Source organism: Mya arenaria, chromosome 8 (genome assembly GCF_026914265.1).
Source record: "Mya arenaria isolate MELC-2E11 chromosome 8, ASM2691426v1".
In the NCBI taxonomy this organism is placed as follows: domain Eukaryota; kingdom Metazoa; phylum Mollusca; class Bivalvia; order Myida; family Myidae; genus Mya; species Mya arenaria.
In genome coordinates this window covers 32,361,736-32,471,124 of record NC_069129.1, presented here as the reverse complement: position 1 = coordinate 32,471,124, position 109,389 = coordinate 32,361,736, and the positions used below count along the sequence as shown (strand labels likewise).

General features: G+C 34.2%; 5 protein-coding genes across 11 annotated transcripts; 4 read left to right on the top strand and 1 right to left on the bottom strand.

Moving 5' to 3' along the window:
- The first annotated feature begins 1,930 nt into the window (after positions 1-1,930).
- Positions 1,931-45,904, top strand: LOC128242199 (engulfment and cell motility protein 2-like). Of its 3 annotated transcripts, XM_052959276.1 has the most exons (20): positions 1,931-2,018; positions 4,785-5,018; positions 24,056-24,096; positions 24,354-24,429; positions 28,959-29,009; positions 30,132-30,307; positions 30,610-30,709; positions 31,234-31,322; positions 31,681-31,752; positions 32,212-32,341; positions 34,187-34,309; positions 34,747-34,878; positions 35,205-35,309; positions 35,677-35,785; positions 37,260-37,396; positions 38,104-38,279; positions 38,532-38,650; positions 39,745-39,917; positions 40,755-40,892; positions 42,601-45,904. In XM_052959276.1, the coding sequence occupies exons 2-20, from the start codon at positions 4,887-4,889 to the stop codon at positions 42,754-42,756; spliced, it is 2,235 nt and encodes a 744-aa protein (XP_052815236.1). In that variant the 5' UTR covers positions 1,931-2,018; positions 4,785-4,886; the 3' UTR covers positions 42,757-45,904. The 3 variants fall into 3 exon arrangements, with proteins under 3 accessions (XP_052815236.1, XP_052815235.1, XP_052815237.1); XM_052959275.1 differs by lacking the exons at positions 1,931-2,018; positions 4,785-5,018 and adding an exon at positions 17,963-18,913; XM_052959277.1 differs by lacking the exons at positions 1,931-2,018; positions 4,785-5,018; positions 24,056-24,096; positions 24,354-24,429 and adding an exon at positions 27,630-27,777.
- A 730-nt stretch (positions 45,905-46,634) lies between these two features.
- On the top strand, positions 46,635-70,133 carry LOC128242206 (lysosomal protective protein-like). Of its 3 annotated transcripts, none has more exons than XM_052959288.1 (14): positions 46,635-46,762; positions 53,282-53,402; positions 54,029-54,164; positions 54,667-54,778; positions 58,351-58,401; positions 59,680-59,766; positions 61,547-61,794; positions 62,774-62,873; positions 63,272-63,442; positions 63,984-64,132; positions 65,001-65,076; positions 66,391-66,477; positions 67,204-67,308; positions 67,905-70,133. In XM_052959288.1, the coding sequence occupies exons 2-14, from the start codon at positions 53,294-53,296 to the stop codon at positions 67,986-67,988; spliced, it is 1,515 nt and encodes a 504-aa protein (XP_052815248.1). In that variant the 5' UTR covers positions 46,635-46,762; positions 53,282-53,293; the 3' UTR covers positions 67,989-70,133. The 3 variants fall into 3 exon arrangements, with proteins under 3 accessions (XP_052815248.1, XP_052815249.1, XP_052815247.1); XM_052959289.1 differs by lacking the exon at positions 65,001-65,076 and adding an exon at positions 65,128-65,203 and having other exon boundaries at positions 46,643-46,779; XM_052959287.1 differs by having other exon boundaries at positions 46,643-46,779.
- A 1,076-nt stretch (positions 70,134-71,209) lies between these two features.
- Positions 71,210-89,569, top strand: LOC128242205 (poly [ADP-ribose] polymerase tankyrase-2-like). Of its 3 annotated transcripts, none has more exons than XM_052959286.1 (4): positions 71,210-71,317; positions 86,411-86,839; positions 87,545-87,769; positions 88,232-89,569. In XM_052959286.1, exons 2-4 carry the CDS (start codon positions 86,427-86,429, stop codon positions 89,154-89,156), a joined length of 1,563 nt encoding a protein of 520 aa, XP_052815246.1. In that variant the 5' UTR covers positions 71,210-71,317; positions 86,411-86,426; the 3' UTR covers positions 89,157-89,569. The 3 variants fall into 3 exon arrangements, with proteins under 3 accessions (XP_052815246.1, XP_052815245.1, XP_052815244.1); XM_052959285.1 differs by lacking the exon at positions 71,210-71,317 and adding an exon at positions 81,112-81,396; XM_052959284.1 differs by lacking the exon at positions 71,210-71,317 and adding an exon at positions 82,333-82,734.
- A 1,336-nt stretch (positions 89,570-90,905) lies between these two features.
- Positions 90,906-102,271, bottom strand: LOC128244141 (uncharacterized). Its single transcript, XM_052962156.1, has 6 exons — positions 97,916-102,271; positions 97,106-97,267; positions 96,239-96,364; positions 94,382-94,455; positions 93,884-94,028; positions 90,906-92,288 (listed from the first exon to the last, which is right to left on the bottom strand). The coding sequence occupies exons 1-6, from the start codon at positions 102,267-102,269 to the stop codon at positions 91,471-91,473; spliced, it is 5,679 nt and encodes a 1,892-aa protein (XP_052818116.1). The 5' UTR covers positions 102,270-102,271; the 3' UTR covers positions 90,906-91,470.
- A 2,412-nt stretch (positions 102,272-104,683) lies between these two features.
- Positions 104,684-106,363, top strand: LOC128244140 (piggyBac transposable element-derived protein 4-like). Its single transcript, XM_052962155.1, has one exon. The coding sequence runs from the start codon at positions 104,684-104,686 to the stop codon at positions 106,361-106,363; it is 1,680 nt and encodes a 559-aa protein (XP_052818115.1).
- Positions 106,364-109,389: the final 3,026 nt, after the last annotated feature.

Here is a 109,389-nt window from a genome sequence, read left to right as displayed (position 1 = left end):
GGTTTCCTTCTGGAACTCCCGTTTCTCCCACAACACAAGACCACACTCCCGCGTAATATTGTGTCAACAGGAGTACTTATCACTACCAGTGTAAATTTATTGTTAAATTATCGCTTAACAAAACAAATAGTGACATAATGGCCAGTGTTTTTTTCTAATCGAGGATTTCTAAACGATTCAATTAGAATCTGTCCGGAGATCACATTATTTTCCAATTAAATCTTTTTTTAAGTCGTTTTAGATATTGAATCAAAACTAGCGAGGCAGCCTTACGGCATAATCAGGAAATTTTAGATGCAAATTCAATGAAAATGAATAATATCAGATAGACTTAGGAGAAAAAAAAATGCAGATTTTTTTTTAAATTTGTAACTGATTTAACTGTTATCAAATTTCAAAGTATTATATATCGTAGCTTATTTTATTCATCAACACAACATTCACAACATTCAGGACAACAAAAAGGCAAGGCTCAGTAGTAAAACGTTTTGGTTCTCAAACTCTTTTTTTGCGTTAAATTTGAAATGTATGTATATGAAAACAGTATATAAAACATTAAACGAATGATTTGAGGCAGAATAAATATATTCATGTTAAAGTCTGACTTAGAAATGACTTTATGAAACATTAAATACCACGAAGCTCTCTATATAGGGTATATCAATTCTTAAAAACTTAAAATCTTAATTAAACACCTTAAAATTTTTTAATAATAACAGGCTGATTAATTGTCTTATCAGATCTCCGATCTGAATATCCTGCTTCGCAGTTTTGGAGGTTTTATTATGGAAATGGACTCTAAATAGCTCTGAGCCAATAAACAAATAAACAGGAAGTTGGTCCCTACTGTGACATCAGTGCAATTAGCAGGAGATGCACAGCAGGGGATTGTCATGCCAACATTCCTTAAACTAGGCCTTTAAAACAAAGTACTCAAACAACCGGTCAATGGTTGGGGTAAATTTCCTTCTTTTGGCATCTGAATTAAACTTTAATTCGCACAGAGTGTGCGGAAAGGTCAAACCTTTAGGCGCGGGTAAACCGTGTTAACTTTATATTTATTATATCCGTCATTGTGTGCACATGCTGCTGCATGTTTTACTATACTTTTTAACAATGAGTTTTAAAACTGTCAGAAATGATTAAGCATGTTTTGATAACACCGAAACAGCGCCTTATGAGCCTTCAATTGGCCATTCTCGGCTTTAGCCATCTTTTTATATTCCGGAATATCAAAATAAAAAAAATAGGCTAAATCAGGCCTGTTGAACACGTTTTCTTTCCGAACTTGTAGCTTTGTAATTAAGTATTTTCAATTCACATGAACCACATCGAACATGAAACATTTAAATGTTGACCAAAGTCGCGGCAATAAAGTGATTTTTTCTTGAAATTATGCTATATAAACTTTAAATTAAATGTGTCCCAGTCTAGGACTAGAATTTGTTATTGGTCTCAGACCCAATTTGATTAATTATTAAAGACACATAATTTAGGTAAATGAAAATAATGCAGTTGTGTTGTTGTTGTTGTTGTTGTTTTAATTTTAATGCATTAATATCTCATTTGATTGTAATGATCAAAACAAAACAGAACGTATGATTTGTATACAGATAAAAAAATATTTTAGCCTTTTTTCATTAATTTCTACGTAGGCCACACATTCCCCAATTAAAAACGCAAAAATATCACTGATTTTTTTTAACTGTACATAAATCATATGCTATTTTGATTTAAACATTAAAGTGAAATGAATTAACCAGGACAATGCATTTAAAAAAATACTATGATTACATCAACTTAGTATTCGCCATATATATATATGTATAAAATCATTTCATGTTTGATTGTTTCATATATTTATGGTTGCATGTAGCCTAATGATTAAATTTCACGACGTAATATTTTAGTAGAGTTTGAAACCCGGAAGTAGGAAATGACTGAAGTATATTTTTGTAAATAAACTGAATAGTTTATAAGTCATCTAAGCTATCAATGTCAACATGTTTTATTCAGGTGTGGGTAGTTTATTTGAAGTTGTTTCCTATAAGTTCTATTATGCCTGATATCAAAACTGTTCACTGTTGTCGTGTTGATAAACATTTTATCTAGAAATGATAACAATGGTTTTGATAAAGTTTGACAGATTAAGGTGTCGATATGAATACACAGTTGGGCCCTGTGTCAATAAAGGATTTGAATTGACATCACTGATATCACAACAACACATGATTTTCAGCTTGTCAGTTTATCAAAGAAAAAGGTTGATGTAAAGTCTTTCATAGGGCTCCGCAGTGTGTTTGTCCATGCCATTATCACACCTAAATCTAAAACCATTCTAGATATTCATATGAAACTTGGTGCACATGTTGTCATGGACAATAAATACATTATTTTAGCTATATGGCAATAAATATCATCTCTGGCTTTAAATTTGGTCAAGTTATGAGCTGGTTTAAAGGCCTTAAGACTTAACTTATCTAGATTCTACATCAGATGTCACTCATTTAGTATTTAGTGGGACGTTCGTTTCTTCAGAATAGCTTGATAGGTGGTTCCGTACTATGAGTTGACGCTACTCATAGAATCTATATACACATACACACATACTCACATTAGTCCAAATAATTGTACGTTGACGGATTTTTTTTTAGATTTTTGATACGGCAAATCCTTCACGTACAAATTGTTTAGTATCAAAAGTGGGTAGTTGTTCCGATCAGGATTCCGGGTTAAAGCATATAGCGTCTATAAAATATCATAAAAACAAGAAATATTACCAGATAATGTTAATTTATATTAGTTCCGTACACAAAAAATAAATATCCAACTTATAATTATGAGTTTGACGGCTTTTCTTCATTTCATTCTGTCAAAACATAACGATATATACATGAAGGGCACCTGCAAGGCTTCAGGGCACAGTTTTAAATCGCTCGGAACATTTCGGCCACGATTACATGTTACGATTGTATAACGAGGTATATCTCGAAGCTTTGTCGGAAGAGGCTGAGTTATTACGATTGTATCGAGTTGTTCCCCTTCGCATAATTGTTGTCTGTGTCAGTCAATTTTCGTTTTATTGGAAAGGTAAACAACTTGTTTTAATGCATTAAATGCTTGTTTAGTGCAAAATAACATTTCACTTACATGGTAAAATATGAATATAGCTATTTATGATCAATTTCAACCATAAAATACTTCACTTAAAACAATTTCAATATTTTTAAAACACCCCCGTTTTTTGCACATTCCCGTTTAGACGTTAGGGATTGGAAGAATCCCGTATAACACGTCTATTATTTTAGACTAATACTCACATATACATATAAATGGTTCTATTTCATGTATAACTAGTTGTACAATAAATTATCAGTGTAAGATCAGTTGCTTTTTCAAATCGAATGCTTTATATATGAATTTAGTTAGCGAGATTATCACTAGTACCATTGGTGCACATTATATTATTGAACAATTGAAAGCTTAAATGAGTGAGCCAGGTAGTCCTGAACATTTCACGTCGTAAACCATCGTAAGAAGGACAGACCAGAAATAAGTGGTACTCGTCTTCTATCACATTGTATCCTGTACTCGAGCATAATAGACAGAATCAAATTTCTCGTGCAATATTCAACTATCATAAGCGTATGACCTGAGCATCTTAAGTTTGCAAAACGTTTTTCCAAAGATATGGTAGGTCTATTGACAAATAACGCTCTGGGTCAAGAAGAGTTTTATAGTTTTTATAATGTTCAGCTTTTGGTGATGACTCAATATCTGCATACAAGTTCTGTAGGACACAGTCTTTCAACCTGTTCATGAACATTTTCATATTTTCATGGATATGTTTGGTTGGCCAACATCTTGCGCTATCCATGCATATCCAAAGCCGTGTTCAAATATACTATTTTAATGTGTGTTGCCCAACTATTACGACCAGCAGTATACCCTCTTTTTTGACAAAAAATGTAACTACTGCTTAAATATTGTCAGTGTATACCCCTTCAAATACTTTGAAATAAGACAATTTTTACCATTTGGCTAATAACTCAAACCTTTGAAGATATTAAGCTCAGACTTTATTTACATGCTCATAGTAATACTATTCTCTTTATAACTCTCTATTATTTTTTAAGTAATGGAACTTTACCTGTGCTTAAATAGTGTCACATTTATGGCCCTTAATAAAATAACTTCTTAATTAGTTACGAAATCAAAGGGTTGAATTACTGTTTAACATCATCATTAATACACTCTTTTTTACCTCTTTTATTTTTTATAATGAACTGGACTATTTTTGTCATTTATATAGTCTGTTCTTCCACCTTCACAAAGTCCTATTTGGCATTTGCACATCTTTTTTTATTTATATTCCCGGGGCGGTGGTATCTAAAACTCCATAAGTCTTTTCTTAACTGTCATGTTTTTTCCCCAATTAAATTATATTCTTCATTCACATAGGACAAAATATATATTTTTGAAGGTGGGGGATAGGGAAGCACTTAGGCCTAAAAGTCATTAAAAGGACAGCTGTGCATCCTCTAATAACTTTATCACAAAATGCAACTTGCATTGTGTAAAAGTATCTTTGACAAAAATGAAAAAAGCTATTAATTATTGTGTACTTAAAATTCTCTTAACTGTCTTGTAATAATATTGAAATAGGCATGAAAGATATGATTTATAAGTTCTAATTTCTTCAATAAAAAATCCATAAACTGGATAAATACAGAGTAAACAAAGCAATGCATTTATTAATTCCATTTATCATTTATATCTTACAGGCATAGAAGATAACTGACACATTTAACAAATATAATCATCTGGAGTGAAGCCCATTAGCAAACATAAAAAATACTCGAAGTTATTGAGGCCCCGCCTTCAGGATGGATGGAGCTCCTTCCAGGGCCTCAAGTGGCTCAAATGGGTCTACAGGGTCGAGAGGTCAAGCAGATAACATCAAAAAAGTGGCAGTGACTATGGCCGGTCAGCAGGCTCTGTTTATGGAACTAGATCAGGTAAGTTGCTGGTAACTATTTGCCAGCAGCTTAATCATTGGACGATTGTTCATAACTTTGTTTTTAGCTCTACTGGCCAAAGCCAGAAGAGCTGATGCGATGGTAATGTGTACGTAGTATGTGCATCCGTGCGTCTGTAAACAATTTCTTGTGAACACGATACAGAGCCAGATCCGCCCATGCATGCCTAGATTATGGGCCTTGAAAGTATAAAAAATCAGTGCATCTGTAAACAATTGCTTGTGAACACGATACAGTCTTACAGTTTTGATTGTATCTCAATGAAACTTGTACAGTATCTAGATATCCATTAGAGCTCAGTTCCTTTCCAAAACCAGATCCGCCCATGCATGCCTAGATTATGGGCCTTGAAAGTATAATAAAAGTGTGTGCGTCTGTAAACAATTGCTTGTGAACTTGATACAGTCTTCAGTTTTGATTGTATCTCGATGAAATTGTACAGTACTTAGATATTCATTAGAGCTTGGTTCCATTTTAAAACCAGCCAGATCCGCCCATGCATGCGTAGATTATGGGTCTTGAAAGTATAAAAAAATACTATTTTTAGCTAAGTCTATTTATAGCCAAGTCTACATGAGTGAAGTCATTTTTTAGCCAAGTTTACATGTAAAGTCACGATTGCTTGTAAATGTTTGTTCAAATTATGCCCCTGGGGTCATAACTGGCCACGCCCAGGGTTCACAGGTTTGGTATACTTAAATTGGGAAATGTTAAAAACCTTTTTGTCTGAAACAGCTATGCAGGTCCTTGCTATTTTGAACAAGGCTTTATTTAGTGGTCCACTACCATGGTTGTTCAAATTATGCCCCTTGGGTAAAAACTGGCACTGCCGGGGGTCACAAGTTTCTTAGAGACTTATTTAAGAATTTTAAACATTTGAAGTTATGGCCCTTATGCAAAAGCTGGCCCCACCTTTTTTGACTTACTTTTTAATTTTTAAAGCTACAGCAATGAAATTTTGACCATGTGCACAGTTTTGCAAACGAGCATCAATGTTGTCCTCAGATGTCCTTGACTTTGACCTTTTGACCAACTTTTTTTATTTTTAAAGCTACAGAAATGAAATTTTGACTATGAGTACAGTTTTAAAAGCAAATATTTTTTACCCTCAGATTACCTTTACTTGGCACAACACTTTCTGTCCTCAGATGTTGAACATGCAGCTTTTTTTAGCTAACCCAAACACAAAAAGTGAACTATATATTTGTTGCCTATTACTCACACATACATGCTCTGGATTGAAAATGACCACAAGAGCCATGCCAGTAGAGCATAGGCCCTCTTGGGCCTCTTGTTCATTAACACCGTGATTAAAGACATTTTTGTAATTTTCAAACGTGAATCATTTGATGATATGCTCCCATATTTGAATATAAAGAAGAACACTGAAACCATTGTCTCGGTCTAAGAGACACAGCAGATCACAAGTGTTTCCATTAAACTTCCAGTGCAGTAACAATTTGAAAGTTAACTAAGATGTCGTTAACATATTATTAACATAACAAAAAGTCATGTACAAGCAGCCAATTGTCTGATAAGCCCGGTTTACTATTATACACTACTTCATTGAGTACTATATGGGGCTAGGCAAATCTTGTATTCATGAATAATCACTAAGGCAGTTTTATTGATGCCTCATGGAAATCTCTTCAAAATCTAAGCAAATGAAATGATGTGTGTTATTTTGCTATTATATTTATAACAAAACATCTGTAAGACATCATGGTTAATCTTCATTAAATTTGAATGTATTATTTCATTGGTATAAGAGTTTTCTCCCCTACCTCATTAATATTCATGAAAACAAGATTTTGTCAGTTAATTTTCCCTCAGTAGCATATAATTATGTAGTGTAAGCAGATTAAGGTTAGGCAGTTGCTGACGATGCAGCTGTATATGTGCAAGTATTTGATAGAAATAAAACTCTTCTTTTAAAGGAGGAAATAAAGATATCTATCTATCTAACATATCTCCAGACTAAGTACTTAAGACAATCTGGCAAACTTGATTGAGGTACAATGTATTATGCCAATAAAAACATTCTTACCAATTTTGACTTGAAATGAAATACTCTTCTTGCATAACAGACATTGGTTTCATTGTTTTTACTTGGAAGTGTAATCACTGTCTTTCCCACCTTGGGGACAAGTCTCGTACCATGATGCACAATTTCAGAAAAATGTTTTAATTGATAATTATCATAAGCAATTAAACAATTTATTCATATTTTTTAATAATACAACAAGACTTCTTTAAAACATTAAAATAGTGATGTTTCTTGGTGAACGTTTTTACCTTTTTTGCCTCACTAGGCGACATAAAGGGGTTACTTTTGTCGTCGGCGGTGGTGGTGGCGTCTGTGTCCCGTTTTCACTTGTTCGGGTCATATCTCGTAAACTATTTGTGGTATCAACTTGTCATTTCATATGCAGATATATCTCATTGAGGGTGAGTGCAAGAACTGTTACTCTTGCTTTTTTTGTTTTAGAGTTATTGCTCTTTATTAATTTTCATGCTTAAAGTTTTGTCCGGGGCATATCTTGTAGAATATAAGAGTTATCAACTTGAAACTTCATATGTAGATAGAGCTCATGGAGCGCAAGTGCATTGCACAATAACAGTAACTCTTGCTTTCTTAGTTTAAGAGTAATTGCACTTTGTTAATTTTCATGCTTAAAGTTTTGTCCATGGCATATCTTGAAGAATATAAGAGGTATCAACTTGAAACTTCATGCCTAAATAGATCTCACTGAGGGCAGTGCACAAGAACCATAACTCTTGCTTCCATATTTTAAGAGTTATTGCCCTTAGTTAATTTTCGTTGTTAATTTTTGTCCAGAGCACACTTGAAAGTTAAATGGCAGCATCATTGTCTATAAATGAATAAAATGCCAATCTAACAGCTATAATGTCGACAGTAAATAATTCCTCAGGCGACACATCCCACTCGTGTAGTTCTAGTTTTGAATGTAATATAAGTAACTTTGACGTGTTTGTGGGTGGATTAAAAGAGCCAACTTGTTTGAGATATTGTTTTTTGGCCCATAAAGATTTAGGGCTTTAATTTCACCCTTGAGCAAGGGTTTTGACTCATTAAAATATGGACAAACTGATATTGGTATCTTGTTTTAGGGCTCTAGCTAAAGAGTAATGGAAGGGTGCTGTGCTCTACCCTCACCCTTCTGCCCTCATGGAGACGAGGATGGGCACAGTCCCCTGCCTTCATATAATTAAATACTTAACATAATCAAAGATTCCTTTTGTTTTAATTATCACTTAAAAATTCATACAAATTTGGCAGTTGAAGCCTAATATTATTTCAATTTAGCACAATTCCTAACATTTTCTGTGAAATTCACAATTTTTAGAATCTTCACCACCCTATACATTGTGCCTTTTTCTCCCTTAGCACCCTGTCCCTTTACTGCGTCACGAGATCTCTGTCCTTTTTAAAATCTAGCGTAAAGTGTACTTGTTACAATGAGGGCCGTAACTCCAGAGTGAATATGGTTGTGTGGATGAATTATTATATTGTTAGTGTTACCAAGTTTAAAAAAGATTAGATAAGAATCACCATCATGCCCCAAACCTGTACACAGGAGGAGGTCACTCTATCAAGCAATTTGACAAAATTATGCCCCTTTTTCTACTTAGAATTTATGTTGAAGTTTGCGTACCGCCTCAAATATTTTCAAAGTCCATTGACATATGGCTTTGAAACTTTGCACGCTTGTTCACCATCATGCCCCCAACCTGTACACAGGAGGAGGTCCCTGTATCAAGCATTTTGACAAAATTATACCCCTTTTTCGACTTAGAATTTAAGTTAAAGTTTGCGTACCACCTCAAATATTTTCAAAGTCCATTGACATCTGGCTTTGAAACTTTGCATGCTTGTTCACCATCATGCCCAAACCTGTACACAGGAGGAGGTAAGTCTATCAAGCATTTTGACAAAATTATGCCCCTTTTTCGACTTAGAATTTACGTTTAAGTTTGCGTACCACCTCAAATATTTTCAAAGTCCATTGACATATGGCTTTGAAACTTTGCACGCTTGTTCACCATCATGCCCCCAACCTGTACACAGGAGGAGGTCCCTGTATCAAGCATTTTGACAAAATTATGCCCCTTTTTCGACTTAGAATTTACGTTAAAGTTTGCGTACCACCTCAAATATTTTCAAAGTCCATTGACATCTGGCTTTGAAACTTTGCACGCTTGTTCACCATCATGCCCAAACCTGTTCACAGGAGGAGGTAAGTCTATCAAGCATTTTGACAAAATTATGCACCTTTTTCTACTTAGAATTTAGTTAAAGTTTGCGTACCACCTCAAATATTTTCAAAATTCATAGACATCTGGCTTTGAAACTTTGCACGCTTGTTCACCATCATGCCTCTAACCTGTACACAGGAGGAGGTAAGTCTCATTTTGACAAAATTATGCACCTTTTTCTACTTAGAATTAAGTTAAAGTTTGCGTACCACCTCAAATATTTTCAAAGTCCATTGACATCTGGCTTTGAAACTTTGCACGATTGTTCACCATCATGCTCCCAACCTGTACACAGGAGGAGGTCACTGTATCGAGCATTTTGACAGAATCATGCCCCTTTTTCGACTTAGAATTTACATTAAAGTTTGCGTACCACCTCAAATATTTTCCAATTCAATTGATGTAAATATCTCAGCACATCATGTATTGCATTGAAATCAAATCTTACAGTGATCCATGCATGTTTCACCAAAACTTTTCAATCCATAGGCTGAAAAGCGGCGGGATAGTCGAGCGCGCTGTCTCTGTGACAGCTCTTGTTTCATTTTATTTGGATATTCCTCAAATTAGTATTTGTTTTTAGCCGTATTTTTAACGAAAAAATTAGGGGATCCGATATAGAATGACGGTTGGGTGGGCTGGCGGATGTTGTGAACAATTCTGCATTTAAGCTATTATTCTATGTTATAAATTCAATATTTCTTTTCAAATAATTATGAAACTTGGTCAGAAAACTGCATGTTGTCTTGAACAATTATAATGGGTCAACTCAGGTCAAAAACTAGGTCACCAGGTCAAATCTTAATCCCAGTCATAAATTAACCATTTAAATAAAATTTTCATAAAAGTTGAACACAGTTATTTTGTGTACAATATCTAATTAAGACACATCAAATTATAATAAAATACATTTGTATAAACTTAAAGTCACAAGGTTAAATCTGCATTAATGTTTGATCTATTACCTCATAAATTTTTGTCAGAATATTTTAATCAAAGACATTTTTTTTACATTAAGTTCTATTTCAAACAATACAATAAATGGAAGTAAAAAACTATGATGTGGCTTCTGCATTACCCCTTGTTGATTAAAAAAACACTTCAGAAAAATATTATAGTGAAGGGAAACACCCTCCAAATTTCTATTATGCATTTCGAGGGCTCAACGCAATACTGTCGTAACTCCATTTTTCAAAATTGTTCAGGAGAAGGAAAAAACTTTCTTAATTTATTTGTGTTGGATATATTTAAAGTATTTGAACATAACAATGTTGTACTGTATGATAGTTTTAAACCAAAAAATATATTATCTTCAATTATTGAACACAAAAGATGATTTTGATGAAAATTTGACTTACTACAGTTTTCCACCTCAAAAGTCAGATTCATCAAAGAATATATTTATGCAACAGTGTCGTAACTTGACTTACGACAGTTTTCCACCTGATATTATTTCAATTTGAGAAAATATATTTATGCAACACTGTAGCACTTTATATTTTTGTCATTATCAATTAGAAATATGGTTAATAACTAAACTCTAATGGACAACTTTTATATAATTATGATAATTATTACAACCCATAGTGCATCATGTTTGAAAATGCTCGTTATTTGAGTTGAATAGAAGTCTAACTTTACACTTAAATAATGGGAAAGGGTCAGACTCTTCGCGCCATAAAACAATGAAGCATAAATCAGGAAAAAACACAACATGACTGTATTACTTTTGAACATTTAATCACTCAAGTATTTAATTTTCACAACAAGATTTTGTTCATCCTGTATCTCAAATTTAACAACAATGTTTATTTAAAGCTTTAACAAAGAATAGATACATGATTTAAACATAAACTCAAAAACAGCTCTAATTAACATCATTTTCGCAAAGCTAAGCACACTTTCAATACTGTCCTTCAATTTTGAAATACTTTCATTTTATATGCTTTACTTTAAAACAATCATTCCCATATAACAGACAAAAATTGGCAAATTTCTTGATAATTCCATCTGACTGCCCAATAAAATTTCTTTTAAAAAAAATCAGCAAAAATGTTTTTGAAAATATCATAAAAATGACCTTCAAAGGAATCTAATAATGACAATATTGACCATTGTTTTCAAATATATGGTTTGTTTCCATAAAGGGGAAGTTCTTATTAATATACACAAATTCACTTGTCCTATGAGCTCTGCTCAACTGGTTCAAAAACACTTAAGGTCATTGCCAGAAAATATGTTTTAGTCAAAGCAGCATTACACCAAGTAAAACAAGAAAATCAATTTCGCTATTTTTTTTGGATGACTGAAAACTATTTTCAGACTATACAATGTGTTGAATTCATCAATACAAAACAATCAAGTTTTCTTATTTGTGATGGCTACCCTGAACTTTGACACTGCGGTGTCATGTGGGAGTAGGAGTAAAAAGGGGTGGTGGACATCTGGAATGATCTGCTTTATGAAAGAGCTTAATAAATCTGTTTATTACATTGGTTGGTTTTTAAATTGGGCTTTGACTTTCATTAGCTAATGAAACTTCCCCTTTGTCAACAAGATAAATCAACGGTATATCATCATCTTCATCAAAAAGATCACCATCAACATCAGCCTCATTGCCATCACCCCAATCAGCATCAAATAATTAACATCACCCCCATCAACAGCATTGCCACCAACCACATCAGCATCATAACCATTAACATCTCCCCAATCAACATCATTGCCATCAACCACATCAGCATCATAACCATTAACACCTCCCCCGTCATCATCATTGCCATCAACCATATCAACAGCATTCCCACCAACCACATCAGCATCATAACCATTAACATATTTCCCCATCAACTGCATTGCCATCAACCACATCAGCATCATAACCATTAATATCTTCCCCATCAACAGCATTGCCATCAACCACATCAGCATCATAACCATTAACATCTCCCCCATCAGCATCATTGCCATCAACCACATCAACAGCATTCCCACCAAACACATCAGCATCATAACCATTAACATATTTCCCCATCAACTGCATTGCCATCAACCACATCAGCATCATAACCATTAACATCTCCTCCATCAACTGCATTGCCATCAACCACATCAGCATCATAACCATTAACATCTCCCCCATCAGCATCATTGCCATCAACCCCATAAACAGCATTCCCACCAAACACATCAGCATCATAACCATTAACATATTTCCCCATCAACAGCATTGCCATCAACCACATCAGCATCATAGCCATTTGCATCAATCCCATCAACAGCATTGCCAACAACCACATCAGCATCATAACCATTAACATCTCCCCCATCAACATCATTGCCATCAACCCCATCACAGCATCCCAACTAACATTATTCCCATCAACAACATTACTATCAATACCACTCCCTTCAACATCATAACTCTCAACATTACCATCATATCATTGCCCATCAATGTAAACTGGATCATCATCATCATACAAGCTTTCACAAACATTTACATTATTTTCACAAGCATCTCTTAAAGTATTCAAATCAAATGTTTGAAGTAATTCTGAAATGTTATTTAAGTCTGTCATTGCCTAATTTTGAAACAATGATTTAAAATGTAGCTGTCTGAGTACTCATCATCTAAACAACCACATTCTTCACTGCTGATGTCTGATACATCTGACACTTCCTGAGCCATGACTCCGTTAATGTTAACGAAGTCCAGAACATCAGGAATATCATCTGTTGACCAGTATGGCCTTTTCAAATTGACACCACTATAAGTTTATCACCTCTAAATAAAGTTTCATCCATCGTTTCCTCATTCCAGTTTGTTGGTTGAAATGTATAGGATGTTACTAATGCGCACACCAAATTTGCTACACATTGTCTCCTTCTGCTACAAAACACTTCGCTTCCTTGATGTCTTAGGTAGCTTTTGCTTGGAGCATGATGTGAAATTTAAAGATTGATTACAAAAAAACTGACAAGAACTGCATTTGAATCAGCATTATTTGATTCCCAACCATTTTGACTTATCAACTTCAGGGAGAAAAAATTCTTATCCAAATCACAATATTTTGCCTTTAGTCTTTTTTTTTCTACAAATATTAGATTTCCAATACCACATTAAAAATGCAAGCTATTTTAACTGCTATGGTATAGAAGTATTAGTAAGACTCATTTATTTATCAAAATGCTACCATAAATATCCTATAAGTTTGATAAGTAAGTTATGGAAAAAGTCAGTTTTATTAGGATAAGACTTAATTCACTTAAGATGCTACTGCAATAACTTATATCGCCTCAGAATATCAAATATTAAGGTAATCATTTAACTTTTATAAGCATAAGTTACAATTCATAACTAGGATAAGGAATATTTCATAAGTATTTAAAAAACAGAACAAACAAAAACACCTAAAAACTGTAATCTTCAGATGTGGTGCAAATAAATCTTCAAAATTACTTGGATTTCATCATTTTTAACATGTACATGTATATGTTTACTGTTGTTGTTTTCTCTTCTAAGAAAAGTGAAATCACAGCACTATGGCATCATCATTATGACATCATTTTATTGAAATTCACTCAGTTACTACAGTGTTGCATATTTTCTTTAATCGAACTTTGCATAGTTTTCAGTCAAACACTGTATGTAACTCAAGTTACGACAGTGTTGCATACATGAAAATTGTCAATTTAAGATACGACTTTTGGACAACTTTTCATTTTAAGTGCTTAAAAATCAATATTTTTCAAAAATATTTTTATTACAGATGTAAAACTGTTAAAGCATGTGAAAAATGCAAAAACATCATTTTGTGAAAAATATGGAGTTACGACACTATTGCGTTGAGCCCTCGATATGGCTTTGAAACTTTGCACGCTTGTTCACCATCATGCCCCCAACCTGTACACAGGAGGAGGTCCCTGTATCAAGCATTTTGACAAAATTATGCCCCTTTTTCGACTTAGAATTTACGTTAAAGTTTGCGTACCACCTCAAATATTTTCAAAGTCCATTGACATCTGGCTTTGAAACTTTGCACGCTTGTTCACCATCATGCCCAAACCTGTACACAGGAGGAGGTAAGTCTATCAAGCATTTTGACAAAATTATGCACCTTTTTCTACTTAGAATTTAGTTAAAGTTTGCGTACCACCTCAAATATTTTCAAAATCCATAGACATCTGGCTTTGAAACTTTGCACGCTTGTTCACCATCATGCCTCTAACCGGTACACAGGAGTGGGTAAGTCTCATTTTGACAAAATTATGCACCTTTTTCTTCTTAGAATTAAGTTAAAGTTTGCGTACCACCTCAAATATTTTCAAAGTCCATTGACATCTGGCTTTGAAACTTTGCACGATTGTTCACCATCATGCTCCCAACCTGTACACAGGAGGAGGTCACTGTATCGAGCATTTTGACAGAATCATGCCCCTTTTTCGACTTAGAATTTACATTAAAGTTTGCGTACCACCTCAAATATTTTCCAATTCAATTGATGTAAATATCTCAGCACATCATGTATTGCATTGAAATCAAATCTTACAGTGATCCATGCATGTTTCACCAAAACTTTTCAATCCATAGGCTGAAAAGCGGCGGGATAGTCGAGCGCGCTGTCTCTGTGACAGCTCTTGTTTCATTTTATTTGGATATTCCTCAAATTAGTATTTGTTTTTAGCCGTATTTTTAACGAAAAAATTAGGGGATCCGATATAGAATGACGGTTGGGTGGGCTGGCGGATGTTGTGAACAATTCTGCATTTAAGCTATTATTCTATGTTATAAATTCAATATTTCTTTTCAAATAATTATGAAACTTGGTCAGAAAACTGCATGTTGTCTTGAACAATTATAATGGGTCAACTCAGGTCAAAAACTAGGTCACTAGGTCAAATCTTAATCCCAGTCATAAATTAACTATTTAAATAAAATTTTCATAAAAGTTGAACACAGTTATTTTGTGTACAATATCTAATTAAGACACATCAAATTATAATAAAATACATTTGTATAAACTTAAAGTCACAAGGTTAAATCTGCATTAATGTTTGATCTATTACCTCATAAATTTTTGTCAGAATATTTTAATCAAAGACATTTTTTTACATTAAGTTCTATTTCAAACAATACAATAAATGGAAGAAAAAAACTATGATGTGGTTTCTGCATTACCCCTTTTTGATTAAAAAAAACACTTCAGAAAAATATAACAGTGAACCGAAACACCGTCCAAATTTCTATTATGCATTTGTACTTTGACCATTCGTCACATATTTAAGCTGTGCAAAATACAAGTTTGATGACTTACGTATTCTTTATCATACATTCGGCTGTCATTAGTCATGATTTCTCAGTTGCTTAAGGTTCAAGCTCATCAATTAGATCTGATTGACAACCATGTGAAATTTTCTCTTAAGTGATTTTTTTTAAGCCTTTCCAAAAATTTCAAAGTAAATGATATAATAATTTAGTATTTTGATTGAAATGATGTATAAAATCTGCATTCTCACAGATTGACAATTTTTTTGCCTCAGAATCAGCTCATTTTGGCATCAATGCTCTTTCAATTCAGTCATATAAGATAACTTGCAATAGAACAAGTCTCAATTATTTAGAAAAAGTGCTGTAAAATTCACTTTTCTTACAGCATTTGTAATGTTTTAAGCCAAACATCATTTTTAAACTTAGGTATTAAAAACTGTGTTCTCATCTTTTACCAGCAGTCTAATATCATAGTTTTTCAGACATTAATGAGAAATTTGGCTCATTCCAAGATTATTTATTTTTAAAGTTGTCCAAGAAGTCAATCTGTGAGAGTGCATCATTAACAATGCATTGAGGACTGTTACAAGTACATATACTTAAATGAATTGTTTGAATCTAACGATAACTTGAGGAAGTTATTTGTATGGAAAAGTCTTGGTTTATGACATCCTTATATCTATATTTACCCTATTGACCTTAAAGGCACACAATAAAGGTTGATGCAAAATAAAACAATAAAAATATAATTTTAATGCATTATCATCTTTAACTCATTTCACTTAAATGATAAAAACAAATAGAAGAATATGACTTTTGTACAGATAAAAAAAGATTAGCCGAAATAAATGAGATTTTTTTTATGAATAACTACATGACCACAAATATCCCATTTTAATAAAAAGCGCCAAAACATTGCTAACATTTTTTTATCTGTTCACAAATCATATGGGTTTTTTATCGTTGAAATCAAATGAGTTAAAAACAATAAAGCATTAAAACTAAGAAATAATTTTGGGGATCAACCTTTTTGTGACCCTTTAAGGGCACACCCGTTTTTGGAGATCGATGATTTGTGCACCGACAATCTTATGTAGAAGTGGCAAGTCATTATCTATGAAAGTCTTCCTTATACTCTCAAGTGGGGCTATCATGATTAAAGAGTGCATGCATGTGCTGGCGTATGACTCTTAATGTTTCTGTTTCTGACGTTTTATAACTCAGCAACATTGGGTCTATTGTTCAGAATTGCGTAAAAGTTAACCACTTTGTTAATGGCATTGTTGTTAACTTGTTATTGTGAACTATTTGATCATGAACTCATATATTTTAATAAAGCAAGCCCAGCTGAAACAGTTGTCTAAAATCTTGATAGCAATAGTGCATATCACAGGTGTGTCCATTGAACTTCCAGAGCAGTAAGGATTTGAAAGTTAACAGCAGTGATATTAACAACGTTGTTAACTTGAACCAAGTTTTGATTCATCGGCCCATTGTTTTTATATTCATTTATTCATATACTTACTGGGTACATTTGAAGTATAATATCGTTGCATGTTTATGATTTTGTGTCTTTGGTAATTAAAATACCTCGATAATTCTTCGCTCTTTTTAGCTCAATTTATAATGCACAATTTTGGCAAGGTGGTCTGGTTTGTAGTTTCTTTTCTGTTAACACTTTAATAGCAGCTACATTTTTAACTCAATTTTTATGAAACTTGGTCAGAATGTCTGACTTTTTGGAATCTAGATCAAGTCCATTGATGGGTAATAATTGGTCATTAGGTTAAAAAAACAACTTTAAAACACCTCTTTTTTAAGTTGATACCCTTTTTACACAATCTTCATGAAACTTTATTTGTTTATTGCTCATCTTGGGGCAATAAGTTTGTTGGCAGTTGATATTTGAAAAATATTTTTTTACACAATATAATAGATACCACATCTTTATGAAACTTGGTTAAAATGTTTGGTTTATAACTATCTTGTTCAAGTTATTTAATGGTTTAATTGGTTACATACCTTTTGAAGTTCATAACTTGGTACAAGGATGATTATTGTAAGGCGTTCTTATTGGTTCTTTATAAGGCTGAATAAAAATTTGGTATCCTCTTTTGTAGTTACATTCATTATGTTACGCAAATCAGTTTTTCCCAATTGTGTATTTTTGTTACTTTATACAAAAATGGTTATTCCCCAAAGATGTCAGTAATGTTTAGTTACAGGACAATTTCTTGGGTTTTCTTCAAAAAAACAGTCCCATCAGGAAGTTATAGTGTCATGTTTCTGTATGAGCTTTGACATTCTGCGTTACATGTACATGTAGGTAGTATTCAAATACTTTTGACCCTGTTTGTAAGATATCTCATCTAGTGTACTTTATCTACCATAAACACTTTATCATAAAAAAGTATGGTAGGAAGATGTGTGTAGGCATACAGAATTATGTAATGTCACAAACTTCTGTACTCGGTTAATGGGAGGAGGACAGTTATCTAGAGGTTTATAAATACCAGTATTATGAATTTACATTCAGGGTGAAACACATGGTTGAAAGTGGTTTTAAAAGGAAATTTATTGTTAAAATTTCCTGTTTTGAAAGGGATTGCATATAAGAAGTGTTTTCAATGAGGTTTTTTTTTACGTTGTTTGAACTCTAGTGAATGAAATATTGATTTGGTGGAATAAAAATGCTTCACAGATATTATGCAGTGTGAACGATATCATTGTAATCGGATATATTGTGGAAATCGTATGTGAACCTTGAGAAAGTGCTGAACATGTGAATGCAATTACGAGCATATCATGTAACAAATTTTATTATGTATTACTGAAGGGTGGAGTATTTATTTCCGAATATATCATCAGGACTTTAAAAGTGATATTTTCATAGCACAATCGTACACGTTTGTGCGTTTTACTGCTTTTGATGTTTAAAAAAACAACGAAGAAACTAGTACATAGACCAAAAAGCACTGGAGAAGAGCTTCAACCTGAGAAAGTCACAATGAATCGAGACAGATCGCAAAGTGTTCAGCAGTTGAATTTATCAAGACATGTATCATCCCAGCTATCATATCCGGGAACAAGTAACACCAAAAGTTGTTTAGGGGCAGTGGGAGGAAGCTCTGTTAAAGCCGATACCGAGAATGTGACGGTAAAAATCCAGAAAACTCGATTTCACTCAGAAAGTGAGGTTGAATTACCAAATGTGTCAAAAGCGGGCTCTCGAGCAACGAGGATATTTAAAATGGAACATAACGACCATGTGAAAAAAGTGGCGATATGTTACTTCCAAAATACATTGCTGTATCAACTTGACCAGGTGTGGTGTTGTTTGTATTATCTGTCATTATTATTGGTATATTAGAGTCACCCTGTGGTTGATCTGAAGTTTGTCATTTGGTCAGTGTGTAGCAATTTTCCTTGTCCAGAGCAGAACTTAAAAACTACTGGATGGCATTTTATTAAATTTCATATAATGATAAAACATAGAAAACTTCAAAAGGGAAGTGCAGTGTACAGGAACCATTACTTTATTTAACTTGTTACTGAGTTATTGCCCTTTATTACTTTTTCTTGTCTGGAGCAAAACTACCACATGGAATCTAGTAAAACTTAATACAATGGTAAAGCACAATGAGAGGATGTGCAGAACCATATTGCGCCCACAGAGATAAATTTGTTTAATTTAAGGTACATGAACTACAATCAAATCGACCTTGTCATTAAAACCCAGGGAACACATATGACTTCGCATGAAACAATTATCAGTCATTAGCAAACAAATTTGAGGATAATCAGTTATGATTTTCCAAAATTGATAATCGATTAGAGTAAACTCACTTTCATTGTAAAAAAAATCCATTTTAATTCACAGAATAAAATCTTGTTAATTTTGGATTTTTTACAAAATCATTCATGTAAATGGCCTTTAATGATATATTTGACTACTAATTAGTTTTGATCGACTGAATGTCATTTTCCCAAGATCTGTTTTTTTGTATATCAGTAAGCTACGACTAAGAATGTCATAGCCACAATTTACTTTCGCGTTCACACGACTAAGTATATCATAGCCACAACCCACTTTCTTGTTCATACGACTAATTTTGTCATAGCCACGATTTTCTAAGTGATCTCTAACTCGCGGTCACTATGTTACTAAGTCATGGTCAGGTGGAAACGAGATAGTTGATCGTAATAGGAACAAGAAATTAAGGTGTTGCCATGACATACAAAGTCGAGGGCACAAGAAAGTAAGTTGTTGCCATGACATACAAAGTCAAGGGCACAAGAAAGTAATCTGTTACTATGACATACTATGTTGTGGGAACAAGAAAGTAATTTGTTGCCATGACATACTATGTTGTGGGAACAAAAAAGTAATTTGTTGCCATGACATACAAAGTTGAGGGAACAAGAAAGTAATTTGTGGCCATGACATACTATGTTGTGGGAACAAGAAAGTAAGTTGTGGCCATGACATACTTAGTCGAGGGAACAAGAAAGTAAGTTGTGGCCATGACATACTACTTTGAGGGAACAAGAAAGTAAGTTGTGGCCATGACATACTTAGTCGAGGGAACAAGAAAGTAAGTTGTGGCCATGACATACTACTTTGAGGGAACAAGAAAGTAAGTTGTGGCCATGACATACTACTTTGAGGGAACAAGAAAGTAAGTTGTGGCCATGACATACTACTTTGAGGGAACAAGAAAGTAAGTTGTGGCCATGACATACCAAGTTGTGAGAATGAGTTAGTTAGTTGTAGCCATGACATACTAAGTTGTGAAAATGAGTTAGTTAGTCATGACCATGACATACTATGTTGTGGGAACAAGAAAGTTAGTTGTGGCCATGACATGCTAAGTTGAGGGAACAAGAAAGTAAGTCGTGGCCATGACATACTTAGTCAAGGGAACAAGAAAATAAGTTGTGGCCACAACAAACTAAGTTGTGGGAATGAGTTAGAAAGTTTTAGCCAGGAGATAAAAAATTCACCACTATGCCACTGTAGCTTTCTGATATTCTTCTGCATATCATTTATCATGAAATTGATGACTGATTGAAATAACCATTTCCATTATTTCGGATCATCTACAGGAAGAAAAAAAGTAATAAAATATGCTCAAAATGCACCATTTCGGACTAAAAACGCCTTGCCAACAATTTAAACCTTTTGGTTTTGGTTTTGAGGGAGGGGCAAGAGTCAAATGGATCCATTCCTGGATCTACTCCTGATTATTGTTTTGTGCCGATTTCAATCCCTAGTATGACGTCACGGTTCTCCATCGTGATAAACAGTAACATTAAAAACAGAATGAGCATTTCTTTTAAATGAGCTTTATGTGATTGTACAGCACTTGAATATTCTTAAATATATATTTGCAAACTCATCAATTGGCATGCTTGGCAAGTCAGTATTAAAGCAATTCAGTTTTTTTTAAATTTATGACTTGTTCAACAGAATTGCAAACGTGTTGTTTACTTCTGCTTTTTTGCTAAACATTTCATTTTGAGGATTGCTAGAAGCATACTCAATTGTGTATCTTGGCTTTTGGCCAAGTCGTACCAAATTCAGCAGACAAATAGTATTGTACATCTTTTTTTGTGGGTGAAACTATTGTTGACAAATTTTGACTCATTGCATTAACATGCGAGACTTTGATACATTTTCAAAAGCGTGCTCTAACACTGTGGTTATAGTTCAAGAGCAGTCGTTCAGAATTAGCTCAGTTCACACTATTGTTATATTTTGGCTCCAATTTGAAGACAGCTACAAGTTGAGATGAATCTGTCCGGGTAATACCGAGGCCCTCGTTTTAATAAAGATCATAAGGCTTATAAGACCATTAATTTCCAGGCGTAACTTCATTTTTGGCATAAACTGTGTGTCAGTAAAAATATCTTATGAACGCTTATCGCATAGGTTATGCCGGTATCTTAATTGGTGTACCTAAGAACTCTTAAACAGTTCAAGGATCATGACTTACAATCTTTTTGTAACGGGCCCAGTACTATATAGTGTCCTTTTTGAAAAGCAAAGAGATCTTACCCCTGTGGGGCTTGATCAAACCCACAACTTCTTTGGTAAGTTATGGACACTTTAACCACCACACCACACTCATCCTGGTGGGTATCAAACCCACAACTTCTTTGGTGAGTTATGGACACTTTAACCACCACACCACACTCATCCTGGTGGGTATCAAACCCACAACTTCTTTGGTGAGTTATGGACACTTTAACCACCACACCACACTCATCCTGGTGGGTATCAAACCCACAACATCTTGGATGAGAGGTGGACACCTTTACATCTGCATCACTCTTACCCTGGTTGGTGTCGAACCAAACATCCTCTTGAACTACTAGACCGTTCTCACCCTGAATGGGCTCAAACCTACAACATCTATGGTGAGACTGGTGGACACCTTATCCACTACACCACTCTCACTCTCTTGACTAAAGAATTTTTCTTGCAATTTTATACCCGTCCCACGGTCCCTACAGTTTTATGAATGATATGTACATATAAAGTAGCCTGTAAAAGAACAATCATTTCTATAGCATATTAATATATATAATAGCTAAAAAGCTAAAGAGTTTTGGAAGGGTGCTGAACTCTTCCTTTTCTTGGTAGCACCCCCCCCCCCCCTCCCCCCTGCCATTATGGAAACAAGCATTTTTTCCCCTTCTGCCTTTCAAGAATGGAGTGCTTAAGAAAGTCAAATATTTCTTTGTTTGTTTAAAAACTATGACATGATTTAAATTTGTCTAAAATTAATATATTTGGCTGTTTAAAACTAATACTGTGAATGATGACTGGATGTAAATACAGACCTATATATTAGGGCATTATATAATTGAAACATAGTCATCACAAACTGAAATGCATCTGTCCAGTTCATGTTTACCGTAAGTGTGATTCACATGTATGAGGGCAAATATGGTGCAAATGCATTACATGAACCAAGGATTTAGCTAAAGAGATTTAAAGGTCCTTCTATGGTAGCAACTCTAATTCTGCCCTCATGGTCACCCTTCTGACTTTCATAGAATTAAATTACTGAGATTATCAAATATTTCATTTGTTATATTCAAAAATTACATATTTGACTGTTAAAACCTATCTTTTTGTCTAAATCATTCTTCACAGCCTGATTTATCATGCCATTTTCTCCCCTCTCATCCTGTCCCTCTTCTGCACCCTACCATTTTTAAAACAGGTTTGACTCATGGCCTGGGTGCATGTGGTCACCACACCTCTCCAGGTACTCTGGTTTTCCCCACAACACAAGACCACACTCTCATGTAACATCATGCCAACAAGAGTGATTTATATTATGTTGTAATAATCATTGAAAAATAAATAAGTTTAACTTAAATTTTAATACCAGGTTAATAACCTATGAACTCAACAGTCAGCAACTGCAGTCAGTGCATGTCCAAAAGCAACCAAAATACAGAAACATATTCAATGATGATTCCTGTATAAAATTACTACCATAAATGACTGGGTATAAGACAATAGGTGGTATTAGACGCAGGCAAAAAAATATGTGAAAGATCAGAGAAAAAACTTTTAATCTATGTTTTGGGTTAAAGCACGCATAGAAAAAATGTCAAAAATCATCTGGCAATTTCGGCCACCATCTTTGTTGACAGTGATGAAACAGTTTTTTTCGTAAAAATGGCAACGGTTATCTTTAAAACCATGCAATGATAATACAATTGTACGATGTACGCACTTTCCCCATGGTGGGAAGCAGTAATATAGGCACTAAAAAGTACTGTGTGTGACAGTTTGTTGTTGGATTGCACTAAAAAGTACCTTTTATGACAATTTATAAGATTTCTTTCTGACAGAATATCGTAAACAATAACCTGTCGAGAATGAAAAGTTAAGTTATGCAAAAACCTTATAGTGTAGGGGTTTGTTCTCAAAATGTCAACACCTACAGAAAAGAATAAAGAATGTGGCAAAGTGCGAAAAAAACAAGACCCTTATCGCAACAGTGTGTAGTTTTGATATGTTAAACAGGTTAAAGGCAGTGCGAGTTTTTCATACCTCGCACCTTACAAAAATATTTTGACAGTGCACAACTTTGCTTCTTTATACATTATACATTTTTTTTTACATTACAAATGTCTTACGATATACCGTATCCTGATCTTCCAACTGCTGTTGTAACCGTATATACTCGATCGATATGAAGCGAGTAACCTCCCTTTCTACATAAATCTAAACAAACGCTCGGCCTGAAATCAACCTCAGAAAAAAGTTCTAAAGCTTGTTTTGGGTTATTAGACGCAGGCATTTATTACATCGAAATTTGAGGGGAAAAAGTGTGTCTAATACCCAGTCATTTGCGGTAATGATCATGATGTCATTTTATTACAGCAACACATTGTAATAGATCACATGATTTTTTTTTTCATAATATGTTGTTATCTTTTTCAGAACCGACCATTGGCTGGTATTGTCGAGGACATATGTGACAAGTAAGATGTTGTTTTAAACAATTGATATTTAGAATGTTTAGTCAGGCTGAAAAAAATCTTCTAGTTGGGTTACCCACGAAATACTGGCGCCAACCCTACTGTTTTTATAGTTTGTTGGTTAATTTTTTTATTTATTTTTATTTTTGTAGTATGTGTTGCTCTTTAACAATTGAATTCTATTTGAATACTGCAACAAAATACACTAAAAAAAAATAAAGTAAAAATGAAGGAAAAAATATGTTAAATATTCATTGCAGATGGAATCTCCAAAATACAGTCGACTACGCCCTACAATTCTCAGAAGCTTCAAGACAAACTTACATCACAGAGAGGGTAGGTACATGAATTAAATTAAGTGAAATTTGTTGTATTACCTCATCTTTTTTTTTTTGTCGGAAAGAGTCAGTCTTAAGTTTTGATTGTATCTCGATGAAATTCGTTTACAGTATGTAGATATCCATCAGAGCTCTGTTCCTTCCGAAAACCAGCTAGATCAGCCCATGCATGACTAGATTATGGCCCAAAGAATAAAACAATGCTATTTTTAGCCAGGTCTATAGCCAAGTCTATGATTAAAGGGAGACAACTTGTTTTTTTGGTTGTTGGTTTTATGTTGTACTCTCCCTTACCCTTGTTGAAAGAAATCAAAATTACAGTTTAAATGGGTTGGTTGATTTTTAGCTCTATTGGCCAAAGGCCATTTTTAGCACTATTGTTTGTGCATCCATCTGCACACCATCTGAACACAATTGCTTGTGAAAGTTTGTTCAAATTATGCCCTTGGGCACATTTCTTGCCACGCCCCAGGTTTCACTGGTTTGGTATACTTAAATTGGGAAAAGTTTGAAAATCTTTTTGTCTGAAACCGCTAGGCAGACCCTTGCTGTTTTGAATAAGCCATCATTTAGTGCTCCGCTACCATGATTGTTCAAATTATGCCTCTGGGGTCAAAACTGGCCCTGCCCCGGGGTCACACGTTTCCGAGAGACTTATATCAGAAAAACTTTCAAATTCATCTTGTTTCAAACCACAAAGCTTATACCTTTGATATTTGTTGTTGAGCATCATATGATGACCCTCTACCAAAACAGTTGAAATTATGCCCCTTGGGCCAAAGCTGGCCCCACCCCTTTTGACCTACTTTTTAGCTTTAATGGGCTATACTACTCGCCCCAACGTCGGCGTCGGTGTTCGGTTAAAGTTTTAGGGCAAGTTGGGATTTTCATTTATAAATCCAATACCTTTCATTCAATTGAGTTAATACTTCACACAGTTGTTCAGGGCCATCACATGATGAGGTTAGATAACTCGATATTATTCTTTACACAGATTAGGGCCCCTGATTGACTATGAAACTTAGGTTAAAGTTTTAGGGCAGGTTGGGATATTTATAAATAACTTCTATACCCTTTGTTCAATTGACTTAATACTTCACACAGTTGTTCAGGACCATCACACAATGAGGTTACATATATTTATAAATAACTTCTATACCCTTTGTTCAATTGACTTCATACTTCACACAGTTGTTCAGGACCATCACACAATGAGGTTACATAACTCCATATTATCCTTAATACAAGTTTTGGCCCCTGATTGACTTAGGTTAAAGTTTTAGGGCAGGTTAAAGTTTTAGGGCAAGTTGGGATTTTCACTTAAAACTCCAATACCATTCATTCAATTGACTTAATACTTCACACAGTTGTTCAGAGCCATCACATAATGAGGTTAGATAACTCCATATTATCTTTTATACAAATTATGGCCCCTGATTGACTTTGAAACTTAGGTTAAAGTTTTCGGTTAGGTTGGGATATTTATTAAATACTTCTATACCCTTCATTCAATTGACTTAATACTTCACACAATTGTTCAGGACCATCACCCAATGAGGTTACATAACTCCATATCCTTAATACAAGTTATGCCCCTGATTGACTTAGGTTAAAGTTTTAGGCAAGTAAAAGTTAAGGGCAAGTTGGGATTTTAATAAAAAAAACTTCTATACGTTTCATTTGACAGGCACATTTTTACATTGTTAACCAGTTTTTTACCAAGGGAAAACAAGGAGGGCTATACTATATGGCCCTTGATTTTTTTTATTTTTTTATTTTTTTATTTTATTTCAATTTGTTTTGAAAGGCATATTTGTATATTCTTGACCACATTTTCATAATGGGAAATCAAGTTATTTGAATGACTTGCGTCATTTTTCGGGTGGTGGGAGGGCAGCATCAAAGTCACCTTATGTATTGAATAATTTTAGTTTGGTTTGACATAAATAGACCAAACGTGGTAATATTACATTGTTATTGTATTCACTTCTAAGTCAAAGCGGCGAAGTCGAGCGCGCTGTCTTACGACAGCTCTTGTTTATTTTTAAAGCTACAGCAATGAAATTTGGACCATGTGTACAGTTTTGCAAATAAGCATCAATGGTGTCTCGGATGACCTTGACTGTGACCTATTGACCTACTTTCTTATTTTTGAAGCTACCGAAATGAGCTTTATACCATGTGTACAGTCTTGCAAACGAGCATTAATGTTGTCCTCGGATGACCTTGACTGTGACCTTTTGACCTACTTTCTTATTTTTGAAGCTACAGAAATGAAATTTGGACCATGTGTACTGTTTTGTAAACAAATATTTATTTTGTACTTTGATGACCTTGTTTATGACCTCTTGACCTATTTCTTATTTTTGAAGTTACAGCAATAAAATTAGGACCATGTGTACAGTTTTGCAAACAAATCAATGTCGTCCTCAAATGACCTTAAATGTGACCTCTTGACCTACTTTCCTTGTTTTGAAGCTACAGCAGTGAAATTTTGACCATGAATACAGTTTTTTTCCCAGATGACCTTGACTTGGCATATATTTAAATAGTTAATGCAACTAATCTGCTTACAGCATTTTCAGCTTACCCAAACACGAAACATGAACTATATGTTTTTTGCCTATTACCCATACATACATGCTCTAGATTGAAAATGACCACAAAAGCCATGCCAGTAGAGCATAGGCCCTCATGGGGTTCTTGTTTGAGTACTTAAATCAAATTTCAACACAAATACAATCAAAATCTTCCTGGTAAGGATTAAAAGATTTTGGCAAACATTATAATTGCCGCATGAAAGGAAAGAGAAGTCTGCAGTCCTAGACAAGATGTTAGGCCAAAGAAATAAAAATCAAGGTCAGGATATGTTGGTACTATAATATGTTCCTGCAGATATGTAAAGAATTTTGCTTACTTACAGAAATTATGACTTCACAATTGCAAATTGCATTAAATCTGACTCAGGTCAAAGTTAAAGTTGCTCAAAACTTATTATAAGTCTTTTTGACAGGCTCAGAACCTTTACCCAACATGGTTAAAAACACCACATTGCATTGGAGTTCAAAATGTGGCCCCTGGTTTCATTTTGTTTACACCTGATTTTAAACAGTGGTGATAGGGAGGTCTCTTAAAAAACATGTCAATAAGGAAGTTTGAAGTTTGTTTCCTTCTTAAGTGCTTTTTTCTCTTTCAAAAGTTATGTGCCATAGAAACTGCGTATTATAGTAAAAATATGAAAGTCATAATAGGTGGTTGATATTAGAGGCTTATTTTGGATAAATTCGTAATGAAGAAGGCAAAAAAGGTTTATACCAAAAGAAAAACCTCATTCAGAGGGGATCAGGTATGTGGAGTAAATTTTTGCAACAAAGTCACTGTTTATTGCACTTACGCAAAGGTTTCGAAATGATGTTTTTTTTATTTTTAAAAATTAACTTCCTGTTTTGAGCTCTATTAATGGTGATTTTTATGATATTATAAAAGGCTTATTTAAAGAGCATTTAAGACTGATTGAAGTACAATAATTTAAGCTAAAATGCACAAAATGTACATGTTTAAAGTTGCACTCTCACAGATTTACCGTTTTTTATTTTTTGTCGTGGAATGAGCAAACTTTTGCATAAATATCTGCAAACCAGTGATAAAAGATTGCTGACAAAAGATCAGATAGCAGATTTTCATATTTCCGTTTGAAAATTAATGTTTTAAGGCTAAAACCGTTACTAACAGTTTAAGAAAAATGCATAAAACATCATTTTTTGAACTTCAATATAAAAATCTGCAATCTAATTTTTGTCAGCAGTCTTATATGGCTGGTGTACATGCATTTTCGCATAAAATTGTTCCAAGACAAAAAATAAAAAAAATATCAAAACATTTAATCTGTGAGAGTGCAGCTTTAAAGGTATAAAAAAAATTGTTTACAAACATTCATTACTTTTACTTGAGCTTGTTTTTGTTCTTTTCATTTTAATTAAAACAAAATTTGTATTACCAAATGTTTTATATTGAAGATTTCCAGCAGCCAATGGGAACCTTAAATTTCATTAATTCAGGAAATTTGTTTATCTCATCTTACATCTTATGGAGTCTGATGTTATCATAATGAAAATGAATATAACAGTTGAAATTGATAACCATGTTGATATCACTTTGCAATAGGCCAGAATTATAAATTATATGTTTGGGACAAATGTTTGGATGGATTTTGGTGATAAATCATTTTCTGTATTATATAAAAAAATATATATTCAGTGACCGATTAAAAAAACAGATGCAAAACATTTTCATAACAATTATTGATACTGCTATTTTTTTTAAATATTTTCTAGGGTCGTTAGTTTTAAGATTCATGTAACACAAAATATTTAAGGCCACATAGTTTTATATATATAAATATATATATGTATATATATCGTCATATTTCAGGAAGCAGAGTGTGGTTGTTACAAAGACTTTTAACTTGTTTAAAGAGATGCAATTGTTAATTGTTGCATTATGAGCAGTGTATTTTATGTTTTACAGAACCGAGCGGATATACAGAATGGAAATGTGCTACAGCTGACGGAATCACCTGTGAGTAGTCAATAGATTATGGTTGTCGTAGTAACAATATAGGGTTTTCGGATAAAGGGACAATTTCATGGTTTGTAATAAATAATGTACTCTTTTTATATGTATTTTTTTTACGAAATAAATGTTGCAAATCATTAGGAGGGTTAAAACTAAGATACTGAAGGATGAAACCCTTCAACAAATGTTGTTATATAATCAAATAGATTGCTGACAAGATATCAGATTCAAGTTTTTCATATTTATGTTTGATAATTGACTGTTTATTGCTAAACAGTTTTCAAAAGCTTAAAGGAAAAGGAAATTTTCAGCAGTTTTCCAAACAATTGAGTTATATTCTATTTTGTAGTATCTTACATAACTGAACTGAAGGCATTGATGCCAAAATTAGCTGATTTTAAGTCAAATTTATTTTAAATATCAAATCTGTCTACCTGTGAAAGTGCAGCTTCAATTATTTGTAAATGGTGGTACCGGTAAGTCTTCTCTTAGTGATTCTGGTTTTAAACAGTAGTACAATTTTTTTTCAATTGATGTATATTTTTATGCGATTTGAAGACAGGGCATATAAAATGTAATGAATAAGTATTTTATATCAGCCCAAAACAGGAAATTAAGACTTTTTCAGTTCAACTTGCCAATGCCATTATCAGGTAGCACTACTGTGCTATGCTCTGTGACATGGCTAGGAAAACCTTGTCATCATGAACAATTAATGAGGCAGTTTCATTGGGAAAAAAATGCACAGGCACTTGTACTAATGCTTTCTCGTAGAAAAAGTATTCTGGCAAAATCTTGAATTGAACTCAGTCCTTCATATCACTACAAATTTTAAAACAGCTGCTTAGACCACTTGCCTGTGGAGACAACCGACAATTCAGGGTTATTGAAGAGTATTTAATTGTCTCATGTGATATCATTGAAAGAAGAGTTGTCTCCCCTGCCTCCGCAGTATGTAACGTGGAGTGTAATGGAAGAAAGTACCGTGGTTGCCAATGATGCTTTGATGCTAGGGGACATACTGTTTACTAACAGTAACATTTTATATTAATTTTTACTTAAACTTGTTTTAAATTTTGCAATCCTTAGTACAATGTGATGGGCAAATATTGTCTGTTATTTCAGGGTCAGTCGGCTCAAAATATTATGGACCGGCTGAACAAAGGGAGTCGAGAGGAGAAGGTTGACGCGCTAAAAAACCTTTCATTGAAGTGCACAGACCAAACTTTCGCACACGAGTTTATAAATAGGGATGGTCTCAAGCTTGTGATTTCTTATGTCATCTCGGGTAGTAAAAGTTTGTAAGTATGGGCATGGTTTTTATTTCATTTGATACTTATGTAATGTAATCTTATCATGATAATATTATGGGTCTAATGCTAAAAATACTGACCTATTGATGTCAACAAGGAACCTGAGGAACAGAAAAGTGGATTTTCTTTCAATATTTCTATATGTATACCGGTAGCCTGTACGGTGTGGTGTGCGAGTAGAAATCAAATTTGGACATAATTATTTTTTTATTTTTCTATTAACCTTTGAAAAAATGTTAAAATTGAATAAATATATCAATGACTAATTGTATTGAATATTGCCATTTCAGTTCAGGGGACCCCCTGATGTACCTTTTGCGGTCGTTTGTGGCTCTGATGGAACATAACTTGGTTTCATGGGACATTCTAGAGCCTGACTTTACCAAACAGGTAGGGAAATACATGTATATGTGCTCTAACCTTGCTACATGGTTGGCTTCATGTAATGATGTGTTATTCCTGATACTTGCAGGTGGCATAATGTAGTGATACATTATTCCTGATACTTGCAGGTGGCTTAATGTAGTGATACATTATTCCTGATACTTGCAGGTGGCTTAATGTAGTGATACATTATTCCTGATACTTGCAGGTGGCTTAATGTAGTGATACATTATTCCTGATACTTGCAGGTGGATTAATGTAGTGATACATTATTCCTGATACTTGCAGGTGGCTTTATGTAGTGATTCATTATTCCTGATACTTGCAGGTGGCTTTATGCATATTATGTACATAAATGATGGGTTATTCCTGATACTTGCAGGTGACCTTATGTAGTGATACATTATTCCTGATATTTGCAGGTGGCTTTATGCATATTATGTACATAAATGATGTGTTATTCCTGATATTTGCAGGTGGCTCCATGTTTATTATGTACTTCAATGATTTGTTATTCCTGATACTTGCAGGTGACTTCATGTATATCGGGGGCTAGATCGGCAGGAGAGGGTTGTACGCAGCCTGCTTTAGAAATACTAGAAAACGTGATTCTCCATAGGTAGGTAACCACGCAAACCTTTAGGAAATATATCCTGAAATAAACTTGTTGCGATAAATAAATATAAGGCGAGAAAGATATGGAGAAGGCTACACACAACCCTCTTTCAAAAGTATTGAAAAAAGTGGCTCTCCTTGAGGTCATCAGAGTATTCTGTAAATCAGACAAAGATATTATCAAATTTGCTATAGGAAAATCATTGGATTAATTTCTTCCATTCATATATGTATTAAGGTTGGAAGTATTTTGTCTTTTATAACTTCGGAGAACTGTACTTTAATCTGTTTTAGAGTTGAGTAAGTTATGAATTAAGCAGTGTGAAGCTATGTTTTTCTATACATTTAGACCTGTTTTTCAGCACGGACAAGGCCAAGATGGAGACTTTAGACCAACATATAACAGCTGATAAAATCATTCCGTACCTCAGAAGGTTAGTTGTTTTGATTGAAATGTTTGATCCACAAAATATATTTTCATCTTTTGAATGCCTTGTGAACTATAATAATAATAATGATGATGTTGTTGGATGATGTTGTTGGATGATAATGATGTTGTTGTTGTTGTTGTTGTTGTTGTTGATATAAAAAATTAATGATGTACTTCTGGTAGGTGGATATGATTAGAAAAAGTTTTGTGAAGCAAAATCTTACAAGATAGTTTTTTACTTACTTTTTTATTTTTGCTCATTTTCAGTTTTATATTAAGGTCAAATTTGGACTTTCGGTCATTAGATTTGCATAGGCTTACCCTCTGGTAAAGCATGCTGGCATAAGTATATAAATTATTGCATCATTAATGGTAAATGTCTGTTAAGTGTTATAAAAAAACTAAATGATTTAACAGAATTCACTGCGCCAAGTTTGATGACTATCTGTTTAATTATTTACAGTCACAGTAAAGATGTACAGCAGTGTGCCTTGGCTGTTATAAACGCCATGTTCATGAAATCATCGCAGGACAAGAAACAGAAGTTGATGGCATGTTTCCACTCCAAGACATTTAGAAATGATATTACAGAGGTATTGCATAACTTAACTTATTTCTGAATGCATGTTTTGTTCCGCTAATAATAATAATAGTGTTAAGTAAAATTCATTTAGCAAATGTTACTCTACTGGTGGCCATCTCAACTAAGATCTAAGTCAATTCTAGTCGTTAATTGAAATGATCTTGGTGTCATAATTATTTTTGTTATTTTGCTGTATATTTGAGTGAATTGAACATTACTCAGTATTAAAAATAAAAACGAAGTTGAGGAAATAAAAAAAATCAATGTAAACTGGTAGTCATTTTTAGCTCTACTGGCCAAAGGCCAGAAGAGCTTATGCGATGGTAATGTGTACGTAGTATGTGCATCCGTGCGTCCGTGCGTCTGTAAACAATTGCTTGTGAACACGATACAGTCTTCAGTTTTGATTATATCTTGATGAAACTTGTACAGTATCTAGATATCCATTAAAGCTTGGTTCCTTTCGAAAACCAGCAAGATCCGCCCATGAATGCCTAGATTATGGGCCATGAAAGTTTTAAAGAAATGCTTTCTATTTTTAGCCAGGTCTGCATGAGCGAATTCTATTTTTAGCCAAGTTTACATGTATATGTTAATTCAAGTCTAGAGTTAAGGGAGACAATTTGCAAGTCTAGGATTTTGAGAGAAAATTTGCTTTTTGCTTCTGCAGTTGATTTTGTGAATTACTCTGCCTTGTTCTTGTTGAAAGCCCAAAGGCCATTTTTTAGCTTTAAGTTCTGTAGTTTGCGCATTCATCTTAACAAAATTGGTTGTGAATGTTTAAGTTATGCACCTGGTGTCATTACTGGCCACACCCAGGGTTCACAGGTTTGGTAAACATAAATCTGGAAAGGTTTGAAAATCTTTTTGTGTGTTCGTTCATCCATCTCAGCACAATTGATTGTGAATGTTTGTTCAAATTGATCAATGTTGTCCTAGGATGCCCTTGACTTTGACCTTTTGACCAACTTTTTTTAACTTTTAAAACTACAGAAAATTTTACTATGAGTACAGTTTTGAAAGCATTTTTTTTGTCAGATGACTTTTACTTGGCACATATTAAAATAGTTCGTGCAACTAATCTGCTTACAATACTTTCTGGGCTCAGATGTTGAACGTGCTACGTTTTCAGGTAACCCAAACACAAAACATAAACTATATGTCTGTTGCCTTTTACCCATACATACATGCTCTGGATTGATATGACCACAAAAGCCATGCCAGTAGAGCATAGGCCCTTTTGGGCCTCTTGTTTACATTTATAGAGATTTAAAATTGTTGAATTAATGATGAATGTCCTTTATTGAAATGGTCTTCAGTTACTGTAGAATGTCTGAATTTCATGGGTTAAAATTTCATGTGCCATTTTTCAAATCACATTCTGTCTAGTTTCTTTTCTGTTTGTGTATGCAAATTGACTGACATAAAAAAAATCTTGTTGACTATAAAAATGTTTTTATTTCTGCTTGAATACGGCCAAAAATAAATAAATGTATGGTTAGGGTTACATTTACATGTAGGGTAGAGCGGTTGTTTTTTTTAAATAATGCTTTATGTAAGAATGTTATTGTCATCGTTGATGAATGGTATTAAAGCAATTTTCAGTATAAAGCTTTAAAGGTTTTGAAACCACATATCAAAATATAAAAACACACATTGTTTTTTTTCACATTCTATTTACAGACGTACAATAAACAATATAAGGTTCGGCGCCTATATTAAAAGGTAGGGTCGGGTAACCCGAACCAAAAGTATTTATTTTAAGGCCCTACCAGTTGTTTAAGCAACTGAGCTGCATAAAAGTTAGCACTAACTATAACATGCAAACTAATGTACATCTGTTGTTATGTTTCAGTACATTTTACCTGGCGAGGTGAGTCAGGACATGGCTCATGAACTGTACAAACATCAGCGTCTCATGTTGAACATGTACGAGGAAAGGTTGAAAACTGCCGTCAACACCTCAAATAGTGCCCAGGTAATTTTAACAATATTTTATGAACGTTTACCTAATACGTTGACGTCACTTCCTTTCTATGGTTGTTTATTTATCTACTGATGAAGGCGAAATGCTGAAACCTTAAGATATAAAAGTTTTAAAAAACGTAACATGTTTATGTTATTTTTCATATACTATTTTTACCTAATACATGAAACAGCACCTTGTCACATTAAACATCTTAGAATAAAGGATGAGACTGCTGAAATCCTCTCAAAAAATGCACTAGTAGGTGTCTTAGGAATAATATAAATGAATTAGTCATATAATTGCATCAAAATATGGTGCAAATACTTTGATTAAGTCCATGATACGAAGAGATTTATGCTTTGAAAAAAAAAAAAATTAGAAGGAATTAGCTGCTTAGTACCTAAATATTTCATGTGTTACTGACTGTGTTACATTTTCTTTGTTAGGTTATTACAGTTAACAAGACAGTTGAAGAGTTGCGGAGAACGGCGTTTGATTTCTCCGACATTGCTGATTCAAACACAGGGCCATCTAGAAAATCTGGTATTGCCAAGGACCTCAAGAAACTAGGCTTCACTGTAAGTAGAAATTTGGTATTGTAGGTTTATATCAGTTTTGGTGTTTATTGTAACCCAAGATGCAAGGTTGAAGGTTAATTATTTAATGTCTGATACATGATAACTATATATTACTATATCAAAGGTTTTGAGATGTTCTTGTTTTCTTGCCAAGTGCAATTTGATTTGTGTTGCTGTCATACCTCTTTGCACATTTGACATTTTCATCTCACATCAGGAACAGTCCAACCTGGTCAAGGACTATGAGATGGTCTAAAATGTATATATATTTTATCTCACCTTAGGACCGGTCAATACTTTAAAATGAAAACTTTATCTTACTTTAGGACCAGTCAGACCCAGTCAAGGACTTTGAGACAGCCCCTCCTGGCCTTCTGGCTTTAGACAACATGATTCACTTTGCTCAGTGTCACAAAGAAACTTACATCAAGGTAAAATGTCATGATAATTATTATTCTATGATCTAAAGTTTGTTAAAATATTGTCATAAGAAAAATGTTTCTTTGCAACAAACTCGTTCTACAGTAAAACTTTCATTGATGATTATAAAACATGAACAGTTACAGGTCAATTGAGTTAATTATTATTTAAAAAGTTAATGGTGTGGAATTAAAAAATAAGCAAAATTTACTAGTAATTGATGTTTGCCAATAATTGAATAATGTTTTTATGAAATTTAATCCATTCAAAATTTGTTGCCCAAACCAACAAATCGTGAAAAAGGAGCTTGTTAGATTCAGGCATTCAACAGTTGGCATTGGAAAAGTAAAGATTTTACAGAAATAATTTTTTGAACAGGTGGTGTTGGAGAACTGTGGTCGAGCCAACGAGCAGGACTGTCCGTTCGTCCAAGCCAGTCTTAAACTGACCAATATACTCTGTGACCTCCTAAAAGTTGGAGAACAGCGTAAGTTTGGATTATTTTCTTTTACCGGTATTTGTATGAGGGTTGATCCAGAATTGCGTGGACCTTTCTAATAATTCAAATATCGTTGCATATACAACAAAGAAACTTTATAAACAAAACATACAACATATTCGGTATAATTTCTGAAATTTTCAGAGCAAAACATCAAAAATTCTCTGAATTACAATCCATTAATGACTAATGGTTGAACCCAACCAGCACAGTCCAATGATGTTGCGCTCATAAAGTGTCACATTTTTTCGAAGTATTTCTCACCAACACTGACACACTTTTTATGGTGCGTAATCCACTGTACATGTATATAAATATTCAAATACAACTCTCTAGCAAACGTTGATGCACATTTAGTGATGGGTTTCTTAGGTAGTAATGATTTGGTTCATAAGTTGTTCACCTTCCCGTTCATATCTTCCCAGAAATGTTTTTGAATCATGCACACGTTTTCTCTCTCGTTTCCATGTTAAAGTCGTTAAAACCCATCTCGCACAAACTTTTTGCATGCCTAAACCGTCCGTTAAAATCCTTTACACACTTCCATACCCCGCCCTGACGACGCTTGCTACATCACAGACTGTCAAACGGCGACCCCCTTCAATGACGTCTTCACCGACGTCACAAATGTCGTGCCCCTCGTCTTCTTCCGTCCTATTCCCTTATTGTCTTCTATGGAATTTTGTCCTTCTCTAAAAAGTTGATGCCAGTTGAATACTAATGAACGGCGCACAGGTTGCTTCATTTTCGCCTCGGCGCTCATTTTCATAGTCTATGTCATTTTCCCCCCAATCCAACGCAAAACTTTATCACCGCTTGCGCTTCGTCAAAATCCGATGACGCAATGTTGTATCCAAGACTGTGCTTGTAATCAATTCAGAAAATAACGACTTTTAAATGGAAATGACGTGAGAAATAGTAACAGTATATTGGTATGACGTCAGTGTAATATGTGACGTAATTTGGCGGAAATTCATAGATAAACATGGAAGAAAGGCATGTTGTGAAAGATACATATTTTTTTGTTAACGTACATTTTAGACGGTGCGCCGACCATTGTTATACAATAATTTCCAAGCATTTGAGCAGGAATATTCATTGTTGAATCCAGTATAAAACCTACAACCAGTCTTTTTGACTAACCTTTACGTTCTTTTAAACTTAATTATTTTACCACAATTTTCAACATTAAGTTGATCACTGTTGGACTTATGTTACGCCAGAGTGTAGTATAAGGTTGTGGGGAAAGCTGGAATACCCTGAAAATCCCAACTTGATGAGGACAAACAAAATTCACATGGCTCTGGCGGAGAATGCAACCGGGAAGGCCTTAGTGAGAAGCAAAAACGGGTGAAGTTACCCCTGCGCTGACTGGTCAACCTACTCAGCTGATAGGCACGATCAACTGTATGCTATACTTATAATATGTAATTGTACTTATTCTTTCGACCTGTTTCTCCAGCATATGAAGATGAGACATGCTACTACCCGATGTTCTTCAGTGTTGATAAGCCCCTGGAGGAGTTCTTCTCAGTGTGTATTCACCTGTGTAACCGTACATGGAAGGAAATGAGGGCTTCCAGGGAGGACTTTGAAAAGGTGCATATAGCTGCTTCTTTTGGGCTTGGCAGATATGAGCCCAGTGTTTTTTTTTTCCACTTTTAAGGGAATGGTGGTGGGGCCCTTTGATAAGGAAAAAATACTAAATACTAAATACTAACATGATATAATGATTAACTTGTTTCCAAACCTTTTATTCCACCTACCTATCGATATATGGCTCTCTATTGCTACATTTGTTAAATTTTTAGAGGTCAGTGCTCTTGGTAAAAAAATAATAATAGGGATTTTTTCCCTGTGTAGGGAAAAGAACATACATTTTCAGGCTGGGAATGGGGCCAAATTTCAGCCCAAAAGGGGCCAGAAAAACTTTGAAGCCAGTCCGTTGCTGTTGTTTTTTTCAGTGAAAAAGTTCTTGTATTATAAACCAATTTTGTAGGGAAGAGTGGGTGTTTCTTTAAAGAAACGAACTTAATCACATTTTTCTGTCTACTTTTTAAAGCCTTCAAATAACGCACTTTTCCCAATCAAAAAGGCCCAGGCCCCATGCCAAAGATGTTACAAAAAACATGTAGGCATTTGCTTGTACATGTGCATATGTTTTTTTTATAAACTCATTTTGATGCAAACAAGAATTGTTTGACTTTTCTATTTAAATGGTTCAGCCATTATCTTTCTCTTAAATAAATATGTTTAGAATTTTAATGTTTGTGAAAATATCATACATTGTGTATTTATTCATCCAGGTGCTAAGTGTAGTCAGGGAACAAATAACTCGAGCTCTGGACAAGAACCAGATGCCGAAGTCATTCGATGCCTTCAAGAGCAAACTTGTGGTTTTGGCGTATCCGGAACTGAAGAAGATCTGGGATGCTGAAAGACAACGAAGAGAAGAGAGTAAAGCGCAGGCAAAACCCATACTGTAAGTGTATGCAGGTTGGACATCTAGAAAATGTATTTCAAGTTCATATATGCCAGGGCCTGGTCTCAATAAGGAATCAAAAACATAAATTAAACATAGAAATAATCTTGATGTAAATATCACAATGCACTAACACATCTTTGCACCCTAATGATGGATGGCTTACCTTAAAAAAATTGTCCTCAAATATCTCTTACATTGAGAGATGATCATGTCTTCTATTCTTTCATATCACTACAATTTTACTTACAGCGAGTTGCGAGAGATGATCAAGCCGGAGATATTAGAGCTTGTCCGTAAACACCGACTAACGTACCTGGAGGGGGGGACTAGGTTCCACAAGTATGACAACAAGGGGTCTCGCGTAAAAAGTAAGTGGTCAGTTGGAGTAAGTTACAGTAAGTGCAGTATATCTCGCGTAAAAAATGAGGTCAGTTTAAATAAGTTAAGTCATGTTTTATATCTGGCCCCAGTATCACAAAAATACCACACGTATGACAACAAGGGGTCATGTGTAAAAAGTAAGTAGTCAGTTGGAATTTCAGTGTTGTGTATCTTCCCCAAATAAAAAAAAAATAAAAAAAATTCTCAATATAAATCTCAAATCATTAAAAATATAATATCCAAGGTAACTGTAAATCGTTTATCTTTTTTAAAAGCCAGTTCTTTCCCCATATTGAGTTAAACTTCCAAAGAAAATCTATTTTACAAAAAACGATGAAATTGAGCACAAATCATTGTTTTGGGTAATAAATGAAATATTTTTTTCTGTCTAGAATGAGTGTCTTTTGAAATATTGACACATGGTTTTTATCAGCACATTCTATGCGAAAAAAAACGCCTTAAAAACAAATAAAAGCAAAAAAAAAAGATCCAAATAATAAAGGCATGCAAATAAATTTAATGAAAAGAGATATTTAAGATGTTGGTTGTTTAAGATAAGATTTTTTTTACTACAATGAAAATGTTCACTAAAAAGCATATTGAGTAAGGCCCGAGGCCTTTTTTTTTTGGTAAAATGTGTTAAGACAAAGATTCAGATTTGACTGTAGTATTTTTTTTGTGATATCGGGGCCTAACACTATTACGCTTAAAGGACATAACATACACATGTAGAATTGCTTCAAATAAGTTCATACATGTATTTAGATAAAATTGCTGTGTATTTTAAAAGTGACAAAAGTTTGATTAAATGTAATTGATTTTTCTGTGGCATTTGCTCATTTCAAATTGTTAATAAATGTCAAGTAATTTTTTATATTTTCAGTTAAAATTTAATAACTTACATAGTTTCAACACTACTTTTGTCAATAAAATATTTTATAAAATCAATTGGATGCCAAATTGAAAGCCTTTCTCAGTTGAATTTAGAGGGCAGATTGTCAAGCCATAGCATAGATATTGTGACAAGAATAGTATTGATTTGAAGTTTAATGAAATTAATTATATACATTGTGTATTTCAGACAAATACCAGTACTGGCGCCTATCAGCAAACCACAAGGCTTTCTTCTATGGTGACTGTGAGGATAAGGACACGCCCGCTCTCGAACAGCTGCCAAACAAACTTGCCGTACATGAAATTATGGAGATGGTCACAGGGAAAAACTGTGCTCACGTGAAACAGGCCAGAAATAAGGTTTGACGTTAAGAGATATATAACACTGTAATTATTCCTCAGGGAATATAATTGATCTAATTCTTTATTTAACACTTTATTGACGTTTCGGCCTTAATGCCATTTTCAAAGAATTGACAAAGTCAAAGATACTCTTTTTATCTTTTGAGACTTAACATGGCAAATGTAAAATAATTTACATCAACCATACTCAAAATGTAAAAAGAGATCTTCGCTAGTATCAGGGTATTTTGAAAAAGGCCTTAAGAGATATGTTTTTCTATTTTACTTTTGTGATGCTGTGGGCTTGTGCCAAGGGGACGTAATGTCCCTGATACTTTTACCCTCTTTTGTAAAGAATTATAGCTGCAGGAGAGCATTAACTCTGGTTTAAACATCGATGATATTGTTTTGATTTTGTTGTTATTTGCCAATGATATGGCCATTAAATCTCCTGAAGAAGTTCATAAACAAACTGTTAATTATATTGCCATGCATGGATAGGTTATTACATCAAAGACAAAAATAATGTTAGTTTCTTGAGAATGGTTGAATATGTTATAAAGAGAGGACTTTGGCATATAATGGCCATTGTATTAAAGAAGTTGATTATTTAAATATTTTTGCGCTGTAATAAACTAAGATTTGGTTGGAAAACTCCTGAAGGCTATAAATACCTTATTATATAAATGTTAACAAATATGGCATAAAGTATTTAGTCAATTGTTTGGTGCCTTTATTGGCTAAATATTGAAATTCATCTTTGTACATTACCAATCCAAATTTTACTCAAGTAGCAGGTTGGTCAGATGGGTTTTATGAACATTTGCTATACTAATCCCCTTGAACTATTTGCAGTTGGATTCAAATATCGCCTTCTCCCTGGTGTTAGAGGGATCTCGCCCAGATGAAGAGAAATGTTTCCACTTCTCCGCAAACAGTGAACAGGAATACATGTTATGGGAGGATGGCATCAACGCTCTTCTCAATAATCCAGTATGAAAACATACCATTTTGTTTTGAATTACAAACCTGATAGTGAGATACAGTATATTTACCTTACTCACAGAGAATCTCTCAATAGATATAGATATGATGAAGTATGTTAAAAGTTTTTTTGCTTGTTTTCTCCTAGTTTGCCAAGATCTAAGTATAATGATTTTTTTCCATGAAATGTACTAGTAAATTAAAACTTTTTAGCCAGATTTTTCATCGAAAAATTATGGGTTATAGAATGGCGTTAACAATTCTGAGTTAAACTTTTCATTTTATGTAATAAAATCAAGAGTTTTTATCCAATGGTTATCAAACTTGGTCAGACTATTTGTCTGCATAATACCTTGCTTATTTTTTATATCGGTCTAGGTCACTTGGTCAAATCTTAGGAAAATCTTTCCACGTCATAAATTCAACAATTTTTGTTAAATCTTTATGAAACTTGGTCAGAATATTTGTCTGCATAATATCTTAAAAGTTCTTCAATATGGGTCACCTTAGATCAAAACTAGGTCACTAGGTCAAATTTTAATTAATATTTTCCCGATGTCATAAAAAAAAATCTTATATTTTCATGAAACTTTTACAAAAAAAATTCTCAAGGATATCTTATTCACATTAAAGTATGATAGAATTTTAGCCAAAATTACAGTTTTTTCCTGCAGGATATTGAATTAAGTTGTTTTCCAATTCTCATGACACACGCACACATGCTTTCACACTGGCACACACACCATTGACCTGTGTCAGATATGCCTCACAAAACCGATGTCATGGAAACCTTCTGGACTGACCACAAAGCTGTCTGGATTGCCTTTTAAGTGTTAACGATTATCATTTAAAGTTAACCATTTCATATAATCATGCCTACACAATTGTACCAAACCTATCATTATCAGTCAACAACTAAATTCAATTGCTATTTTATAAACACACATCCCAATCATCAATTTCATATCTACCCATATTTTCAAAAAAAAATAGATCTTAATTAGCTTTAAAAATATTTGTGTACATGAAATCTTAGATGATAAAGTGTGTGATCTAGGGTCAAAAACTAGATCTCTGGGACAGATCTTATTGAAAAAGCTGATGTATTTATAAAATGTTCATTTTTCCTCACACAAATGAAATAGTTTCTGTGGATCAGGTTATTTGTATGAACGATACCTCCGATAAGTATAAATATGGGTCTTTTTGGTTAAAATACTAGGTCACTCGCTCAAATCCTAGGTTTGCAAAATTGCATCGTCAAATAAAAAATCCGGCTTCAATGCGGCGTTGACGCATTGGCGTCTTGTCTTGTCTGTAAATTAGATTGACATTAATGTATATAGACATTAGAATGGAAAATGTCATATACTGCATTACTGTTTCCATTGGAGCAGAATAATATTTAACATTGTGAAAGTAACACTATTTTGTATAGGATTCCAGTGGTTAATGGAGATATATCAGTGAAATAAAAATGATATTTCACTGTTTCAACAGTGTTTTGAAATTTTAGCCCGTTCTCATGTACCAATTCAAACATCGGTGCACACAAGGCTGGGACACAAATTCAGATTTCACACCATGAACACCAAAAATGAATATTTCACTTGTCAAAGTAACTAGTGAAATATATCATTTGGTGCTCACTTTGTGAAATATATTGCGATCTTACACTGAAACAACCAATTATCTTCTCTATATATTGTATCTCCAGATGACCAGCAGACAGACAAAAGAAGACATGGACATTTTGTTGAACATGGAAATCAAACTGCGTCTGCTTGAAACAGAGGGCATTACCATTCCTAAAGAACCGCCACCTATACCTCCACTTCCCGAAAACTACAACTTTGCATATACTCAGGCTTAGAGGACATCCAGTTACTGTTGTATAAGTCATCTTGGCTCAAAATTCACCTACATACGTATAGAGGGACATATTATTTATATGGCATATGTCATCACTGCTGCCAGATATTGTGAATACTCATGCATAAGGGGGACCAGCCTTTGGCACAAGCAAAACATGTAATCTTCAATTCCTAATTAATGCGTATTCATCGCATCTTTGTATACTTAAGTAAAAGTCATTTTGAAAGAACTTTTGTTTTTTACATAATCTTCACTCGGGCTTAAAATACAACTTATTTTCTTATTTTTAATGATTTTTTTTTATCACTTAGTGTGATATCATTATATGAATTTTAACTTTTAGTTAAATTCTGACTATTGTTTGATTAGCATTTCTGAATAAAGATTCAATTTGAGCAATGAAAAAAGCTTTATTTTGGAAACACGAAAGAAAGAAATGTAACAGGGTAATGAATATATAGGGGCACTAATTATGTCTTGCTCTAGAGCTAGCTTTTAAAGGGACGCGGTTGAGTGTCCACCTGCAGAGCGCAGGGTTGTGGGGTCAATCTCCACCAAATGCACGAAGCATATTTGTGTCGTTTGTCATAGAAAGATACTTTGTCTTTTATGCTTGGTTGACTTAAATGTTCTATGAAAACCATGAAGCTTTTCATGTGTTAATTTCCGGGTTTTTGCTCATGCTTTAAAACATTTTAAGCAAGTTTGTAGATGATCCATTATACTTGAGCAAATATCCTTTATTTTATTTGAAGGCCATTTAATTTATTATTGAGCCTGCTTGCGGTGAGCTCGACATAGTTGTCAAACGATGGTTTGGTGTATTCACGTCCGTGCGATAGTCTATCTGTATTGTTTTGTTTGGTCTGTCAAAGCTTGAAGCTTGTCATGCTTTGGATGATTTTAAAATAATTCACACAAATGCTTACACTGAGAAGACAGCGTGTTGCATGCAACACCCGTGCCTGTTGCATGCAACAACCTTGTCTGTGGAACAAAGGTCAAGGTCACACTTAAGGGTCATTGGTCAAAATTCATTTTTAATTGGCTTGTCCAAGCTGTAACCATGGCCATGCATTAGGATTTTAGAATAACTTGCCACCAATGTGCACCATCACACGATGCCATGTTGTGTGCAATATCCATATTTGAGATCAAAGGTCTAGGCCACACTCTTAGGAAATTGTTCAAAATTCCATGTTTTTTGTTTTGTCCTGACTGTAATTTGTCCATGCATTTGGATTCCTTGAAAATAACTTGGCACAGATGTTCACCATGAGAAGACATGGGTATCCCATGCAACACCCATGTCTGTAGGTCATAGGTCACTTGGTCCCAGGCCATTGGTCACAAATCCTTGTTTTTTAGATTGTCCATGCTGTAACTTGGTCAAATATTTGGTAATTTTAAAATGTCCTGGCACAACAAATAACATGGCTCAACAATTACATTCAAGGTAAAAGAATGTTTTGTAATTGTGCCAGTGGCAGGCTTGACATTGTCGGCGTTCAGTGGCAAACAACTCTATGTTCAGAGTTGTGGAAATAGTTATCAGAAATAAGCTTGCTAGCTTTTTTTGTTATGTTTTAAGAAAGCTGTTCTTTAGGAAAAAAATATGATGGAAACAGATCTGAATGTCAAATCTCTGTTCTGATAAGGACATTTGTAATAGTACACAATGGTCAAATGAAGGTAAACCTTAGTTATCTGGAAAACATTATTAGACATCAATGGTAAATACAAGGCCATTTTTGCAAACAGTTAATACAGTTGTTTAAGGTAAATTATGGATTGACTTAAAATTTGCAATGATTTTTGTTTGTATTTTTCTACAACCTTGTAACTTTTGCCAAGAATTGTTTTGTTTATGTCTTGTTTATTTATGCTGGTTTTCATATTATTGGAAATGCTTAAAAGTACCAAGAGTTACATTACTTGGTGATACTTTTTATACTGTATTACTGGTAGTTTGAAACTTTTTATACTGTATTGCTGGTAGTTTGAAATCAAAAGTGAATCATTTCTGCTTGAAACACAAGGAGCAGAAATTGTTATAGTAAAATTGACATAAGCAGTGATTATAATGAAATAGTTTGCTGTGGCTGCAAGTTAGTTTGATATGGCTGTGTCATAGATGCTGTGGCTGCAACATAGTTTGCTGTGGCAACAGCATAGTTTGATGTGGCTGCAACATAGTTTGATGTGGCTGCAACATAGTTTACTGTGGCAACAACATAGTTTGATGTGGTTGCAACATAGTTTGCTGTGGCAACAACATAGTTTGATGTGGCAACAACATAGTTTGATGTGGCTGCAACATAGTTTGCTGTGGCAACAACATATCTTGATGTGGCTGCAACATAGTTTGCTGTGGCAACAACATAGTTTGATGTGGCTGCAACATAGTTTGCTGTGGCAACAACATAGTTTGATGTGGCTGCAACATAGTTTGATGTGGCTCAGTGTCAAGAGATAAAAATGCAGAGGGATCATGTACTTTCAATGTTATTTTTGTGCTGTTGTTTTTTGGTTAAAGATGATTTTTGGCATGATGTTGATTAAATCTGACAAACTTTATTTTTTTACAATTAAAGCAATTGTCATGCTTTAAACCAATGTCTTTATAGCTGACTATACTGGTATTTCAGTTCAATTTCTAGATGAATAAGAATTCAGTAATCTTCATAAATCGCTCATAGTATTACGTTTAGACAGTAGATAATCACATTCTTTATAAATGGTTCACGTTTTGATACTTATATAGTAATCATCACCTTAATGTGAGAACTCAAGATCTCTTTTATTAGATGCACTTACTGAGTTCTTACTCTATAAGGTGACGTAGTACTTTTTGCCATCTATTCAAATAGTTATCTTTAGTTTTTAAAGTAGTGGGTTTTATTTGCTAAAATGTGCAATAAATTTAGTCTACAATGTTAAGCAAGTGAATATTAAGGTTTATTAAGTTTTTAAAGAAACTTATCAGTAATTTAGTGCATGTAACATCAGTTATTAAATGATGTTTCAAACTTTTTACCATACTGTTTTCACCATTACTGTACATATATATGCATACTAGTATGTTGGTAGAACATTCCATTACCTGTCATATTTTCTACTGCAAATAAATTTTATAATAACCTACATGCAGATATATAGTTGATATTTCTTCCTTCAAAAAGTCTCTGATTGGCTCGAAAGTAAAGGCACCAATAAACAAGAGAGCCACAGAGTGAACACCAATGCCCGCCTCTTTTTGTTTTTTTCAGTTGAACAAGTGGCATGGTCCTGACTGTAACTTGTCCATGCAGAGTTATGGGCCTTTCTGTACCAGTGCATATTGTCTCTGGCAACATGTGTACTAAGCTTCAGTTGAATGTCTTGAAACATTTTCAAGTTATGTCTAAGGTTTAAGTCATGGCACAGCTACATGTACATTGACAACGCCAATACCAGTCTATCACAATACCCCTAACTATTTATTCTTAATAAACCGAAGTATAAGAAAGATGTTAACAGTACACATGGATAAAGTCAACTAAGGTCTGACATTTACTAGTCACCTTACTAAACTATAAATGCACACTTGCATATATATATATATATATATATATATATCTAAGATATTATCCTTATAAAAAAATTGTGTTCCGCCATTACACACATCAATATAAATTTATATCAATGATAACACTGGCCAGTCATTTGAAAAATAATGGCATTGAGTTCCCATTAAATCAACATTCTTGTATTGTACCATACCAGAAAGATTTGTAAGGAGCAGCCACTTCAGTGTAAAAAGTTTGCCACAGTACAGTAGGGTATACATATTTTGTAACAAGCTCTACCAAAATCACATTGATCACATGACATGTACGCCAAGTCATGTGATACCTCATGAGAGGATTGTCATGAGTTTATGTAGTACACAAATCCCACACACTATACAATATAAACAGGACGCCTTTACTGGTATACAGACAGGAAAGAAGACACTTACCCTGGTATGTGAATTAGATTGGTAAGTTGATATTCTCTTACTTTATTTAAACTAATACTAGGCAATAATTCATGCATAACAACAGATTCTGACATGACTGAAATTAACAATAACTTTATAACTATTTTTTTGATATTTTAGGTTTAAAGATTGTGGTGATGCACAATTCTTTTTCCACAAAATTTTGTGAATAGGGCAGCGGCCGTAAAAAAAAGGGAAACATATCAAAAAGTCATTTTCATGATTTTGACAAAATATGGGAATTACAATTATGGCAATTTTTGCCTAGAAATAAACAATCTAACATTTTTGAATACTTAATACTAAAAATAAATATACAGAAAAATAGAAGAATGTGATTTACTTAATACATTGCATTACCTCTTTTATACAAAAACAATTAAGGGGTTCATTGTCTTAATTTTTATTTTTATTTTTTTTTATTTTCACAATGGGGAAACCATATATTTGTCCATGGTTTAGCGTTGGGACTAGGGCCAACGTCCAATTTTGGGCCCCAGTTGGTTAGTAAAAAGCACTTATATATTATGACATAAATGATTTCACTGGTATTATTTTCTTTTAAAATAATTTCTGCTAGATTGATGCTAGATTGATAAGATTATTATATCATTCATGAAAGAGGTAATTATTTTTATAAATATACTACTGTATGTTACCAATCCTTTTTGTAAAACAGGGGCAGTGTAGACTAAAATATATTTGTCGGCCCAATAAATTTCCTGGCAGTGGTTTTTTTCACACCTTAAATGAGATTTTGGGCATTTCTGATTGGGAAAAATGTGTAATTTTGACATAAAATCATTTTTTAATTGGGATATCTAGTTTTGCCTAGATATGAACAAGAATGCTTTTAAAAATAGATAGAAATGATGATAAGGTTTGTTTGTGAATACACCAATTTATCCCTTCAGAAAGGGTTTTGATGAAATAGTTTTTATAAAAAAACCCCACTAAAATTGGGAATTTTGTTTACTATTTCAGAAAAAAGTATATGTTAAATAATTGGGAATAGGGTAGAATCAAATTAACCACCCTAAAATTGGTCAGAAGAAAAACACTGGTTGGGGGTTGTAATTTTAGGCTCTAAGTGCTGCACCTAGCATTTTTTTTTTTAATTTACTTTGTTCTTATCATATCAGTAAATGTGAGAATCATTGTATTTAGCAACAAATTAGTTACTCATCAGACCAGTAGACACAAACTTAAAGTAACATTACCAACTTTGGAGAAATCCAGTGTAGCTAAGCTCTCAGCGGATTACGATGCAGATTTTTTTTCTCCCTTTCAATTGCACATTTTGAAATATTGAAGTAATATATATATATATAAATATCTTTTGGTCCTTTTTGAACATGCGCCAATAATCGATTCTAATTGACAACTGATCATAAAGGCCTACGTCGGCAACAATTGGTGGTGAAATTTGAACAGTCGATTAAAGAAACAAGGGACAACTACCAACTAATTTTCTTTTTCTGGTTAATGCTAGCTGGGAGTTTGTTATTGGTCCTAGATGCTAGTTAATGTCAAAATGTTAAGGTGTTACTATGTTAAGTTATCAAGTCATATTCTTATCAACTCAGTATGTCACTTGAATACCTTATTTCAAATTTTCTTTGTAATTTAACAGCTTAAGGAATGGTTCTGAACTTATCTCATGTTTGTGGTTTAAAGGTGATTTTTAAAACATGTTACAGTTTAGTCCTCACGATGTAAGAATTTAGTTTTCTCAGTTTTCTGAAAACATGAAATTGATATCTTTCTTTGTGTTTATTTTACACATGTTTACAATACTAAATGTAAGACAAAAACTAGAGCCTTAGTGGTCTCATGTTCTGTAATAGTAACTTGTTAACACTGAAGGACAGTTGCGTTCTGAATAAATAATGTAGTTTATACCAAGAAATGTACAAACAATATTGTACAGGAACATTGGTGCTTAAAACTGGTGCATGTACTGTATCTGTATTCCTAAGATGACCTAAGATAATTAAATAATAGTTAAATTGATTAATAATCTATCATTGATAGGTTTCGTAAACCTGTTATCGTTAGTAATTTTTCTGTCCAATTCCTACCACAAGGTTTTGGCAAGGTTATGACACTTCGGGTATGGCATGTAAAACTGAGTTTGTCATTTATAGTAATAAAATTATTTCATAACTAATTTGCTCATTTGTTCAAGCTGAAAATAGTTTTTAATTTATGCTTGACTGCATTTTTTCCTTATATCATTCTTATAAAATTGAAATAATGATACTCGATGTTAGACAGTTAAAATGTATTTTTTGTTTATCAGGTGTTATAGCTTATTAGATGTTCATCAGTTAAGTACCAAAGGTTATCGTTTATATAAAGATTTGATGTGGAGGTTTTCTTATACAATGTTAATGCTTGAAGTTTAATTGGCATTAAATATGGGCTATGAAACATAATAAATGTAAAGGGTATTGAAAGATAATAATCTGCATCGAGTCAACATGTTCATTAGTTATGCTTAAGTTCTAATTATACCCCCACAAACGAAGGCTAGACATATTTGAAAAAATTTTGGTACACAGGTGTAACATCAGAAGATACAGGTCAAGTTCGATATTGGTGCTGGTGGGGCCAAGGTCAAGGTCACTGTTACTAAAAATAGAAAAACAGTTTCCGGACGATAACTCATGAAAGGCTTGACAGATTTGAAAAAATTTTGGTACACATGTGTAACATCAGAAGATACAGGTCAAGTTCGATAATGGGGCTGATGGGGCCAAGGTCAAGGTTACTAAAAAAAGAAAAACAGTTTCTGGACGATAACTCATGAAAGGCTAAACGGATTTGAACAATTTTTGGTACACAGGTGTAACATCAGAAGATACAGATCAAGTTCGATATTGGGGCTGGTGGGGTCAAGGTCACTGTTACTAAAAATAGAAAAATGGTTTCGGGACGATAACTCATGAAAAGCTTGACAGATTTGAACATTTTTTGGTGCACAGGTGTAACATCAGAAGATACAGGTCAAGTTTGATATTGGGGCTGGTGGGGCCAAGGTCAAGGTCACTGTTACTAAAAATAGAAAAATGGTTTCTGCTTCATAACTTTAATTGGGCATGAGATATTGTGATGAAACTTGCTGTATAGGCAGCCTCTGTGAAGACAATGCTTGTGATTGAAAATGGGGCCAGTGGAGTAAAGGTTTTTGTGCACTGTTATGAAAATAGGAAAACGGTTTCCGGACAAACAATACATGCATGATAAAAGAAGATGCAGTGTGCAGTAACCTTGGAGTTATGGCCTCTTTTCAAAGGAATGGTTTGCCATTCCTGTGTCCAGGCGGCATTTGGGGGTATTCGTCACTCCTGTGACAGCTCTAGTTCTTAATTGTATACATTTTGGTCCATCTTTTTCTGCACCCATTGGTTGTTTTTGGGCTATCCATATGGAAGATATTCGTCTTCATGTATTCTTTTGTAGTTATTTTTTTTACGTTGTATAAACTTTAATGACATTTTAACTTGTTGTTGTAAAAGACCGGTACTAAATTATAGCAACAGCAGTATATACATGTATTTCGTTTTATCCGTCCCTTTTCCAAAATTTTACACCCAATTTTGTTTTAACACTGCTATGAAAAAAAATAATTGAACTAATAATTTAATTCAAGCGATTTTTCATACCTTTATTATGATAGTATCATAATAAAGATATGAAAGATCGCTTGAATTTAATGTCTTTGTAAACTATCGATTTATATAGATTTCGGCAGGGCCGGACCCTTAAGTCCAAAGATTGTATGTTGAGCGATATTTTGCCAATTTGATGTGGCAAATTATTATGACTATGCTGGACTCAGGATGTGAATTTTTGGGATGAAACTTCCATAGCCCCACAGAGTGTAGGACATTATTGGCCTAATTCGAGATAAACGTCTGTCAATTCACACGGAAGGAGGATGTTTTGTGGTTTTTGACATGCCTATTTATCAATATTATATGATATGGCTGCACTCCAACATTAAAGATTTTGTGGGATTTAAAGAATCAGGTACGAAATAGCTCGTCTGTTTATGAGGTCCAGGTTTCTGCAATAAACAGTTATGATCTGTGTTAGGCGTTTAGTGGCAGTTGTTTGACGTCATTCTGTTTAAGTACTATAGATTATTCTAATTTCACCAGGTTGTGTTTTTTTCTTTCTTTTTTCTTTTGGCCTATTTCACTACGTAGAAATTTCTTAGAACCATTTTAATTGGCTAAACAGTTAATAGAATATTTCACTAAGTTAAACATTCGGGCCTGATGAACTCGCAAAACAATTATGAAAATTTGACTCTCGTAAAATTAATACAAGGTTACTCCCCATCCCCCCCCCACCATTATTTTTATTTGGTTAGGGTTACATTCTTTTCAAAAACAAGTAAGGACTGTAAGGTTGATATGCTTTGTATATTTTTCTTTATCATTCAACGTAGAAAGTTTTTGTCACATTGAAGAGTGGTGTTAAAGCTGCACTCTCACAGATTTACCATTTTTACAACTTTTTTTATTTTTTGTCTTAGAAAGAGCAAATATTTGTGTAAATATCTGCAAACCAATGATACAAGATTGCTGACAAAAGATCAGATCGCAGATTTTCATATTTCCGTTCAAAAATTAATGCTTTATGGCTTAAACCGTTACTAACGGTTTAAGAAAAATGCATAAAACATCATTTTTTGAACTTAAATATAAAAATCTGCGATCTAATTTTTTGTCAGCAGGCTTTTATAACTGGTTTCCACGGTTTTTCGCAAAAATTGGCTCGTTCCAAGACAAACTGTGAGAGTGCAGCTTTAAAGTAAGCTTCTGTGTAAAGATTAAAAGGTTGAAACTACATGTATATTGAAACACAAACTAAAGAAAAAATAAAAAAAAAACGACAGAACCTTTGACTGTTAAAACAGTAGGATGGGATAACCCAAACCAAATGATGTTGTTTTTTTCTCCTAATCAACAGTATTTCTCATATGAAATGTCACCTGTTGTCGGGCATTTATTTCTGTTGTTATCAATTTCTGCTAACAATTATCTTGAGGAGTGTACCTGTCACACACATACAATAACATGCATGTAACATTATATGATACAGGGCTATACTATTTACACTAGTGTCTGCATTTGCGTCACATCTTGGTTAAGGTTTTACACTTTCTGTATCAGTGAATTTTGTTTGGAAGTGTTTTCATTTTGTCACTTGTGCCTTGCAAAAAGTCGACTTTGAGAAAATACAAAATCAGGCCCACATAGGTAATATAATGGCAATAATTACATCTTTTCCCTTTATTGTGCATACATTTTGCTGTGAAAGATTAAGTATTGTTAAGAAATTATTTTTTTCAAGACTTTCATTGCTTTTTTATTTATTAACTTAATCTGCAATAATCAAATTGTGAAAAAAAATATTTTTGGGGGAAAATGGACATTGTTGAAGGGAAAATGGACATTTTTTGCAAGGGGAAACAGCCTTTAGAAAGCAGTAAATTGCTGAAAACACTGTGTATTAAATGTGTCCTGAACCTTTCAAGTCTACTTAATTAATCAAGTTAAATAACTCTTGTATAACATGCAAATAGTGGCTCTTTATTATTTAATTAAAAATTATGGTTTAACTTTTGCATGTTATCCTATTTAAGTCAATATCTCAGAAAACACATCCTGTATTGCATTGAAACTTGAGATGTGTGAACTCAAGTATCTAACCTACTTAATTTATCAAGTTACATGAATGTAGAATTAATCTGTTTTGCATATGATGCAAATTAGGGCCTTTTTTTATTTGACTTTGAGATTCTGGTTAAGTTTTTGCCTGCAAGCGTGCAGAAGTCAATTTCTTGCATACCAGACGTGTGTTTCCCGTCATGTTAAGCCAGTGCTGGAAAAACCTGTCATACACCCCCCATGTAAGATGAGTCACACGCAATAAAGAGTCACTTCTTATTTCTTTTATTATATGGTTTATGAAAAGTATATTATGCAATTTCGATAAAGGGCAATTAAAAACATAAGTATGCAATACTTTTAATTAAAATTGAAAATAAATAATTGTAAAATCACGATTTTTATAGAAACTATTTGACGTCAATAGAGATTTAAAATTACTGCGCTTTATGACGTCAGTACCCAAATTGTACAATAGTGCGTTTTCAACATCAATTTTTCCACAAATTCATAATTTTAGGTATGCAAGAAAAAATATCAATCATGTTTTTCTGGTTCGTATTGAATAATCCGACCATGGGGCATGCTGCGTGGCCGGTAACTCGGCAAGCATAGTTGCCGGCTTATGTGCATGCCCTCGGGTTGGATTTTTCTATCTGTACGGGAAACACATGATAGATACTTAAAATCTCGGCAAATCCTTCATGTATTGGATTGGAACTTAAGACAAGTGTTCCCAACCATACAATATACTTAATTAATCATGTGAGATGTCTCCCTTATTTTGTAATTTAATCCAACTAAACTCTTCATTTTAGCTGTGATTTACGATGTCACTGAAGTTCCTTCTACCCCTGCTGGTGGCCATCGTGCACTCGCTTTTTGCTGTACCTCAAGACACTTTACGTTATAACAGATTTTTGGTAGAAGACAAGCCAGGCAAGTTGTCAGCTGTCTTATTTTATTCATCTTTCTGGATGGTTATTATTATTTGTACTAACACAAGCATTGAAAATGGTATTTAATAAAAGAAAATCAAAAGCAGAATTGAATTCTGAACTTTAATTTAAAAGAAATATTAATTACAAAATGGATAAAATCCGATTTGATTTGATGTTGCCATTCTATTTTCTGATGGTTTTGAAATTACTTCCAATATCTGAGGGCCCAGGGCCCATGATTACGAACAGTCATAGGTCCAATTCAAGACTCAAACACAGAACAGCAGTTTTATTCAAAAACAAGTAATTATCTTTATTTTTCATTTCTTTCATGTAACTAAGTGTGAATAATTGTACATTTTCAAACAGTTATAGAATACAGCAGATTTCATCACCAAAACACAACTAGAAAGAAAGTTATTATGAAGTAAGATTTGCAGTTTTGCCACTTGAGTCTGAATTTAGACTTAGGACTGTTCATGGTCATCGCTTCACTACAAATTCCTCGTGCATTGCATGTATGTGAGAATGATTTTAAAATCAAAATGCTTCATTCTATAAAAGTTGTTTGAACACCTACCCTGTGAAAATACTAGACTAACAAAAATGTTTCACATTCCACAGGTGTTGGGGAAGCTGGCAATGTTGCAGCCAGTCAGCCAGATCTGGTTGTGAATTTGCCTGGCCTTGCTAAACAACCAGCATGGAAACATTACTCTGGATATCTGAAAGCTTCTGGAACAAAGAAACTCCACTACTGGTGAGGCCCTCCAACTTCTCAACCTACCAGTACTCTCAAAATTACACAAACAAATGCATTGTTGTCATTAGTTACCCAGTGCTTTGCTTGCTATGTGTCAATGTCATTGATACTATGCTGTGGATCTCCCAACCACGATAACTTTTGTACTAAAAGCATAGCATAACACTTAGTACAGAGACATTCCATCGAAACTGTCAGTTTGTGGGATAAGACAATAGGTCGACTATGACTTAAATCATATATAGACAATGTAATGCTCAAATACAATTTTACCACTATTATAGACTTGTTTGCACAAATAGAATAATTGTCATACTTGATGACATTTTGACTAATCCTTTTTTTTAACAAGGTTGGAGTAGACTAGATGTCTTTCCATGAGTTAATGGACCCTATATAAGGACTGTTGAACTTTGTTTAAGAATCGTAGAAAACTTCTTAGATGTAAGGTGTTTTGGAGATAGTATGAAATATCATCTTGTTACAAATCTATTTGCAGGTTTATAGAATCTGCCAACAAGCCATCAACCGACCCCCTGGTCCTGTGGATGAATGGTGGACCAGGTTGTAGCTCTGACCTTGGGCTCCTTACAGAACATGGGCCATTCAGGGTCAGTGGTTTAATGTTGGAATCAAGAGAGTGAAAAAAATCCTTAAGAATATGCCGCACCATCACTTTAGCAGGATGGGACAACAAGTCTTATTTTTCCTTCTCTGCCCTGTTTTGGAGGGTGCCGCATATAAAAAAATTGCATTTTCCTTATAAATACAACATCGGTCAAGTGGTATATTGATACAGTAATTTGAATATCGTAAGCTAAAACAAATAACAAATCATTTTTAAAAAAAAAAATAACTGGGAAACATAACCAAGTGACAGAAAGTGATATTATCTTTAATTTTTAAGATCAAGGTAAAGTGAGTTGTTTCGAAATGGGTGAATTTCCCAAATGGGTGAACACCAAATAATCTTACTTTATGTTATTTGATCATTTTGAAGCATAAGTTTCAAGGTTCGAATCCTTTACAAGTAATTTTGTTTCCTGCTTTCTAGTTTTTACTGTAGTAGTAGTATTAATATCCGTATATCATTGATTGATTTTGTGTTTAAGAACATAAATGAATTGACCAGAGTTTGTGAAAAATTAGTTTATGCATGTATTATTTTTGTTAAATGTAATCTCTATACAGTTGCGTCAGTAGGTATTGAATATTGGGGATGGCGAATGTGGTGGGTGCGGGAGGGGTGTTCCCTCCCTTTGAAATTTAAAAAAAAATCTCATCTTATACACTAAATTGCCAGCACTTACAAGTTACAAGAAACACAATTGTTTGACTATATCTTACTCTGTTACATTATTGTTGCTCAGTTACAAATGTTGGGGCCATGGCTGCCGCGCCTGGGGCAGTGGTTGCGACGCTGGTGCTAATACAGCATATATTTACAATTATTTTCTTCACCATCTCTTGTCAATCAGTACAGCTACCTAAGTATAAATTTGTTAATTAAAGCTCATTAGACATGTATTCCATCCTTCGCCAGCAATATTTTTAATGGCCATCATTAGTGTAATTAAGTATTTCGTTTCATCTGTAGAATCTCAACTAAAGTAAAGTTTTATATTGCTCATGGATGGAACAGTGTCCTTTATTATCTAGTGTGTCCTTTGCAAACAGAAATGTGAATTGTAAGTCTCTTCCTGGTAATTATTGGTCATTACTGGGATGAAGGATATTGTGGATATTGTGGAAATTAATTAATTTGCTTAATATCGTGAGCATTGAAACATGGGCGAAACACATGAGGACATTGTATTAGCTGAGATTTATCCCATTTGAGTGTTCCTTAGGGTTCACATTATTGACATGCATGATAAATTGCAAAAATTAGCAAGAGCACTTTTATTGAATTATATTAGTTGGTTATATTTCTGAATTTGATGGTGTTAAAAAAAAGAAGCCTTATTTACCAATTTAAGATTCTTAAGTTTACTATGAAAGGGTGCTGCAGTCTATCCTTTCTTGTTAGCACCCTTCTGCCCTTATAGAGAACTGAACTCACACCCTTCTGCCTTTATAGAGAACTGAACTCACACCTTCTGCCCTTTTAGAGAACTGAATTGGCACCCTTCTGCCTTTATAGAGAACTGAACTCACACCTTCTGCCCTTTTAGAGAACTGAATTCACCCCCTTCTGCCCTTTTAGAGAACTGAATTCACACCCTTCTGCCCTTTTAGAGAACTGAATTCACACCCTTCTGCCCTTTTAGAGAACTGAATTCACACCCTTCTGCCCTTATAGAGAGCTGAATTCGCACCCTTCTGCCCTTTAAGAGAACTGAATTCGCACCCTTCTGCCCTTTTAGAGAACTGAATTCGCACCCTTCTGCCCTTTTAGAGAACTGAATTCGCACCCTTCTGCCCTTATAGAGAGCTGAATTCGCACCCTTCTGCCCTTTTAGAGAACTGAATTCGCACCCTTCTGCCCTTTTAGAGAACTGAATTCGCACCCTTCTGCCCTTTTAGAGAACTGAATTCGCACCCTTCTGCCCTTTTAGAGAACTGAATTCGCACCCTTCTGCCCTTTTAGAGAACTGAATTCGCACCCTTCTGCCCTTTTAGAGAACTGAATTCGCACCCTTCTGCCCTTTTAGAGAACTGAATTCGCACCCTTCTGCCCTTTTAGAGAACTGAATTCGCACCCTTCTGCCCTTTTAGAGAACTGAATTCGCACCCTTCTGCCCTTTTAGAGAACTGAATTCGCACCCTTCTGCCCTTATAGAGAACTGAATTGGCACCCTTCTGCCCTTATAGAGAGCTGAATTGGCACCCTTCTGCCCTTATAGAGAGCCGAATTGGCACCCTTCTGCCCTTATAGAGAACCGAATTGGCACCCTTCTGCCCTTATAGTGAGCTGAATTGGCACCCTTCTGCCCTTATAGTGAGCTGAATTGGCACCCTTCTGCCCTTATAGAGAACTGATTTGGCACCCTTCTGCCCTTATAGAGAACTGATTTGGCACCCTTCTGCCCTTATAGAGAACTGAATTCACACCCTTCTGCCTTTATAAAGAACTGAACTTACACCTTCTGCCCTTTTAGAGAACTGAATTCACACCCTTCTGCCCTTTTAGAGAACTGAATTCACACCCTTCTGCCCTTATAGAGAACTGAATTCACACCCTTCTGCCCTTATAGAGAACTGAAATCACACCCTTCTGCCCTTTTAGAGAACTGAATTCACACCCTTCTGCCCTTATAGAGAGCTGAATTCGCACCCTTCTGCCCTTTTAGAGAACTGAATTCACACCCTTCTGCCCTTATAGAGAACTGAATTGGCACCCTTCTGCCCTTATAGAGAACTGAACTTACACCCTTCTGCCTTTATAGAGAACTGAACTTACACCTTCTGCCCTTTTAGAGAACTGAATTCATGCCCTTCTGCCCTTTTAGAGAACTGAATTCACACCCTTCTGCCTTCATTGAATTGACTGCTTTAGATAATTTTATGAAATAAAATCATAAATACATACAAACTGAATTTATCTGGCAGTTGAAACCTCAAACTATAACATGTTTCTAACATTTTTGACAAATTGATCATATTCAAGTTCTGCACAGCCTGATATAATGTGCTCTTTTCAGCCTCAGCACCCTGTCTGTTTTCTGCAGCACCCTTTTTAAAATCTGGCTAAAGCCCTATATACATATTTTGTCGATATTTTGTGAAAGATTTAATTGTACGTAATATCCAAGAAAAATGTTGAAGATTTTTAGTGTAAATCATTCTCTTTTTGAAATTACTTTAATACATGTTCACAATCTAATTTCTACATCATTTCTGGCAATGCTTTCATGTTTTTCTCTGAGAGAAAGATAAAGTCTAATGAAATATTTATTGACAGGGAAATTGTAAACCAATGATTTTTTTTTGTAATACCAGATAACGTCTGACTTCCGTTTATCTCAAGATGTTTTGTAATTTTCAGTTTAGAAATATTAAGTGCACTTTTTATTAAATCAATTATTTACATTCTTCTTAACAAAGCACCTGAAAACTTGGAAAACAGGTTGTTAAATCATGCATCCGTGCTTAGCTGATAAGCCCCTCACAGACTTTCATGATGTTGTAATTAATTCATCAATCATTTTACCCTTCATCAAAGGCTGTTTTTTTATTTCAGATTTCCAAGGATGGATCTGGTGTGACTTACAATAAATATAGCTGGAACAATGTGAGTTTCAGGATCTGTATTTTCCTGTATTTCCCGATAACACGATAATCAGGTCACGGTGTTTTAAGTGGTTTTGAAGCATGTTTCTGTTAAATTGTAAGATCATGAACATGCTGTTAAGAAACTGAATAAAATCTAACTATAACAATGTTAAGATGGTTAGTGGTTTTGTTTGAGTTAAGTGTTTATTTCCTTTCCGTATTGCTATGTTACTAGTAAGGAAGCTGAATCAACTTTGCAAGAACACTCAAGCAGTTAAAGAACCCATTTAATTTTATAAAAATTTCAAAGAAATGCCAACTTACCTTGTAAAATCTTAAATTATCTGTTGAAAAGTTACAATGATGCCACTCAATGCAACGATTCTGCACATGATTTGCCTGAATGTTGGTAAAATTTTGGTCATTTAGGCCCATTTTACGTTTCACCCTGGTCCTTTTTGGCCTCCTTCATATCTACCGTATGTACTTGCCTAAAGTAATGTTTACATGGTATGCTATTTGTTTTATAAAAGGAAGAGATAAATATATGTTAAATTTGTTTATTTCTTGTTCACGGCCCACCAACATTTGGCTATTTTCTTGCAGGCAGGTTAAAAAAATACAGTCATGTTTCCATGCCTTCGTAACTATTACCAGCTTCTGGGGTCCACAAGTGTCATACCCAATGTGCACTATCGCATTTTTTTCTTTCAAAATCAAATACACAACCAACAACTATAAACCTTATATGTCCCTTTCACCGTTAGTCAGGCATCTTCCTCTACTATGGATTTAACAGTATTAAAATTTTTGTCAGAGGCTATCAAAATTTGGCCAGCCGGACAGGGCTCATCTTTAACACACCTTTTATTTTCCAAGGTTACAAATCTTGCAGCAGTATGGTACCGAAGAGCTATTTCCCCAAACACATTGTCTAGATCTGTTTTAATTTCTTATGCGCTTTTACCCAGTAATTTCTAATGCGCTTTTACCCAGTAAGCCACAAATCATGCAATATGCTCTTTGCTCTTATCAGATATTTTTGCAAGATTCAGCCATATTTCAGTCAGTATAAAGTGGTTTGTTGTCTTTAAAAACGCATTGAAACACCAGTGCACATGGAAAACGAATTTGGATAGATTTTCAGAAAAATAAAAACTCAATCCAAAGATATACAATAAATGTATGTGCATGAGAGACTAATTTTGCAGCTATGTTTCCAATCCTAATAAAATGCTCCATGTGACAATTAATATGGTAGTACCAGTATTTCGAATTTCATTTTGTCATTACCCAGGTGGCCAACATGTTGTATCTGGAGGCCCCGGCTGGTGTCGGCTACTCCTACTCTGAAGACAAAAACTACACCACCAGTGACGATGAAGTATGTGTAGCAATGTGGCTCATACATTTAAATATTTAGAAACTATTTCTTATGATTTCCATAAACCATGTCAGGCCTTAATATCACAACTCATTCTACCACATAATTTTGAATGTTGTTTAAACTCGTATATGTGTTCACACTAGTGATGAAACGATTATCGAGTACAATCGAGTAATTGTTGCTGATAATGCTATGTCGGCGACAATCGATAGTACTTGTCCAAAATCGATGTCGCTAATGTTACTTCCTGTAACTACATATTAATTTATTTTGGTGGCAACTGTCGAGTTAATGTCATTTTTTTCTTTCCGGTGAATTCTCGTTGAGTTCATTTTAACAAGGGATGTCACTCTCTTACACAAATGCCGTGAATGTAAACACTTTCGCTTAAAACCTTATAAACTCTCCCAAATTTCTAATTGTTTTTAACTGTTTACATATTTCATAATACCTTATAGCATTACACATACTGATTCCAGTTTTAACCATATAGAAGACCATGATGATACTCTAATGATTGTATTCGGTTATGATAATCATCCTCAAATTTGGGTCAAAAAATAGCTCATGACAACTACGGGAGATAACACCAAAAGTAATAAACAATACGAAAGAAAGTGGTTAAAAAACACTATTTCTATGAACATTACATTGTAAAGAATATATTTGACTGAACAATCTAGGGTGACAAATTGTTTAATGGTTGTTTTTACGATAAAAACTTCATTACTTTCTTATTTTTTACGCTTTGACTTTGCGCACGTTTTTCTCGAAATCGAGGCTATCGGTTTCGGGCCAAAAGTCTCATGACGCGTCACATATTATAAACTTTCGATTATTGTCCGATAGTAAATCGAAATGCTTGGTCGGATTCGATTTGATTATCAATAGCAAATAGAGTCTGAATTTCAATCACTAGTTCACACTTCTTAAAAATGCATTCTGTAATAGAATATGTAGTTTGAAAGCCTTCGACAAAATGCCAAAGAAAACAAGTTTGAGAGAAAAATATGAAATAGAGCACAAATCATTCTTTTATTTTTATCTATCACTCAAGTACATTTTCTGCTCTATTATTTTTTTTCTATGAAATATCCATCAAAGATTTTTCATTTGCACATTTTATGAGATATGTTTTTAAATTTGTAAAAACATTTATGATTTTTATTTAATTTTGGAGTTTTGTGGAATAATGAGTTGAGATTAAGATTTGATTTGAGTATAGTTGTGATATTCAGGTGCCAGGGGCCATGAATAAGAAAGTTCCAATTTTGTGTATTAAATTACAAAAAATCATATGTATTCTATTTATTTTGCTATTAAAAATAAAAGTGATAAAATTTAGACTTCGGAAATGTGATCAAATGCAGCAAATTCCATCACCAAAATTTAACTAGAAAGAAAGTTAGATTGAAACAAAGATATGTAGTTTTGCCACTTGAGCCTGAACTCAGACTTACAAGTAGGACTGTTTGTAATCATGGTCCCCGGGACTTAAGTCATTTCTTAACTTAAGACAATTTCTTAATATTTTCAAAAAATCAAAGGCAATGACAATAAAGGAGTTCATCAATTATTAAGCCATTATCTCATATGATTAGCAAGATACTGAACTTAAGAAAATTACTTGAGTTAGGAAATGACTTAAGATGTTTTATGAATACGATCCCAGTTCTCAAAATTTCACTTTCAAGTTTTGAGAATTGTAAATTTTAACATAACCATAATGTTTCATACTTAAATTGTCTTAACACACTTAAACCCTTATCCTTTTCAGGTTGCAAGTGACAACTACCTAGCCTTGAAGTCTTTCTTCGTCAAATTCCCTGAGTACAAATCCAACCCGTTTTACATAACGGGTGAGAGTTATGGGGGTATTTATGTACCAACCCTCTCTGCTATCGTCCTACATGATTCCAGTATGAATTTCCAGGGAATGGCCATAGGCAACGGGATATCAAACTTCGATACCAACGATGATTCGCTGTTATACTTTGGATATTATCATGGTCTTATCGGAGAAGAGTGAGTTCCAAATTTACTTTAAGAATTTGCAATGATATTTTTATGGTGGTGTTATTTACTGTAAATGTTTTTCATAAGGATAGAAACATGGTTCTACCTGACCATTTGATACATGTTTTTATTTGTTTGATATATCAAGTTTTGGCATTTTCTCTTGTAAAAATATGTTTTTCATTATTATAGCTATACATTTTTATAGCAATTTACCATATGAGGTATTGTTTTGATTTTCACTCTGTGATAATGGATGTAGAGCTTCATATAGTATTATTGATAGGTACAATGTTAAAAATATATCAAACCTTTGATATGATGAATACGTCACCTTAGTGCAATAACTCAATAACTTCAGATTAAATGTTGCAATATCTTAGGATTAAATGTTGCAATATCTTTGGATTAAATATTGCAATATCTTAGGATTAAATGTTGCAATATCTTTGGATTAAATATTGTAATATCTTAGGATTAAATGTTGCAATATCTTTGGATTAAATGTTGCAATATCTTTGGATTAAATGTTGTAATATCTTTGGATTAAATGTTGTAATATCTTTGGATTAAATGTTGCAATATCTTTGGATTAAATATTGCAGTATCTTAGGATTAAATATTGCAATATCTTAGGATTAAATATTGCAATATCTTTGGATTAAATGTTTCAATATCTTAGGATTAAATGTTGCAATATCTTTGGATTTAATATTGCAATATCTTAGGATTAAATGTTGCAATATCTTTGGATTAAATGTTGTAATATCTTAGGATTAAATGTTGCAATATCTTTGGATTAATTGTTGCAATATCTTTGGATTAAATGTTGCAATATCTTTGGATTAAATGTTGTAATATCTTTGGATTAAATGTTTCAATATCTTCGGATTAAGTTTTGCAGTATCTTAGGATTAAATGTTGCAACATCTTAAAATTAAATGTTGAAGTATCTTTATATTTAATATTTTTACTTTTGTGTTACCAGTTTGTGGAACAAGATGTTGAATGCATGCTGCCCTGGACAGTCAGTGAGACAGTGCCATTTTCAGACTGGTTACACTTACAACAGTGACTGCAGTGATCTGGTCAGTATACATTTGTAAACTGACTTGCTTTTACCAAGCTTTTGACTGGTTTTTAACTCTATGTTATGTACTTGTTGAGTTTGTAAAATATGGTGGCCATCTTGGAGGCCATTTTGAAATAAAAATAATCACCAAACATTTATTTTGTTAAGTGTAATTTTTAATAAGTAGTTTAAAACTTTTAAAGCTTAATATAGAAGATAACTTGAACACCACTCTCACATGATGACAATAATGTTCATATTACAGCCTTATAAAATAAAAAATAACAAAGCCTACCTACTCTATCTGTTTTAGAAAAGGATGCTTTCCTAATCAAACCATCCCCCCCCCCCCCCCCCAATTATTGTCATAATAAACCCTTTGGCAAAACCTTGAATTTTAAACTTATTTTCCAGGTTGGCCAAGGTCTAGATGTGATTACCAGTTCAGGCCTCAATGAGTACAACCTGTATGCTCCGTGTGATGTACCCAAACCTGATGGCTACATCTACAACAACAACTCCTTTGTCTATGATGTCCCGAGTTTTGGGCACCAGAACCACCCATACATGATTAAGAAACTAAATGTGAGTTCTTTGGATAAATTAATAAAAGTGTTTGTTTTAATATGTAGTTTAAAACCTTTAAAGCTTTATACAGAAGATTACTTTAACACCATTCTTCAATGATAAAAATTACATTCTTATATATAGCCTAATAAATTAAAAAAAAAAAAAAAAAAAAAAAAGGGCCTAGCTACCCTACCTGTTTTTGGCCTTATCATTTCAAAGTTTTCTAACAATTTGTTCATTTTTCTTAAACTTTGTGGCAATTGTTCGTATGTGGTTATTTGTTCCTAATTTTTCATAAAAACTGTAGTCCATTTTGATCCATAATAAGAAAATATTCCTGGTGGGGATTGAACCCTCAACCTGGACACCTATACAATTATACCTATACCTAAACCAATCTCGCCCTCTTTAGTCGGTTTATGATTCATAATCTGCTAAATTACCTTTAAAACCATAGTGTTCAAAATAATAACCAGTTTTATACTGCTTGCTATATATCAGTTTGACAGAGTGATTGAATAATTTCATAAACAACAATGACCAATTCTTTATACAGAAAATTAAGTTACATCAGCAATATGAAGAATCAGTGCAACTGACCCCACCGTGTCTCGACTATGGATATGCCATAAGCTACATGAACACTGCAGAAGTAAGGGTCGCCCTACATATATCGCCCTTCGCTCAGGACTGGGACGTTTGCAGGTACATAATATTGAGTTTTAAAACATAGATACCTATAAAGATACAGATAGCTTCATAAAATCAATAGAGTCAATCAATTTATTAGCTGATTTAAACTTACTTATTGTACAACAATTGTGAGACAAGTTCTTACATTATATTAAGTCACTCTCATTGGCACGATGTTGCGCAAGAGTGTGGTCTTGTGTTGCTGGGGAAACTGGAGTACCTGGGGAAAACCCACTTGTCCGGCTTGGTAACTGAAAACCAAACTCACATGCGCCCAGGCCAGAAAACGACTCGGGTGAGAAGCGAGTATATTCCACTGTGCTTACTGGACAACCAAATACTAAATGAATGGTTATTTATAAAAAGCTGAGAGGAGATTTCATTGGCTTGAAATGTAGCTGATAACCTAACCCATAGGAGAGGCTAGAATATAAAATATTAGTTTTATATCAATTGACTGATAACGCATGTTATAATGACCATTTTGCTTTCAGGATTTGACACACAATGTCATAGCCTCCCCTTGATATTTGCTCCATACCCCAACCCCTGGCGGGAAATATGATCATCCCCATAATTGAAAGAAAATTCTTTTTTTCTGTGTGTGTGAATGAAAAAAAGTAGACATAATTTCTAGTAGAATACATACCTTATAATATATGTACTCTTAATACAGTGTTTTCGATTAAAAAGAAAAGCTAGTTGAAATAAAATGTTTTTAAATGAAGAAAAATGCTCCAACAGAATTATTAATGACAATTTATGAAAAACCTCATAGTTTAATTAGGGCAAAATCCACTGTTTTACTGAGAAAAGTTGCCTGGGAAGCCTTCCAGAAACATTGCATGTATGATTTAAAACATGCTACATACTATTTCAGTGCTGATGTTGGGTCCACGTATGTTAGCCAATACAATGATGTGACCAAATTTTACCAGGAAGTATTATCAGCAGGGGTAAGACCAATGTCAAACTCTAATATTAATTTTTCTTCTCTTTTTGGACAGTGATACTGTAAACAGTGGGTATAAGACACAGTACAATGATGTGACAGAGTTTTATATGACAGTGCTTAATGCAGGGGTGAGAAAGCATTTAAAAAAAACCTATAGATTATTTCTCCCCCAATATACTATAAATTTATATAGGAGAATCTTTTTTTTCAGTGTAAGATTGCAATATATTTCACTGAGTGAGCACCAAAAGCTATATTTAATTTGTGGCTATGCCACTCGTGAAACATTTACTTTCAGTGTTAACGAGACGAAATATTTGCAATCTTATTCTGTAAAAAACGATTTTTCCTTTTATTATATATGCTTTAAAAGAATATCAAAATTCTATTGTGGTTTTTCAGAAAAGCACTCGAAATTGTATGCTAACTAAGCGTAATTTCGGAAATGGCATTGCCGAAATTGTGTCCCAATATTGTGTGCACTTAATTGCACTGATGTTTATTCAGTGTGTGTACCACTAAATCTCTATTAACCATAAGGAAGCATATAATAAATGATAATATTCTCCTTTATACACATATTTCATATCCCTTACATTAAGTGCACCCATTCCAAATGCATATCTTATTAAAGTGACACTCAATTCTGACTGCTAAACCTTTAACTTCTTACTAAATAATGCATTTATGTTAAAAAGTAATTACTGATAACAAGATTGTAACCATGTATTTAATAGCAAAAAGCACAAAAATATTAAATGATTGGTGAATGCTAAAATATTTACTGTGGTCTTCTATAGTCTCATAAGGTGGAAATACAGTGTTTTATGCTCAATTCTTTCAAATTCAGCTTGGTATCCTTCATAAGAACCATTGTTTTCGACATTTATTTATCCTTTGCGGAATATTAAAACAATATTATTTATTATAATATAATTAATAATTAATAAATATAATATAATTAATTGTGGTAAATCTTTTTTGGCAGTAAGAGTGCATCTTTAATCTAACTTTATCACAGCAATAAGTGTATGCTTCATTTCTTTGATGAAACTTTTTAGATTTGGTCATGATGTTAGCATGTATATTAAAGACCAATATTCTTGCAAAATAATACAGTTTAATTGTAACATTATTGATTTGTTCTGCACAAGTCTTCCAATGCCAACATGGGCAGAAATTGTATTTTTATGAAAACAAATTCGAATATTCTTTTGAAATATTACATTATGTAACATGTGATTATCTTGATTTGATTAAACATTTATTTATTTAGTTTTGTAAGTATATACATGTACATGTTTTTCTATTACAGAAATCGGTTCTTGTGTACAATGGTGATATAGATATGGCCTGTAACTTCCTTGGCGATGAGTGGTTTGTGGAGAAACTCAACCTGCCTGTAAGTACTTGTAGCTTGGTTAATATTTTATGCAAAGGGAGGCAACTTCTGACACACCAACATACCGTTTATTGAAAACTGTTGCCTGCATGTGTATCTAATGGTGTAAAAGGGTTAATTCATACTGATTTGAAAACTGCTTAAGAGAATAAAACTTCCGATATGGTGAACAATGACTTGTTTAAACAATGGGCTTGTCATGTAATAAACTGAGTGAAAAGAGAGGAGAAGAGGCAGTCAACTCTTTTCAATTAAATAGTGTGTCATATGTTGCCTCCCTTCGCATGAAATATAAAACAAGCTATTATACTAATATATAAAGAGTCTTTAATTACTTTGTCTTTTTTTTCAAAGATACCTGGTATTGTCAAAGCCTTGATGTCGTGTAAGACATTAAATGAAATCGTCTGCTTGTATTTTAGCAAGTTCCATAATCTTGGCTAGAATATTTGCTGAGTGATCCCCTTGGTTGACAAAAACAATGAGTTTTGACATATATACAGTGTTCTTGTTGTACTTTGAAGTATTCCTGTTCAGAACATTTACTCACTTCATTTGATGGTCATATTAATAACAGTCAGTTTTTTTAGCAATAAATGCAAGGCAAAATGTGTTTAATTTTCGTTTGCCTACCATGCAAGGTTTTGTCATCTGCTTTATTTTGCCATATCTACTGTAAAAGAAAACTTCCAGCATTTATCTCTGTGTACCGGTATGTCACTACAGGTGGAACGGCAACGAGGACCCTGGTATGTGACAGACTCCAATGGGAACAAGCAAGTGGCTGGGTTCACCAAACAGTTTAAACAGCTCACTCTCACCACCATACGGGTAAGGGCTTGATGACATGCTTAGAATGGTGCTTATTAATGTTATGAGAGTATTTAATTTTATTGACATCTTTTCTATCTTACTTGATTTAGGTAAGCTTGATTTCTCATAAAAAAAACTCAAGGTAATAGACTGGCAAAAACCAGCTCGTGTTCTGGTGTGATTAACACAACAGTTTTTAACTGATCTTCATGATACTTGGTTAGAATATTTCGCAGCCTGATATTTAGGACCAGTGTAAGTATGGGTCATCTCAGGACAAACACTACAATTTGTAGGTCAAACCAGTTTAAATATGAGTCAGCAGAATTCACGTTTTCTTCTATGAACATAAATTCTGCTGCAAAATCACACATGTCAAAATGAAAAATCCTGCTTTCATGCGATGTCTGTATGAACTCCATTTTTACTTACTAATGCAGCCATAAATTATTATGGTAAATGTTTGCTTCTCCATACTTCATATAGCAACATTTACACTGTCTCATTAGCTATGAAATTAGTTTTTGAGCCACTTGAAGATAAAGACAACTTCAGAATAGTGCTTGTTATTACTCCTCTGGAAAGAAATGTTATTGTTATTCTCTCCATTAAAGGGAGCCGGCCATATGGTACCCCAGGACAAGCCCGAAGCTGCCCTAGAGATGTTTGCCAGCTTTGTACAAGCAAAAAGGAACTAGGTTACACGACAGAAAACAGCCAGGAACCAAAATCTGCACAAACATTTTTTCCTAGGGAAACATTAATTTGATTGTGTTATATGACATTTGGAAAAAAGGTTGAATACAGCTTTACATGCGGTCAAAATAATGTGTTCTGTAGTTAAAATGAAGTGTTGTTTTGGATACCTTAACTGAACACATAGATGCCAGTTAAAAATGTATCTCTAAGTTTTCTATCAGATAAAATGCAAATGACCAGTCGCCAATTGTCAATCAAACTATCAGTTGACCAATAATGTGATTATGTTTTGTAAATAAATATAAGCACATGGTTGCATTATCCAATGGTTAAGCAGGTAAAATTCCATCAAATGATCTTGACAAGTTGAAATAATTGCTTTGGCGACTGGTCAATTTTGCAAAAAAAGTAAGAGATACAATATAAGTATCTATCATGTGTTTCTGGTACAGATAGAAAAATCCGACCCGAGGGCACGGGCATAAGCCGGTAACGAGGCTTGCAGAGTTACCGGCCACGCAGCAAGGGTCAGATTTTTTTATCCGTACCGGAAACACATGATTGATATTTTTTCTTGCATATCTGATATCAATTTGTGGAAAAAATGACGTAGAAAACAATCTTTGGTACAATTACACCAAAAAGCATGTGCGACGTCATAAAGCGCAGTAATTTTAAATAACTAAACATCCTGTTTTTTACGATTATTTATTTTCAATTTTGATTAAAAGTATTGCATACATATATATTTCATTGTGCTTTATTGAAATGGCATAATATACTTATCACAAACCATACAATAAAAGAAATAAGAAGTGGCGCGTTGTTGCGCATGACTCATCTTACATGGGGGGTGTAAGATGAGTTTTTCCAGCACTGGTCATATGACCGGAAACACATGTCCGGTATGCAAGAAAATGCCATCTTCAAAGTACTTGTTACTAACAACATATAGCACAGCTAACAATATATAATGTGTTATTTTTTCATACAATTACTTTTATCAAGATCTCTAAGCATAAATGATTGTTGCCATGGTTATTGTCTTTTTGTTGTCGATTGAATGCAATTATTGGTGACTAAAAAATGAGTGTAGGACAAAAAATTCCCCTGACAAAAAAACTCCCACTCATTTTTGTATAGGTGGACAAATCCCCCCTCACCAATTTTACTAGTCAAAAATGTGGGGCAGGTGTTTGTGTTTTGTCCAGTGATGTTTTATCTGGCTTGCGGTAAAAATGTTATGTTGTGATTCGAAAAAATAGTGCTTAAACAGTAGGTACACTACTTCATAGTGTAAAACGCATTAATAATTGTGTTTTATTCATATCATCAAGCAATATCAAATATACACAAAGTCTTCTACCTCAATACTATTCCTACAAACGAGACTTAAAACCTGTCAAATTTATTAATATCTGTTTTAATTATCTTTATATTTTTTGGTTTCAGTTAATGACTTATATAGCATTTTATTTCTGGACATTTTATATTGTGCCATGGCATTTTTGATACTGTCAGCCTCGGCTGCTTACACAACTTACACAGATGACTCAGGTTCATTCATAGATTTTTCAGATGTATTTTCTATTGTCAAATGAAATCAAAGAGTATTTAAGTTTTGCATGACTTTGTACTACATGTATGTTCTTGAGTTTGAAATTGTTCATGCATTTGTTTGCATCATTCATAGAAATCCTTTTGAAAATGAACTATCTTATCAACAGTGTTTCACAAGATTTTTTTTTTTTTCAAATTTGATATTCTTGGTGCTTATAAGGCCAATCTGATAGACACGTTGTAATTTGTTGTTGTTTTTTGCTTATTTTCAAACAAAAACAAATTGCAATTAATATGTAATTTATTAATCATAAGATAATTTATAAAATGATTTTGTAGATATAAATGCTTGTTGAAAAGTGACACTTATAATCCACAATCTTGTAATAGATGATTTTGCTCAATGATATTAATTGCCACTTTATCATAATATTCATAATTCTATTATTATACTCGGTTTTCACAGCGCATTAGTCTTTCAGAACAATAGTTTATTTGTTCACTAAAATTAATGTTATTTATGTATCGCCATTTTAATCAAGACATTGGTTCTTTTCAGTGAATAAATGTTCTAAAAAAATGAATGTTTTCCTCTTATTTTAATTCAATTGGTCAATTTCTGGCAAGCCTTTATTCCACGCAATATATATTTTTGTCTATTCTTTATACTTTTTTTACAAGTTTAGCAGGTTCTTAAGGTCCACAGTTAAGTTTAAACTTAGCTTTTTACAACGAATGTGAAACAAGCTATTACAACATTATATCCATTACTCTCATTGGAATGATGTTATGCGAGAATGTGGCTTGTCTTGTGGGGATAACCGGAGTACCTAGAGGAAATCAACTTGACCTGTTTCAAGATTATGTAAATTGTTATAGATTTATGCACTGAAAATTTAAGATTCTTCTCTTTTTTTCAACTGTAAGGAAACTGTACTGGAATATGTTCTAGTGGTAACTAATGTAGCATTCTGTCTATTTCACAATGTTTTTGGCAACAAGGAGTGAACAGTGCAGTCTACATGTTCAAACGTCAATCACTTTAAAGGTGCACAATAGAGGCTGATGCAAAAAATAGCTTTTTTTTTTAAAGTTTTAATGCATTATTATGACTACTGACCAAAACATAAAAATACATATGATTAAGGTACAGATAGACAAAATATATGCAATGTTTTGTCACTTTTTGAACAGGGGAATTTGGGGCCACATAGCTATTAATTGGAAAAAACAACATTTTTTAGGCTGATATTTTTTATCTGTAAACAATTCATATGATTTTTTTATGGCTGATCATTTAAGTCAAATGAGTTTCACATAATAATGCATTAAACATTTTTTTTGTATCAACTCATATTGTTTCCCTTTAAAACAACGATATAACATTTTTTATTTAAATATAATTAGTTGAAACGGCTATGATTAAAGTAATGGCATATCAAATATTCCAAAGTATGACTTGTTCAGCCAACTAAAATACAGGTAAAGGTGTCCTCAACCACAAAATTTTAAATTTAAAGACAAATATTCTTGGCTTGACCTCCAATTGTTCTGAACCAAATTGGCAGACTAATTGCCCGTTAAATACTTTGTTATCAGATTTCAATGAATGTTTGATAATGCTTATTAGCTTGCAAATGCAATTTAGCTATTGTTACCAATTTCAAGTTTCTCTTTTAAGATTTTGTTACATAATACAGAATGCCATATTCCAGTTTACCACCTAAAGCACACCTGGAAATGATTATGAGATCATTTTGAAAATAAGGTAAAACTTCTACTTTGAAACAATTATAAAGGAAATGAATGATAATAATTTTTGAATTTTGTGATATTTATTCTTATGATTGAATAATATAGAGGATAATTGTTTGTTTCAATGTAAGATCGGAATATATTTAATGTAGTGAGCACCAGAAGTATATTCACTTTTGGTGTTCATGTGGTGAAATATATTGCATTCTTACACTGAAACAAACAATTTTTATTTTTATTTTATGCATAAAATTAGAATAAAAAGACATAGTACTTTTTATAGGAACAAGAGCTGTCACAGAGACAGCACACTCAACTTTTCTGGCTTTTTCAGTTTAAGAATGGCAAAGGTTTGGTGCAACATGCATGGATCATTGTAAAATTTGATTAAATGAAAAACCTTAACCAGGTATTCTTAGTCAAATATTAAAGGCAAACAAATTTTAGTATATGCAATATAGAGTTATCATACTTGATTGTTTCAAGTTTCAAAGCAATATATCAAATAGTTGTCATGTTTTTGATTATATGTGCTTACATGCAAAACCTTAAAATTGATTAATAAAGAAGTTTGGGAGCCTGTTTATCAAGTTTAATGCAACTAATGATGTATTTGGTGAAATATTGACTTAAATGTGGTTACATGCAAAACCTTAACCAGAATTTTTAAGTCCAATAATAAAGGGCCATTATTTGCAAAATAGAGTTATCTCACTTGGTTATTCAAGAAGGTTGGGTGGTTGAGTACCATCATATAAAGTCTCAATGCAATACATCAACTTCATTAATTAAGTAGGTAAAACAGTTGGGAGTACATATCTAAAGTTTTACTGCAATACATGATGTATTTGCTGAGGTAATGACATAAAGGTGCTTACATGCAAAACCTTAACTTAGGTGTGATGCCAATGCTGCGTAGATTCCAGGGTGAGTATTAAACCTTTCCTTATTCTTTGAATAGTCAAGCTAAATTGCTCCCATTTGTTTGCGCACCTAACATCATTTTTGGAATTATAATGATGTCTACACTATTTGAAACAGTGAAATATTATTCGCTGATCAATCCCTAAAAACCATTGGAAAGCATATAATAAAAAACTGTTATTCACATTTTTTGAGGAGTTTTTACAAAACTTGAGACCTCAACTGATACATATTTTTGAAAATTAACATATTTGCAAAATACTTGATACTAGCAATATACAATTCTTATTTATAAATCAGTTTTCTACCAACTCTTGACATCTGACTTGAAATAACATGTGGTTCAATGCCAAAAATCTGAAACAATTTTATGCCCCTGATGGTAGGCATATCAAAACTGCACCGTCTGTCTGTCTGTCTGTTCAGTTTTCCGTGTCCTGGCTGTAACTTTGTCACCGAGGGAGAGGTTTTAAAATTTCTTGTTACATGTGTTTGGTAGATGGTACATAAAGCTGATAGATCATGTGCAATACAATACCTAAAAATTCAATATAGCACTAGAGTTTAATCATTATCAATGCTGAATACATGCACATAGATGGAGTATATTAAGTCATGTCTGAGTTGTAACTTTATAACACATTGAGATATTTTAAAATAGTACTTTGCACATGTGTTCGGCATTTAAAAACAACATGTTGCGTGCAAGAACCACGCCCCTACCTCTTACTGCATCACTCCTCCACACTTTGTCAACAATCATGGCGGCCAGCATATGCTTATAATTTATAATAGCTGTTTTAGAATGTAGGCGTATTAGTAATTGCATAATCTATTGAAGTCGATGGCACTTTGGGGGCATTCATCACTTACTGTAAAGGCCCTTGTTCTAGAGATAGAGGTAAAACCAACTTGATATACAATACCTTCTGCAAACTTTTTGACAATTTAAAGCAGTATTATACAATGAATTTTGAATTCTTGTACATTTGTTCCAAATCAAGAGCACTTGTACCTGTTTGGAATAAAATCTTAAGGTTCAGTGCAACACAAAAGAACACACTTTTGCTGCTTTTCATTTTTGAAATGGTTTTTAAGAGTAAAGCAAAATCATAAGAATTCATGGTCACCATGGTTGGTGTTTCTGATTTACTGACCAGAAGATTGTACACAGATTGTATATATATATATATATCATCAACTGGACAAAAACTAGACCACAGCAATATAAATGCATAATTTTGGATCTAGTAATAAAATCTAGTACAATCACATGCAGTAAGAATGCCTTTTCAACCTTAATTGTAAAACAATTCAACCCATAAACTAATCACCTAAACAAAAGAGCAATTTAACATTGCAATTAGCTGATTGTGTTTGCTAAATCAAGGCTAACTAATGAAAGTATAAGATTTCATTTGTCACGGGAGGCACTGTGTGTCTAGGTCACTACCATACCGATCTGTCAGACTGACAAGTGGTTGCATGCATGCACATTGTGGCATAATCATATAGAGGGCTAGTTCCTTTTACTCTCCTTTACTGATTTTTGATAAATGACGTAATCTACAGTTAAATCTACATAATCAAACAAGTCCATGCCATTAGTATGGAACTATGACAGCACAAATAATTTCTAGAAATATTGATGTAATTGCAGGGCTCCGTGAAACTTGTTTATATTTAAATAATTGTTTACAAGAACTACTACTGCAACTGCTACTGCTTCTGCTACTACTACTGCTACTGCAACTGCTATTAATGATGATAATAATATTAAATATAATGATAATAATAAGAAATAAATAAATACAATAATACTAATACTAACATCAGAATAACACTTTATGACCCAAGTATATTAAAATAATTCTAAAAAAATAATATTTATAATAATAATAAGAATAATAAGAATAATAAATAATAAGAATAAAATAATATTAATAATAATAATACAAACAATAATAATAATAACAAGCAATTTCGTTGAATTGATATCACCGCCTGATTGGGCTAAGTCAAGGAATGGAAATCAATCGTATATATATATATATATATATATATATATATATATATATATATATATATATATATATATATATATATATATGAGTTTGAGTTTGATTGCAACTGTTTGAAATAAAAAAAAAATATTGTATATAATGTAATATTTAGAATTGACCAAGAAATCTAGTTGATGACTCCATGTAACCCAGTTCCAAACTAATCTAAGATTTCATCAAGGCAAACATTCTGATCAGGTTTCACGCAGATTGGTCCAGATATATGCAAAAAATATAGCCTCTAGAGTGTCCACAAGTTTTTTTTACGATTCGACTCAGTGACCTCATTTTTGACCCCACATGAAACAATAGTTTCAAATTATTCCAAGATTTCATCGAGGCATTCTGATTAAGTTTCATGGAAAATAGAGCAGATGTATTTATTGCCTGTAGAGTGTTCCAAAGATTTCTGTAAGATATGACCTAGTGACCTAGTTTTTGACCCATTAACCCACTTTTAAAACGCAGTCGAAATTCAACCTAAGAGAACATTCTGACCATGTTTGAACTTAATCAGACCATTCACCACCATAAAATAGTTTCGGACAAGATTTTGGAAATATTTGCCCTAGTGACCTAATTTCTAATCACATGTGACCCAGTTTAAAACATATCCAAGAGTTCATTAAGGAAAACATTCTGATCAAGTTTCATGAATATAAGACCATACAAATTGCCTCTAAGGTGTTTCAAAGGTTTTTCTAAAATTTGACCTAGTGACCTAATTTCTGACCCCATATGCCCCACTTTTACAAGCGGTCCATATTCCATCAAGGGGTAAATCATGACCAAGTTTGAACATAATCCGACCAATCATTTCTATTCTGGACAAATAATTTCTAAGATTTGACCTTGTGACCTAATCAATCATATGTGACCCAGTTTTAAATAAGTCCAAGATTTCATCAAGGAAAACATTCTGATTAAGTTTTATGAATATTTGACCATGTATAATGTCTCTAGTACGTTCCAAAGATTTTTCTAAGATTTGACCTACTGACCTAGTTTTTGACCCCATGTGACCCACTTTTTTAAGTGGTCCATACTTCATCAAGGTTTACATCATGACCAATTTTGAACATAACTTGACCAATCATTACCATGATATGGTTCTGGACAAGATTTTTCTAAAATTTGCCCTAGTGACTTCAATTTTGATCATATGTGACCCAGTTTTATATACAGCCAAGAGTTCATGAAGGAAAACATTCTGATAAAGTTTCATGAATATTTGACCATGTATAATGCCTCTAGTATGTTCCAAAGATTTGACCTAGTGACCTAGTTTATGACCCCATGTGACCCACTTTTAAAAGTGGCCGAGATATGATCAAGGGGAACATTCTAACCAAGTTTGAACATTTTCTGATCAATGCCTACCAAGATATGGTACCAGACGGACGGAATGACGGACGGACAACGCCAAAACAATATCCCCCTCCCGAAATCTTCGATTCGGCTCGTGACTAACAAGACACAAGTAATACAATAATAGAGTGTCAAAAAGTTTACATTGTCATAGTAGGAGGATGACATTTCTCTAATGGGAGGCAGTTTAAAGGTTAACATTTCTATAGCAGGAGACAGATTAAAAGTTAACATCTCTATAGCGGAGACAGTTTAAAGGTTAACATTTTAAACATTTATGGTTGGAGACAAAGTTATTTTTCTGTAGTGGGAGACAGTTTAAAGGTAAACATGGCTTTAATGGGAGATATATAAAAGGCTTACATTGCTAAAACGGGGGATTGGGGCATTTTACAGGTTAACATAGCTTTAATAGGAGAAAGTTAGAAGATTAGTATTGCTTTAACTATAGACAGTTTTAAGGTCAACATCACTAAAATGGGAGACAGTTTAAAGATCAACATTTCTATAGTGGGAGATTGTTTTAATGGTACTGGCTAAGGTCACAAATCCGAACACTTTTTGATGTTTTTTAGAATTATCTTGGAGAGTTTATGTTGTAGTAAGTTAAACTTTTGTATGAAACATTTTTGGTTCATGTGAAAACAGCTGTCAAGGTACAGATTCACGATCTCGTCAATTTTATGTCGAAAAATCGTTCATTTTATGGACAGTAAATCACCCTTCAAATTTTGCTATGGAGGGCACAAATACCGAACACTTGAAAAGCGAAAATACATGGTCATACAATTATAATTAAAAAGTATGCTATATTATATAAACATTTAGCTGCAAAGTGATTTATTGTTTCCGAGTTTTTTTCAAAACATTCGCTTCAAATATAAACTGTGATTTCTATTTATAAATATCTTGAATGTAGGTCAACATAACTGCAAAACCTAAAGATGCGTGTGCGCCCTCTGACGTCATCCCCCATGTGCTACATTTTGATCTTTAAGCGTATAAACATTGAATGGCATTTTTTAGAAAAATACTTAACAAAACAAGATGAAACTTCGCAAGTGTGACCAAGGCAAGTCTCTGTATTGATCTAGATCATCGAATAATCGATCACGGTAAACAAACGCGTGTTTAAGCCGGTGTTCGGGATTTGTGCCCTGTTCAGAAATGTACCGTCAACCAGTAATATTGTTAGAATGGGAGACAGTTTAAGGTTAACATTGTTAGAATGGGAGACAGTTTAAGGTTAACATTGTTAGAATGTGAGACAGTTTAAGGGTAATATTGTTAGAATGGGAGACAGTTTAAGGTTAACATTGTAAGAATGGGAGACAATTTTAGGTTAACATTGTTAGAATGGGAGACAGTTTAAGGGTAATATTGTTAGAATGGGCGACAGTTATATGGTAAACATGTTAGAATGGGAGACAGTTTAAGGATAACTTTGTAAGAATGGGAGACAATTTTAGGTTAACATTGTTAGAATGGGAGACAGTTTAAGGGTAATATTGTTAGAATGGCAGACAGTTATAGGGTAATATTGTAGAATGGGAGACAGTTTAAGGTTAACATTGTTAGAATGGGAGACAGTTTTAGTTTAACATTGTTAGAATGGGTGACAATTTAAGGTTAACATTGTTAGAATGGGAGACAGTTTAAGGTTAACATTTTTAGAATGGGAGACAGTTTAAAGTCAATATAGTGAGAATGGGAGACAGTTTAAGGTTAACATTGTTAGAATGTGAGACAGTTTAAGGGTAATATTGTTAGAATGGGAGACAGTTTAAGGTTAACATTGCAAGAATGGGAGACAATTTTAGGTTAACATTGTTAGATGGGAGACAGTTTAAGGGTAATATTGTTAGAATGGGAGACAATATATGGTAATAATGTTAGAATGGGAGACATTTTAAGGTTAACTTTGTAAGAATTGGAGACAATTTTAGGTTAACATTGTTAGAATGGGAGACAGTTTAAGGGTAATATTGTTAGAATGGGAGACAGTTTAAGGTTAACATTGTTAGAATGTGAGACAGTTTAAGGGTAATATTGTTAGAATGGGAGACAGTTTAAGGTTAACATTGTAAGAATGGGAGACAATTTTAGGTTAACATTGTTAGAATGGGAGACAGTTTAAGGGTAATATTGTTAGAATGGGCGACAGTTATATGGTAATCATGTTAGAATGGGAGACAGTTTAAGGTTAACTTTGTAAGAATGGGAGACAATTTTAGGTTAACATTTTTAGAATGGGAGACAGTTTAAGGGTAATATTGTTAGAATGGCAGACAGTTATAGGGTAATATTGTAGAATGGGAGACAGTTTAAGGTTAACATGGTTAGAATGGGAGACAGTTTTAGTTTAACATTGTTAGAATGGGTGACAGTTTAAGGTTAACATGGTTAGAATGGGAGACAGTTTAAGGTTAACATTGTTAGAATGGGAGACAGTTTTAGTTTAACATTGTTAGAATGGGTGACAGTTTAAGGTTAACATGGTTAGAATGTGAGACAGTTTAAGGTTAACATTGTTAGAATGGGAGACAGTTTAAGGTTAACATTGTTAGAATGTGAGACAGTTTAAGGGATATATTGTTAGAATGGGAGACAGTTTTAGGATAATATTGTTAGAATGGGAGACAGTTTTAGGATAATATTGTTAGAATGGGAGACAGTTTAAGGTTAATATTGTTAGAATGTGAGACAGTTTAAGGGATATATTGTTAGAATGGGAGACAGTTTTAGGATAATATTGTTAGAATGGGAGACAGTTTTAGGATAATATTGTTAGAATGGGAGACAGTTTAAGGTTAATATTGTTAGAATGTGAGACAGTTTAAGGTTAATATTGTTAAAATGGGAGACAGTTTTAGAATAATATTGTTAGAATGGGAGACAGTTTAAAGTTAACGTTGTTAGAATGTGAGACAGTTTAAGGGTAATATTGTTAGAATGGGAGACAGTTTTAGGATAATATTGTTAGAATGGGAGACAGTTTTAGGATAATATTGTTAGAATGGGAGACAGTTTAAGGTTAATATTGTTAGAATGTGAGACAGTTTAAGGTTAATATTGTTAGAATGTGAGACAGTTTAAGGTTAATATTGTTAAAATGGGAGACAGTTTTAGAATAATATTGTTAGAATGGGAGACAGTTTAAAGTTAACATTGTTAGAATGGGAGACAGTTTAAGGTTAACATTGTTAGAATGGGACACAGTTTATGGTTAACATTGTTAGAATGGGAGATAATTTATGGTTAACATTGTTAGAATGGGCGACAGTTTAAGGTAAACATTGTTAGAATGGGAGATAGTTTAAGGTTAACATTGTTAGAATGGGAGACAGTTTATGGTTAACATTGTTAGAATGGGAGACAGGTTAAGGTTAACATTGTTAGAATGGGAGACAGTTTATGATTAACATTGTTAGAATGGGAGACAGGTTAAGGTTAACATTGTTAGAATGGGAGACAGTTTATGGTTAACATTGTTAGAATGGGAGACAGGTTAAGGTTAACATTGTTAGAATGGGAGACAGTTTATGGTTAACATTGTTAGAATGGGAGACAGTTTAAGGTTAACATTGTAAGAATGGGAGACAGTTTATGGTTAACATTGTTAGAATGGGAGACAGTTTATGGTTAACATTGTTAGAATTGGAGACAGTTTATGGTTAACATTGTTAGAATGAGAGACAGTTTAAAGTTAACATTGTTAGAATGGGAGACAGTTTATGGTTAACATTGTTAGAATGGGAGACAGTTTAAAGTTAACATTGTAAGAATGGGAGACAGTTTAAAGTTAACATTTCTATAGTGGGAGACACTTTAATGGTTAACATCGCTATAATGGGAGACACTTTAATGGTTAACATCGCTATAATGGGAGACACTTTAATGGTTAACATCGCTATAATGGGAGACATTTTAATGGTTAACATCGCTATAATGGGAGACAATTTAATGGTTAACATCGCTATAATGGGAGACACTTTAATGGTTAACATCGCTAGAATGGGAGACACTTTAATGGTTAACATCACTATAATGGGAGACAGTTTAAAAGTTGACATTGCTATAATGAATGGGAGACAGTTTAATGGTTAACATCGCTATAATGGGAGACACTTTAATGGTTAACATCGCTAGAATGGGAGACACTTTAATGGTTAACATCGCTATAATGGGAGACACTTTAATGGTTAACATCGCTATAATGGGAGACACTTTAAAAGTTGACATTGCTATAATGGGAGACAGTTTAATGGTTAACATCGCTATAATGGGAGACACTTTAATGGTTAACATCGCTATAATGGGAGACAATTTAATGGTTGACATCACTGTAATGGGAGACAGTTTAAAAGTTGACATTGCTATAATGGGAGACACTTTAATGGTTAACATCGCTATAATGGGAGACACTTTAATGGTTAACATCGCTATAATGGGAGACACTTTAATGGTTAACATCGCTATAATGGGAGACAATTTAATGGTTGACATCACTGTAATGGGAGACAGTTTAAAAGTTGACATTGCTATAATGGGAGACACTTTAATGGTTAACATCGCTATAATGGGAGACACTTTAATGGTTAACATCGCTATAATGGGAGACACTTTAATGGTTAACATCGCTATAATGGGAGACAATTTAATGGTTAACATCGCTATAATGAATGGGAGACACTTTAATGGTTAACATCGCTATAATGGTACATGGTCAAAAGGTTAACATTGCTTAGTGGGAGACAGCTAAAGATTAACATTGTTCAAATGGGAAATATGTCCTAAGTTTATCCCAATTGAGATTTGTATTTGTGTCTGTAAGTTACATGCTTAATAAATATGTGATTCTGAAATAACATGTTATACGAACACATATTTTTTTTTATTTGATATCTACATGATATTGTAATAAAGTTAGATTTTTGTTCCTGCATTAAATGACAGTGATTTTTTTCACTGGGGTGTATATATCCAATTAAAATTGCAAATATGAAACTTTATTCAATTATTTAATTAAATTTCTGAAACATATGTAAACAGCATGATGTTTTATAACTAACTTTATGTTTGTCTGTATTCAGCTACTGTTGAAATGAAGACTATTGACTTGAATTGAACTGAATTAAAAAACAAAACAACTCTTTTATCAAAACAAATATGACAAACACTGGCCCTTATTGATTGCAACCTCGGGTGAAACCTATGTCAAGTTTTTAAATATCTAAAACACTCATAAATTACACTTATCTTCTGGGTTTCAAGTCTGTATACACTCTTTTTGTTTCCCTCTTATACAATAACTTTTAAATAACTTTTGTTTCAAAACAATACAATCAAATATCTAAAGTCAAACACTTGATTACACACATTCAACACACCTCAGACTTAAACTATCACTTTTTTTGTTTATTTTTTATCCAGATCAGCTCACTCTTTGTCTAGTTGTAAGCACTAGGAGTCCATAGGAGCAGATTTCAGCAGAATTATCATTGCTTTATACTGCAAATGTGCCAGATATCACCCAGACTCACTTTAAAGAGCTTTCATTGTGGACAATTCTTATTGAAATCAAAGGAATAATGAATGATAGAATTCTTAATTGGAGGTGATAGCAAAGTAATTCATTGGGTCGACAGTTTAAAAGGTTTAAAGGAGCTTACAATTTTCCATAGAGAGAAAAAAAGAACAAAGCAAGATCAGACAGCAAAGAAAATATGGCTTCCAGGTTTGTGCATCTATCATTTATATATACGGCATTGTTTAATATGCAGAAAACAAATATTGATGAATTGTAAATCATTATTTATAACCGATATGATAAACTTAAGCTGAAATCATTATGATATATGTTTTGACACAAATTTGATCCTGTAAAGCATTAAAATCATTGACTCAATCCATGATATTAAATACATGAATATGAATTTGAGTTAAAAATCTTGATATCAGTTGCCATAGATTTGTGGTTAAAGCCATTGAAATAATTATTCATCTACATAGTGTTATGTACAAAGAACTTGTTAAACTATTTCTTAATCAGTTTTGTTATATATGCTTTAGAAACGAAATAAAACTGATATTTCACTGTTTCAAACAGTGAAAATATCACTTTGATATTTTTAATTGTTTTAAAATTTTAGTCCACTCTCATTTCCAAATCAAATGTCAGCATGCACAGGTCTTGGACACAATTTCAATTGCGAGACAGGCAATCATTAAGCCATTGAAATAAGTATTTATCTGCATAGTGATATGTACAAATTAGTTGTATAACTATTTCTTAAATAGTTACTTTATTATGGAACAATCTGTACAGACGGAATAATTTCACTGAAAATTTCTTTTTTGATTATTTAACATACTTGTACAGTTTGAATAACACCTATTATTAATGTCCTTTCTTTTTTGAAAGATCTTATCAAAAAAAAATATTATAAAGCTCAAAGTCTTGGCATAACATAAGGCACAGGTGTTTGACAGTCTCTGTTAAAACCTGCAATTAAGTTTTCAAAAAAGTTACTTTCGATGTTCATCTTGACATAATCGGGAAAGAAATCCATTAAGATTGTTGAAAGAACTATTGATTAGCCTTGACGGATAAATTTTCCACTAATTCACTGAAAGTCTATTACTTCATTGATGAGAGTTGGAATTTATTAGTAACATTGGAAATGAATGGTGATAGAGTTAAGATGATCACACGAATTAAAGCACTCAACAATCAATATTTATAGAATCGACAAAAACCTTTTAACATTTCAATTTTAGCTTTCACAGATTACCTATCTGTTTTATGTCTTTGAAATAAGCAGTATAGTTTATCCGGACTAATGGATTTAAAAGTGTTTCTGAATATAACAAGCCGTTTATAAGCTTTTATCTCTTTAAAAGTATCAATGTTTTACGATAAACAAATGGAATTTTCTGGACAGATACTCTTTTTGAATTGACAGCGTGTATCAAGAAGGACTTAATATTAAATCGGTAAAATGTCGGACACAAGAATGAAGAAACAAGTTAAAAGTGACAGAAATGGAATAAGTCTGGTCACAAAAGTCAAGAAGTAAGTTAATTTACTCAAGTTTTCAGTCTGAAACAAATACAATGAGATATTTCATAACTTTTAATTGTACTATGAGAAATAAGAAAACGACATTAAATCTAGAAAAGTGATGTTCACTTTCACAAAATTTTGGATATCAAAGTTGTGAATATCATAACCATAGGTATTTTGGTGTAATATGTTCAACTATATCAAATGTTTTAATATCTAAGATCTAATTCCCTCTTTTTTATACCTACATAATTTTAAAAACTAAGATACTAAACATGACATTTTTTTGAAATTATTGATGATTTATTTTCTATGAACATCTCAAGAGAACATCTGAAAATACATTTAAAATGAAGAAATGATCTTAATATATTCTAATATATTCTAACTTTTTTTTAACAATTTAAACAATTCTAAAGAAGTAATTAAATACAGCAAGCCATGACATATATCAAATGTGTCACACTCAAGTTAAATTCTCAATGGAATTAAATGAAAAAGTTAATCCTCTTACCTTATTTATGTTTTCATGAAAATGAGGATTAATTAACTTTACTTGTGTAATAATTTAAGCCAATTATTGTGGTAATTTGCAAGCTTATACTTAGTTACAATAACATATTTTGAAAAATATATCTCTTTATGTGTGAATATAATTTTCAGAACGTGAGAATTAAGATTTCATCTATTAAAAATGAATTAATTATTATTTATATTAAGAATCATAGTGTCTGATTTATGTGATGTTTTTATGTTCTTATCATCTTTATTAAGGTTTATAAAAAGAATATTTTCTGCATGATGTGATAGAATTCAATATCTTTCTAAATATATATTTTGTTGGTGCATACAAGGGTTCAATATTAAAAGATCCCCTTTATATCTTAACATTTATTCATCTTATTTTGATTAGGCTTCTATCAGACTTTCTTACAGGTTTGATAAATATTTATATAAAATGTCATGTTTATTTTTTTATGACAATTTGAAGTATTTCAAATACTGTGGCTGAAATATGAAAGTATTGAAAAGTTCTAATCTAAATATAAAGCTACTGAATACTTTAGCTATATCTAAATACAGCAGTGACATTATTTGAAATCTGAGGACCATATATAACTAATAAATGCCACCTCTGGGTGTTGAAGGATAAAATAAATATAAAGGACTAGTGCTAATAACGTTGAAGTAAATAGAATTATCGACTTTATTGGAACATAGTACTCTGATCTATTTGGGAATCTGTTATTCTTCGGAAGGCAAATGTTTGCACAGCTATTTAAGGCAAAAAATGCCAATAAGTCTTCAAAAAAATCATTAGCAACAATTAAGAAAGTTTGCACCATTAACAGTAGGTTTAGTGAAGCAAAAATAAGTAATAACTTAGTGACAGTGCAAATGCTTTAATACTAGCCAGCACGCACGTTTGACCAGCTATATAACCTAATTATTCAAACTAATTAATGACTGAATTATGGAAATATTGTGGTTGTTTTCGTAGGAGACTTTATTTATGATTAAATCAGAATCTGTCCAGCGATCCCAAAGGCGTAGACATAAACGTAAACACTAAGGTGTATTTCTGTGGGACCAATCTTCTACCAAGGACTTAGTCCAAACAAAAATAAACTTTTCATGCAAGCGTACATGAAAAGTACCATGGTCATTATAAACCAAAGGTCTGTAAGCAAAATCTGGTTACATTGTGCCAACAAGAGTGATTGATATAATGTTGTTAAAGCTTGTTTCACAATTGAAAAACATATAAGTTTAAACTAATAGCAACATAAGTTGACTCTATTTTCCATGTCCATGTCTGTTGACCAAGGGTCATCACTCAAAAATTATTTTAGCCAGGGTTAAGGGACTTTCTACACATGTACGGTATCAAGTCTGTACAAAGTTTCTTGCTAATATTTTTTACAGTAATTAAGTTATGGCCAAAGCAAAAGTTTTGTTAAAAAAGTGATTGATATGATCTTTGTTAACTTTTAACCATGAAGTATTTCATGATGTACTCGTATATTTAAATTAATCAAGTTCAAACACTGTATTATGTAAAGTTAGAAAACCACATTAAATCTAGAAAAGCCATGTTCCCTTCCACAAAACTTTGTTTAACAAAGTTGGGGATAACATAGCCAAAATGGGCAATAACGAAGGCACTTTGTTGCCTTATTTTCAACTGCAACAAGAACACTTCAGCAAAGCTGCATTGTTGGTGCGTGCATCAACAAAGGCACTTTGTACTTTGAGCAACAAGAACACTTCAACAAAGCTGCATTGTTGGTGCGTGCATCAACAAAAGTACTTTGTACTTCAAAGAACTAGAACAATTACACAAAGCTGCATTGTTGGTGAGTGCATCAACAAAGGTACTTTGTACTTCAAGGAACTAGAACACTTCAACAAAGCTGCATTGTTGGTGCATGCAAGTCTCGTTAGAATTACCAGTACTGCTGATCACAAACAAGTGTATCCATAAATTTTCTAGAGCAGTTAAAATTTGAAAGTTAACAATGAGGTAGTTCAAACAACATTGTTTACTTGACCAAAGTGTGAAAAATCGGCAAAATGTCAATAACATTTACTGGGGCTTAAAAGGACAATTTTACAGTAATTTTTAACAGTATTGGTAAAATGAAAAATTAAGAAATTTTATTAAAACTGCTAGATTGACAATAACATGAAAAGTCGAGACTAAATTACTTTCAGTTCATGACAATGACGTGACGATACGCACATGGCAGCGGTTAAATTAATTCTTAATATCTTGGTGAATGTAAAAAAATAATGTCTCTGAAGAGAGTAAAACAATATCATGTGAAATCAATCAAAAGTTCAACAGCTGAAAACATGTCATTTAGTTTGAACTAACATGATGGCACTCATTCGAAGTCAAGATACATCATTAGGCAGATAAAGTATGATTATTTTGTAGATAACGCTTGCACTTCACAGTCAACAGGTCCCTGATTTGGTCATAAAATACTTTAATAGATTACCTCCTGCAAGTTTATCATTATGTCATGCTTGAAATGAAATATATTGCCCAAAGTTACTCATGACATTTTCTTAAAACTTGAGTGTTCAAACTTTTAAATGTTAAGTACAAAAACATGTTTATATATATTTTTGACTCTTAACATGTTGTCAGCCTATTATAAAAGAGGTAATTTCAGGCTTATTTTTTTATTGAAATACACATATCACAGATTTTTGCCCGAGTGTCGTCAGTTTTTGACACTACATGTTGACAGCTTATCTAGAGAGGTAATTTTAGGTTAAAAAAAGAAGAAATACATGTATCACAGAATTTTGCTTGTGTGTTGTCAGTTATTGACACTTTATGTTGACAGTCACTGTGGAGGTAATTTCAGGTTAAAAATAGGATAGAAATACCTGCATGGTGTCAAGTATGTAGAGTCAAACTCCGTTGGCTCAAACCCGCTTGGCTCGATTTCCTAGTTGGCTCAAACTGGTTGAAATGGACTGATTTTGTTCTTTTAAATGTTAGCATTACTGATTGGCTCAAACTTTCCAAGATTCAAGGTTATTTTTGTCTGTCCCTGGGAGTTCGAGCCAACAGGATTCGACTGTACAAGTAAAGTGTTAAAAAAAAATCCTATGCTAAATAAATAGTAGTTAATTTATTTTTTTTAAATATGATTTTGGTTTGTTCCAGCGGGCCAGTGAATTCCATGAAAGGGTTGTCTGTAGATGACCACAAAGACAGGAAACATGACACTACAGCACACACTGACAAACAACAAAACGTAGCGGTCCAAAACGGAAAATCCAAATACGTGAGGGAAGTACCGTCATCTGACAAGAATCGAGTCCCAGCACCAGTTAACATGATGCCAGTGGATCCCAAGACATTACTGTTTTTTGAGGCAATCCGTGATGGATCGGTTCAGAAAGTGAAGTCCATATTCCGACAGAAGAATATGAACTTGAATACTCGGGACATGAACGATCCCAACTGTCCGACTGCTCTCATTGCTGCTTGCGAGTCGGATCATGCTGAGATTGTCAAGCTCCTAATGACGATGAAGAAAGCTAGGGAAATTGATGTGAACCAGGAGAATAAAGATGGTCGTAGGCCAATATGGTTAGAGATGCTTTAGATTTTAAAAAATCTGTACTTTTTTTAATAATATTTAGAATGTGATTCATAAAAGGTTTCTTAATATTAGATTGATCTCTGCCTGCAAATTAACAAAATGTAGGTCGGAATGGTGTAATTCCATTAATGATTTTTGCTCATTTTAATGAAATTTAACCCTGTATGCAGTCTTTGTTGATGAAAGCTGTAATGGATTTAAAGTCATAATAATATCTGGTGGCTATATAGGAGCTATGACCATTGAATCACGCTGCCCTGAAAAATCTTGTCACATGTACTTTTAAAAGAATTTTTCCTACTCGCATCAACTTTATAGATATGTTGGTCAGCATTGGCTATTATGGACAGGCTATTTCTGTTACATTTCATTAATTCAAACAAGAGTTATGGCTCTTTGGTTAGAAAAAAGATCTGTGACACTGTATAGAAATGTTGGTCAGCATTAGAAATTGAGCTTCTGCAATTTGAACGACACTTCACTTTATCTAACATGAGTTATGACCCTTGACTGAAATGCCTGAAATATATCGTGTTGAATGTAGCTCCAATGGTATTTACCAATTATGTGATAGCTCTAGTTTGAGTTTGTTTTTGATAACTCTTGATATTCGACAAAAGAAATCAGTTGCCTGGTGAATCACTTCAGTATCTTCTCCTAATTTTTAACTAGATGCTTTTTTAAAATTCCAGGATAGCCGCATGGAAAGGAAACTATGAGATTGCCGACCTTCTTCTGAACACACGAGGGGCAGAATGTGATGTAAACTTCATCGACAAAGAGACGGGGACCAGTCCACTGTACCGATCCATTCTCAGTAACAGCGAAAAGGTGGCAGAGCTACTCATACATGCCAAGGCTGATGTCAACATGCGCAGAATGGGCAAGGAATTGAATGCTGAGACTCCGCTGATCAAGTAAGTTTGTTAGTAAGAAAGGTTTTTTTCGCGGTGGGATTCATGTCCAAAAGAGTAAAGGGGCTTAGACCTCTTTTAAATTGTTCTCAAAGTTATTTTGTTCATTTCAAGGTTCTTATTGTGATGTAAATGTCTGAGAGCAGGAAACAATCTTTACAACTTGACAAAGTCTGAAGCACTCAATCCTGACTTTAGGGTTAATCCTGATCTTCAGAACACCTGATGTATAAGGAATATACATGTAAATTGTGAATTTAAGGACCCCTGATTATAAGAAATATATACATGTAAACAAAATCATGAAAATGTCCTTTATGGCAAAATTGTACACTGCATTCAATAACCTGTTCAGTATGACAGTGCATGTACTATACACTTTATGAATGTATTTGTTCACATCAGGCATTGAGAAGCATTTGTAATCATAGGCTAATGTCATCTTGTTTTGTATGCTTATTTTAGGGCTGTACAGATGAACAACAAAGAGATTGTGGAACATCTAATCAATGCCCTGTGTAAAATACAGGCAAAAACAAATGACGGGTTTTCTGCGCTTCACTTCGCTGTGGCCTACAAACGGTTTGAGATTGCTGAATACCTTCTGCAAAATGAGATTAAAATCCACGCAAAGAGCAACAATGGTATAACACCAATGACTGTCGCCATTGAGCACCGTAACCCCGCAATGGTAAAACTTCTTGTGGAATATGGCTACAAAATGAACAAACGATACAAATGGAAAGAGACTCCACTGTCACAAGCAATTAACCTGCACAGTGAAGAGGCAGCCATGACACTTATTCAACTTGGTTGTGAACTCACAAAAAAGCGTGGACAATCATATTTCTACATGGCAGTTGATGAAAAGTTAATGAGATTGGTGAAATTCATGGCTGCAGTGCAACCAATGTTTCTCCAAGAGCCCTGGCTTCGGGGGCGTGAATGGCCAGTGTCCATCTACCATAGGCCGGACATTATCAAATGGCTTGAGCAGGAATCTGAGAAAGTTCGGTCATTACGACAACTTTGCCGCGGGAAAATATTCCGACTACTGGGAAAGTACCCAGCATCCAAAATGAAGAAGCTGAAACTTCCTGAAGAGATGCTTGTATACTGTTCATACAAATCTCATGTCAAGGATGAGTTCTTCAATCAAGAGCCACTAAATGTGAACGGTGAGTGCCCGATTGACTGTCCCGCTATTTGTGCACGCAAATACTGTCCTCCCATTGAATTCTCAAGTTCGTCAGAATCTGACTCCAGCATTGACGATGATGAAATAAGCAGTCTGTCAAATAGCACAAATAACAATGGCGCCAATGGCAAGGTCAATGGACATGATCACGACCATGGTGACGACTCAAAGTGCTGTGATTACTGTCACTGAATTGTTAGCAATATCTCTTGACTTTTTAATTATACAATCAGCCAAACTTTGCCATTTATGTAAAAATTAAAGTGCTGTGCACTAAAGATACTTTGGTGACATTTCTCCAGTTTATGGTTGACATGTGTAGTTCGTTGTAAGGGTTTTACATGTGAGGAAGAAAACTGAATCATTATGATCTCAACTGACATTCTTTTCTGTTGTTTTTTTAACAGATATTTCCGTAGCTTTTTTAAAAGCAGATATATTGACATGTTATTGGTTAGAAACCCTAGGAATAAGTTTTTAATATTTCTATTGTTTGCTAGTAGCTGTAGAACTTGACATTTCTCCTCATGTTTTGTAACGGTTTTGACATTTAACATGTATCATTTAACACTGTAAAGACTACACCAAGGCAATAAAAGATTATACAAGTTCTTAAGTTACTGATTTATTTCTTTGTCTATCATACACCTGGGTCAAGTAACAATCCTATTCCCAGGATAAACATAACATTTATTTATGTTTCCATGTAACTTTTAACTCCAGAAAAAAAGTGTTGAAGGGTCTTATGGAAGTCTCTTATAATTCTAATTCCTTACTTATGTAATTTCACAGGTGTTGTAAACTGTTATAAGGTTACTGAATGCATGAATACTTAAGTTCAGTAAAAGATAAAAAACAAGAACAACAATTTAAGAAGTATGGTACACAACAAATAATAAGGAAGCATAAAACCATACGTTTTACTTAAAAACATATCACAATCATACCATTAAAAACTAAAGAAAATCGTTAAAAAAATAATGCTACATTACAAACACAATGTTACAATTGTCTGACACATTATAGATAGAATTTGTAAAAAAAGAATCGTATAAGAATATAATAAAAATTTGTAATCAACAAATACTTCTCATGGACAACAGACCTGACACATCACACAGTAGAAGACACTTCAATTTGTAAGTATAAAATGACAGAAACAAACCAGAACAACGCTCACACACTTCATGTACACACACTTCAGGAACACACACTTTATGTACACACACTTGATGAACACACACTTCATGTACACACAATTCAGGAACACAAAATTCATGTACACACACTTGATGTACACACACTTCATGAACACACACTTAATGCATGAACACACACTTCATGAACACTAACTTGATGAACACATATTTCATGCATGAACACACACTTGATAAACACACACTTCATGTACACACAATTCAAGAACACAAAATTCATGTACACACACTTGATGAACAAACACTTCATGTACACACACTTCATGAACACACACTTCATGCATGAACACACACTTGATGTACACACACTTCATGAACACACACTACATGTACACACACTTGATGAACACACACTTGATGAACACACACTTCATGTACACACACTTGATGAACACACACTCCATGTACACACAATTCATGAACACAAAATTCATGTACACACACTTGATGAACAAACACTTCATGTACACACACTTCATGAAAACACACTTCATGCAGGAACACACACTTGATGCATGAACACACACTCCATGCACGAAAACACACTTCATGCATGAACACACACTCCATGCATGAACACACACTCTATGAACACACACTTCATGTACACACAATTCAGGAACACACACTTCATGTACACAAAATTCATGAACACACACTTCATGCATGAACACACACTTCATGTACACACAATTTAGGAACATACATGTATGCTTTTTCAATATAACACAAAACAGGATTGTAAAACAAACTCATAACAGTAAAATTACTAACATCAGCACTCAGGACTATATCAATACATAAAAAACACTACATGTATAATGTTTTACAAAAAAGCACCGCAAGGAAACGCCAACATTTGTCTTTTGTTGTTGATTTTTTCATTTGAAAAGGGGCATAACTCAACAATTATAAAAGCCAGAGTCATGGGCCTTTATTGTCTCTGGCAATTGAGTCTAATTTGAATATCTAAAACAGGTTTTTAATTAAAGCCATGGTTGAAAAAAATGCATGCCGCAACCTCCAAATATGACACCTATGACAATAAGTCAACGTTGTTCTTTAAAAAGCTTCGAGTTGCAAATACGGACCTTAAAGTGAATGTCACAAAATGCAGCTACATTATATTTACAATTTTTATCCCATATGAAAACAAAATATATGCGATCAAAATCTTCATCCCAGAAAAAAATGTTCACTGCTGTTTACAGGAACATTTGATCAGTCAGTAGACCTGATTTAAGAGGCTAGATTCGAATGTTTTATATAGTTTGCATTGGTCTCAAGTTCTATTTGTCTTTATTGTGATAGTTAGCAGTAGCAAGGACACTTGCATTTGTATAGATCATGGACAGTTTAGCCTCACCCGAGATATTAATCATCATCTCATTCATTTTTTCCTCCTCAATCACCCTGCCACAATACCAGACTGCCGTTCTAGAACTCCATGTCTGCTTAGGATGCTGGAAAAAGTCATTACAACTGGGGTTGAGCTTGGACAAGTAGAAGGATGTTGATCTGACAGGACATCGATCAGGATTATCTGGCGTAGCGTACATCTTCAAGTTTTTCTTGTCAGAAACAAACACATGGTTGGAGAATGTATAGAACACACCATTTTGATCACTGTCTAGCGCAAGATGATTCTTTTTCAGCAACCTCCAAACCTTCAGTGGAAATTGACCCTTATACAGGTGGTAAGTGATGTCAAACCATACTTTCCGTAGTAAGGTGGTTGGATTTGTATCTGAGATTGCACCAGATTCATACATCCTCTCTAAATCTTCATCAGAAATCACAGAAGCGCTCTCAAAATCCTCAGATCTGTGTACTTCCACAGGTCTGCTGGCCATTATTCTTGCGAGTGTCATGTTTGATGAAAGGAATGCTTCATCCAGTGCAATGCTAACACTGACAGCCTTACTGTCTGTCTCAGAAGCCAGGTAGAGTGACAATGCTCGCCGCACTCTCTGTAGTTCATCTGGGCTGTATGCAGTTCCATCACGAGATCTGCCATACAGATAGAAAACAGTCAGCATGTTGTTGAGGTAGGCAGAGTCCCACTGCTCAAACTGTGTGTCACAAATACTCTCCTGGTCCAGGAAGTCTGAAATTAATTGACCAATCAATCAATTACTTATAGTGGTACTAGAGATATTGCTGTGTATACACACATAGAAATATGTTTTTTCCACAAGGAGCCATTTGTTTTTCATAAATTTCACATACACATTTTCATTATTGGTATATATGGAGTAAAACACTGATCATATAAGAATATAACCATTTGCTATTATCCATTAGCAGCATACATGTTCATGATAATATGTCAAAGGGAAATGGTCTTCTCTTGAAACATTTATTCTCTTTTGAAGAGTCCCATATGTTTGAGAATGTCTATCAGTCACAGTCATTGAAACTAGACTTTTGGATTAACAAGCCCGAATTCCTATACTATTGCTTGGCATCAAATTCACTATTCAGAATTCAGAATTAGAGCAAGCCCGGAAGACATTTTACCAGTGCAGGGCTTGTGGGCTTGTGTAAATTTTGACCACTGCAGTCATAAGATCAGGTATTGTCTGCATAATTACTTGAAATGGTTGTCCTAGGACCAAAAAACTTCAGTGGATGGTTGCCATTAAACATTAATTTGTAGGTTAATAGGTCAAAAGTCAAGGACAACTCTATAAGTAAAACTTTGTCCAAACAATGACTGAAAAATAGATATGACCTAGGACCACGAAAATTCCCTGTTAGGATGGGCATGACCAGTTGATGACCCATATTGATTTTGAGGTCAATAGATTAAAGGTTAACAGTCTTAGGAAAGGTTTGACCTAGACCCATGCCATTTTATGATAGTTTGTCCTTGTCCAGTAAATGTCCACTCTTGTTTTAAATGCAGTAGGATAAAGGTTATGGCAAAAATTCAGCAAATGACTTGAAAGGGCTTGACTTAGGACCATGAAACTTCACTTGCAGGTTGCTCTTGATATGTAGATGACCCTTATGTTGGAGGTTAGTAGGTCAAAAGTCAGGTCAATTATCTTAGCACAAAAACTCCAGAATGTTTTGACCTAGGACCATAACACATTAGTGGTAGGTTACCCTTGACCTATTAATTCTAAGGTCAGAAGGTCAAAGGTCATCATCAACAGTCTGAGAAGAACTTTGTTCACAAAAATAATTTGAAAACTGTTTGACATAGGACTATGAAACTTCAGTGATAGGTTCAAGTTGATCATTAGATCACATTTATATAACAGAGTGAGCACCAAAAGCTAGATTTCAATAGTGGCGTGGATTCCTTTACTTTAGGTTGAAATATACTACGATTTTACACAGAAACAAACATCTGTTCTATTCATTATATGTCTAACAAGGTAATTAAAGGTCAATTAATGTATTTTTTTAAAAGTACGCCATATTGTTTGCGCAAGAATAATGCAGACGCAACGTCTTTTTGGAAATTACATCATTGAAATTGTGTCCCTTCCCTGTGTGCCCTGATATTTGTTTTAGAACTTAACAGCAGGCAAATTTTTTTTAAAACAGTGAAAAATCTTCTTTATTCCCTAATTAATCTATATAAACCACTGAAAAGTATTTGATAAAATCTTATATTTGAGATTTATAGGGAAAGAGAATGTAATGCAAACCAGAAAATAAGAAATCTTTTGAAACATTAAAAGTGACCACCTCTTAATACTTGAGCAGCCCATCTCATCTGCTTTTGTGTGGCATCAGAGAAGAATCGTGGCTTCTTGGCTGATGGGGGACTCAGCATGTATGTCGGGTCCAGTGGACGTTTGCCTCTCTTCTCATCACTCAGCGATGCTGAGACCTAAAAGTTCACATACAGAACAGCTAACTTTCAATAAAGAATATCAATCAGTCCAATATTTTGAGTACTTCAGAGAGATTTTCAGAAAACCAAATTTCAATCAGTAAGAATTTCAAGTTTGATCAGTTATTTTGCAAATAGTTATCAATTTACAAACCTACTGCAGGCAAGGCAAAAGCAGTATCATGAGATTTTTTTTATAGTCTTTAAATAAAATTGCAAGAATAGTGACACAAACCTTTGGTGAACCACCACCATATAATAATTATGTATAAATAACCATAAATTTAAGTGAACTGAATGCTAGTAGTATGAGCAACTACCTCAAGATAGACAAATGTAATGTGAGCTACCTCTGACCAGGATTTGTCTGGTGAACCTCCTACTGACAGTGTTCCGCTACTAGAGGATGGAGATGACAAACCATCTGCAATTGAATAAGAAATTAGTAATTTGCACCTGATATTGTAACTTAATATCAAAGCAATACTAATAACTGTTAGCAACACTTCTATTTACCAATGCTTACAACTTGGAATAGTAATTGAAAAAGCTGAACATTATTATTATTATTATTAATTGTTCAATAAAAGCCTGTAATTGTACTGTTATGAGAAAGAAACAAAATATATGCTTGGTAAAATATGTACATTGTACATGACCAATTGTATGTAATACAAACATTCAACTCTCAGATTATGATCAATGACAAGTGGTAAATTTGAAAGTTTAAGCAAATATATTCAAATGCTGTTAAGGTTTGACATGAAGACTAAGTAGACCAATGCTATGACAATAGTGATAAAATGACATTTAATTTAAAAACAAACAAACAACAAGAGTATCGCTAGATGTGATGGATGCTCCCCAAATGCCCATTTTTATGATAAGGCAAAAATTGTAATACAGTGGCTGCAAGAAGGTTGCAGCATTACTACCGTATTATATCATGCATAGGACGCACTTTTTTACCCCCAATTCTCGTCTTAAAAAGTGCCTGCGTCCTTTCTATGCTATTAGAATTGCATCTGTTTTTTCCAAGTCCATTTCGGGTCGAAAATATTGGACCGGGGAAGAACGCGGTAATAGTAAGTATCTGTACTGCGTCACCGAAGAGAACAACTGACATAGGTAAAATCACGCAAGTTAACACACGCAGAAATATATTGAATGTTTTCTTTAAAATGATTTATTGAGAAATAAATTGAAAAAAAAATACGAGTGTTTACTTTTTTATAAAAGGGGCGCTACTCACAAAAACTCGATGTGAGTCAGCATTTTAACTGGATTGAGTTATAACGGCAACGGAAAATCGGGAAAGGAGGTTAATATCAATTAATCGTTGTTCATGATTTTAATGTTTCGATATTATACAAAACATTTTGTTGCATGTTACTGTTTTAAAAAAATAATAAAGGAATGTGCATAACGCAAAGTAGCATAATTGTCAATATCAAATCTTTTCAAATGTGCGAAGGTGTGAAAAACACCCGCTGTCTGTCATTAGAAAAATGGTTGTTTGTTCGCACTTTACCTGACGTGCCTTCCGCTGGCAAGACTAATTACCGACACGCATTAATTATGCCTACATGCTTTAATCCGCGCAGCGACAAGCCTTATCAAAACAATCCTCAGTTTTGACAATACAGTTTTGTTGCGATTGCAACGGTTGCAACGGTTGACTGTCATTCAGAAGGCATGTCGGGACTATTGCAACGGTTGCAACGGTTGACTCTCAGTCGGGACTATTACGGCATTTGTATAAGTCTTATAATATGCGTGAATGTTCTCAAAATGTCAAGACATATATCTTTGTTATGTACGCTAAATTACCAAAATACGACGATAATTATCGAAATACACAAGACAGTTATCGAAATATGCCTAATATACAATTTTTTGTTTGATTTTTACTTCAATATATGTTATAAATACTTTACCAACCTCAATTTTTCGGCTCCGATTTTAACATTTTTCCGCTGCGTCCTATCTTATATATTAAGGGGTTTTACCCGTTTTCTCAACTATTTTTTTGCCTGCGTCCTATCTATGCTAGCGTCCTATACATGATATAATACGGTATACACAAGTGGTATAAATTCATAACATGCAAAGATTTTGGCAGAATTGTGAATTAAAGTGGCAACTACATACAGATAACATCCCCAAAAAGAAACATATCAGTTACAATTTTTACTAATGAAATTTACCTATATTGATGCTACCCTGTTTCTGGCCATCAGGCAAATCTGTGCATTGGACATCTGAATGGCTGGATGTGGCTGGCAAACAGGAACTATTGTTGTTAACATCTAGGTCTAGGTTCGCGGCACGGGCTAATGTAGCATATTTACAAACAACTAAAAAGTTTGGCACAATTTAGTCAACATCTGTTATATGATTTAATGGTATTTTAAGTCTATTAAAATCACTCCACTATCGATAAAGCATTGCAATTTATGAAAAACTTGAGACAAAACATATAGTAGAAAGTAAACTATTTAGTACAATTCAAAAAAATAAATAAGTATCACCCAGGATCATTAAAACACCTGAAGTCAGACTTGTAAACAAGAACTACTCTCTATTGCACTTGAACAAGGTAATATCATAAGAGCTTTGTGGAACAAAAGCCAACAATTTGTTTCCACTCAAACGTGTGGCATAACTCTACAATTGTTATAGTAAGAGTTATGGGCCTTGATATGCATGGGTGTATTGTCTTGGCAGCTGGTGTACCAAGTTTGTGCGTGACATGTCCTCATTCTATAGTGGTCACTTCTGCCAAATAATTTTGGACAGAAACGGGACTGACTTACAGACCACAGAAAGTTTGCTGTGAACTTGACCTTGAAGGAAGGGACATGGCTAGGTCTTGTGCGAGTACACATCCTCATTGTGTGGTGTTCACTTCTTCCCAATAATTTTAAAATCGGACCATGAATGAGAATGATATGGACAGAACAATAATGGGATGGACCAGCTGACGGACGGATGTAACAATGCCCATGATTCCTAAATAGCCCCCCACTTTACCTTGTGAAGGGAGGGTATAATACCAAACATTCTATCCTGACCTGGTGAGCTGCACTCCCCACTGCAAGCCACACTGCTACCCTTGGTGACCATGTCCTGTCTCCTCTCCTCCAACCTCAGTAAATAGTGTACAAAGTCTGGGTCTGACATCTCGCCATACCCCGTCTTCCTCTTGATTTCCAGCCATTGGTCAATGATCTCTCCTGGAGTAGTTTTGTTTAACATAAATTGCATTGTAAATGTTCATTATCATAAATTCTTCATTGTTTTGATCGAAGTTTTACTTGTCAATGGTTACAGTCCCTAATTTTTTCTGCCAGCTTTTTGGCACCAAAAAATAATGTTTACAATAAAAAAAAAAAAAAAATGATTTAATATTGTTCATTCAACATATAAATGCCATTATTCAGTGAAAATTTACAAACTAGTATGAATAGGAATAATATTGACAGTGTTCTGCGAGAAACAAAACAATTTCAACAAAAAAAGGACCAAACAATTTTACCTTTGACTCAAAATACTGGATGTTTTTTCATCTTTTTTGTGCATAGCATTTCAGATATTGTTGATTCTAATTCTAATTGTCAAAGTTCAAAAAGAGTTCTATAACGCAATGACAGTTATGGCCAAATTTTGTCCCTGGTCCACCTTTTCTAAAAATGGCCCAATGGACTGATGGGCCATACTTCCAAATATTTTAACTTAACTAAACTCCTAATGGTAGAATTTTTTTAATATGGCTTGATAATACATGAAGTAAAGGGTTAAAGTTATTCAAAACTAGTGCATATTTCTGTGTAAACAGAAATGCTATTTTGTTATGAAATTAAACTGATTACATGTATCATTACCTTTCAATATGATGAACTTGGACTTGATGTACTTCTTGCCAGTACTTGGACATTCAGCAGTACTGGCAATTCTTCTACATTCTGCTTCACTGTTCCACTCTTTATTGTCCTTTGTGGGTGTAACAATACTTCTCACTTGGTCTTGGAATGCATTTGTTTCGCGTAAATTATGACTTTCTGTCAGTACCTCATGGGAAATGCTTAATCCATTACTCTCACAAGAAGTTTTAGTAGAAGACAATCCAGGTATTTCATTGTTCAGTGACGGCTCGGACGTTGACGATTTAAAACTGCCATCGATCTGAAAGGTAGGCGTTGGATCCATGTTTGATTCCTCAAACTGCTTTCTCCCATTTGCAGTGTAGTAGCTTTCAATCAATTGACTTTTCCTTTTGAAACTTGATGCAGTTCCTTGCATCGTTGACAAATAAGAACTATAATCCTCCAAGTCAGAACTTCCATAGGAGTGACTTGACTCATTATATTCATTTGCATCTTCTTGCGAGTTTGATTCAGCATTCTTTTCTTCATTCATTTCAAAACCTGAAGTTTCATTATCAGGTTTTTGGTTCATGGACGATATAAGAATTGCATTACTGACTTGTTCGGAAACAGCTGGCTTGTTGCTTTCAATAGATACTAAATAGCCATCTTTTGTTAATTGTTCTGATGTTTGACCTGAATCGCTTTTTGCTTTGGGAGGCGAAGCAACAATTTTAGCCTTTGTTTGCCCTTGAGTTGCTTTTTTAGATAGCACAATCCTAGCTGGAAAATCTAAAAAAGGTACTGGGGATCTTATTGGCAAACACATTGTTTTACTTTCTGTCCTATCATTTGTCTCTGAATCTTTGCTGTCACCATTCTGAATTGCATCTTTATCTTTGCCAACATATTCAAGCAAACTTTTGTCTTTCAACAATATTTTCTCAGACGATTGTCCATGCTTTGATAATTCTTTCTTCTTCTTCTTTAAAGGCATCAAACAACTGTCCATTGAACTCAGAGCAGTAAGGGTTGAGTCATTCCTGCTACTGATTGCAGAAGAATAAACACTATTATTTACATTTTTGGCTTCCGACACTTTGATATCAAATGTTGTGGGTGTCTCAAGTTTTATTGGCTTTGAAATTTGATCTTGAAAAGCAACAGTTATGTTTTCAAATGAAGGCTTTATACTATTCTTTGCAACCATAACAGGGACTTGAGACGTATACACAGGACTTTGGACTGACATTGCATTCACTGTTGTAGACGCAAGACTGTTTGCTTTGGAGAATGGATGATAACTTTTTGAAGGAGGGATTCTAGAAGTGGACACATCGATAGAACCAGCAAATAGGGACACTGGTACTGTTCCTTTCACCAGTGGAATGACAGAGGCAGACACTGTAGGTTCATTTTCAAGAATTTTATTGTACTTCACTATCTTTGCTGTCGTCTTGCCAGTTTGATCAGAAGATTCAAGTTTTATAGGTTGTGATACCTTAGTTACAGCCATTGGTGCCAGTAAGGTTGAATGCTGAGCTTTACCGTAAGCCATCGGGCATTGTACCATAACTTGCTTTCCTGTTGTAGGATTGATAAACCTAATTACTGTTCTAGGAACCATTATTGGCTCACCTGTACAAGGTAATAAAGCTGGAATAGGTCTTTGAACAGTCTGACCGCTGCCTTCTGATGTGCAGATCGATCTTAAACCCAGAGTTCCTTGGGAAGCAATCGAAGCTTGGCTTGTCTGTTGCCATTGATTCGTCCCTAATGTATTTTGTCTTTCGCTAACAACTTCAATGTGAGAAATCCTTGGCTGTGCTGATGAACCTGATGACAATTTTACAATGTCATTTTGTTTTAAATCTGTTCCTCCACCTTTGCTTGCCATTGCTGTCAATGCTTGATAGTTTGATTTTGGCATTGTTACCAGTGACAAGTTTGCTGAAGACATTACTTGTGGCCCAGTTAGCTTTGCAGAGGACATCAATGGCCCATTTTTCGAAAGTTTGGAAGCTGCACTTGCTTGTGCTGGTGAGGCATACAGCAAATAAGGCTGGTTTGAACTAAACATTACCTGAGAAAAGGCCAGGGGATGTCTCACCATAGCTGATGATGCTGGGCTAGATATTTTTGCTTCTTGTATGACTGACTGACTGTCAGTAACTTTTTGTATTCTTACAGGAGCTTGTAGTCCTTGCGCTCCTGATCTACCAGGAGCTATCAAAGATGTATGGCTTTGCTTGGGTTGAGTGACTGCAATTATAAACTGTTGTCCATTCCCTTTTGGAACTACGCCTGGTACAGTCATGTATTTCAGATTGCTTTGGACTTCAATGGCAGCTGAACTTGGACCTTGCTTTTCAGTATTTGCAAGAAATGGTTTATACTTAGTTGCAAACTTGCTTGATTTTGTATTTTTCACTGATCCAAAAATTTTGGATCCAACTGGAGCCTTCATATTCCCAACATTTATAACACTGTCTGTTCTAACGTTTTGAATGACATCTTTGTCCCTATCTTTATGAATTTTCATTTGACTTATGGATGCAGCGCTCTTCTTATGTATATCTCCACCTTTCAACTTTCTGTCAAAGTCTTCTTCATTTTGTAAAGAAGGTATTTCACCATCTGACTGACTGTTTTTGATTACTAAGTGTTCATTTGAATCCTGCCTTCTGTTTGCTTGCTTCAACTTTTCCAGAAGAACCATCTTTCTCCCTCTACACATATGAGGCCAGCACTTAAGTAGGGATTCTGTAACACAATTGTCTTGCAGATCATCATCATGGTCAAGATCAAACTTTGAGTACCAAATATCCCTGTTCTTCTGAGATTCTTCAATCACGTTTATCTTGGTTTTGTTTAACTCCATTTCTTTCTCTAACAATTCAATTTTCCTTTTGTAAAGTGTATTCAAGAGGTCGTTTCTCTTTTCTACAATTTTAAACTTTAATTTTGCAGCTGTCTCATTTGTGATTTTATCATTTGTAGAATGAGAAAAATGTGGACCTTTTTTCCCCAGCTCTTCAGAATTAGAAAATTCATACTCATTGCCATTGTCAGTCAATACATTTGCCCTTCTTTTGTGATGATCCAATTGAAAAGATTCAGATATTTTTGAGTTTGCTTCTACATCGGTTTCAGACTTGCATTTGAATTGATAATTTTCCTCCTCTCCAATTGCATTTGCCTCTTTTGCATTTTCTTGTTTAAGAGGTGTACTTTTCAGACAATGATCCGAATTAGACATTGTTAACATCTTGCCCTGAAATGGTAATCTTAATCCAGGAGACTTTCCATTGTGACTTGCGCCCATATTTCCATCATCACATTGCTCTAAATATTCACCTCTCTTGTCAATTCTCAACATACCTGCTTCATTATTTGTTTCAATTTCAGCAGTGGTGGGAATTCTTTTCACAGTGTATGATTCACACAAATAATCAAATGGCTGAAATACATTGTAGCATTTCCTTTCTTTCTTTTTCTTAGGGTATCTCAATACTAATTTTGCTGTATTTCCTTGACTATCTTTACCATTTAAATCATCTGATCTACATGATGGCAAGTTCTTCTCTGGAGTTTCATCAATATTTAAAGGTATAATGTTTTTCAAGGAGTCATTTATTGCTGATACAGATAATGGGCCAAGATCTATCTTTTCTGGTGATTCTACTGTCCTATTAACCTCACCAACATCAATTTCCTTGATAGACTTCCTTGCTAGCAACTTCTTATCTCTTTCATCAGACTTTATTTCTCTAATAACAGATAGTTGCTCATAAAGCTCTTTTCTTCCCTGTTTCTCAAGCTTTGTTGGGTATGTTCTTTTATTTCTCCAAGCATTGTTGTTAGAATCATCTGAAAATCCAGCATCGCCGACATAATTACCAGTTCCTTCGGAATTGTCACTTGAACTTTCTTTATCTTCGTCAATAATCAACTGGTCATCATCACTGGAGTAACAGTCTGTACTGCTTTCATCTTGCAGTTGTACAATATCTATGTTCAAGATTTTATTGTGTTTTCGATCATGTTGAACACTGTTGTTATTCACATCAGTTAGATGGTCACTAATTTCAGCCTCTGTGTTATTGTTGGTATTGAGAAACATTCGATTAGATTTCATCATTTGCCTCTGCAGTAGCTTTAATCTCTCTACCTGCATCCAATTTTTTGGCATGGACAGTGGCAAACTTGTATTCTTATCAACAGCAACAGACTGCTGATGAATATTGCAATCATCATTATTCAATTCTTCGTATTCTTTTTCACCTTCACAATCAGCATTGCCTTTAATGTCATCCATTTCTACATCCCGATCTTCATTAATATCATCTCTGGACTCTTTCACAATATTCATCCCATCATCAAATACATTTTCCACATCAATTTCAACATTTTCTTCATCAGTGTCCATAACATAATCTTCATTTTCTTCTAGTTCTTCATCTTCAGCATCCTTCTTGCTTGGGTTGAACAAAATTCTGCTATCTGACTGTTTTTCCTGCTCCATTTTCTGTCAACACATGTACCTGAAAATATCCCAAATATCGTTTTTCAAGATTAGGTTATTTTAACCTCAACAACCACACCACCAAGACTATGACAATACCTTAACTCCTTTTCTCTCTAAAAAAACAGCCTAACAACATTATTAATGACTTTAAGTTTGTGAACATATATATGAAAATAATGCAAACTTATTGATAACATTTGGATATTGAAGATTTTTTATAAGTTAATAATGGAATTATTGAAGTAAGCAGTACTAACAGGAGCTTCGGATTATTAGAAATAAAAATTTATCAAAATTATGATACAGTTGAAACTTGTTATGTTGACTTTGTTGGGACCTAAGAAAAAAGTCTAGATAACGAACAATCGACACATCCAAATTACAACAAGAGGGCCCTGAAGGCCCTGTATCGCTCACCTGTTCCAATTTAAGTGTGAAATAAGTGTTTCAGTTTCAAACTTGACATAAACTTCATAAACACAAACATTTTGACATAGTTTCATGGTGATCAAAGAGAGAATGTAACCTCTACAGTGTTTACAAAGTTTTTCTACGATTTGACCTAGTGGCCTGGTTTTTGACCTCTGATTACCCAGTTTCAAACTCTACCTAAACAGCATCAAGAATAACATTCTGATCAAGTTTCATGAACATATGGTCATAAATGTGGCCTCTAGAGTGTTAACATGCTTTTCCTATTATTTGACCTGGTGACCTAGTTTTTGACTGCACATGACCCAGAACTTGGCCTAGAGCTAATCAATATAAACATTCTGACTAAGTTTCATGAACATACAGTCATAAATGTGACCTGTAGAGTGCTAACAAACTTTTCCTATGATTTGACCTAATGACATAGTTTTTTACCACACATATACTGGATTCGAAGTTGACTTAGAGATTATTAATATAAACATTCTGACCAACTTTCATGAGGATACAGTTATAGATGTGACCTCTATGGTGTTAACAAGCTTTTTCTCAATTTGACCTGGTGACCTAGTTTTTGACCGCACTTGACCCAGATCTGAACTTGGCCTAGAGCTAATCAATATAAACATTCTGACTAAGTTTCATGTGTGACCTCTAGAGTGCTAACAAGCTTTTCCTTAAATTTGACCTGGTGACTTAGTTTTTTACTGCACATGACCAAGATTCTAACTTGGCCTAGAGCTAAACAATATATACATTCTGACTAAGTTTCATGAACATACAGTAACAAATGTGACCTCTAAAGTGCTAACAAGCTTTTCCTATGATTTGACCTAGTGACCTTGTTTTTGACCGCACATGACCCGGATTTAAACTTGACTTTAAGATTATTAATATAAACATTCTGACCAACTTTCGTGAAGATACAGTCATAAATGTGACATCTAGATTGTGAACAAGCTTATCCTTCAATTTAACCTGGTGACCTAGTTTTTGACCGCACATGACCCAGATTCGAACTTGCCCTGGAGATTATTTATATTAATATAAACATTCTGACCAACTTTCATGAAGATACAGTCATAAATGTGACCTCTAGAGTGTTAACAAGCTTTTGCTTCAATTTAACCTGGTGGCCTAGTTTTTGACCGCACATGACCCAGATTCAAACTTGACTTAGAGATTATTAATATTAACATTCTGACTAAGTTTCATGAACATACAGTCATAAATGTGACCTCTAAAGTGCTAACAAGCTTTTCCTGTGATTTGACCTGGTAACCTAGTTTTTGACCACACATGACCCAGATTTAAACTTGACTTATAGATTATTAATATAAACATTCTGACCAACTTTCATGAAGATACAGTCATAAATGTGACCTCTAGAGTGTTAACAAGCTTTTCCTTCAATTTGACCTGGTGACCTAGTTTTTGACCACACTAGACCCAGATTGGAACTCGACCTAGAGATTATTAATATTAACATTCTGACCAAGTGTCCTGAAGATACAGTCATAAATGTGACTTCAATAGTGTTAACAAGCTTTTCCTTTAACCCATTTCATTCGGGATACACCTTTTGGTGTAGTTACCCTTTACATTCGGGATCCACCAAAAGGCGTAGTTTTTAACGTACTCAACTTCAAGTTCATTTACTTTCACTTTCGATTAATTGTTTCCGGTTTAAACGTATTCCGGTATTAGCGGAAGTTATGCGCAGCAAGATGCGCAGAAAATTATAATGCGGAAGTGATCGAAAAAATTAGAAATTGACTTAAATTAAAGCTGTTTTTTTACGATTTCGTTGCGATTTGCGGGTGGAAATGAATAGGACTTTAGACTTGAGTGATGGTAGTGACATAGAAGTTGATAGTGATGCAGATGATGTGAACTTGTTAGGTACAAACCTGGAAGACGTCGATAGAGATCGTAACAACAACGAAACATTGAATGATGACATTTGGTTGAGGTTTTTTGATGACGATCAAGACTACCAGGATGATTTCGAGGGGTTTCAAAATGATTGGGTGACGGAGATGTTCAGCCCAAGGTTGCCCAACGGGTATACTAAGCGTGGTGGTCCAGCAGAACTTCACCCTGAGGAAGCCAGGCCAGCACACTACTTTGACTTGTTATGGGGCCAAGATTTCTGGGACATATTGGTTGAGGAAACTAACCGCTACGCTGACCAACAGCGAGCTGAAAATCCCCCATCCAGGTTTGCACCAAAGTGGACTCCAGTTGACAAACCCACCATGAAGGCATTTGTTGGCTTGACATTTGTAATGGGCATCCTCAGGCTGCCAGCAAGGAATGACTTCTGGCGAACCAGCAAGAGGATGTTTACAACCTCTTTCAACAGCATCATGCCGAGGGATCGCTTCAACCTCATCTGGCACTACCTTCACCTGACGGACAACCAGCAACCACAAGAAACTCCTGACAAATTGCGAAAGATAAGACCTATGATGACCTACCTAAACGACAAATTCATGAATGCATACACACCCTATGGAAATGTGACAGTTGATGAGAGTATGGTCAAGTTCAAGGGACGTTTGGGGTTTCGCCAGTACCTTCCGTCAAAGCCAATCAAGTGGGGAATTAAACTTTGGGCCCTGGCAGAGAGTACCACTGGCTACCTCCACAGATTCCAGATATACACAGGGAGAGAAGAAGGAGTGCAGGGGAAAGGGCTCTCCCACAGAGTAGTTCATGAACTCACAAACCATCTTAGGTTTTCTAATGTACGTGTTTTCATGGACAACTTCTACTCAAGTCCCGACTTGTTTACTTCACTATTGAATGTTGGAATTTATGCATGTGGGACGGTACGTTCAAATCGGAAAGGTCTGCCTCCACAACTCCTCCCCAAGATTGTCAAACTTCCCAAGCACGAGTTCAAAGTGGCCCAGAAGGATGATGTTATGGCTTGCTGCTGGCAGGACACCAAGCCAGTGATGGTGCTCTCTTCATTCCATGATCCAGATGCTGTTGGGACCGTCAATCGAAGATCGGGGAATTCACAACAGCAGCGTGTGCGGGTTCCAAAGGCCATCGAGGACTACCAGCGACACATGAAAGGGGTGGATCTGTTTGATCAGATGGTGGGATACTACATGCCCAACCATCGATCACGGAAGTGGTGGCGGCGTCTGTTTCACCACATGCAGATGTCTGCTGCACATAACGCCTACATCATTGCACGTGATAGCAATCCTGAAGTCATTCAGCGGGAATGGCCTCAGTTCCAGGATTTCGTGGAAGACCTTGCCGAGGACTTGATAGGAAATTATAAGGCTTCTCGTGCAGCCCCATTGACGAACATTGAAAACTTGCCACCTGTTCCACGGGAGCAACATGAAATAAAATCAAAACTGTTTGAAAAGAAAAAGTCCTGCATGGAATGTCGCTCAAGGGCAGCCGTCGGTGTCCGCGTGCGAGCTACACAGAGCGGATGCTCAACATGTAATCAGTGTTCGAAATTCGCGGTAGCCCGATAGTCCGAGGCTACCAAATTTCAGCTGGGGCTACCGATTTTCCACAGAAACTAGCCCGACCGGGCTACCGTTTTTTCCTTATGTGAGTTAAAAAAGACCATGCCAATTAAATGCGTAACACATGGTTTTTTATTTTTTGCCATGCCTTATTATTTAAGAATGCGTCCTTTAAGGCGACTGGAGCGACTAAATCGGAAAGGTCTGCTGAATGTTTGTTTATTTAATCAATGAATATAAACACATGTAAAAATTAATAATGCCTGAAGTGACAAGTAATTATCGATCAGTTTTTAACCAGTAACTGTGTCTGTTAGCAGCAGTCAAACTCTATGACGTCAATAACTCCGCTCATTATGTAAATTAACGGATGACATCGGCAGTTTTCGACAACTACGATGGCTATGAAAATCAACAATGCCAAAAAAGAAATATCAACATTGATATTTTATTTATTTCGTTTAAATATATTTTATTTATTAGCTAAAATAAAAAGAAAGATATTTAAGTTTGTAATGCGAACAGAAAATAATCATTCTACAAGCATCGTCTTAAATGCGCAGGAAACAGGTGCCCGTTTACTTCCTGACAAATTTAATCAAAGTGAAAGGAGAATTGTCTGATATAGTTAAATCGTTGTCAGTGTACAGTACAGTAAGGTTCTATTTTATACCTTTGAATTGCTTTGCCATATATTTTAAAGAACAATTATAGTAATATCGGCAATATAAACATCGATTTATTTTTGTTGTTTCTTCTGAAACTTGATAGTGAAACTGAAAGTTGAAAAGAGAAAAATGTCATTTGGCGCGAATACAAAACCACTGCAATCACCCGGCACTGCGGGGCCACCGGGAAGTTAAAAACACGGCCCATTTCCCCGGCTATCCCCGGTATAACCCCGGACCTGGGCGGGGGGGGGGGGCGTGGTTACAATTGACTGGTGCATTAGTAATGCTACGTTTACACTATGTTCCCGGTGGCCACGACAGCCCCGTTTTCCCGAAACGTGTTGCGCCATGGGATTTTGGCCATTTTTGTCTCCATAAACAAGTTTTGTTAGGTTGTGCTAAGTTTCCTCACGTTTAATCATGGTAACCGTGACAAGCCGTAGGGGCGAAAAAGTGGTTCGTCCAAGGCGCACTTAGGTCTGGGCGCGGTCTACCAGGGATGCATGTACGTTGCGTCCCGGTCTGATACGTTCTGATAGGATCCCTCACGTTGTTCACGTCTTGATCAAGGTCTGATGCGTTTTCCACGTTTTGTCAAGGCCTCCTATGCATCGAACGCGAACACCGCAGAGCTTTGGATTACGTTTGTGTCCACGGTATAAAGAAAATCCCACAGGCAACAGCAATTACTGTATCAGAATACTTCGTCAAGTAAACATGAATTCCCAAGATGAAGACGATTTTGTGTTTCCACCGCAAATGAAACGTAACGAAACGGCTATCGTCCACCTTAGCTTGCCGTGAAAACCGTGACAAAACGAAGCACGACGTAACAAAACTAGAAAGGAACTTCAGATGCCGGGGATTACATATGATTCCCGCCCCCCTACGGATGATTTATAAGTTGTGTAACGGCCTATTACGTACTGTCACGTGTCATTGCGTTTACCCCGTTTTACTACGACCTACTACGTTTCTCATCCACACCGTGGCAGCCGTGGCAATTTTTTTGACAGTTTAAAATTCTGGCCCGGCATGCACGGCAATAACGGTCTGTCACGTTTGCATATCCTGTTCCCCCGCGCTGTCTCATGTTTATCCCGTTTTCTCCACGGTTGTCTGAAACGGGGCTGCCGTGGCCACCGGGAACATAGTGTAAACGTAGCATTACTGAACTTTTGATGACTACACTATTATATGTATGACTATAATTTATTATTGACGCATTGTTCAGATTGGGGAACATTTATTGAAACTGTATGAGTGTGCTTGATTAGATGATCAGAATCGTTGTGGAATCATATTCAAACTTCCAAAAATTATTCCGATCAAGTGATACTTTATAGCGTTTAAGTTTGGGCTAGTGAAATTGGTTTCGGGCTAGTAAAATTTCCTATCTGGTAGCCCGAATGGGCTAGTAGATTCAAATCCGAATTTCGTACACTGTGTAATGTGCCTGTGTATAAGGACTGTGTGGCGAGACATGTTCAGCGTGTGTAATAGTGCTGTAAATATTCATGTGGAAAACTGATTTAGTTAGTGTTTTATAGAAATGTTTGTACATATTGGTTTATTTCTATAAAAGTCTAAGTTTTCCTTTTTTAATTTTTTTAAAATATTTTTGAGATGATCTAACTTTACTTTGCATAAATCATGAAAAATACTATGTTCATAGACAATTAAATACATTCAATTGACTAAATTTTACCCCAATATTTTTTTATTATTTTGTCAAATTCAGAAGAACAAAAAAAATCCGACACAGTTGATATAAATTGTCATAACTTTTGTTGTATTTTAAATATTTTCATAATTTTTTCTGCATAATGAAAATAAATGAATTTAAAATATTTTCCTCATTCATACATGTGCCTTTTATGTTGTAATTATGTGTGATATTTTGCTTTGAAATATTTATTTATTTATTTTTTTTCATCCATTGTCACATGTTCAACTTCCAATTACTTCATTATTTAAAATAACTTGCAAATAAAATTTACATAAACCTGTGCAGATTTTTATTTCCTTTCTAAAAATGTATACTTTATTGGGTATTTTACCAATAATAAAGATTTTATCAGTGTTTATACAACACATGGGTCATAAACTGCCAGATGGCTTATCAGTTATTGGAAAATGCCCAGATATTCAAGGTATCATATCTAACTGGGTCTCAGAATGAAATGGGTTAAATTGACCTGGTGACCTTGTTTTTAATCCCAGATGACCCAATATCGAACTTGTCCATGATTTTATTGAGGGTAATATTCTGACCAAGTTTCATTAAGATTGTGCCCAAATTGTGACCTCTAGAGTGTTAACAGTCAAATTGTTGCAACGGACGACGGTCACAGGGCAATC

What these genes read in the sequence shown, in the direction of transcription:
- LOC128244140 (XM_052962155.1), top strand. Translation starts at nt 104,684, where the DNA reads ATGAATAGGACTTTAGACTTGAGTGATGGTAGTGACATAGAAGTTGAT.
- LOC128242199 (XM_052959275.1), top strand. Translation starts at nt 18,518, where the DNA reads ATGTTTAAAAAAACAACGAAGAAACTAGTACATAGACCAAAAAGCACT. An exon ending in CCTAAAAGTTGGAGAACAGC is followed by an intron (nt 35,786 to 37,259) that starts GTAAGTTTGGAT and finishes CTGTTTCTCCAG; the next exon opens with CATATGAAGATGAGACATGC. An exon ending in CAAGGGGTCTCGCGTAAAAA is followed by an intron (nt 38,651 to 39,744) that starts GTAAGTGGTCAG and finishes TGTGTATTTCAG; the next exon opens with ACAAATACCAGTACTGGCGC.
- LOC128244141 (XM_052962156.1), bottom strand. Translation starts at nt 102,269, where the DNA reads ATGAATATTGTGAAAGAGTCCAGAGATGATATTAATGAAGATCGGGAT. An exon ending in TGGGGAGTGCAGCTCACCAG is followed by an intron (nt 96,365 to 97,105) that starts GTCAGGATAGAA and finishes ATGCTACATTAG; the next exon opens with CCCGTGCCGCGAACCTAGAC. An exon ending in GGCTGCTCAAGTATTAAGAG is followed by an intron (nt 92,289 to 93,883) that starts GTGGTCACTTTT and finishes AATTAATTTCAG; the next exon opens with ACTTCCTGGACCAGGAGAGT.
- LOC128242205 (XM_052959284.1), top strand. Translation starts at nt 82,661, where the DNA reads ATGTCGGACACAAGAATGAAGAAACAAGTTAAAAGTGACAGAAATGGA. An exon ending in CTGGTCACAAAAGTCAAGAA is followed by an intron (nt 82,735 to 86,410) that starts GTAAGTTAATTT and finishes GGTTTGTTCCAG; the next exon opens with CGGGCCAGTGAATTCCATGA. An exon ending in GCTGAGACTCCGCTGATCAA is followed by an intron (nt 87,770 to 88,231) that starts GTAAGTTTGTTA and finishes TGCTTATTTTAG; the next exon opens with GGCTGTACAGATGAACAACA.
- LOC128242206 (XM_052959288.1), top strand. Translation starts at nt 53,294, where the DNA reads ATGTCACTGAAGTTCCTTCTACCCCTGCTGGTGGCCATCGTGCACTCG. An exon ending in TTTGGTAGAAGACAAGCCAG is followed by an intron (nt 53,403 to 54,028) that starts GCAAGTTGTCAG and finishes CACATTCCACAG; the next exon opens with GTGTTGGGGAAGCTGGCAAT. An exon ending in ACAGTGACTGCAGTGATCTG is followed by an intron (nt 62,874 to 63,271) that starts GTCAGTATACAT and finishes CTTATTTTCCAG; the next exon opens with GTTGGCCAAGGTCTAGATGT.